At 47.1% G+C, this 143,065-nt stretch overlaps 1 protein-coding gene across 5 annotated transcripts; it reads left to right on the forward strand.

The window, feature by feature from the left end:
* The first annotated feature begins 427 nt into the window (after positions 1-427).
* DHX35 (DEAH-box helicase 35) lies at positions 428-68,065 on the forward strand. Of its 5 annotated transcripts, XM_014847200.3 has the most exons (23): positions 443-596; positions 6,444-6,577; positions 10,310-10,402; positions 17,203-17,280; positions 22,910-23,014; positions 24,933-24,994; positions 25,836-25,905; positions 28,077-28,136; positions 31,734-31,846; positions 32,787-32,883; positions 33,800-33,958; positions 35,889-36,099; positions 39,955-40,079; positions 43,612-43,666; positions 46,646-46,741; positions 48,849-48,943; positions 51,111-51,188; positions 52,915-53,044; positions 56,300-56,381; positions 58,621-58,692; positions 60,945-61,056; positions 61,338-61,425; positions 66,822-68,065. In XM_014847200.3, the coding sequence occupies exons 1-22, from the start codon at positions 557-559 to the stop codon at positions 61,419-61,421; spliced, it is 2,151 nt and encodes a 716-aa protein (XP_014702686.1). In that variant the 5' UTR covers positions 443-556; the 3' UTR covers positions 61,422-61,425; positions 66,822-68,065. The 5 variants fall into 5 exon arrangements, with proteins under 5 accessions (XP_014702687.1, XP_014702686.1, XP_044604124.1 ...); XM_014847201.3 differs by lacking the exon at positions 61,338-61,425 and having other exon boundaries at positions 428-596; XM_044748189.2 differs by lacking the exon at positions 46,646-46,741 and having other exon boundaries at positions 446-596.
* Positions 68,066-143,065: the final 75,000 nt, after the last annotated feature.

The following is a 143,065-nucleotide window of genomic DNA, read 5'->3' on the forward strand; positions in this document are numbered from 1 at the left end:
AGGGGCCCAATAAATATTTACTGAACCAACACACCCACGAGTTAGTTACTATTATTATCCTTCAATTTGAAAATATGGACACTAAATGAGAAACAGTAAAGTTGGGATAGCTTGTAACAAATTCCGGATGCACTGCCTCTGTGCGAATCGCGCGCCGCCACCGGCGGCGGGAGGACTCTAGTGCCGGAGATCCTTTCCGAAAGCCCGCCCTTCCGGAGGTGTCCGGCCGCCAGCCAGGCCACGACACGCTCCTAAGAAGCCCACTCGGAACCCTGATCCACCACGGTGAGGACCGCACAGAAGCGCACCCAAGAAGCGCGCCCCTTCCTCCAATATGGCGGGGTGGGTCACGTGGGCTCGGGGGCGGGGCCAGAACGCTCCCCGGAGATGAGACGTAGGTCACGTGGCTCCGAGGGGGCGTGGCCATGGGGGGCGTGGCCGTAACTCCGTCCGAACCGCCCGGGTCGGGGCTCCTCGCGGGCCACGCCCCCTGGCCCCTCCGGAGGCTGGCGCGCAACGGAGGGGTGGGGCCTTCCTCGTGACCTTTCACCTCAGCATGGCTGCGCCCGTGGGACCAGTGAAATTCTGGCGACCCGGTAAGGCCCTTGGCGGAGCGCTGGGCAGATGCAGCGGCCTGATTTTGGTCTTGGCCCCGCGGCCGGTGCCCTGGGGCCTGCGGACTTGCTCGCAGGCCTGACCTCGGCGGGCTGGCCACCGACCCCTCGGGGCTAGTGGACTCTGCGGCTCAGGCGCCCATGGTGGTCGGGGGGCGTTGGGGGTGCACCCCCAGCCTGGGCAGAAATTCGCTGTGACCTTGTTCGAGTCTCTCAGCCTCCCCGGGCCTCGTTTTCCTCACTCCTGATGCCTGTCTTGCCCAACCTACGAGATGGGGAAACGCGGAAGCGCCACTCGTGTCCTCTTAGCGCCCTGGGGCTACGCTGGGGCGGGACAGGCGGTGCTGCTCGGGGCTTAGGAGCTCAAGCTATGCAGTCAAACCGCCTGGCTTGGAATCTAAGGCTCTGCAGTTTAGTAGCAGGGTTTCTTGGGGCAAGTCACGTAACTCTTTTGAGCCTTAGTCTCCTCACCTGTGAAATGGGCAGAATAATGACATCTCTCCTGTCGGCTTGAATAACGGGCACGACGCGCTGCCTGACGTGGAGTAAGGGCTCATAAAAAAGGAAAACGTCTTATTTTGTTTTAGAGTAATTCTCGTCCACCCCGAGTGTCTACCAGAAAATGAACACCCACCTTCATGTTGGCCGCCACCCACTTCTCCTCTTGCAGGCTAACGCGAATCTCAGCCAAAAAATGCTTTGCTTATTTTGTTTTAATTTATTCATTAATCAGGATTTTATTGACTGTGTACGTGCCTGACCCCCGTAGATGCATTTCTTCCTCCCCTTCGTTTGGTGTCTTGTGAAAAACAAAAGTTTCTTAATAGTTACCAGCTTGTGTTTTCCACCACTTGCACCTCTGCAGGTCTGGATGTGCAAAGTATATTGCAGCAAAAATGAAGTGAGACGGAAAAGGTAATATAAGGAAAACTTTTAAAGAATATTTTAGAGTGGTTCCCTGAAATTCTGACCATGCATATAAAGGATGTAGGAGACAAACTGAAGCGAGGGATGTGTTAATCTTTTAAAAAAATTTGTAGTTTGTCACTTAACGACAATTTTATGATTCAGCGTTTCAAGCCAACAGTCAATTATCCATCTTCAGTTTTATTTGCAGCCAAAACTAAGATCCCATTAGGAAATGAGATACCCTCTATTTTTACTTATGCAAGCCTTTAATAACTTGTGAAAGAGTTTAGTATAATAAAGGTCTGAATGAATTGTTGAAAATCAGACCAGGATGCTATTTTAGTTAAAGAACATGGGATTACTCTTGAGTTCTAGTCCATTATTTAGTTCATTCACTGAGGGTATGCTTACTGAACACGTAACCTTGTGGTCAGGAGGCAAATATAGGTGAGTAGGGCTCTGCTCTTCTCTCGAGATTTATTCTCTCTCTCTTTCAGTTATAATATGAAGTTGGGATATCCTTTAGAAGAGATTTTAAAATGAGGCAGAAAAAGGTGGGGGTCAGGAAGTTGGGCTCTAAAATCAGACTGTAGAGCCCATCTTTGACTACCGTTTACTAGCTTGTTGACGTGGCAAACTCACTTCAGTGCTCCCAGTCTCAGTTACCTCATCTGTAAATTGGGCATAACACCTACCCAAAGGATTGTTTTGAGGATTAAATGAGAATACATGTAAAACTCTTAGCACTAGATAATAGTAGCTATTATAATTGTATGGAAGTATAGAAGAGAGGGAAAGTTAGAATGTGTGGGCAAGAAGTACTCATAAAGAGTGATATTTTTGAGGGGAACGTTGAAGCACAAATAAGGTTTTGTTCTCTGGAGAGGTGGGAGAAGGGAGCTCTGGGCAAAGGATGGAGCACGAACAAAGGCCAAGTGGGATGCGCCTCTAGAATGTCCACAAAACCAAAATAATTGAGTAGCCTAAGGGCATTAAGTGGCTTGGGGTGTGGCAGGAGGTGAAGCTGGAAAGGTAGGTAGGGGCTTCGTTGTGAGAGGTCTCCATTGCTAGTTAAAGAATTTGGACTTCACTGTTTTTAAGCAGGGGATGACACGGTCAGGTGTATTTTAGAATGAGAACTCTGGCAGTGGTGTGCAGAATGGTTGGGCGAGGAAATTAGAGTCAGGGAAACCCTTAAGAGAAGGTACCACTAAAATCAAGGAGGGATATTCAAAGCCCCAGTTCTGGCCTGGGAGCAGAGAGGAGGGGCCTTATTGGAGAGACGTTTTAGAGGCAGATGTAGGAGAAGGGAAGGTCGGTAATGACTCCGATTTCTGGGTTGGGTGGCTTTCTAGGTAAGAGGTTCTCAAATTTTGCTGTATAGTTGAGTCACTTTGGAAGCTTTTAAAAAGCTTGCTGTTCAGGGGCTGGCCCGGTGGCACAGCGGTTAAGTGCGCACGTTCCACTTTGGCGGCCTGCGGTTCGCTGGTTTGGATCCTGGGTGCGGACATGGCGCCGCTTGGCATGCCATACTGTGGTAGGCGTCCCACATATAAAGTAGAGGAAATGGGCACGAATGTGAGCTCAGGGCCAGTCTTCCACAGCAAAAAGAGGAGGATTGGCAGCAGATGTTAGCTCAGGGCTAATCTTCCTCAAAAGAAAAAAAAAAAGCCTGCTGTTCAGTCATATCCCATGGCAATCAATCAGAAGTCTAGAGGGCTAGGAACCAGGCATCAGTATTTTTTAAAGATCCCTAGGTGATTCCAGCGTGCATCAAAGTTTGGGAACCTCTGGTCCGGGTAAACTGTTATCATTAACTGAGATTGGAATGGATTTGGGACACACTCGCAGGGCCCTTACTTTGTGCTAGTCACTTTTACCTACATCATCTTATTAAATGAATCACAATATCTCTGTGATGGAAGTATTCTTCTCATTTTACAGATGAGGAAACTGAAGTTCAGGGATGTGGGAAATACGTAGTAAATGTCAGGGAAGTGGTTGAACCTGGAAATAAGGCTAGATGTTGGAATCATAAACATATCCTTAGGCTGGGAGTCACAAGCTCAGGTAGCTACAGGGGCCTTTCAGACCATCTAAATAAGCGAAGCTGCTGGGTGAAAGTAATAGAGGTGAGGACTATGGCAAACTAGAGTGTGCATACACTGATAGGTATGTAGTGTAGATTTACACTGGGGCTTGCATATGCTATCTAAAGCAGGAAGCTCTACTCGGTTCCACCTAATTCTTGTTATTTGGGCTGAGTTACCAATTTTTTTTTTTTAAAGGCTAATACCGAGATTTGAATGGGAATTTTTACATGTCTTAAATGAACTATTTCTAACATTTTAATGATGGCATGTTTCAGGACCTGGAGTAACTAATTTATGATCTTTACCAGTTTTTGATCTCTGCCTTAAGAACTTTGTGTGAGCTGCCTGAAGTTTTTGTAGAAAAACATTTGACTTAATTTTCGGCATAAGTGGATCAGAAGGGCTGGGCCGTTTCCCTTCATTCGTTCAAGAAACATTTAATGATTGCTTACCATCTGCCTGGCAAATGATTTATAGCACCAGCTTTGAATATTTTTTGATCTGATCTACAGAAGGAAATGTATTGTCTTGTAATTCAGTGCACATGCACACACACACACGCACAACTGGAAAAAGTTGTACAAAAACAATATTGTTTTCTGGGATGCACTCTGATATTTTCTAGTTCTAGTTCATTATTAAAAAATACTGGTTATGACCTACTACATTAATTTCCTAACTCATTAATGGGTCACCACTCAAACTGAAAAACTGCATTAGAGGGAATGCTGGATTGTGGGGTGCTATCAGCCTTGTTTTACAGATGGAGAAATGAAGGCATTTGTGGTTTACAAGAATTACAAACTTGTTACTCCCTTAAGCACAGAGAATGCTCGCATGGGAAAAACAACCACAGGCAGCCAGAATGGGCCATGAGATGGATACGGGAGGAAGCAGTCCTGGTTTGGCTGAATGAAGTCTTTTGTAAGGAGGAGACATGCTGCTTATTGATTGATAGCAGGTGTGCTTGTAAAAGATCTTAGGATATACTGAGGTGGACTTGGCTGACAAGGAGGGGTGGGGTAGTGAAGAAGTCTCCTGGGAGGATTAAAGCCTGGTGGGGGAGGAAGTAAGAGACCTTGCAGGAGCAGTGTGAGAATATTCTAGACATGCCGTCAGGGTTTAAGACGTGTTTTGCAAAAGAGGGAATTGAGGACAAAAGCAGAGCTGCTGAGGATAATGTATTCTTTGCAATGGTTTTCTTGGGTAAAGACTATAAGAAGTTATTAAGATGTAGTGGTAATTGATGAGGATCAAGGTTGCCCCAGGGAGAGAAGTCCAAGGCGTCCTGGCCTACATAACAAACTGTATCATCCTCTAGGAAGCATAGGACGTCCTGACCTGATCCGACCTGATTCGTATCCAAAGTTAGACGACCGCCCCGATAACCAGGCCCCACCTGCATTGATACCATTTTAAAGACTTTTTTTACATGATTTTTCCTTTGTCTTGTAAAGAAATAACTCACATACCTGTGCCTTATAAATTTAGTCCTTCCCTCAACCCATTGCAACTCTTCACTGCCCATGGGTCCGGTCCCCATGCTATTCCCTGCTATTCTCTGAATAAAAGAGCACTACTGCCAGACCTTGAGAGTCCAAGAAATCCTTCTTTCAACTCCTTGGCTCACTGAGCCCACATCAGTAATAAGGGAAGAAAGGAAAGGAAACCCACTTCTTTGAGCACAGGCTTTGTTCCAGGTGCTGTTCTATCTTTTATCTTGTTGAAAGGAAGGTCAACATTTTGGCAAAAACAGTACAGCACTGCCACACTTACCTGATTTTTGGCAATCTTGGACTTCTGGAACACAGCTTTGTTCCTAGAAGTAAGTGGAAAAGGGATCAGAGATCTGTGGCAATGATTCTAAACTTAGCTCTAGGGGGTCTGTGGACCTCAGTATTTTGTATTTTGATAAATTACATTCTGGTGTGTTTTTCAGGAGAGGGAGTTTGTAGCCTTTATTAGATGGTTGAAGGGATCTGGGACCCCCAAAAGATGTAAAAATAAATCACTGGGCTAAATATTTTTGTCACAAAGGTCCTGTGACACCCTCCAAAAAGACAACACATACCGGGGACTCCTGGTCCCCCTTACCGGGGCTTTGCTTTTCTCCACAGCACTTATTGCCACTTCCTGCACTAAGTTACGTTCTGTTGGGAGGAAGAATAAAATAAGGAAGTAAGCCGCACGAGGGTGGGGCCAGCATCTGTGGTGTTCACTGCCATGTCTCTTGCACTTCCATCCTTGTTGGGTGAGTGAGTGAATGATTGGTGGAGGAATTGTGAGCCTGAGCTCTGGCACCATCAGCAGCCTTGATTCCAGCTCCTGCAGAGAAGCCAACCTACGGGTTTGAAAGGAACTTATCAAGAGGTACGGAGATGAGAGCAGGAGAAAGTCCAGGCAGTCCCCGGTTCCTGTCGTCCTCGAACCCTGCTGCCATCCTACAGTAACAGGACTCAGCCTTTGCTTCAGCTAATTCCCATTGGATTCTGTCACTTTTATTAAGAGTTCCATAATAATGCTGACTCGGAGGCCAGAACTAAAAACATCGTCCTCTGTAATACACAGTTGTGTGTGGCCAATTTGGAGTCCAGTGGGACTGCCATTGCCTTTGTTCTTGACACTGCAGTGAAGCGTTTAGGGAAAAGTTTTGTATCCTCCTAAGTATTTTTCTAGGTGCTTTCCTGAAGTTAAAGTTACTATCTCTTAGTAGTTTGAGTTAAGGTGCATTCCTTCTGTTGTATATCTTTATCTTTGAATTTGTAGCTGTTGCACATTTTTCTGTTCATTGTTCATCAGAGAATCTTAAAAAAAATTTCTATTCCAGGTACAGAGGGACCAGGTGTCAGCATCTCTGAAGAGAGACAGAGTCTAGCGGAAAACTCTGCGACAACCATTGTTTACAATCCTTACGCTGCCCTTTCTATAGAGCAGCAGAGGCAGAAGCTGCCAGTGTTCAAGGTACGTTGAATAGGCGCGTTCACTCGTCGGCCTGAAGCTTTACACTTGGCTCTGAAGTGAATAGTGTCCTCTTACTCTTAATGATTCTTTAGAACACGGTGAGCTCAGAGATACCCTTTTCTGAAGGGATTAACTTTTTCAAGTATGTGTGTGTTAGTTAACTTTATAAATCTAGAAAGTCTAAGTTTTTTTTCGGTTAGATCTTACGTATTGAAAAACTGGAAGAAATGGAATGACATTCTTTTTTCCCCTTTTTGCTTTCAATTAAGGACAAGTTCAGACATACAGAAAAGTAGAATAAATAGCACATTGAACTTCTATGCATCCAGCTTCAGCAAATTACCAACATCTGGCCAATTTTAGCTTTCTTTTTAAAGGCATATTTCTTTAAACAAGATGAATTGGGAATCCAAGGTTGTTTCTGTCGAAGAGGTTAACTCCCACTGGAACATTGACAGGGTTTTGGTGTGGTTATTATGTACCAGGTATACATGCAGACACTTGATTTTATTAGGCTCGTGAAATACTCATCTCACAAGAGACCAGAGCATAAACTAGAATTCAGAATATACGTCTGTTTACAGTACAGACGGACACAGTCCATGGACATTTTCCCTGTTGCCGAGTCCACCTGGGAAGCCAAATTGTAATCAGGAAGTGGGCTCCGAGCCAAAAGTGATTTAGATATAGTTGGAGGATATTTGTTTCCTAGAGCCCCTGACGAAGGGTGATGAACTGTCCCTGCTTCTCTCGATGCCTGTGGAATGCCCCGAGTAGGTGTGGCCACCGGCACCCGTGTCTCCCTCTCTTTCTCCTGGACAGTGCCGGGTGAAAGCTGCCAGGTCCTTACGTTAGGGCGTCGCTTTGTTGAGACTGTGCTCATAGTTCCTCTTCTGTTAGTATGTTCTTTCTCCCAATGGGTAGGAAACAGCAGCCGCCTTAATTTAGCCAAGTCGCCTTGATTAGAGTTTTATGTGGCCCCAAACATTTCAGTTACTTGTGCACTGGCAGTCTCTGGGTTTCTTCCTTAGGTGATTAGCTTCATCCATTATGTGTGAATGTAAACCAGTTTGACCCTCAGGAGATAAGATAATAGGTTCACGGTGGCTTCCTCACCACTGGGGGACACAGTTTGAGCTGCAATGAAGTATCTAGACTCCGGAGCTAGACTTCAGAGTTCAAACCCAAGCTTCATCATTTGCTGTGTGACCTTGCTTCACCATGCTGAGCTTCTGTTTCCTTATCTGTAAAATGGGACTGATAGTACCTACCTCATGGGATTTTTTGAGGACTCAATGAGATAATCCACATAGAGCATTTAGCAAGATACCTGACATGTAAACATTTAAGTACAAGGATAATTATTGTTTACCAAGTATTTAATTTTGGCCTTTTCTTGACTGTTCTTCATCCTCCAGCTATATTTATAAGATATAATAAATGAAATAACAAGTGAAAAAAAAAGCAAGAAATTACCATATACTGATGAAATTAAAATGGTAAGATGAGGGCTTAGTTATTGATAAAAAGCAAAACAGAATTTAAGCATAGTTAAGATCTTGTTAGATTTTAAAGGTAAATCTAGAAGGTGAAAAGGGTAAAAAATTATCCATTTGCCACCCCCTTCCCCATTAATACTAAAAGTAAAAGTGGCTGTAAAAACAGAAGTTGAAACTAAAGCAGACTCAATGCCGTCACAAGGCGGCCTTCCTCTTGACTGCCTTCTGTAGACTGGCGTTCTCTCTGGGCCTTGGGCACTGCTATGCAAAGTTGTCCTCTTACTCTCTCACACTCAGCCTCTTTGAAGCTCAATCGAGTCCTCCTCACAGGCTGTCCTTGATTTCCCTTCCTGCGCCTGTTGATGAGAACTGTCATTGTCCCAGTCTCCGTACTAGAAATCTTTTTGTCCTGTCTCTTTCTCTAATGTCACACATTGGACTCTCTCCATTTGCAGTGCTTTGTATTTAGCACATGAAGTGTGAATTATTGCCTTCTTCTTCATGCTCAAATCAATCTTTCATGCTGCTGCCCAGTTTTCTCAAAACTTTTATAGCATATACTGCCTCCCAGGTGAAGTCCAGACTCTAGTTCTGCATTCAAGGCCTGTTACACTGAAGCCCTAACTACACCTCTTGTAACTTATTTCTGTCTTTCTTTTGCTTATGTTATTTCCCTTTCCTAGAATGCCTTGTCTGTCTCCATCTGTATTCATATTGTCTTTCAAGTTTTCCTTGACCATCCACCCACCCATCCATCCATCCATCCGTCCATCCAGTGGATGGATCTACCATTTACAAAATACCCCTGCAAAGAACCCAAACCTTTTCCCTTCCCCTACCCAAAACGAAAGAAAGCATGTGGTCCAAGCACTGACAGGAAAGCATCCAGACTAGTCATTAGACCCCTACAGTAGAATCTCCTTTGGATGCTTGTAGAAATGCAGATTCCTGGGTCCCACCCTAGCCCTATTAAATCAGAAACCCTGAAGGTAGGGAATCTTCATTTTTAATAAATAGCCTAAGAGATTTTCACACTAAGATTTGAGAACTGTGTATTTAGATCCCAAATAGTGCCAAATTGAAAAACCCCTGACCTGACTTAGCCAGTTAGGCAGCATCCTGGTTCTTCCAGTCTTCTCCAGACTTCTCCAGTCTTCTCCAGACACACCGTTGGTCTGAAATCAGATGATCTGAGCAGTATCAGAGTGGGAGAGTTAGGCAGTTTTTTACTTCATTCCAAACCAGGCATTTATGGAATAGCACTGTCACTTTCCAGACCATCAAGTGTGTCTAATCAAATATGGGTACCAAAATACATTCTCAAGCTAAGTAGATAGGATGTTGGAATTATCTGTGACTTTTCAGTGGCCAGATCAGTGTTTCTGCTCACACTGAATGGGTAAAGGAAGGTGCAGTTGAAATATAGATGTAACCTGTGGGTGCTTTATTGTGAACTCGGATTTGGAGGTAGAGGTGAAAGTATATTCTTTTTGTCTGTTTTTTTTTTTTCACAAGTTAATCAATGAAAAAAATTTTTGTTAGGTAACACATGTATATTGTACAAAGTTCAAAGTCTCCTTCACACCCCTGCTTCTCAGCCACCTTCTGCTCCCTGGAGACAGTCGAGTTACCAGTTTCTTGTTTTGTTTTTCCCACAGATAGCATCTACGTAAACAAGCATACATGTATTTACCCTTTCTTTAAAAACACAAATAGTGGTGTATTATTCACACTGTTCTGCACTTTGCTTTTTTCCCTTCACGTCTTTTGTAGACTATTCTGTATCAGTACAAACAGATGTTTGTTCTTTTTAACAACTACATATTATTTCATTATTAAAGTGTTTCATAACTGATTTAACCAATCCTCTGTTGATGAACATTTAGTCTGTTTGAATATTTGACTATTAAAAACAGTCCTGCAGTGAGTATGCTCGTATATTCATCTTTGTTCATGTGTATTAGTATGCCTGTAGTATAACTGCTTATATGTGAAAATCTTGAGTCCAAAAGTATGTGCGTTATATATTTTGGTACGTTGCTGCACTCTATTACAGTTGTGTCAGCTTATAGTGACACCAGTAATGCCTGAGAGTTGGAAATATATTTTCATAGTTCTTTCTAAAGTTTACTTTGCTTTGGCAAACAGTTCATTTCACAGTGTTTAAATATCTTTGTTTAGATATTTTGAGACAATGTGTGCCTGTTTATAATGTATGGTTATATTTTTTCAGCTTAGGAATCATATATTATACTTGGTAGAAAACTATCAGACAGTGGTGATTGTTGGAGAAACAGGATGTGGGAAAAGCACGCAGATTCCACAAGTGAGTATATATTTAAATGTGTTTTGTACTTAGGTTTGATTGGGAGGATTTTCTAACTTGAGAACTCTCTTTACTGTTATTTGAATTTTTAAGGTCTCCTTTCAGAGAGGAAATACTCAACCCAACTAGATACTTTTTATTAAACTTTTGGGGCTTATAATTTCTTTGATTAGTATTGAAGTAACAGTCATTCCAGAATAATAATTGAATAACCATACTCTGAAGGAAACAATGGAGACTCATTCAAAAAGTGTAATGTATAGTTTTTATCTTCAAATAATTACAGGTGAAGAGGTGGAGTAAAATGAATACTGCTAGAGTTGTAAATAAAAATTGACTATTGTAGAATTCTGCTGTGCCGTTGAAGAAACCTCTCTTACAAGGCAGAATCACAACTGGTGTGGATAGAAGTGGAAAGAAGGATCGGGAAAGGACTTGTAAAGGAAATGACATTTGAAATAGACCTTGAATGTTCAGTGGGAGCTGGCTGGGAAGATGTTCTAATCCGGTGAATATTGTGGCTAGAGATATTAGAGTGGAGAAGTGTTCGGGGCTGCCAGACATCAAGAGTAAGAAGGTAGGATGAGGTCAAATTGTGTCTTAAGAACCTTGACTTGGCGAGTGAAGAATGATATTTCAGTGGTCAGGCATGAGAGTCCTTGCAGGTTTTTCTTTCCTTTTTAAATATAGATTTTTGTTGAAGTATAAAATACATATAGGAAAGTACCTACGTCATAATTGTACAGCTTGACAGACTTTCACAAGTGAATTCACCTGTGTTACCAGGACCCAGATCAAGAAATAGCACATTACCAGAATCTCAGAAGCCCTCTCGTGTCCCTTCTGGTCTCCTGCCTTCTCTTCCTGCCCTACAAACTCACACACACAAGGGTAACTCTTGTCTGGCTTCTAACACCATAGAGCTGCCTGATTTTGAAGTTTTATAAAGATAGAATATAGCTGCTTTTGCCCAGCCCAATAATGGGTTTAGGATGGGGTGCAGACATAGGTATTTCTTGAAGGTTCCCCACGTGATTTAATGTACAGCTAGGGAAAGGCAGGCAGAAGGGAAGGACCTTGTAGAGAAAGACAGTGGAGGGACTGGTGACCTGGAGGGAAGCGTATGTGCAGATGGTATCAAGACCCTAGCAAATTACTTGCTTCTTACAAAGAGACACAGGAGAAGGACCATGTTAAATTACTGAGAGATTATCAGAGAGTAATAATAATAATAACGTTGTAACAAGTAATAAGAAGTGCTAATTATAGTAAGTACTACATAAAATGATCACTTTACACATATTAATGTATTTAATCCTCAGTGACCCTGTGAGGTAGGTACTTTTATTATCCCCATTTTACAGATCAGGACATTAGAGAGAGTAGTGAGGTGGGGGAATATAGAACAGAAATAGGCCATGTGAGAGTAGATGATTTTAGGTTGTTTTGGAAATAGTCTATGTGGTTATTTAGTCTGCTTGCTAAACTATGTTATGGTAACAAAGAACCTGAAAATCTCAATAGCTTAAAAATACAAAGGTTTAGTTCCTCCTCATACTATGTGGTCATCCTGGGTTGATGACCCAAGATGTGGGCTGGTCCACATCATCACTGGGACCTAGGCTGGTGGGTGCAGCTCTTACCTGGGACTTGTGGATCTTGTGGTAGATGGTGGAATCATGAGATGACTCCTAAAATTTTGGACAGGAAGTGGCACTTCTCACATTTTATTGGTCAAAGCAAGTTACACGACCAGGCCTGATGGCAATAGGGTGGCTGTGTATATAATCCTCCCACAGGGATGGGTAGCAGATATTTGGATCAATAATACAATATAGGACAACGATCTGGTCATTTCCCCCAGTAAGGCTTAGCTGTCAAGGACCAGAGAGGGCCTGCTGAGGGCTTGCGTCCAGGGAAAGAATGGCCTGAAGGAGAGAGAGGAGTAGGGTCTGAGGATCCAGCCTGGGCCGTGTGGAAGCAAATAAAGATAGGGTTGTTTTTTTTTTTTTTTAACTTTAAGGTTTATTTTAATATTTAAAAAAAATTTTTTGAGTACTTAATAGGTTCACATGGTTTGAAATTCAGAAAACACTAAAGGACATAAAAAGAGAAAGATTTCCCTTCTGTTCTGTCTTCTGAAACTCTTTTCCTTTATGCACATGCAACCAATGTTATCAGTTTCTTGGGTAGAGGTTTTTTTATTGCATTTACGGAGAAATACATATGCATAAAATATATATATATATTCCTCCCTTTTTTAAAATACAAATGGTTGTATCTCTACATGCTTTAATGTACCTTTTCTTTTTTCACTTAACGTATTATTCTTTTTTCAGTTGCATAGATTCTACGTAATGTATTTCATCAGTTCCCAGTTGATAGACATTTAGGTTGTTTCCAGTTTTATATTATCACAATGATGCAGTGAGTCAATTTGCATGTGTATCATTTTGCACGCGTATGGTATACTTACAGAATAAATATCGCAGTGGACTTGCTGGGTCAAAGGGCATATGCATTTGAATTTAATTATTTTTAAGGAACTTTGTTTTCTTATAAGCACTGTGTTGTTTGAAAAGAAAGTACATTCATATGGTACAAAATTCAAAAAGCACAAAGGAACAAACGGTAAAAAGTGAATCTCCTAAGCTTTGCTGGTGAAAATGACTAGATCATTGTGATAGATTATATTATTGTTCCAAATATCTGCTACCCTCCTATGGAAGGATTAAGTCCCCTTTTTCCTGACCACTCAGTTGCTCTTCTCTGAGACAGTCACTGTTTCCAACTTCTTGTGAAGCTGAATTTGGGTTATGGCCTAGGAAAATTGGAAAGGCTGAGGAATGGAAGGTCACAGCAAGGATATGGAGCAGGTTTTTCTCAACAAACTGTTTTGCTAGATTTATATAATATCTTTCCTTGGAAAAGTACAGCCTGCCGAAGCACCAAACACCAGTTTTAAATTCCACAAACCATATGTGGAACCTAGATATTTTTTCCTAGAGCTCTGTCAAAACAATGGATATGAAAACAAGCTCTTTACTACAATTTTATTAGTATTGTTTTTGGTGGAGTTCTTCCTAATCCCACTCCAACTAGAAGACCAGATTTGGTGACCCTTAAAAAGAGTGGGGAGAAGTGCGATGAAATTCAGTGTCTCCCTCGGTGACATCCCACTGCCTCTGGATGTCAACAGTATTCCTGCTTTTGCAGCATCTTTAAATTTCCACCTGTCAGCAATCATAAGCATGCAATAGAAGTCTGAATCTCAGGTGTATTGAGGACACTGGCTTCATTCATGGCTTGTTTATTATTAGGGAAATTGTTTTTCTTTCTCTTAACACTACTCCTAAGAGGTTGACTCTGGGTGTGTGTGTTTTATTTTGGATGGTAGAATTGTATCCTGGTTATGTGTCAGGGCTGTGGTTTGCTGAGGTTGAATCCCAGCTCTTAGATTTTTTTCTGTGTTCTTGGAGAAGTTATGTGACCTCTTTGATTCCTCAGCTCTAAGTTGTTGATGATGCTGTTACCTTCCTTATAGGATTTGTTGTGAGGATTAAATAGGGTTGTGCGTGCAAGGCACTCAGTCCGTTCCTGACCCTTAGCAATGTGCTCGGTGAATCTTAGCTTTTATTCTTGTGGTTCTGTTTTGCATTTGTGTTGGTTGGGATGGTTGATAGTATTTTGTGTTTGTATTTAATACAAAGTGGAGAAACTATTGTTTTTATTGCAAAAGAATCTACATTATCTACAACATTTTGTTCCTTAGAGTCATTTTTTTTTTAAAGATTGACACCTGAGCTAACAACTGTTGCCGATCTTTTTTTTTTTCCTGCTTTTTCTCCCCAAATCCCCCCAGTACCTAGCTGTATATTTTAGTTGTGGGTCCTTCTAGTCGTGGCATGTGGGATGCCGCCTCAGCATGGCCTGATGAGTGGTCCATGTCCACACCCAGGATCTGAACCAGTGAAACCCTGGGTTCCTGAACTGGAGCACGGGAACTTAACCACTTGGCCCCTGGGTCAGCACCCCTTACAGTCATTTTTTAAACTATTATTTGTAGCTAATTTTAGACTAACAGAAAAGTTGCAAAAATACTACAGAATTCCCTTATACCCCTCACACCTCTTGCCCTGGTATAGCAGTCAAAAGCAGGACATGAATACTGGTACAATGCTAGTAGCTACAATATGGATGTTATTTAAATCTCATTGGTTTTCCCACTCATGTTCTTTTTCATTTCCAGGATTCAGGATGCTACATTGCTTTTAATTCTTGTTTCTCCTGAGTCTCCTCTAGTATATGAGAATTCCTCAGTCTTTCTTCATCTTTCACGACCTTGACATTTTTGAAGAGTACTGGGCATTCATTTTATAGAATGTCCCTCAGTTTGGTTTGTGTGTTGTTTTCTCATGATTAGAATGAGCTTACACATTTTTGGAAAGAATTCCACAGAAATGATGTGTCCTTACTGCATCATATCAAGGGCTTTGAAATGGTGATGTCTTATTGCTGGTGAGGTTAATCTTGTTTACTTGATTATGGTGCCAGGTTTTGCCTGTAAAGTTACTGTCTTTCCTTTTGTAGTTGGTTAATATCTCAGACTGCAGATAGTCTGCTTCTCTTCAAACTTTTGCCTGCTAATTTTAGCATCCCAGTGGATCTTGTCTGCAGCGCTTACTCAAGTGTTTGCCTAATGATGATTTTCTCTTTTCCTTTTTCCTTCTACCTTTATTAAATGGAATCTTCTGTAAGGAAGAACTGCCCTTTCTCCCTCATTTATTCATTTATTCAATTATTTATGTATATCAGTATGGATATATGGATATTTATTTTGTTCTTTGGGTTAAAATCCAATACTATCATTATTTATTTTGTTGCTCAAAATGGTCCAACTTCCATCATTAGGGGATCCTTCAGTTGGCTCTTGTGTTCTTTCGAGAAGCCCCCATAGTTTTTTTGAATGCTTTCTTATTTTCTAGTAACACAAGAAATTTCAGGCTTGTCTTATATTTTCCTGCACTACCCATAGGATCAACAACTGCTCCAAGGAGCACTGGTTCCTTTTATTGGAGAAGGGTGTTTAGAAATCAAGATTTGGGTGCTAGAATGCTTATTACTGCTTAGGTGTCATTGCTATATGTCTCAGTGGGTAAACTTAGAAAATATATTGGGCTGGCCCCGTGGCTTAATGGTTAAGTTTGGTGTGCTCTGCTTCAGCGGCCTGGGGTTTGCAGGATCCTGGGCACGGACTTACACCACTCGTCAGCCATGCTATGGCGGTGACCCACATACAAAATAGAGGAAGATTAGCACACATGTTAGCTCAGGGCTAATCTTCCTCAAGCAAAAAAAAAAAAAAAATAGGGATATTGGCAACAAATGTTAGCTCAGGGCAAATGTTCCTCACCAAAAAAAAAAAAAGAAAAAAAGAAAAAAATATATATGGATACAATCCTCACATATATAAACATTTATATATCTGTATCAATCTGTATATATATTAAAAACCATGTATTTATGCTGATAATTCTAATTCCAGTTCAACAATATAGGCCTCATTTTAGCCTTATTTGTAACTTTTTCTCAACAGTGAGAAACTCAGTCCTCGTTATCTATAGGATATTTACTTATTTGTTAAATTCTAGTATACGTGTAAAATAGTTTCAGTATTGCTAACCTGTTCCCCTCTGGGTGTTTACTAACGTTTGCTAACTACATCACAGCATTTATGCACAGTTCTTTTTGTCTTTAGCCTACAGCATCCCGTCAAGATCGTTTTCCAGTGACTTAGCTTAGTTCTTTTCTTCTCGACCCCCTTCAGTGTGGTTATGTTATTTGTTTGTAATAGAGAAAGGGTCATTTGTTAGTGTTTATAGTTCCTTTTGGTTTCCCTCCACATCCTGATTGGTTTTGCTTATTTTGGGGGTATTTGAAGAGTCTATGAAATATGACTGTGGTTCTGAGAGTCAGAGCTATGAGAAAAGATTGACGTGGAGCATTGTCACTCCCTCCTCACCCCTGCTGCTCTGTTTCCATTTCTCCCTCCTTTCCACCAATCCTCTGTAGACAACCATTCTCTTTAGTTTCTGGTTTATTCTTCCTTTATTTCTTTTGAACAAGTGAGCAGATATATGTAATAGCATTTTTAATCTTTTTTCTATTATAGAAATAAGATATATTCATTGTAAAACAATTTAGACTTTACAGAAATATGTTCCTCCAATAACCACTATCTATTTTGTATTTTTAAAATGCATATAATCAAATAAATATATAACAAATATGCATATATCAAATAAATCATAAATATATATAATCAAATTTTATGTATACTAATATAATCTAGTGGCATATATTTGTGTGTATAAAATCTAATTGTTTTTAATTTGACTAAAATATTTTATATGGTTGATATTTATATTGAGCTGTCTCTGTGTGTACTTTAAAATTCTTTGTTCTACAGATTTAGCACTGTTCTCAGTGACCCATGGATAGTTTTTATTCCTTAGGGCAGCTGTAGTATGTGGAAATTTTGTAGGGCTGGGGAGTCAGAATGCTGAATTTGTGCCTTGTTTCTTCAGTTTATCAGCTCTGATGTGCATTTAAGTAAATTACCTAACAGTTCCAAGCCTCAGATCCCTCATCTGCAAAATAATTTTCAAAATGTCTGCTGGGACCAGCACCATCTGTCGTCTCCTTGCTCAGTGATTTTAACCCAATGCAGGGCCATCTTGGGGGAGATTGTTTCTGGAGAGGGGTGTCATACGTGTACTGAGATGTGATTTTCTTTGTAGTACCTTGCAGAAGCTGGCTGGACAGCTGAGGGGAGAGTTGTAGGAGTGACCCAGCCTCGAAGAGTGGCTGCTGTTACCGTGAGTGTCTTTTCTGTATTGCAAAGTCTCCATCTGTGTCTTCTGTTTCAGTGACTTAGTTTTTTCTCATTTCCTAAAAGCTCCAAATGAATATGTCATTGCTCCTTAAGAATTAATTCTTCAGTTTAAAAAGAACTGATTTTTTTGTAAAATTGATACCTGCACATTTAAGTACAGAAGTCAAAACAACAAAAAAAAAAACCAAATCTCACCACCTAGCAAAAACATTATGAACATTTATGAACGTCATTCCAAACTTCTCTTTTATGGTTATGTGAAGATGAGTGGTTGGCTGGATGGATAGAAGCAATTGTTTTTTTAAAAGATTTTATGTTTTTCTTTTTTTCTCCCCAAAGCCCCCCAGTACATAGTTGTATATTTTGGTTGTGGGTTCTTCTAGTTGTGGCATGTGGGACGCCGCCTCAGCATGGCCTGATGAGCGGTGCCATGTCTGTGCCCAGGATCCAAACTGGTGAAACCCTGGGCCACTGAAGCAGAATGTGTGAACCTAACCACTCAACCACGGGGCCGGTCCCTCTCTTTATTTCTTAATTGGCTGACTTTTATATGCCTGAGAATATTTGACTGTGGTCTTTGTCAGTTCACACTGTCTTTCCCTAGGAACTGTGTAGACATTGCTCCACTGCCTTTTGGCATGGAGGACCACTGTACGGAAGTCTGAGGGCCAGCGGGGCTTTCCCCTCCTCCTCCCAGCTTACTTTTTCTGCTTGAATGCTTGTAAGATTGTTTTTGCACTAGGATATGTGTTTTTTTGAGGAAGATTAGCCCTGAGCTAACATCTGCTGCCAATCTTCCTCTTTTTGTTGAGGAAGACTGGCCCTGAGCTAACATCTGTGCCCATCTTCCTCTGCTTTATATGTGAGATGCCTGCCACAGCACTTGACAAGTAGTGCATAGGTCCGCACCCGGGCTCTGAACTGGCAAACCCCGGGCCACCAAAGTGGAATGTGCAAACTTAAGTGCTGTGCCACGAGGCTGGCCCCTTGCACCAGGATATGTCTTGATGCTTATTGTTCTGTCTCAGTTTTTCCTAAATTAGAAGAACTTTTAATCTTCAGGTTCAAATCTCTTTATACAGGCAAGTTTTCTTCTATTATATCTTGGCGTACTTTTCTGTTTCGTTTCATTTCTTTATGAAGAGCATCCGTTAAGTGTATATTAGACTTCCTTTGCCTATTTTTAGTATTTAGCACCATCTTTGGAATTATCTGCTCTTTTCCACTTTGTTTTGTGGGATTTCTTCAAGCCTGTCTGCAATGTTCATGCTTGTTTTTAGTCAAATTTGTTCTATTTTTGTTCCTTTATATCTCTACCTGGCTCTCATAATCACTTCTTTGAACTTTTTTTTTCTCTAATAGATAAAGAAGGGAATATTTAGAATGGGAGGAGATATTACAATATATTATAAATTTTAAAAGCTGATAATACCACAAACCTTTCAAAAATTCCAGAAAAATAACACATTTTTATAATTAACTGCCCAACATTTCTGTAAATCTTTTTTTCCTGCAGTTTTTGGCTGCGTTCCCATTGATCACCTCTTCACATGACAATGAGTTTTCTATTTTCCTACGTGGAGTAGAGCAGTATTTTAGTGTTTCTCTAGCATGGGTGATTCAAATTTGCTTTTATCATTGACGCTGTGGAAAAGTGCCTTTTAGCTTTGTCGCTGGCTCTTTGTAGCCTTGTGTAAATTTGGGGGTTGTTCTCCGCTTTGGGAAAAGCCTCTCTGGCTTCTTTCACGTCTAGGCTGTGCAGTTTGGAGGACGTCCACAGGCTGGCTTCTGACCTGTGCATTTGAGCCCTTACTTCTCCTCGATTCTCCTTTGACTTAGTGTCTCTTCCTTAAGTTGTTTTTAGCTTAAGCTTGTGATTTCTTGAAAACAGGATTGCTTTGGCTGAATTCTACTTCTGTTTCTTTGGATAATACTTTCCAAGTTTCTTTTTAAACTTTTTTGCTTGTGTTCCTTTCTTCCTCTTTTTCCTTCTTTCTTGGTCAGCTTTAATGCAGTGGGCTTTTGTGAGTACTTTTATGATGATTACTCATCTCTGATTGGGGCCCCTGCTGGCTGCAGAATCGTGAGGATGTGCTGGTCTGGATAATGCACGGCCTCTCACCAGGTCTCTTCTCCTCCTTTGCTGGGGAGATGAGGAGGAGGATCTCGCATTGGTGTACCCCTTTGTGATCTGAGAGGTCTGTGTGGCTCATGGTAATATTCTTTCAGCTCTCTGTCTGGGCTTTGATACTGGCTGCCCTGCCTGCCTTCTCCTTCAGATCCCCCTCCCTTGTGGTTCTTTGGTGTTGAAGTGGGCCTCCATTGAGACATTTCCTGTGTCTCTTGAGCCTGAACACATGCCTGCTTCTTGTCTTCCTAACACAAGGATTGTCAGCCTTGCCTTTTTGGGTGGTGACACTTTCAAGGAAGCCAGCAGCTTGCTCTGGTTGTGAGCAGTCAGGGCCCCTCTCTTAGATGCCGACCTCACAGTGTTTGGCAGCTGTGCTTCCTAGTTTATTGTTTGGGCTTCTGGCTGTTTCCTCCTTCATTGAACATGGAAGTTTTGGTTGATAATATGTTTTAATTCTTTTGTTGTGTTTAATTAGCTCTGAGAGAGGGAAATGGGACAAAAATGCCTTTATTTGCCATCTTTACCTGGACAAAAAATTAATTCTGTTTCCTCAAGTTATTTTTGCTAGGTTTAATTATTGTGTAATCTTTTTCCCCAAAGTTCATTTTCTGATTGTTGTCAAGTTAGAAATTATTGATAAATATTTTCCAAGTCTTGTGTGTGTGTGTGTGTGTGTGTGTGTGTGTGTGTGTGTGTGTAAAAATGGGGATAAAAGTTTGGAAACTACGTTTTGATGTTAGACTTAACCTTTTATGTCGCCAAAAGATGACTCACTTACTTAAAAATTAGAGCAATTTTTCCTATTTGTGGTTTGGAATTCAAGCTCTTAATTAGTTTTCCTTTTAGCTCCAAATTTGTAGCCATGGATAATATCCATGAAACCACACGCTTTCTCTTGAAAGAACAAAGAGCGTATAAATTAACTGTGTAATATTAATAGAACTGTCAGGTTTGAAATGCTGCATCTCAAAAAGTACTTTGAGTACAGACTAAAATCTGCAAACAATCTCAGAGCCTGGGAGCAGATTGCATAAGCCGTTGCTTGATCTCCAAGACAGGCCGTTTCTAGTGAGTGTGCTCACTGGGCTTACGTGGCCTGGGTTTGACTTCAAGACCAGGCCCTGTGATTCAGACCAAACTTTAACTCCTGTCTTATTTCAGTTTCTTCCTTTGTAAAAACGGGAGTATCTTGCCCACCTCATGGGCGGTATGCAGATTTAATGAGAGAGAATTTGTGAATGCTTGATAGCACTGCCGTATAGCAGGTGCTCAATGATTGGTTTTTCTTTTTCTTTTTACCTCCCTTTCCGTATATTTCTTTGCTTCTGTCAAAAAGATAATATTTATCCGGTCCAATTGATGAGTTATTGGTAGTAGAATTTAAACAATGGAGGTATAAACCTATTAAAAAGCCAATAGAATCTGACCTTTCTAATGTCCAGTGGTATATGTGATAAAGTTAAAAAAAAAGAGTTTGAAAATAAAATGCATACTTTTTTTATAGAAAATCTATACAGATAGTGAAGTAAGAATAAATATGTTTGGCTTTTACCTTATAGACCCATAAAATGGTTATATTTTTTGGGAGAGGGTTAGTTTATTTATGCTCATTCTTATAGGACTATTTTCTCTGTTAGCTCCTAGTATCTCTATGCATACATTCTCTATTTCTACAATTTTCTGATATTTATGTTGTAATGATCTTCGGGTTGAAATTGAAACAATAACAATAACAAAACTGTCCTGGTGAAAGACTGGTTATTGGGAAATAGAGCCTCCAGAGGTAGAGCGGTGTGGGATGAATTTCTGGTTTCATAAGATGTTTCGAAAGACTGTGTGGTATAGACCAGCTGCCCGATGATTGATTCTGTTTTGGCTTACCAGATCTGTAATTTTAAGTCATTAAGCAGAGCCACTTCTGATCCTCACCTCCTCAGTTTCTCAAACGCTGATGGCCAGATAATGCCCGAGGTGCTTGGCTCAGAGGCTGAGTACAGGGAGCCTCTGGGTTCCTGAGCCTGGGGCCGCTGCGGCCCAATGGCTCTGCCCTTGGACACCTGCTGTGCCAGCCCACGTTCCAGACACAGGACTCTGGGTCTGTGTGGGGAGCTCCCCTCACCTGTGACAGAGGGAGACTAAACTTAGCATGCCTCACATGGGAGTCGGTGTGCCAGGTCCCAGGAAACCTCGATAATATTGCTTCCTTTTGGTTCTTTTCACTTAGTGAGTTTATATAATGAGCGTGAAACTCTTCAGTTTCTTTTGAGTTAAACTAAATTATAGCCATTATTGCTTTTTCACTTCTATATTTATTCATTATTTCAAATATTTTCCGTTAATAAGTTGATAACCTTTGAATAGCCTTCTTGGGGCGGTAGGAGATCTTGCTGTTGGATTGTTTTTTCTCTTTCCTACGCTCACCTTTTGTTTGTCGTATGTTGGTAGGTGAAAAATATATCTAGTTTATGGTCTTCATAATATGTTAGTATTTTGTTTCCTACTTTTGTTGTGTTATGTCAACTTGGATCCTTTGCTAATCTGCTTGTCTGCCCTTTTTTTTTTTTTAAAGATTTTATTTTTTTCCTTTTTCTCCCCAAAGCTCCCCAGTACATAGTTGTATATTCTTCATTGTGGGTCCTTCTAGTTGTGGCATGTGGGTCGCTGCCTCAGCTTGGTTTGATGAGCAGTGCCATGTCCGTGCCCAGGATTCGAACCAACGAAACACTGGGCCGCCTGCAGCAGCGGAGCGTGCGAACTTAACCACTCGGCCACGGGGCCAGCCCCTCGTCTGCCCTTTTTTATTTAACCTGCATTCTTGTCTTTATTTCCCCTTTTAATGGTTCTGGTGGTTGGGACACTGTTGCAAATTGTTTTAGGTTATCTGGCTCTGGGAACATTATTTGTTTTCCTCCAGAGAGAAGATGAACTTGGCCTAGTATTGAATTTGATCATTCCTCTTCTGCCTTCATGGTCCAGTGGAAGGTGCTTTATTTCATGGTATGAAGACATGAAAATTTGTCCCCAGTTGGTGTGCTAAAGAAGGCTTTAGGAACAGAGTGAATCTTGTAATTTCTTCTGCTTCCCTTTTTGCTTTGGCCGCCAGGAAATTTAGAGCTGAATTTGTGGCTTAACTTAACTTTGGATTATCTATTTTTTTAAATTTTCTCATTAGCTTTGATCTTTTGAAATTTATCTGTCGTTTCTTTGATCCTGATCTGTAACATCTTTATGTGATTCCATTTTTGTTGTGTATGTTCTTATAAGTTGCCTCCAGTGGATTGTAGAATGAGGTGAGATCCGTAAAGTTAATAAATCACAAAGGTTATTACACTTGTTCTCTAATAAGCTGACACTTTTCTTCTCATTGTCTGTTGTTTTCACATACTTTTTAAAAAATAAGTGACCTTTAGATTTCCCATAGTATGTGCTCTGTGCAGTAATTTCTATGTCTCTATTTTCAGCATGATCTTTCTTCCCAAAGGTTGCAGGGAGAGTGGCTGAGGAGAGGGGTGCGGTGCTGGGCCATGAGGTGGGCTACTGCATCCGCTTTGACGACTGCACTGACCCGCTGGCCACGAGAATTAAGGTGAAGTGCTCAAGCTGCTTTTCCTAATGTAAATAAGGAAGGAGATTATTTTGGGGGAATTAAAAACATGCAGCCATCGCTGCTGACCAGGACACTGATCCATGGCAGAGAGTGTATGAAACCATCCTGGCCCTGGGGAATTTGGGCTGCTGGGAGGCGCAGAGCCTCTTCAGAGTCCTTCATTCTTAGCCCAGAAAGGCCCTTGGAAGTAAGGGTGAGGCCTGGGTCTGCAGCTGAAGAGGGTGAGGGCCTGGGAGGCTGGATGACGTGGCTGACATTGTGTGCCCGTCAGTGATGGAAGCAGGACTCAAAGATGCGCTTTCTTATGAGTGTTTTCTTATTTTCCCACCAGTCCACATAGCTGTCTAAATATACACACTTGCCTATGAAAGACTTAAAAACAGGGACAAGGTAGTATAAATTGATAAAGTGTAAAATTCACAAATATTGCTTTCAGTAGTCAGGACTTTCCCATTTTTACGTGATAATAGATTTTCCACGTGTGTTCTTTGACCCCCTGGCTACTGTTAAAATAATTAGTATCAGTAATAATTGGTGTCCAGTCATCTCAACAGTGTCTACTGGGTACCGCTGTGTTGGAATCAGAGTCTAAAACAATGAATGAAAGTGCTCTGATGAAATGAAAATTGGCTATTAGAATCCCAGTTACCTCTCAATTTGCAACAGAGAAAAACTGAAAAGAATCAGATGAGCTGAATGAACAATGCAGTGATTTATAAAAATATGGTCCTTGTTTTCCAAATTTCTGTATTTTGTTACCTTTGAGATTCATTTTGCTGAGTAAAGGAGATATTCTGTGCCATCAAATTTATTTAAAGTAGCTAATTTTTAGACACCTTACAGTGGATTACACGACCAAATGATTGTTTTTGTGTCTTTCATGAAAAGCTTTTGTATTCCATTTGGTCATAATTTTAAGGTGCTCAGTTCTTAACTGGTGGTCAGTCGTTGTGGCAGGTTCTCATTTTCACTCCTGTGTATCTATGTGGCAGCTGGTACCAGGTCCAAGAAAAATATGATGGAAACGCATCCTGCTCTTAAAAACAAAAGAAAAAATAAAAATACGAAGCTCTCCGGCCTGTGAGGGAGATGTTTAGCTTTGTTAAAGTACTGAATTGTTTTTGGGTGACAGTAGTAACAGGTAGTTGTTACTGCATATTTCTAAGGCATTTTGTAAACATTCCTTAGTCCTAAATGATGACAGCTGACGTTCTTGAACACTGTCTGTGCTGGTTCCTGTGCTAGACACTTTACATGTACTGTGTCAGTTCTCACAATGACCTTCTGAGGTAGATGCTCTTGCTATCTGCATTTTACAAATGAGGAGTCAGGCTCAGAAAGTGTAAGTAACTTGCCCAAGGTTCACACAGCTAGTAAGAGGTAGACCAGGGTCTGAACTCCCAGCACTGTGACACCATATCCTTTATTCTTAACCACACCCCATCCAGCCCCCCTAAAATAATATCAGTTGAAGCTGAGGTTAATAACTTCAGGAGCTACACGTCTGCCATCTTTGGGATGTTTCAGGAACAATTACCTGAGACTCATGGCATTCCCTTGGGCAGACAGAGGTTTGTCTGTTCATCAGCAGTGCCAGGGGTGCAGGCCCGGAGGACATGGGGCTTGGCCGATGCTCAGACAGGTGAAAATGCAGGTGAAATTCTGCTGAAAGACTGGCAGGCCCCAGCTGCGGATCCCATGTTTGAGTCTTGTCTGTGAACAGTTCCACTGCTTGATGACTAAAATGTTGGGGCATTTCCTTATGGTCCTTTGTGGGAGTTGTCTTATACACACACTGGCAAAGAGGTTATGTGATTGGCTGCATTTGAATTTTAAAAAAACATTCATATACAGTGTAAATGAATTATTTCTAAAACTTTGTGTTTTTGTTTTTTAGTTTCTCACTGATGGAATGTTGGTCAGGGAAATGATGGTTGACCCATTGTTAACAAAATATAGGTAAATATGTTTTTCTTATGATAACTTTCCTAAAGTTTGAAAAATGCATGGGTAGATGAGAAGCAGTTGTGTTAATAGCTGGGACTTGTGACTGCATTCAGCTGCCCCAAAGCTTTCCTCTGTCCCCTGGCTCTTTCAGCCTTGATGTTTTTCTTATAATTTACACAGTCAAAAATGGGCACATTAATATCCCTGTCATTATTTTAACAGTCTGTTGACTTGTCATTTTTATCTTGCCTCTCTTATATCCCAGGATTGATGGTGACTGCAGAGTCACAGCACAGAACTGGGCAATGTTTTGTTGAACATAATATGCAGAGTCCAAATAATTATTTCCCCTTTCTCCCCCTTGGGTGTCTTTGTCCATCACTTGTGGCGTTAAAGTTCTCCCACCCAGGCTCTGATATTCTGGGAAAGAATGTCACATTTGGCTCCCTGGTACACATGTGACACAGCTCTGATCACATGCCTCTTTGTGCTGTTTTCTGCAGCTTAACAATCTTTGGGTGGTTGGGCCTCATTCTGAATTTTGTTGCTGTGTGGGGTTATATGTTATATTGTAAATTAAAATCAGTTATTAGGTCCTATTGGAATCCAAAGTGGGTGGTAAAACTCTTTAAAGATAGCAATAAATTCACCATTTTCTTCACCAAGATATGTTGATGTCACCATTTTTATTAGCTTAAGAGATACCTCCCGTCAAAAAGGAGTTACTCAGCTTTACTTTTGTCACCAAGTGTTGGCATGGGGCCTAAACACCCAGCAGTCCCTTTGACGATCTGGATGGGATGTTGCGGGCAGGTTTGTCTGATGCTCACAAGATCTTCCCTCTGATTCTCAGCGCCATCATGCTGGATGAAGCCCACGAGAGGACCTTGTACACAGACATTGCCATTGGCTTGCTGAAAAAGGTATGACTTCACTGCCAGCCTTTTTGTTTTTGTTTTAGTTTGTGGCTTGATTAGGAAAGTAATTGTACCAAATTAGAAAATCCAACAAAATATGAAGGAAAAAAATTAAAATCATCCATAATCCTACCAATTCAGAGAAAATCAGTGGTAGAATGTTGGTATGTTTTCTTCTCTTCTTTTTCCTCTGTGTCACTGTGTGTGTACACGCATCTCTTCGGGCATATTAGGGATTGGATTGTATGTGCTAATTTGTATCTTGCTCATTTCTCTTAAAACATCACATCAGGATTATTTTCCTGTGTCATTAAATATTTTTTGAAGACATTATTTATTTCTTTTTTGAGCAAGATTGGCCCTGAGCTAACATCTGTGCCCATCTTCCTCTGTTTTATAAGTGGGATGTCTGCCACAGCGTAGCTTGATAAGCAGTGTGTAGGTCCACTCCTGGGATCTGCACCGGCGAACCAAAGGCCGCCAAAGCGGAGTGCACAAACTTAACCGCTATGCCACCAGGCTGGCCTTGTGAAGACATTATTTTTAATGGCTGTATAATCACGTGTCTACTATAACGTTTTTGACTCTTCGCTTACTGTTAGCCATTCTATGGCTTCCAAATTTGAGGTATTTTAAATAATATTGCAATGAGCACCCTTATAATTAGATCTGTTGCATTTCTTTCTTTTCTTTTTTTAACTGTTTATTATAGAAGTTTTCACACATACCCCAGAGTAAAAGAGAGTGGTTTAATGACTGTCCTGTGCCCAACATCTGGCTTCAACGATTACAACTCACGGCCAGTCTTGTTTCAACCTTACCTCCCTCCTCTCCTCCCTTCTCGGATTTTCTGATTGGTCTTTTTTGCACAAATTCCCAGTCACAGAAGTCTAAAAAGAGGTGGCAGAGCTGGGTGATTAAAAGCATGGACTCCGGCTCAGACCGCCTGGGTTCAGTGTGACTCCACTGAGTGCGCTCGTCTCTAAAATGGGGATAATAGAAGTCTCTACATCTGTGCTGGTGCACTTTCCTGTGTGGTAGCCACTGGCCACCTGTGACTAGTTAGAATAAAGTAAAAAATTCAACTCCTCAGTCACATTGGCTGTGTTTCAAGGCTCTGCAGCCACATGTGCTGGTGGCTGTGGTGTTGGACAGAAGCTCTCCCTCATTAAGAGAGACGGGGCTGCTCTGTAGCATGATTGTTGTGAGGTTTAAATAAGAGAATGTATAATTCTTAGGAGGGCACCTGCACGGGGTCACAGAGACCATGAAGTGCCACCTTTGTGCAAATTAGAAAAAGATGCTCCCACTAGAAGGGTGTCCACAGCTAGGTGAGGGGAGGGTGGGCTGGATTTCAGATGCCCGTAGTCTCTTAGCCAGGCATTTTTGTGCAATGCGTATATTACACAACTACGCAGAGAGCCTGGAGTAGCACCTAACTTAGTATATGTTAGCTGCTGCCGTTATTGCTATTTTCATTATTGTTTTATTCCTTGGCCAAAGAGTTGACTTTTGATACTTAACAGGGATTATCTCACCCAGTTGTTACCTTCTTGGGAACAGTATAAGAGAGCATATTCCACTGAATCTTTGCCAACACTGAATATTAGCCTTAAAAAAATAGATCCTTGCCAATGTGATGGATGAAAAAACAATCTCATTTGTTATTATATATTTTTACTGTAGTTTATTTGATGATTTCTCCTATGCCTGTTGATTATCTGTTTCTTTGAATAACTGTTAATATGTTTTGTCCTTGTTTCTGTCTCGGAGTTGTCATTTGTTGTTTGTTTGCTTGTAATGTACTTTTTCCTACTTTAACTGTATATGCATAGATTTTGACTATCCAGAGACCCAACTGTTAAGGAAAAATGGTTTTACTTTTGGCAAATTCAAATTGAGGTCTTAAAGCTCCTTTATACTTTCTATACAAATTTTTTTTAGCTTTTTATTTTGGAAAATTTTATCACATGATTAGAAAGAATAATATAATGAACCCCCTTTGTACCTATGACTTTAATAACTGTCAACTTGTGGTCAGTCCTGTTTTTTCTATAAGCTCCCCTCAAACCCCCAAAGTACACACTGAATTATTTTGAGATAAATTTCAGGTATCAGATTATTTCATCTGTGAGTATTACACTGTTATCATTGTTTCCTAATGCCTTCTTTTTTAGATTCAGAAAAAGCGAGGGGATCTTCGATTGATTGTGGCTTCAGCCACTCTGGATGCAGAGGTACGAGTGTTTCCCCCCCACCCCGTCCCCCGTAGGCACTGGAATTGTTGGACTAGTCCTTGGGGAGTTACCTCTAGCAAGAGCTTCACTTTGGCAGAGTGGCCTACCTTCTTTATCGGGCCATCCCATGTCCTGGATTCCATGTGATCAGAGGATACTCCTTTTCAGCTTGTGGGTGGAAATTAGCATGTAATTAATTGAGTTTGTAGTTACCTATTTGTCTGGTTTCTCTACATACTGTATTTCTCCCTACACAGGTAGCTTCTTTTTATTACTTTTTTCAGTATGAGGCTGTATTTCTACAGTTTTGGTCACAGATCCAGCTACTTGGAGAGAGACTAATTTCTCTTTCTAGATTCCTAGAGAAGGAACTTGGGGTTGGCTGGGGTCAGGTGCTCACTTGGGACCAATCTGCGTGGGCTACCTCTGTAGGCCTGGTGGGTGAGTTGTGTAGACATGGCTGCTGGGAGCCCATTCCTGTGCCAAGTAGGAGCAGCGACCAGGGAAGGAAAACTGTGGTGAGCTGGGAGGACAGCCCAGCAGATGTCCACGCCAGTTACGTTCCGTTTCACAGACTGTCCTCTTCATTCAGGTCATTTTGTGTTTCTTACTGTATGTCTGTGTCAGTGTGGTCCCATCTCTTTGAAACCTGACTCAAACGCTCCTTTTCCAGGTGTGCTGAACTCATTTCACTCTTCCTGTTCCTTCCTTCTGTCTCAAGATGCATCTACTGTTGATCCTATATTTATTTGCTTTCTAGCCTATAATTTTCTGTATGTATGATAAAGATAAAAGATAAAGATCTTAAGGATAAAGGCCTTGTGCCTTCACACTTGATGATGAATTTTATGTCTTGAAAGAGTAACTCCCCATCATTTCTTTTCAGCACCACATATTCCTGGACTAAGCTAAGGTGTAGGCATCCTTCCCGTTCTGTTTGCCTTTTTGGTGGCATTTAGCTGTGCCCACCAAGTCCTTCTGAAAATCTTCCTCATCTACCCGCAGCTTCTACAGGCCTGCCGTCTCCCCTCTCTCCTGCCTCCCTGACGGCTTCCCCTCAGGCTCCTTTGCTGGCTGCTCTTCCTCCTCCAGGCTGCCCTCCCTCATGGCCCCTGGTTCAGTGGCTGCTTCATGCTTGTGGCCTTCTTGACTGTGCCCCTGTGCTCCAGCCTGAGCTGCCAGCAGCTGGCCAGTCACAGACCCCCTGACTCATCGACCTGTGACTCCTCCAAGCCTGTGACTCTCGGCTTCTCCATGGCAGTCCCTTTCTCGTTAGCAGTCGTTCAGGCTCAAGACTTCCATTGCTTTCGGAAGTTTTTATCCCTGATTAAGAAGTAATTCCATCCTCCCGAGCGTGCACGTGCGTGCACTCACACTCGTGATTGCCGGGTTCCACCAAGCTCACCTCAGGAATGCTTTGCTTCCACACCATTCCGACTTCATGCTTTCGTTCTCTCTCCTCTGAGCTACTATAATAGCTTTCTTAATTAGTCTGCTTGCCTCCAATCTCTTATTGTCCCTGCCCTTCTCCAACATGCCCACCAGGGTCCAGCATCCAGAACACATGTCTGATAATATTATGCCCGTCCCCACTGCCCTTGTCTTGGCCATTAGATAAAGTGCCTGTGCAGCATGACGTTTGGGCCGCTTCAGAGTGATAACTGCGATCACTTATCAAGTACCCATTCTGGGCCAGATCTGTGCCAGTTGCAGCCACATTCATTTTATTTGAACTACACAACAGCCTTGCAGAGTGGACAGCAGTTTGTCCATCTTGTAGATGAGAGGGCTAACTCAGAGATGACGCTGGCCTGCCCTGGACCTTGACCTCTCTCCTCTGTCTGGGGCACTCTGCTGTCATCCTAGGAAGGGGTGTCTCTTCTCCTTCCCAGCCAGTAATAAGCCTCATCTGTTAAGACTTGGCCAGGGGAGACTGCCGCCTCCATGAAGCCTTCCCTAAAGCCAGTCATTATTGACCTTTCTATTGACCTTTCATTCTCTCTGATTGTAACTTGCAGCTCTTTTCTGGTCATCTAGTCATTCTGCCTTGCTTTGTGTGATGACTGCTTCTTTGCACACCTGTCCCCCTGGATTATTCACTCTTTTGGGGTGTTGGGGGCTGTCTCTTCTCATTTGTTGGTGCATCACTTTTAGCGTGCCTGTGCCATACACATCATAGGACACAGGAAGGCTGAAGTCACGTGAAGGGAATTTACCCCAAAAGAAAGTGAAGAATGGTGCCCTATGGTTCTTCATAGCTCTGTAGCCATGTAGTTCAGCACAGTTCCTTTGCTGCCGTGAGGCACTTTTAAATCTGTGCTTACTCTTGTCAAACACAACTTTGAGGTTAGTCTATGGCATCCCAGTATTTTGTGGTTAAATCCAGTTGACTCTTTTTGAAGTACTCCTCCATGCCCATTCATTTTGTATTCGATGCCGATCCTCAGTGCAGTCCTGGGCTCTTGGTTTCCAGGAGCAGGTCTGGGCGTATTTAGTAAAGACACACAGGGAAGTAAAGAAGACAGGACTTGTGATCATGCAGCCAGGTGTCCTAGGAGAATAGAAATTAATGCCGAACCAGGCCTTGGGGAGCTGGAAGGTAGTGGGCGAATGGGAAGGTCGTTGAGGATAGGATAATGACACGCTCCACCAGCCAGGATGTCAGTGCCTCCTTGGCTGCTGGCACAGCAGCGTCCCATCTAGCATTCACTCCGCTGCTGGTTTGGTCACTCTGGTCTGCTCGGGCTCAGCTTCTCTGTGTATCTTGGGTCACATTCTCCAAGAGATGATCTTTGGTGGTGTTTCCCTGCACCAGTGTTGGCCAAAGCTCTTGTGTGGGGCCTCTCTATAGACTGCCGGTCTGGTGGTCAAGTGCCAGTGGAGAAAATGTGGCCACTATTCCAGAGGAACTGTGGAGAGTCACTTCTTTCAAGAGGGTACAGTGGGAGTGTCAAAGAAGTATATAATTGACGACCTACCCCACACAGTGTTGTGCTAACTCCTGTAGGGCATATAAAGCCGGAGAAGCCACCGTTCCTGCCATCAAGTGGCCTGAAATCCACTGGGAAGGTTATAGTAAATATGTATCTGTAGTTATGTTGCCAGGAACATACCTGCTATACACAGAAGTAGAAGTTTCCTTTATAAATTGATAACCTTGTGTGATCAAGTCTATGCTTTCCAGATTAGAACTACATATCAACCTAACTTAATGTGCATTTAACTTGAATCACACCTTTTGACCTAATTTTCAGTTAAATTAAAATACAGGGGATAGGAGAAGATAAATAATGCCACAGCTACGTGTTAACTCTGATGCATCAGTGAATATGGTTTTGAAATCTAACCTTTATTCTTTTGATCAAACCTTAGGAAAGAGTCTGTCATTGAAATGTGATTCCTCAAAATTATAGTAATAAAAATATGATTTTTCATAATTATTCTGCAACCCATGGTCTGTAGTATATATATATCTCTCTCCAATCCCTACTACCCATCCCCTGCTCTGCCAGTTTTATGTTATTTCTTTCTTTCCATGAGTTACTGTGAAACCTATTTTCTAAAGGAATGAAGAATGGATTTTTTTTTTTTTTTTAGAAATTTCGGGATTTCTTTAATCAAAATGATACCAGTGACCCCACCAGGGATACATGTGTGATTCTTACAGTGGAAGGGCGAACATTTCCAGTGGATATCTTTTATCTCCAAAGGTTTGGTGATCCTTGCCTTTTTAATGATGGTGATTAGAAAACTAGGCCTGTATTGTGAAATGAGAAGCAACATATCTGCTTGCAGCTCCAAGGGTGATATGCCAGGCTGATGAGGAGGAGCATGTTCTGTGTCTCCTGTCATTGATAGGATGTTCTGGAACCCTGCCAGTATCACTGCTGAATTCGGTTTACACTCTTTGACACCGATGCTCAGGTTTTGAGTCTATGGTCAGCAGCTCAGTGGGAAAGAGCAAAATTGTAACAAGTTGCTGGGAGGGGGCTTAGTAGTTTTCAGAACTGAGGTTTATAAGACCCCTGGTCAGCAGGGGCAGTATTGGGGATTTGAATCATTTGGGTTCTCAGCCCTCTACATCTTAGCCAGAAGGCCTGGTTGACATTTCTGGGAGGAGCCCCCTTGGACAGGAAGGGGCCACTCTAATTCCTACACCTAACTGGACAAAGAAAGACCAGGAGCCTGGTCCAGTGGTTGATAAATACAGAGAGTTGTGGGCCTGGCTTCTGAGTCATTCTAGCTGGACAGCGCACCCATCAGCTCCATCTGCTCCACTCAGATGTGCTGCCAGTGGTCAGGAGGGAAAGTGGAAAGAGTGTGGGATTCAGCGCTGCGACCACAGCCCCCAGTTTTCTCTGACCAGGCATCTTTGCATGCTAAAGAGTAGCATATCTATTTGTGTGGGTTTATTGTTTTTATTTCTTTGCACATTAAGCCAGAAATCATAGTATACATGTAATTATGGATTATTTTTGAATGCTGCATTAAAAAAAAGATGACTATTTATTTTATTTATTCATATACTGATTACCTGCCAGGCAGGCCCAAACTAACTTTCATGAGGCTTCGCTGCCAGATAATTGGGGTAATTGATCTATAGTTAATGAGCATATTCTAGTGACGGATTGATCTCATACATCTTTTCAGCCCTGTTCCAGATTATATCAAATCAACTGTAGAAACTGTGATGAAAATTCACCAGACGGAGGGAGATGGAGACGTACTCGCATTTCTTACTGGCCAGGTAATTCCGTTGGACCTTTTCTCTGTGATGAACAAACATGTTAAGGCAGCACCACAATTGAAACAGAGGCCTATTAATTTACTTAGCCATTTATTTCATGTTTTATTGTATTTTGTTGTTGCTTAATTGCATAAAAAATTGTTTGATTTGAAGTCATTCTTCCACTGACTAGATTGGCAGAGAGTCATTAGCTCCAGCCTGTTCTGTCTGCACAGGGTTAAATGTACTTTAAATTTATTAGCTAATTCCAAAGTAAATTCAGTAGTTCAGTCAGTGGGCCGTTGTGTATACCAAAACTGGATATTGCATTAGGTACATTTTGCTGTGTGCATGTTGGCGCTGCATGTCTCTTTCCTAGTGGCACCTTCACAGCCCATCCTGGAGGTGGTAAGTGGGTACGTTACTGGAGAAACACCTGAACGAGCCCAAGTGTTCACTCAAGGTGGTAGCGCTCACTGTTCAGAACTTCCCTCTTGCTGTCAGCTTTTCCATGTCGAACATTTTCCACAGCTCAGTAGCCTCTCCTGGGGAGAGTTTAAGTGATTTTGTATGCCACAACCTGTCCATGTGTGTGACATGCTTTGTTTGCGGCAGTACGTCAAAGCTGAGTAAGTTGTTTTTGTCTCTCTGCGACTCTCTATTCACTGCAGATAGTATCGATTTCAGTAATTAATCTGACAGTTGCAGATTTTCACCCCACGGGCACCATTGTTCGGTCGCATGTGATTAAATACCACCCCAGAGTGGAATGTGATTGTGCTAAAATTCATGAATCTGACCACCATTAAAATCCTGATCCCAACTCTCATTTTCTTTCAGTATGATAAAATGACATGCCTCAAATTGATCCAAAGAAACAGGGATCAAATTGATCAAATTGATCCCGGTTTCTTTGGTTCCTTCTTCGATGTTTTAGGAAGAGGTAGAAACTGTCGCATCTATGCTGATCGAGCAGGCTCGAGCACTAAGTCGAACTGGGATGAAGCGACACCTCCGAGTTCTCCCCATGTATGCAGGACTGCCTTCCTTTGAGCAAATGAAAGTGTTTGAAAGGGTGTCGCGCAGTGTCAGAAAGGTAAGACTAACCTGAGGACCTGGGGTATTGGCAGCCGTCTATAATCACGTTGGTGCCCCTTTGCTATGCACTGGAAAGATTTTCTTTTTAATTCAAGTGATTCTTGCTAAACAGGAAGTTTTCTTTAAGAATTTTAGGTCCATGTTTCTGTGCAGTAGATCTAAAAACACACAATAAATAATGTGTTACAAAAATTTCTAAATCTGCCCCACAAAAGGGTCACTCTGACAGTAATTATCAGAGCAAGTGACCTCTGCCTCTTTTCTGCCTGTCTAATATTTCCCCGTGACATTCTACGGCCTTGGCTTAAAGGACTGTCTTGGATTGTGATCAGTCAGGAGAATAGCTAAGTTACTACCAATGGTTTCTAAACCATTTGCTTTAAGCATCAGTTTGCCTATAGAGCCAAGTTTAAGTCAGTTAATTCAAGGTGTGGCTTAAAAATTTTTAGCCTTGAAATTGGGGTGGGGAAGGTGTGGTGGGAGCGTTGGTTTGAAGGAGCCTGCAGGCAGCCAGTCTGCTTCCTGTTCGTAGTCCCCTGGGCTTTACTCTGCTTTCCCTTCCATTCGATGAGGAAGGCAGAGAACTAGCCTGAAGTCAGCTTGTAGTAGCTACTTATTAGCAGGTGGCGGAGAATAGGTACGTGAGGGATGGTCTGAAGATCCGCTCCCAATTCAGAACACTTGGAAGAGGATGCTCAGCCTCCTGGCCTTTGGGATGGAGCAGCTCGAGTCTGCCCAAACGCAGCCTGTGGCCAAGCAGTCAGGAGGCCTGGATTCTGTGCCAGAGTGACTCTGTGCCCTGGAATGAGTTGCTCAACCTCGAGGCCCAGTTTGCTCAGCTGTAAAACATAAATAATAACTTTTAGATATATAGTTTTATAGCATAAATCTTGTGTCTACTACATAAAAATGGTTGGAAGGTTTTTATGAAATGATAGATGTAAAAGTGCCTGAAAAAAGTTCTGAGTGCCATCTGTACGTGTCCCCCACGGCTTCAAACCCTCCTGGAGCCGCCCCCAGTGCACTTGGAATAAAATGCAGACACCTCACGGTGGCCCAGACACTGCGCGGGATCTGGTCCCTGCCTCCCCCAATCTCATAGCTATTCTGGACTCTGGCCGCACTAGCTGTTTCTCCTCTCTGAATTGTTTCTTCTGCCTGACTCTCTATGGGGTTGGCTGCTGCTTGTTACTCAGGTCTCAGCTCAAAATCACCTTTACAGAGGCTTTCCTTGGCTGTCCAGTCTAAAGTAGCGCACTCCATTATTGAAATATTGTGATATAAGACCACGTAACATTTTATTGTCACTCTGCTGCAGTTTCCTCATAGTATTTGTCCCTCTGAAATTATCTGCATGTCTGTGTTCACTGCTTCTCTGCTCAAACGCTCACACTAGAGTGTAGACTCCGGGAGAGCAGGGGCCTTGTCTTTCTTGTTTGTCTTACATCCCCAGCACCTTGAACAGTACCAGGCAACGTACAGGCCCTCAGAAAATAGTTAGAATGTGAGGGAATAAATGAATATACATGTACAAGGTGATGGTTTTCTTTAATTGTGCAAAAGGCTAAAACTAACATTTGTTGAATATTTACCGTGGACCAAGTACCAGGCTCTTATCACGTTATGTATATTTTGTACTTAATCCCCTCCACAGCGCTGGGAGCGGGTAAATATTATTACATAGATGAGGAAGTGTGGTCAGGAGGTTAAGTAACTTGGCCAAAGTCACAGGCTCCAGGAGAATTCAACCCCGGGACACCCTGACCCTAGAACTCGTGCTCTTTGCAGGATCCAGACTGCCTCTTACAGATTCTGCAGTGCCCAAAACACCTTTACATCTTGTTGGATTTTGGATAGTTTATTAAAAGTGAAAAGACTTAAAAATAAAATAACTTTTATTTTTACTCTGCTTTCTGTGGGAAACTTAGGTGATAGTCGCTACCAATGTGGCAGAAACCTCCATTACAATCAGTGGGATTGTGTATGTGATCGACTGTGGCTTCGTGAAACTCCGGGCCTACAATCCCAGGACAGCTATTGAGTGCTTGGTGGTGGTGCCAGTATCGCAGGCATCAGCCAACCAGCGTGCAGGGCGTGGAGGCCGCAGCCGCTCCGGAAAATGTTACCGCCTTTATACAGGTAAGTGTGGCTTTCCATAAGAGTATTTGACTTTCTCATAGTCAGCCTGTGCATTGGAGAATATTGCAGATATTTTCCCTTAATGGGCAGAATGTCACATAAAATCCAGACCTCCCTCGCAAGGCCCTCTGTCACTGGCCTCCACCGCCTTCCTCGCTTCAAACAGCGCTTCTTTGCTGCTGCTCCCCGCTGGCGAGAGCTGGCCAGTGAGTCACCAGGTATTTGCCATGCCTGTTCTAACCTACTGTCTGGGCCTCGGCCTATCTGACCATGTGACCCTGTAGCTTCAGCCAGGCATCCCAGGTCCTGGCTTTCTTATTTTTCCTTTAGCTTAATGGGCCGTTTTCTTGTTCTGGGATCCCTGAATTCTGTGGGACCTCACCATTGGCTTGCATCTCCTCCTCTGGTTCAGAGCATCTTTGCAGAGCTAAAAAGACAAGCTCTATCCTGAGACTCATTGATAGAAAGCAAATAGTTGGTCAGCTCCTGCTCTGTGCCATGCGCTATGCTAGGCTCTGAAAGAGCAAAATAAAATGACCATAAAGACTGTCCCAGCCCTTAAGGACCTTTCTCTCCAGCTTGAAGACAGCCTTACCTACAGACAGTGACGTCTCCAGAGTTGCACTTTCTCTGCACTTCTCTTGTGGGGGATGGGATCAAGATTTCTCTCAATTGTCCAAACTCAATTTTCACATCACTTTTAATTCTCTCCTTGGTCCAATACCTATCTGCAGCTACTTATCAGATCCAGGGGTTTTATCATTTATCTCTTCTTTCCTTTCTGGTTACCATTGCCCTCGTTTAGTCCTTGACATCATTCTTTCTTTTAGCAGATGTTTACAGAGCACCTGCTGTATGCCGAGCATTGTGCTGGGGTTTGGAGATGTAGGGCCCAGGGAGACATCGTCTGTGGCCCCATGGCTGACAGCCTAGTGATGGAGGCAGACCCACAAACAGATTGTTGTATGTGGTATGATAGGGTCACCGTAACGGAGTTAGCCTTGGAAACAGAGCAGGAAGTTACCCTGTTGGGAGGGCTTCACAGTCGAGGATTTGAGCCTGATCTCATTGGCAGCCCAGTAGCTATCCAGGTGAAGGGATGGCAGTGGAGATCCGATTTCAGCACCCCAGGCCGAGGGAATAGAAGAAACAAGTACTTGGAGGGGAGGAAGAGGTCAGGGGTATTCCTGGGAGGGAGGGAAAAGGCAGTGTCTGAGACCAGAGAGGCAAGGGTCTTCTACCACTGAGGGGACTAAGAAGGAATGATTGGAGTGGAAAGAGGAGAACCAGGGCTAAAAGGCATCCTGAAATTCAGGGGAGGGGAAAGGTTCAAGATACTTAAAAAAATTTATTGGGGTGAAGTTCATGTAACATAAAATTAGCCATTTTTAATTGAATAGTTCAGTGGCCTTTATGATATTCATAATGTGCAACCACTACCTCTGTCTAGTTTCAAAAACGTTTCCATCACTCCAAAGGAAAACCCCTTACCCATTAAGTGGCTTCTCCCCGTTCCTCCCTGTCCCCAGCCCCTGACAACCACCAGTCTTTGTTCTGTCTGTATGATTTTATCTGTTGTGGATATTTCGTATAAATGGTATCATACAATATATGACCTTTTGTGTCTGGCTTTTTTCATTTAGTGTGATGAATGCTAAGTGTTTTCCAGGTTCATCTATGTTGTATCACTACTTCATTCTTTTTTATGGCCAAATAAAATTCCATTGTATGGATATGTTGCAATTTGTTTATCCATTCATCAGTTGATGGTTGTTTCCACCTTTTGGCTGTTGTGCATAGTTGCTGCTATGAACATGTGTGTACATGTACGTGTTTGAGTACCTGTTTTTAATCTTTTGGGTGTACACCTGGGAATGGAATTGCAGGGTCATATGGTAACTCTATGTTTAACTTTTTGAGGAACTCGAGTTATTTTTAAAGAGGAAATGGCCAGCATCATCTCTTGCTCCAAAGAAATCAAATAGTAGAATGCAGACTAAAGGTAGGCAGGTAGATTTAGTTGAAAGGTCGCTGGCTTCCTTAGCATGAGTGGTTTTAGTAGGAGTGGGGTTGGGGAAGGCCCACCCAAAAGTAAGTGGGTGCATTAGCATTCAGCCTCTAGGCTTTCTTGGCTAACCTACCTCTGGGCGAGCTTGCAGAGTGAAGTTCTGCACAGGGTGCCTGCTCAGACCCTTAACAGTTTCTCAGAAGCTTCCAGAACTTTTTCACAGCTTATCTTCTCCCGCTATCCACCTACACCTTCCCAACACAGCGTCCGAGCTGAACCGCACTCTTCTGAACATGCCTTCTGTTTTCCCACATCTACTTCTTATTCCTTTGATAGCTTTCCTTGGGCTGTTTGCTCTGCCCAACAAATCCCCTTTATCCTTCAACTCCTCTCTCAAATGGCAACTCCCTCATGAAGCTGCCTCAGATGCCTTCTTCCAACAGCTGCGGCTCCTCCTCCCCTGAGCCTCCACTTCCCTTTGGGAGGACCACTTATTGGGACCTGGCCATGGAGGTCACTGTTTCTGGTCTTGGTCCCAGGCCCTTTCTATCACTGAAGCTTCTGAGAGGCATTGGCCTACGGCTCCTGCAGCTCCTGGCCCAATGCCTCATACACTCGAGTCCTCAGTGGAGTTTAATTGAGTGTCCTTGAACTCTTAGGAAGCACCTACTTCCTGTGAGCATCTCAGTAGCGAGGTTGTCCTCTTATCAGATAACTTTGCTTTTCCTTGGTCAGCAGTGTGTTTGGAAAATGTGGTTAGACTACCAAAAAGCTGTACCCAAAACACTCTTAAAACTCAAAGGGAGTATCCCGTTTGGAACTTCTTGATATTGCCTATTGTCCAGAACCTTCCAGTTAGATCCATGTATTTGGTAATTTGTATCAATCAGTCTACAGAATATTGGTTGTTTTCTCAAAGAAGACCTTTTTGAAGTTCTTCAGTGATAGTGCTATTTCTTCATGACATTTGTTTTGGTTTGCTTTTTGTCTGGTTAACTAAAGCTTTATGATCCAAATGGAAGTTGGGTTAGGCTTGTGTTAAGGAGGGTGTGCACAGGTAAAATGTTGACTGATATGGGAGGATTTTGTGGGTGGAGCATTTTCTATATAATCCATAAGCTTTCTGAATATACACAAAAATGATTTAATTTCTTCCTCCCTCTTCCCCCCCCCCCCTTTTTGTTTGGCTTTTATAAAAAGGCCTCTTTCCCTCCCTGTTCCCTTCTCCTGCCCCTCGCATCTCGGCACCTCTGTGCCTGGTGGTGCTTTTGCCTGTTGGAGGTCACCTTTTGTTCCCCATGGGATGTATTAACATTCATTGATCTATCTGGATTCTGAGTGTGACGTGTGTGCCTGGCTCAGTGATTTTAAAAGTTAGGTTTGGACAATTTTTCCTTTTTATAAGATTTGGTCATTTGTTATATTCTGGTTACTGTTTTGGTGATTTATTTTGAAATTGTTTGTTGCTTATCTGTATAGTTCTTGCCTTCTTGACTCACTCTATCCCAAGCAGAGGTGATGGTAACTGGGTGCCAGTAGTGATTCAGCAAATACTCGGTGCTTTGATTTAATGTTTTGCTGACAAAAAGCACATTAAAGAGAGCATTCTAAAGTAAATGGGCAAACTTTTATAAAGATATATTGTCTATAAGATAGAAATTGCTAAAGTATCTTTTAGGTAGAATGGTCTTTCCTAAATAAGAAACAACTTTGTATCGTAACATCATATGCATCCAATCCTAGAATCCTAGAGCCTCTCGTTGGAGAAGGAAAACTGTCCAGTTGGTGTAATGATTGCATTTGATTGTGACATTTGATCCCAAACAGTTCTGATTTCCTATCCTCAGAGGAAGCCTTTGACAAGCTGCCTCAATCCACCGTTCCTGAGATGCAGCGTAGCAATTTGGCGCCTGTCATCCTACAGCTGAAAGCACTAGGAATTGACAACGTCCTCAGGTTCCACTTCATGTCGGTGAGTCCTGCGTTCTGTCTGGGGCTGTGGGAGGCTGGAGTGCTCAGGGCAACGTCAGGACATTGTTACAGAGCATGTCACCTTTTGGTTTTTTTCACTTAGCTCATGTGTTGTGTGCCTGCTTTGCGCCAGGCCCTGTGCAAGGTAGGGGGGAATACATCCGGACAAGGCAGACACAATTCCTGTTCTTGTCTGCTGGAGGAGAGAGATGCGTAAGTGGGTAATTACAGTGCATGTGCCCAGTGCTCTGAGAGACAAAGGAAGGGCCCCAGCCCAGTCAGTCATGTCTGAGGTAAGACCTGAAACCCAAGTAGGGTTTCACCAGGTCAGGAGGGGGGCGAGGTCCAGGACAGCAAGTGTGTGTACGGACTATGTGAATGAGATCAGGAATGGGCAGCCAGGAGGGCTTCGGTGGAGCTGCAGGGAAGGTCCTCGTGTCTGCTTGTGTTTCTGATTATTTCCTAAGGCAGGTGTCCAGGAGTGCAATTGTTGGGTGAAAGGGCCATAGTTGTTTTGTAAGTCCTTAATACATGGCCAAATTGCTTTATGGGTCCAAACTCCATCAGTGCACAAATGCCCGATACATTGTGCCCTCATCATGCCATTATTTTCTTTTAGGGTCTTGCTAATTTGATTGGTGGTGGGAAGGGAGAAAGGAAGGGAGGAAAAATATTATTGAACCTTACTACTTTGATTTCTCATAAGATAATTCAAAAAAATGTGTTGTCCACTTTATATTTCTTCTGAATTAAGTCATTTATCTGTTAGAATTAGTATTTATTAGTGATTTTTAAGAGTCCTTTAACTGTTAAAGACAGACATTAATCTTTGTCTATAGTATTTCTTGCAAGCAGTTTTTCTAGTTATTTGCATTTTACTGTTTTTTTGTTCTTTGTTTTTTTAATATGCAGACATTCTAAACCTTTCCACAGTAAAATCTTTCTATTTTTGCCTCTGTGATTTCCTCTGTTATTCTTGTGCTTATGAAGCACTTCTTCATATCTAGGTCAATTAATAAATATTCACTCACCTTTTCTTCTTGAATTGTTGTGATTTGAAGACTTGGTATTTTAACTCTGTTCTGTCCCAACCGTATCGGTATATGGTGTGACAAGTCTAGATTCTTAAGATTCTTAGATAATAAAGTCCCTAATGTCATATATGTCATGATGAACTAGGTGAATGAAGGAATAGAAAAATATCAATCTCTCTCCCAAAGAAAACAATCGTGTATTTATCGTAAGTATGGAGAAAATATACCCTTTGATTATGGGTATGTGGTACAAGAAATTGTAAAGAAAAGATGAGCAGTATATAGAAATTAAAAGCTTATGAAAAGCCGCACATTTAAGATGAAAAAAAGCATATAATGGGAAAAATGACAGATCAGCATCTCAAAAACTACGAAGAGTTTTCTAACATCAGTTAGAATAAATCAAATAGCCATTGAAGGGAATACTGAAGGAAAGGAAGAAGCACAAACAGTAAACTAACATCAGAGCATTTCTGGCTTCTTTAGAAGAGATTAGTACAGATTGAAATAGCTGTCAGGTACCACTTTACACTAATTAGACGATCAAACATGAAAAATGATGAAATCCAAAGCTGACACAGTTGGGAAAGTAGTTTTATACTCATTTCAGTCCTCGTGGAGGACTTTCTGACATTATTTTATGAACCATAGACATGCCTGGTATTTCTTCTCAGGGAAATTTCTCCTGAAAAAAATAATTCAAAAGAAGAGAAAAATTTACATTTATGGTAATGTTTATAGCATCATTTTATATTAAATTAAAAATATAAATAGTGAAAATCATAAACTTTCAGACAACTGAAAAACGAGGAAAATACATACAAATTCATCTTCATACATTCTCTTCTGGTTATTTTTCCCTGAAATGGTGTTTTTTACAGTTGAAGTCACAGGCTACATGTAATTTCGTGTATTTAGCACTGTTATTTACAGCGGTAAAACTGAAAACAACTCAACTTGAAGAACTGAAAACAATTCAATTGCCCAATAGCAAGAAAATTGCTTATTTTACAGAGTATGACCTTGTTGTAATGTTATACAGCTATCCCAGGTAATCGCTGGGAAGTTTCTATGGGTACAAGAAACAGCGAAAACAGAAAACTATACAGTGAGAAAAACAAACTAAAATTATACATACACAATCCTTCCAACCATGTTAGAACAGTGTTTGCATTTGATCCCAAATCAGATGAGGCCATAGAGAAATACTAGTAAACGTGTGGTTAGGTGAAAATACTATGGATGTGATTTTTGGGGTGGGGGTAGGAGGGGCTAAAGGATTTTTTTCCTGATTGATGATAAATTCAAAGAGCAGAATTCATAGAACTTGATGACTGACTAGAAACAGGGCCAAGGATTGAAAGGAGTCAAAGAGGACCTTGTTAGTTTTGTTCTGTAACTATTCGTAAGCTAATGCAATGCTTTGCTCTTCCTGTTATCCCATGTGATCTCCATGTAAGAGATGCCCAGAGGGAGTGAGCTCCTCCACTTGGCTGCGTGTTTTGCCTCTTTGTAAAGGAGGATGTCGTAGGCCCTGAGGAAGGGCTATTGAATCAATCACATGACTGAGTCAACGGTGATGTGTTGAATACCCTCTGTGTGGTGAATCACGTCTAGTTCCTACCCTTGTGAGTGTGTGCGTGTGATCATCACAACTTTTAGGAGTACAGCTTTGTTGCTTGGCAGTTAGTACGTGGGGTAGAGTGGAAAAAATGAGACCAGAGTTCCGTTTCTGGCTTTGCCTTGGTAAACTGCCTACCTGGCCTTGTTAAATGTCTGTTACTTACTGTTAGTCACTTTCCTCATCTGTAAAACTGAGCTAAAACAGTGTGATACTTAAAATAGATTTGTTATGAGAATGCGTTTAGTAAGAAAAAGCGACGCAGTGTGGAAAAGTACTATAATTTTATTACCTGGCTTATTATAAACAAAATAATTTAGAAGAAAATGGTAATGATGCTTGGCATTTAGTAGATGCTCAGTAAAGATTTGTGGAAGGAAAGAAAGATATACAGATCCAGAGAATCAGACTGAAGGTCACAGTGTCAGCTTTGCTTAACTTCAGGTTGGCTAGCATTCTATATTATTTTCAGAAATTCAAATTCAACGTATGTGAGTCACCCCCTGTAGTAAGACCTGGAGCAGGGCTCTGGGTGATGCAAAGACCAGTCATCTGTCAGTACGGCAGTGTCGCAGGGCTTCCAGTGCAGTCGGGGGTTGAGACTATGAAGTAAAAATTGGAAATCTCTGGTGAGAGTTGAGGGAAAACAGGGAGGCAGTTCAAGGGAGGGCCGTCACTTCTGAAGGAGGGGAGCCTGGGGGAGGGCCTCAAAGGGGAGTGTTTAATCAAGCTGAGTCTAACGGCCAAGTAGTACTGAGGATGCTGAGAAGGAGAGGAGGGGCATGTTAGAGGGAGAGTGGATTTGAGCAGGAAATAGTCACATTTTTTGTCTGTTACCCGAAGAAATTAATTTAGGAGGATTTTAATATTTTTTACAGCCCCCTCCAGCCCAGTCGATGGTGCAAGCGTTGGAGTTACTCTATGCTCTGGGAGGTACGCCTGTCTCTTACTGTGTGTTTATTACTGTGTGATGTTAGTTGTACTCACTCTAGGGCTGTTAGTGTCTTTAGGAATGGGATTGGTTCTCCCATATATGTAAGCCTCTTAATAACACTTGCGCTTTATTAAAATAAGAAGGTGGGACCATAATTAGATTAATAGTACATGAAGTCCAATTATGACAATGAGTTTTTAAAGTATGTCGGAACATCAAAAGCTATTAATAAGCGTCACCAGGCCACACTCCTAACAGACATCCAGAAGATTCCCTACTGTGTCTCAGATGTTACCTCCCTAGACCTTTTTCTCCCTCCCTCCACCCCATCCTGAAATCTGTGGCTCAGTGTTCTCCACCTCACTCCCCTCCGTTCCGTTCCTGGACTTCCCTGTGCAGAGTGAGTAGATTACCAGCCTGTGGTGTTGTTTGGGCAAGGAAACACTATGTTATGGAGGAACCTCTATTCTCTTGTTTGAAAATGTGGTATTTACCTTAAGATACAGAATATCGTAGCCTGAATTCACCTCTTCAGGAAGTACTGGTCTTTTCTGTGAATGTTGCCTGAAGAGAATATAATATCCAGTTTGGTATTAAATTTTAGTGAAGTTTTGTCCTTTGAGATTCCTTTTTTTTTTTTTACTATCTTTATTGAGGTATAATTCATATACCATATAATTTACCTGTTTAAAATGTCAATTCAATGGTTTTTAGTATATTCACAGAGTTGTGCAGCCATCACCATAAGTTTAGAACATTCAGAACATTTTCATCAACCAAAAAAGAAACCCCATACTCATTAGCACTCACTTGTCATTTCTTCTCCCCTCCTTCTCCCAGCCCTAGGCAACTGCTAATCTACTGCACATCCCTACAGATGGGCCTATTCTGAACATTGCGTACAAATGGAATCATAATAACGTGTGGTCATCTGTGAGGGGCTTCTTTCATTCAGCATGATGTTTTCAAGATTCATCTATGTTGTAGCACATATTGATACATTATTTTTTTATTGCTGAATAATACTCCATTGTATATGGCTATATCACATATTCTTATCCATTTATCAGTTGATGGACATGTGGATTGTTTCCCCTTTTTGGCCATTATAAATAATGCTGCTATAAACCTTCACGTACAAGTTTTTGGTGGACATTCCCACCAGCAGTGTATGAGGGTTTCAGTTCTTCCACGTAATAGCAAGTTGCCAACGCTTGTTATCATCTGTCTTTTGTATTATAGCCGTTCTAGTGGATATGAAGTGACATCTTGTGGTTTTGATTTGTAGTTCCCTAATGACCAGTAATGTTGAGCACCGTTTCACATGCTTAGTGACCATTTGTATATCATCTTTGGAGAAATGTCTATTCAAATCCTTTGCCCATTTTTACGTGGGATATTGTCTTTTTGTTACTGAGTTGGAGGAGTTCTTTATGTATTCTGGGTACAAGTTTCTTATCAGATCTGTGATTTGTAAATATTTCTCCCTTTCTGTGGTTTGGCTTGATGGTATTGTTTGTAGTACAGAAGTTTTAAGTTTTTACACAGTTCAATTTATGCATTTTTCCTCATGTTGCTTGTGCTTTTGGTGTCTTTTCTGAGAAACGATTGCCTAACCCATGGGCATGAAGATCTCTCCTATGTTTTCCTTGCAGAGTTTTTATAGTTTTAGCTCTTAACATTTAGTAGGTCTGTGATGCATTCTGAGTTAATTTTTTTGTGTGGGATGAGGTGGGCGTCCATCTTCATTCATTATATTTATGCTACTTCCTGTGAAGGAGTAGCCACTTACTGATTCAGAAGATCTTCAGTGATTTAGAAGGCCTTTAGGTGGGTCTGCATCAGAGTGTGTACATGCTGGAATAGGTTTTCACCCCCTGGTCTCAAGCGTGTAATAGGAACCTGGAATCAAGGTTTCCTTGGATAATCTGTTATAAGGAAGGATGAGAGAATATTGACTACATAGAAGTTTTTTATTTGGACTGATTTTCTTCCAGTCAAACAGAATGAAACTTAAAACATTTTCTATTTCTTCACTGCCCTAAATTAGCTGGAAAAGGCAGAGGGAAATACTCAATTTAGTTTCAAGCTGAGTTATCACCTTTGAAGAGGTTATATGGGAACAGAAGAGAAAGGACCTTTTCTCGCTCACTCTGAGCTCTGCAGCATTTATTTTACTGCGACATCATGGGAATAGTCTGGACAACAGTAAAACAGTGGCCTCCATTTTGGGCATCCAATCCCTGGATGTTGGCCAGTGGTGAAGAGACGAGAAGGGATGGGGGAATTGAAGGAGTTCAGTAAACTGCCCAGGAGGCAGCTGGATAAACAGCTCTGGTGTTCGCACCAGAGATCTGGGCAAGTATTTAGATTCGTAGTCATTGTAATTGCTCACATAGTATGAGAAGAACAGAGGGCCTGGGATGCCGTCCTGGGACATCTGTGGCCTGTAAGAGACTGGACCTGGCAGAAGATCCAGAGGTAACTAACAGCAGCAGGAGAGGGGGGGGAGAAGCAGGAGAATGGGGGTCATGGAAGCTGGGGAAGAATGTTTCCCAGGAGCTGTGGTCTGCAGAGTCAGAGCTGCTGGAGAGCCTAGGAAAGTGCCCTTTGTATTTGGCACCATCTAGTTGTCGGGCCTTTGGAAAGAGCAGTCTCTGGGGAGTAGTAGGACCAGGAGTGAGGCTGCAGTGGGTGAGGAGGGTGTGGGAGCTCGAGAAGGCGGCAGGGCCATTTCCTTATAATTAAGTCCTCGAATAGGAGCCATTAGAAGTATCAGTTTTTAAAAACTGAGCTCAGAGGAGGTCTTTTCTTCCTTTAATGTAACAGCACTGTGGTGTCAGATTGAGTTTGGTAGTGCATGATTCATCTTTTGGATGCCTTTTTTTAGCATACGTCATCTTTTATTCTCTCAACAACGGTGCATCTTCCAACACAGTGGTACACGCCTTCTGATTGTTGTTGTTGTTGTTTGGCAGGTCTGGACAAAGACTGTCGCCTAACCGAACCTCTTGGCATGAGAATAGCAGAGTTTCCTTTGAATCCCATGTTTGCAAAAATGCTGCTTGAATCAGGTGGGTGGAGACCGAGAGCGCTCATTGATTTTCTTGTGTCACAGAAGTTATTTCTCTAAATTCTGTGCACCCTGGGGAAGAGGAAACAATATATTTAGAGTAGTGAAGGAGCTTTCACCTAAAGCTGTCTGGTTTGGAGCATGGTGCTAACTTGTGATTCAATGTCAGTCATCATTAATTCAGTAAACACTTTTGTTTGTTTCCTCTGGGCCTAGTACTGAGATATATATATATATATATATATATATTTAAAAGCAGAAGCTTTTTTTTTATTGTGGTAAAAAAATACATAACATTTACCATTTTAAACTATTTTTAAGTCTTCGGTTCTGTGGCATTAAGTACATTCACATTGTTGTTCAACCATCACCACCGTCCGTCTCCAGAACTTTTTCATCTTTCCAAAATGAAACGGTGCCCATTAACCACTGAGTCTCCATTCTCTCCTCCCCCAGCCCCTGCAGCCACCATTCCACTGTCTGACTATGAATTTGATGACTCTAGGAACCCGTATAAGTAGAATCATACAGTATTTGTCCTTTTGTGACTGACTTGTTTCACTTGCTATAATGTCTTCCAAATTCATCCCCGTTGTAGCGTGTGTCAGAATTTCCTTCCTTTTATGGACCTTGAGGGAATTATGTTAAGTGAAATAAGCCAGCTAGAGAAGGATAATCTGTGTATGACTCCACTCATGTGAGGAATTTAAAATTATGGACTAAGAACAGTTTAGTGGATACCAGGGGAAAGGTGGGGTGGGGGGTGGGCACAAAGGGTGAAGTGGTGCACCTACAACATGACTGACAAACATTAATGTACAATTGAAATTTCACAAGATTGTAACCTATCAATAACTCAATAAAAAAAAAAAAGAATTTCCTTCCTTTTGAGCCTGAATAATACTCTGTTGTATGTAGAGACCACGTTTTGTTTATCCATTGTTTATCTGTTGATGGATACTTAGGGAGTTTCTACCCTTTGGCTATATGAATAATGCTGCTGTGAACGTGGGTGCACAAATGTTGTTCAAATCACTGTTTTCACTTCTTTTGGGTGTTTACTTAGAGTCCAATGGCTGGATCATCTGATAATTCTATGTTTAGTTTTTTGAGAACTCACCATACCATTTTCTACAGTGGCTACACCATTTTGTATTCCCACCACCAGTGCACAAGGTCCCAACTTCTCTGGCACCTTCAGATTTTTGTGAGCATATGAATTAAGGGATAAAAGTGTATAACATGGAGATCTTTTCATACTTTGACGTCAAAATCATCCAGAGAGTATAGTTTGTGTCCCTCCACCCAGGAAAGGAAATACTAATGTTTTTCCTTTTGTCTAACTTTTCCATTCACTGGCAATTTACAAAGCTGTATTTCAGACTAAACCGGCGCAAGTTAGCTATAATTGTGTTTTGGAACAACCAAATGGCCCTAGGCTTACACTGAGCAACAGGCCTCTAAGTTTGGGACTGGGGGAGTCCATCGTTCCTGAGGCAGGGAGCTGGGGCGAGGTAGGACGGGCAGTGCGTCCGCCCTGCCTGTCTCGTGCGCCGAGTGCTGATGGCTGCAGACGCTGTTCCCAGGTGCGTCCGCAGCAGCCCGCAGAGTTCTTTCTTGTTCTAGTTATGCCTCGGGCTCGCCCGTTGAGATGAACCCTGTTGAGAGGGAGGCCACCTTACAAGGGTCCAGGAGCAGAGAAACAGCAGAAGGGACACAACCACGAGTTCCCTGCCCGCTTACCTTCCCGGGCTTTCCACCAGGACTCTGAGTGTCCGCATGAGAGGAGGGAGCCAGTGTGGAGCTGACCTGCCCTTAGTGGCGGGGCCAGACTGGCACACAGCCAGAGTCCGTCGGTTGCTGCAGCTGCAAGGGGAATAGCAGCTCCTTTCTAGGGGTCCTGCCGGGCCTCCATGCATCTGCACCGTGGATGGGACTTTCCATTTGCCAGGGGCAAGTGTTACATGTTACAGCCTTTACACATCAAACTAAAGTAAGTATACGGTCTTAGTTTACAGTAGTTTATGGTACAAGGAGAATGTCGAAGGTGTCTGTCACTTCTCATTGACATGTTGTGTTTGAAATCGAACATGCTTTTTGTTTTGTAGGAAATTTTGGCTGTTCTCAGGAAATTCTAAGCATCGCAGCCATGATGCAGATCCAGAATATCTTTGTGGTCCCCTCAAACCAGAAGTCTCAGGCAGTAAGTCCAGCTTTCTCCCCAAGCTGTCATACAAGTCTCTCTCACTTTGGGCTTTCCTTCTTCAAACTGCACAGGGACTGCTGACAACAGAGCCGTGCAGATCGTATCAGCTTACATTTCGAGTGTTTGCCGTGAACCTGACGTCCTGCCATATATTTTATGTGCAGCATTTCATTTTATCTTCACCATAAACCTGGAAGATACATACTATTATTTTTAGAGATGGAGGCACAGAGAGGTTGGTTAACTCATTCGTGGTTGCACAGCCATAGTGGAGTTGGCTTTCACAGTCCAGAGCCCTAAATCTTAACCATTGCCCTACTGACTTTCCCGTAGGGGAGATTGTCCTTCAGGCCACCCTGGGAGCAACCTGGGTGGGCACAGTAGTGGTGTAAGCACGACTAGTGCTTGTGCGATGCCCAAGCACACACAGCAGGGCTGCTGGTGGTGGTGTTGGAGGGGAAATTTCCAAGCCAATTTTTTTTTTCTGTGAGGAAGATTGGCCCTGAGCTAAACATCAATGCCACTGTTCCTCCACTTTGCATGTGGGACACTGCCACAGCATGGTTCGACGAACAGTATGTAGGTCTGTGCCTGGGATCCAAACCTGCTAACCCTGGGCCACCAAAGTGGAGTGTGTGAACCCAACCACTAAACCACCGGGCCGGGCTCTCCAAATTGATGACAAGGCCCTGCCTAAGGTCCAGGTATCAGTGATGATTGAAAGAGTGAATGCTGGGAAGACCGTGAAGGAAGTTAGGCTGTTGACAAGCACATGGAGATGAGGCTCAGTGAGAGAGGCAGGTCGGGGATGAGTCCTCAGCCGTTTCCTGTCAGAGGGTCAGAGAAGCAGCAGCCTCGCGCACTGAGGGGCTGGATCTGCATGTGTGGCAGGGGGAAGAGAAACTTTCTTATGGATTGTTGTCTTCCTTGACAATTGTATAATTATAGGTCACATAGTTTTCCTGCCTCTGTGCCTGGGTGGTTATGTCCATTTTCTCCATTTTTGTTTGTTTGCTTGCTTTTCTTTTTTCTTTTTTTGATGAGAAAGATTGGCCCTGAGCTAACATCTGTTGCCAGTCTTCCTCTTTTTGCTTGAGGAAGATTGTCCCTGAGCTAACATGTGTGCCAGCTTTCCTCTGTTTTGTATGTGGGATCCTGCCACAGTGTGGCTTGAGGAGTGGTATGCAGGTCTGCGCCCAGGATCTGAGCTTGTAAACCCCAAGCCGCTGAAGCGGAGTGTGCAAACTCAGTCACTATGCCACCAGGCCGGCCTCTGTTTACTTTTCCATTAGCCTTTTTAACAATCCTCCCTCAGGACGGGCAAGCTCATTTTCAAGATGCAGAAACTGAAGTTCTGACCGCTCTGTCTAAAATTGCAGCATATCTCCTCTCCTTCCGTCCCCATCCCTGCTTCGTTTTTCTCCTCCAGCACTTCTTCCCACCTGATATGGTATATATTTTATTTCTTTATCTTGTTTGTTGTTTCTCCCACCACTGTTTTATTCACTGTTCTATCCCACATGCATTGAACAGTGCCAACCTATCGTGGATGCTCAGTGTCTGTTATTGAATGAATGGGAGGAAGGAAGGAAGATTAATTATGTGGTATTTGATGCAAGGAAAAAATTCTGAAGTTAGTAAGTATATTTGTGTGCTTGTGCGTATACTCTGTATGCTGCTCCTTTAACCCATGGGAGCAGACGGCGCTGCCCAGGATCTTACGGGAAGAAACATTCAGGCATGGGTCTGCAAGAATTGTAGCCTAGGAATACGGAGTGTCTGCCATGCGCCAGGCAGCTGGCCGCCAGTCCTCCTGGAGCTGACATTCTCTTGGGGCTGGGAGGAGTTCTTCTGAAAGGGATGATATTGACTGCCTAGAGGAGGAGAGAGGTAAGAACACCAGCCTTTATCTAATACCTGTGCCAGGTACTTTACAGTGAAGTATCTTCATCCCACGGCCATCTTGATAGGTTTAGTATCTTGATTTTACAGATAAGGAAACTGAGGCCAAGAAAGGTTCAGTAACCAATCTGAGGTCTTTTAGGTAATGGCAGAGCTAGAATGGTGCAAACCACGTCTTTCTGACTCTACAGGCCATGAGCTATTCATCGTGTGCAAGAGGCTCACAGGCGTCAGCTTCTAAACGTCTCTTTGTTCTTTACAGATTCGAGTGCACCGAAAATTTGCTGTGGAGGAGGGTGATCATCTCACTATGCTCAACGTGTATGAAGCATTTATCAAAGTAAGACAGCACCCACTGCAAAGGCCCCTGCACACACCCGCACTCTCGACGTGAAAGTTCAGTTTATGAAGGAATGGCCAAGAGGCCTCTTTATTTCCTATTGGACTTATTGCCAGTATTTCTAATCCGTGGGTTGGGCCCCCTGCCTGAGTTTGTGGTGCACTTTCGCCTGGAAGGACACAGGAGTCGTTTCTTGGTTCTCCCTGCCTAGAGATGCGGCCCACCAGCAGCAGGCCAGTGGTTGGTCTCCTCGCTCTGTCTCGCGCCAACCCAGTGTTGCTGGACAACACTGTCCAACATTTGAATAGGAAGTTCTGTTATATTTTCTGTGAGTAAACAAGGCTGAGAGTAACTCGTAGTCTTGAGGTGAATCTTCAAAGCTGTTAATATGAGTTGGAGGCTGCACATAGCCACTGCTCCTCCAGCTGCCAGACAAGCCATGAGAAGACGCTTAGTGAGGATCCATATATGTTCACATACCCTACCCATATTTAGCCATAGGTAACGTTAAATTTTTTTTTTTTCCTGAGGAAGATTTGCCCTGAGCCAACATCTGTTGCCAATATTCCTCTTTTTATTTTAATATGAGCCACCACTACAGCATGGCCACTGACAGACGAGTGGTATGGTTCCGCGCCTGAGAACTGAACCCGGGCTGCCAAAGCAGAGCATGCTGAACTTTGACCACTAGGCTGGCGCAATTTTTGTTGTTCTTAGTATTCTATAAAACTAAGCAAATAATACAGCTTAAAGTTCTCACTAAAAACTGCTAAAAAGAGAGATCTAAAGATGATGAAAACCGTGAAAGGAGAAACTTCTCACAGAGAGGAGATGGTGTGAGGGGGAGATGAGATGTTTCAGGGTTCAGTGTCTTGTATTCATTTCTTAAATTCTTTCTTAGAAGAGGAGAAATCCTAAACTTTTGCTTTGCTGGAGATGTGCAGGAGATTATTCAGTTGATGAACAGTTTTCAGTAAAACCTGATCTCTTCTTGAGATTATTAATTAGGGTTTAAATCGGTTCAGGTTCCTTTGTAGAAGCACAGTGCCCCATCTCCCGTCTGCGGCTTCCTCTGCTCCTAGAACGCGGGTCCAGGTGTACGCTGTGTTAGTCTGTACTTGCCTTCTTGGAAAACCCTCTGTGACCGACACTTTCTTATTTAAAACACTTTCCTCCCTGGCTTGGAACATGATTTCAGAGGTACATTCCCGCAGCAATAATTTAGTCTAAGACATAATGGTCATACTTAAGAATATAGAACAAAATTAAACACTGTTGATAGAAAAATCGTACTTTGGGAATAAATAATAGTAATTTGCAAATTATTTCTAAATTGGCAAGTGTCGTATTCCTTGCCTGTAGTCTAATAAAGTGATAAACTCAAGGCCACTGATGAAAGAAAGTCGATTTACAAAGAATGGCAGGGAATGGTTCTTTCTGACAGTTTGCTGCTTGCAGATAGTTAACAGTGAAATCAACTCTGCTTGTCATTAAGTTCTCATTTGCCTTTTAGAGCAGAGAGTGAGACCAAAGAGCGGTCAGATAGTGAGCATGGTTGTCACATCTGTTCAGAGAGATGGGGCAAAAAAGGGCCAGTTACCATCTGAAGATCTTGTCCCGTTGACTAAGCAAATGGTGGAAGAGAAAATAATGATCTTCACAAGACAGCCTTAGTCGAGAACATTGCTGTGTTTGTCTCACTCTCCCTCTCTGGGTTGTTCTGCAGCACAATAAGAATTCTCAGTGGTGTCAGGAACATTTCCTGAATTACAAGGGTCTTGTCAGAGCTGTGACAGTGAGAGAACAACTGAAAAAGCTTCTTGTCAAGTTCCAAGTGCCCAAGACATCTAGTGAAGGTGAGAGTAAACTGCCACGTCGGGTGGCATCCCTTTCTTTTCTCTGTTTCATTGCATTCTTGAAAGTTCTCATGTGGGGCCGGCACGAGGCAGCACAGTGGACTCTGCCTAATCTGGGCTCACGTTTTGAGTTGCCTGTGTCAATGAAAAGCTGCATGTAAAAGTAGCATATTTTCCCAAAGAGGTCCATTTTTCTTTCTTTTCTTTTTTTTTAAAAGATTTTATTTTTCTTTTTTCTCCCCAAACCCCCCTGGTACATAGTTGTGCATTTTTAGTTGTGGGTCCCTCTAGTTGTGGCATGTGGGACGCCGCCTCAGCATGGCTTGATGAGCGGTGCCATGTCCACACTCAGGATCTGAACCGGAGAATCCCTGGATCGCCGAAGTGGAGCACGCGAACTTAACACTCAGCCACGGGGCTGGCCCCTCCATTTTCATTTCTGAGGGCTATTCTTACTAAAAAAGTTTGATAAGCCCTGATAACATCTAAGAATCGTTAACGTTCACATCATTGCACCTTATGTAGTTAATTTTCCCATGTAGGCTTTGCAGGAAAAATTACTTTGATGTGGACAATACTTATGGCTATCACGTATAAATTACATGGTAGTTTCAGATATAGTCTGTGTGTTGAGCCTAGGCAGTTGCTGGAGTAGACAGTGCTGTGGAAGACTGAGTCTCTCGCCTCCAGCAGTGACGGTGCCTACCATTAGTTGCAGACACACTAGGTGCACCGTGGCAGGGGTTCTACAAATATTTTCTCCATCTCCCACTCTACGAGGTGTCAGTGATGTTATCTTTATTTCACGGATGAATCAAAAGTCCTGGGGAGAAGTCAAATTTGGGTCAGGACGGCATGGCTGGTGTTCAGCAGAGCCAGATCTGTGTGACTTAGCATCCACACTTTGGAGGAAGTGACCATCTGCTCATGCATTCGGCAGTTGTGTTTTGAATACCTACTATGTGCCAGGCACTCTGCCACACTCAGCACCGCTAGTACTTGCTAACATTTCTTAAGTGCCCATCACAGGCCAGGCAGTGTTCCGAGTGTTTTCATATGATAATTCATTTAATGCTCCAACAATCCAGTGAAATACATGCTGCTATTATCTCCATTTTATAGATGAGGGAAATGGTCTGAGGCAAAGAGTACCTTGCTGAAGGTCACACAGTGAGTATATGGTGGAGTCAGAACTCGAACTCAGGCCTTATTTTGCCGTTATACTAAGAGCAAGTGACTACAAAAAGATGAAGATGTGGTTCTTACTCCAGGAAACAGTGGAGCGAAGGCAGAGATTCACACAGACAGACAAACTACTACATGTAAGATTATCTGTCCTCTTAGGAGTTAAACAAGTAGACACTTGTGTAGTTGTGGCAGACAGCAATGGCAGATGTCGCAGGAAGGCAGGGAAGAAGGGATGCAGTGGTCCTGGCCTGGGAGGTCTCACGGCGGGCCTTGAGTGGTGGCAGAAACCCAGGCAAACATTGGAGGACTGGCTCGTTAGAAAACAGTGGCAGAGGGCATGCGAGGCAGCAGGGACCTAGAGATGAGTGCTTGCAGTGAGGAGCATATTAGATGCTCAGAGAATATTGATGAATGAATAAGCTCACAAGAGAGGGAAGAGTCAAAAACTGGGTGATTGGGTAGAGTTGGTGTCATTGATAGGAACAGGAAGCTTACAAGGGCAGCTAATTAGGGAGAAGCTGATTGAGTGCCTGTCACCCAGCAGATAGATGACAGCCATGCTTCTGCATCTGTGTTTCTTAACCTGTTTTTCATTATCAACCTCTCTCCCAGGAGAAAAATTACATAAATTTAAATTCTTCCTAACGAGAGAAATGAAATACTAAGGAATAAGAGTTTACAAGGTAGGGTTGAGTTTTGGAGGGCCACAGCCATTGTAATATCTAAGATTTCGCCCCTATTCCGCCCCCAAGAGCAAATTCTCCCCACTTTGGAAGTGATGTCACCCTGGTAAGAATGCATGTTCTACATGGAAATTTCTTTCGGACAGTTGGAGAAAAGGGACTGACTCTTGAATCAGATCCTGGTTAAAAGTGTAGACCTGAGGTTTGTGCTTAGCAAGTAGCAAAACTTTGTGCTTAGCAATAACAGAAAAAATCATAGAAACAGTAAATTACATGCAAATTTAAAACTTGTGGATGTTAAAGAAAAAAAGCAAATAGTGAAAAATATTCTCAGCAGACGTAAGAGATGAAAATTTAGCACTTTACTATGGAATGAGTTCATTTAATGTATGAAGAAAAACACTAGTTTCTAAGTTCATAAATGGGCAAAGGAATGGAACAGAAAATTCACAAGAGGAGAAATACAGATAGTAATCAAATAAATGTACAGTAAGAAAAGGGGCACCTTTGTGCCAAAGCATTGCTGGTAAGAATGCAGCGAAACTGACTTTCTCATACATTGTTGATGACTTTGTAAATTATACCACCTTTTGGGAACTTATTTGCCAACATACTATATTTCATTAGATCTAAGATGCCATCATTTGTAAGACACTCCATTATTTTGTGTACCGCTAAGAAAGAAAAAATGCTGCCAATTATAATTATAAAATGCTGTCCTGATTTCATTGAGTTAAAGTGTAAAAAAAGAATGAGTCTTAGAATTGATGAAATGCGGTATGTCCTTAGCCATATAAATGACATTATCCTTTTGCACAGTGATTTGGAATGTATTCTATGGAAATCGTCTAATAAATGGGAAGGCTTTATCCTTGGAAAATGTTTACTGTAGCAACATAGACCAATTGAAATGGAACATTTGAAAATTTTGAAGAATTACACACTGTAGCTTATTACTACAGAAATAATGTTGCAGCATTAGTGTCCGGTTTGTGTCTTACGGAAAGAACATCATTCCCACAAGGTGCTCTCCTAAAATGGAGTTCCTGGGTCACTGTCCAGTCTATGGAATGCTCTCTTAGCTTCTGGTTCCCAGCCTTGGCCTGGTCATCTGTGGCCCAAGGGGGTTTGGGGGTCCCAAGTTAAAGGAACATGCAGCATGTTCCCTCCAGCAGCCATTGTGGGAGGGTGGGACCTCCATAGATGGTGCCAGGGCAGGCATCCAGCCCTGGGATGCACTGGTGCTGATTCAGGAAACGGTTTCGATGTGGCTCGAGGCAGCCTGGGGCTGGGCCTCACAGCACGAGCTCCGGTGGGGCCTGAGCACGCAGAGCATGGGGCAGCCAAGGGTCTCACCCATCACTCTGTTTACTCCCTTGTGTAGGTGATCCAGACCCGGTTCTGAGGTGCATTGTTTCGGGATTCTTTGCAAATGCTGCGAGGTTTCATTCTACTGGAGCTTATAGGTAACATGATACTTGTGAAGTCATTTGTTGAAGGAGAAATCTTAAAAATGGTCCAAACCCCATAGAAGGCTGATGTGCAGGGAAAGGAGAGAGATGAAATTAAATAATTTTTCTTTATTTGTATGATGCCTCCTTCCAAAGGTGAGTTGAGGTTAGCTATACAGCTTTAAGCAAAATATCTTTTTTTTTTGAGGAAGATTAGCCCTGAGCTAACATCTGCTGCCAATCCTCTTTTTGCTGAGGAAGACTGGCCCTGAGCTAACATCCATGCGCATCTCCTTCTACTTTATATGTGGGATGCCTGCCACAGCATGGCTTGCCAAGCAATGCGTCGATCCACACCTGGGTTCCGAACCGGCGAACCCTGGGCCGCCAAAGTGGAACATGCAAAGTTAACCGCTGTGCCACTGGGCCGGCCCCAGAAAAATATCTTAGCTTTGTAGAAATGATTCTCAAATATTCAGCCTGTCCACATGTTGTAGAAGGATGACAATTACAAGTCTGGAGGCTGGTAATATTTCTGTTCTAATAATAGAATAAAAGACCCAGAAGGAACCATTAAAGATGATCTTTCCTAGAGGAGGACAGCTTTTGCCATGGGGTAGTTCATTATATTCTTAGAGACCCGTGGGACTGAAGCCACCACTTACCCTCATACATTGTGGCCACATTTGGTGTCTTTGGATGTTGGCAAGTGTTTCTTCATGTGCTGGATGTACCTCCTGCTGCAGACTAGCCTGTTTCTTCCAGTTCCATTTTCTAGGCATAGAAAATCCCTGATCAGTGATGCCCTCCTGATAACCTTTAGTATATTCAGATACAGTAGAAGCCTATACGTAGCTTAGCCTTCTTTTCTCCAAACTCAATCCTTCCAGGTCTCTGAATTGTTACTTCTAGTCTCTCTTTTCTGTCTCTCAGCTCCCTCGAGTCTTGTAACTTCTCGGTAGCCTATGTAAAGTGCAGCGACCATAACTGCTCTTTAATAAGGGAACAATCAAAAGGTTTATCACAGCTTTTCTTTGGATTTCCTCCGTGTATTGTTCTGTCACTAGCTTTTTACCCTCAGAAAATATTAGTCCTCTTACCTGGAGGTAAGCGTGATGGCCCTGTCCCGGACACTGGGTTTTGTTAACAAGTTCACGGTGGCATTGAGCTTTTTTGTTTGTTTTTTTGGCAGCGAGGTCTCCTCCGTCTAGTATCCTACTAGCTGACTGTTGGAACCTAGGTATAGCAGTTTATCTTTATCTCTGGTATGTTCTCTTTGTTACTCCAGGCCAGATATTGTAGCCTGTCAGTATCATGATTCTGTTCCCCATCGCATGAGCTCTCCCTCCCAACACTGAGCTGTGCATGTTTGAGGCAGCTCTGGAGAGGCCTGTAATCTTCTCCAGCGAGTACTGTGATTTTGTTGTCATTTTGACTGCCCCACTCTTCTCAAGAGTGTTAATTAGAAATTTCTACTAGCATTTAAAAATTCTTTTGCAGTGTCCTCAACAAAAATATAGGCTACATAACAGGCTTCACAGCCAGTCAGTCCCTTTGAGACAAAGTTCACTGTCAGTCAGCTCAGGCCACCTGGTGGACAGCCGGGGCCCTGGGCGCTGGCTTTGTTGCCGAGTTGGGGGAGCTCGTCGTGGCGCTTGAAGCACTGTCCTGACACGCACATCCCTGGTTTGGGCAGTGACATCTTGACCTATTAATGTTCTCTTGTGATCTGATCTTACCAACAGTTGTGTCCTCAGTAAATATTTTTTTAATTAAATTGAGTCAAATCTGAGTTGGAATTTGAAATACTGTGTCAGAGAAATGGGTAGTCCAGTATTTTCTTTTTCCCTATCATTGTCTCCCCCAGAGTCTTTGTCTTTAGTGTTTAACTTTGTTTAATAGAAAAATGTGTAGAAGTAATCATGTATATTATTTCTGTCCCTAAGGAAATTGTTTTGAAAGAGAACCTGCAGAAGATAAACCTAAACATTGGCAGAGCAATATATTTCTCAATTGCTTTTCTGAAGGTCCACTTGTTGCTTTTCTTCTCTCCTTTTTTTTGCGTGATTTACTCTTGACTTCTGGGGAGGCAGTGGAAGAGAGCTCAATAAAGGCACAAGAGAAGATGGAGAGAATAGTTTTCTTCGTGTAAAGTACGATCTGCAGGCATTTTTTGATAACATTAAACAGGTCTGTGGGAAAGTCTTGCTGTCAGTATTTAACATGTACTTCAGACAAAATTCTGTTTTATAAGGACTATCCGTGACGATCATGAACTACACATCCACCCTGCGTCAGTCCTCTATGCCGAGAAGCCGCCTCGCTGGTAAGCCACTCTCCTGCTGCTTAGCCTTGTGACTGAACTGAAGGCAAGGCCTAGCTCTTGGTCCATCTCTGGGCCCCCGTGCCCGGCACAGTGCCTGGAATACAGGTGCCCAGTGCACGTTTGTTGACTTTGTTATACTCAGTTGTCTTTAGAATTTCTGCTCTATCAAAGAGCTCCTTAAGCGAATGGTGATACTCCTCTACTCACTCGGCTACTCAGCAAGCATTCATTTTTTGCCCTCGGGCTAGAAGTTAAACCTTGTATTGGACCCAGCTATGCGGAGATAAAGTCAGGCCCCGCTCACAGTCCTAAAGGAGAGAGAGACACAAACAGACTCCAGGACCTTAGGAGAAGGGCTTTGGTAGAGGGGCATATAAAGGGCTGAGGTGGGCGCCTCACGTGCCAGGAAGAGGCAGGGCCGGCTTCATGGAGGAGATGACATAGATGACATTCGCTCTGGACCAGGGAATAGGAGTTTTCAGGCAGAAAAGGATGCGAAGGAACTAGACTGAGGAAATAGCAGGGGCAAAGCCGGGGGAATGCAAAAGAACCTCACGTCTTTGGGAAAGGGGGAGTCGTTGGTGTGGCTGGCCCAGGGCTGCCCAGAGGGTCGTCCATGACAAGGTGTGAGTCTGTGACACTCCTCCAGAAGGAGGAGGTAAGTACTGAAGCTGAGAATAGGCATTTAGACCTTTTTAGAGAATTTTGATAAGTTTATATCTGTCCAAATTGTCAATGAAAAATTTGGCTTTGTATTTTGTGTGTCTTTTTTTAAAATTTTATTTTTCTAATAATTCTTTTATATTGTATTTTGCAAGAATATTGATCTACAATGGATTGGAAACTTTAAAAACAACGACTGGTTCTTTACCACAGATAGATGGAAAAGCCCCGGGAAAAAAAATATGTGTGGAGAGGGCCAGGGGAGATAATGGTAGATAAAATCAGAGGGCAGAAGGGTCCATCAGAAGACAGTTGGTCCTCTAGCCCAGTGGTTTTGAAAGTGTGCTCCCCAGACTGCCAGCATCAGCATCACCTGGAAACTTGTTAGAAATGTACATCCTTGGGCCAGGCCCAGCCCTGCTGGATCAGAAATTGGGAGTGGGCCAGAAGTCTATTTTAAGAAGCCCTCCAGGTGATTTGGATGGTTGTCGAAGTTGGAGATCTATTTCCCTAGACCAAGGAATTAGACTTTATCCTGTAACCAGCACAGATCTGGAAGCTTCTTAGCTGGAGAGAGACTTCCTCAGTTCTGGGTTCACAGTCGTTACCCGATGGCCTTTAGTGTGCAGGGTAAGTTGACGAGGGAAGCCAAACCTTGGTTCTGGATCCTTTTCCAAGGGTTTGCTGACTTTGGGATGACTGAATTTGAGAGTTGCTTAAAAGAAAAAGACTTTTCTTTTTCCTGCTTCATTCCCAAGGGGCCTTGAAGGGCAAAGAAAGAATGGTGGAAGTAGAGCCAGTCTTGAGGCAGATCCATAGCGTTAAGGTGGTGAAGCCAGTCCCTCCCCCTGCAGCCTCTCTGCAGAGGGACCTGTCTCTGGGTCTGACCTTCATCGGCTGACTCGTTCACTGGCTTCAGTGGGTGGACAGCGGCAGTGTGGCTGGTGTGTTTACAGTTATGAGGGAAGCTCCGAATCAGCACCTCAGATAGCTCAGAAACTAATGCCTGTGTCTAGTATATGCACTCCTAAAATCTGGGGATTTGAAATGGTCTTCTGGGCTCTTTGCTATCTGTTAAACAGCCTCAGGCAAGCCTTTTTTTCCTTAAATAGAGGTATAATTTATGTACAGTGAAGGAGTATTGACAGCTGTGTACACCCATGTAACCCACGCTCCCAATAACATACGGAATGTTTTCATCGCTCTGGAAAGTTCCCTTGTGTCTCTTTCCAATTAGTTCCCAGCCCCTTTCAGAATAAGGCAAGCCTTTGCTGGTATTTTTGCATTTTCTGGTACAATCATTAGGCTCTGTTCAGAGTTCTGTAAATGCAGACTAAGGATCCAGAAAGTCCTGTGTGGATAACTGAGATATTCTGGAAATCCTGTAAATTGGACACACTGTTACCCACCACTCAGGTCAAGAGGCTTAAGTGAGCAACAGAAATGGCATTTGTTTAGTCTAATGCCCAGTAGACAGGATAGAAACCTGTTAAAGATAAAGGGAAAAAACTCACCATCTCTAATTGTTGTGGGTTTTGACTTTCATCATGAGATATAGGAAGTTAGCTCATGTTTCTTTCTTGTTTTAGGGTTATCTACAATGAAGTTATACAAACCTCCAAGTATTATATGAGAGATGTGACTGCTGTTGAATCCGCTTGGCTGTTGGAGCTGGCTCCACACTTTTATCAACAAGGAACGGTAGGAATGAATGGAGCCCGTCCCCCAAAACCACCTGCTACCTGCCTCTTCGTATTTTTAAATACGCATTTATTCTCCAACTTAGTGCCCTAAATTTGTCCCCCCAGTAGTGCATAGGGTGAGAAGGCCATTACCACGTCTTCACACCATTCTGGATAAAGGCATTACCATCTGCTCACAGTGAAGTGCCTTTAAAAATAAATCCCTCCAACTTGTAAGACAAAAAGGAGAATGTATCTTCAGCTCTTCCTCTCTCCCTCTGCTCTTCTAAACCATTTCAGAAGAAATTATATCACGCTTTGGACCATGTTCACAAGGAGTGGCGCAGGTATTCTCTGATGAGGACTGCCTCACAAAGGACATAAACAGGTGTGCAAGCTTAAACCCAGGGTAGTTTAAACAGTGGTGGGTGATGCCGAGCGCCAGCATTATGGTGTCTATACTGCACTTTTCTTCCATGGCTGGCCCACGTGCGGGACGAGCAGGGTGGTGAGCCTGGTAGAGCAGGGTCATGGTTTTGTGTTCTTCACTTTTACAAAAAACGGTCCATTTGTTGGGAAAGAAAAAAAAAAAGGCCGTACATTCTTTTAACAAGATTTTTAATTGAGTGGTGGTTATATTTGGAAGGCTGGCATGAAAATGAGTGAATCAGAGCTCACAAACTTCCTGGCTACATGCAGCCCATAGACTTACTCTATTTGGTCTGCATTGTGTTTTTATAGATTTTTTTTTTTTTTAAGATTTTTATTTTTATTTTTTCTCCCCAAAGCCCCCCGGTGCATAGGTGTATATTTTTACTTGTGGGTCCTTCTAGTTGTGGCATGTGGGATGCCGCCTCAGCATGGCTTGATGAGCGGTGCCACGTGAAACCCTGGGCCGCCAAGGTGGAGCGCATGAACTTAACCACTCGGCCACGGGGCCGGCCCCTTCATTGTATTTTTAATTGGGATGTTTAGTGCGATCACATTTAATGTAATTATTGTTAGATTTAAGTCTGCCATCTTAACTTGTTTTCTATTAGTCTGATTTAGTTTTTGTTCCTTTTTTATTGCCTACTTTTGAATTAATATTTTTTGTATTCCTCATTCTCTCTTCTAGCAGCTTTTTTTACTTCTTGTTTTATTTTTTGTGATTGCTCTAAGGGATTATAATATATATTCTTAATTCATCACCATTAACCTTGAGTTAGTATTACACTACTTATATTAGTTTATAATATAAGAAACTTACAACAGTATATTTCATTTCCCTCATGCCATTCTTTGTACTGTTGTTGTCATCTATTTTATTTCTACATGTTATTGTGTGTACATTATGTATATGTTAATGTTATTTCTACATATTGTCATATATTTTATTTGGACGTCATATTTTATTTCTAGATCTTTTATTTGTAATGTTTTGTCATATTTTATTCCTACATAAGTTGTCATATATTTTGTTTCTACATATTTCTCTATTTTATTTCTACATATATTTTATTTCCACAATTACTGTTGTTATTCTAGTTTTAAATAATTGTCTTTTAAAGAAATTAAGAAACAAGAAAAAAAAGTATTTTATGTCACCCACACATCTATCATTTCTGTCATTCTTCATCCCTTTGGGTAGATCCCAAGTTTCTTTTCTCTTTAGCCTGAAGAACTTCCTTCAATATCTTTTAGTGTTTGTCTGCTGGTGAAATATTCTCTCAGCATTCATTTATCTGAAAATGTCTTTATTTTATCTTCATTTTTGAGATATTTTTTCTGTATATAGAATTCTGGGTTGAAAAAGTTTTTTTGTTTTTTGTTTTCCTTTTAACACTTTAAAAAGAGTTTATGTCACTGGTTTGAGTTGTTTCTGTGAGAAGTCGGCAGTCATTTTTGTTGTTGTTCCTCTGTATGTAATGTGTGTTTTTTCTCTGGCTGCTTTTAAGATTTTTTTTCCTTTGTCTTTGGTTTGTCAACACTTTGACCTATGATGTGCTTTTCATTGTGATTTTCCTGCTTGGGATTCATTGAGCTTATTGGATCTGTGGGCTGAAGTTTAATTTTATTACATTTGGGAAATTTGGCATAGAAATGCCTTAAAATATTCTTTTTGCTCCAATGTCTCTCTGTCTCCTGGAACTCCAATTACAGATGTGTTAGAGCAATTAATATTGTCTCACTTGTCACTGAGGCTCTGGTCTTTTTTTTTTCTTTACTTCAGTTTTGATAGTTTCTGTTGACCTGTCTTCAAGTTCACTGGTCACTTCTTCTGCAGTGTCCAATCTACTTTTAAGCTCATGCAGAGAATATTTCATTTCAGATATTGTATTTTCCATTCTAGCGTTTTCATTTGGTTCTTCTTTAATTTTTTATTTCTCTGTTTAGATTCTCCATGTATTCACTCCTTACGTCCATCTTTTTCTTTAGTTCTTTGAACATGTTTATAAGAGCTGTTTTAAAGGGCTTGTCTACTGATTCAGTGTCTCTCTTGTCACTGGTCTAGTCTGTCTTTAGACTGATTTTCCTTCTCATTGTTGGTCACATTTTTCTACTACTCTTGTCTAGTAATTGTTTGTTGTATGCTGGACAGTATAGATGCCATCTTGTGAAGAGTCTGGATTTTGTTCTTTTCTTTAAAGAATGTTGAGTTTTTTTCTAGTAGACAGTTAATATTGGCAGATCAGTTTAATTCCACCAAAGCTTGATTTTCGTTTTTACTAGGGCAGATCTAGAGTAGCCCTACTCCTAAGACATGGCCTTTTTGATGTTCCAAGTGAGTGCCTAGGATGTTCAGTGAGGTCTTTGCTTTCTGGCTGGTCAGAACTCCAGTGTCTCCACTGTACAAACCTCCAGAACCTCCACATCAGCACACAACTCCCCTGTAGCTGTTCTTTGCCAGCCTTGTCGAATGTTGGCTGCACATGTGCAGCTTAGTATAACAATGCTATAGAAAACAAACACAATAGAAACAAGGAACACTGTTGTCTTCTATTTAGGGTTGACTTCCCTGTGCTAACGTTTAGAGACCAGGCAGAGACCCAGGATAAATACAGAGCTCACCTGGAGTGTTTCCTTTTTCTCAAGAATTACAGCCCTGTGCTGTCTGTTGCCCAGTGCCTGAAAACCGTTGCTTCAGATATTCTGTGCAGTTTTATCATTGCTTACCACACAAAGGGAAGTCCAAAACCTGTTACTGCATCAGGACTGAAACCAGACTGCAGTGTTTTCAAACCAAAGTTTGGATTGATTGGTACATTTAAAAATTGAAGGATTTCACATTAAATATGGACTTCAGTTTTCTCTTGAAAGAAACGTTGACTCTGCTGACACTGGGCCTGAGTTACTGCTTGGCAGCAGTCGATGGGCGGAGGCGTGGCTGCTTGCTGTGAGTGACACCCTCCAGGCGCCACAGTCCTGCTTCACTTGTTTGTTTCCCTTGCTCGACTCTGAGAAACATTTGAGTTGTGACCCTGTAAGTGGAAAGATCTTCTCATCCCTCCCCTTCCTGCAATGTCAAAGGAAATTGCCCTTTTTAAATCTTCTTATAGTATTTAAATCTTATCCCATCAAACAAAAAAGATTTCAAACCTATATAGTTCTTCACACATCCTCATACAGATATTTCAGCCAGAAACCGGATCAACTGCAGGGACTGAAAAAAATGCAGAATGTGTTGTCTTTACTGTATTGGGCTGATAAGAATAAACCTGATGTGAAAGAAAATCTTTTCCCTCAAAACCTCTCAGTTGGAAAGCAGCAGACTTCAGATGTCCAAGAGAAGTGATTAGAGATGTCAACTAGACAGCGGGAGAGTGGTGCCACTGTTGAGAGCTCTAGCTGAAGTGGTAAGACGCAGGGCAGCTCGAGAGAGGAAGAGAAGCTTGAAGTTGTCCTGGATTCATTTAGACTCTCAGAGAACAGAATTAACCTAGAAGCTGAGTCATTTTCCCTTCTCAGCTCAAAATTACAGTTTCTTTAGGTCAAACCCACAAAGTTAGAGAGAAAATTGCTCCAGAAGTTTGAAGAAAATGACAATCCCAAATTTCTGCATTTCTCTTCTCTCCAAGTGCCTGTTTGTGAGTTCATCCACTCATGGCACCTGGAACCTTAGAAACCACCCAGTGCGACAACCTGGTCATACAGGCAAGGGCCCTGAACCCCCTGCAGATACTTGGCCCCTCCAAGTTTCTCCAGTTTGGCCATTCCAAAGACACTTCTGTTAATTTGTCCAAAATGAGTTGATTTCTCCAGGAGCCGCACAGATCTCCCTTGGCTGCCCATTTATGGTAGATGTTCCTTTGCTGGACACTGGAGCACCTCATGACCATCCACAGCCCAGACATCATCCCCGGCTCTGTTCCTGGCACCTTTGGTGACTTTCCATTACCACTGTTTTCAGAGTGTTGCTCTCACCCTGTACAGAGGCCTGAAATGGTCTGGAGTCGGCTTTGTTTATACTCAACATTCTTCCCAGAAATGAGCACCAAAAATGGTCCCATAGGCATGATGACATCATCTCCCATTCCCGAGCTGGGGCTGTGGGTGTCTGACATTAATCGTAGGGGTCGCGTCGGGTGAAGTGCATGGGGGAGAGGATTTACAGAAGTTCAGCAAGACCCACAGCTGGAGAGGGGAGGAGCAGGGTAGCCTCTTCAGAGGTTTGCTTTCCAGTCTTAAATTGTTTTTCCCGATTCTTTGGAATCTGGGGAAAACCCTCTGAGCCAGGGCCTTTGCAAGAACCTATGCTGGTCCTTTTCCAGGTGTAAGTGGTTAGAAAGTGACTTCCAACAGCTTGTTGAGACCTGTGTCCTGTTCACTCAGTCGTCTCGTACATTGTGCTTGGGGGGCACTCTTCTTTTGTGCCCTGAATACTTCTAGAGCCTACAGTTCTGCTGCTGGTGGGGACTGCTGTCTCGAGGCTGTGTGGGTTTGGGTGCTGAACGTGGTAGGCTGGGCAGGCCTGCTCTGCTGGCAGTCAGTGTGGCATTTCCTCGTGTGGAGATCCTGCTGCATGTTAGGGCAGCACGCGTCAGGGATCCCTTATGGTTGGTTGTTTGTGATTATTAAGTGGGTATCAGGGCTACCTCAGTCGGTGGACAGAGATCTTTTATTATAAGCTTATATTTACAGTCTGCCTTAAATGCTTATTGTAGGATTTCTGGCACTTTTGGCTTTACCTTAGAATGTAAAAAATGTTTATATCCGTCAATCCTATTATGTGATGCCCATGATTAAATGTTATGCTTCCTGTGTTATTTATATTGTGGACACTTGTGAGAGGAAAATGTGTCCCTAGGAGGCGTCCTTTTCCTGTGTCTTCCCTGCGCCTGCACGTGCAAGGGATTTCGTGAGGGACTCTTGATAAAATGATGGGTCTCCTTGTTCCTAAGGGGAGGATGCCTTTCCTTGATCGTTCTCAAGAAGTTCGTGGAAACTTGAAGTGATATCCAGCTCGAGCCCAGTCCACTGAGCAGTGGTGTTTGGCTGCAGTGCTGGCCTGTGGCCTAGGGCAGAGGGAGAGCTGTGTTGCGCTGACAGCTTCCCGCAGAGCCCTGTGTGACCAGGTTGAGCTGTGGCGGGCTGGGCCTCGGGCTACTGTGGCTTCCTGAAGGCCTGTGGCCTTTGATGGTCACTTGGGCTTTTTCCCTCCAGAGTAGTCTGAGAGCACAGCATTTACTGAGAAGGTGTGGACCAGATGGAAGCTTCCATTTGGTCATTTAGATGGGAATTACGTTGAAGTCTGGTTTCATTTCCTAACCAACCCCAACTATGGTGTTTTCTCTTTTCTTGTAGCACCTGTCCCTAAAAGCCAAAAGGGCCAAGGTCCAGGACCAGTGAGCAGAGCACGGCTGTAGCTGCGGGGACTGCGTGGTGCCCTCACCTCCACACTGCTGCCCGCCAGTGCCCAGGGGCTGAGCCGGCATCAGCTTGTGTGGGACCTTCTGCTGCTCTGAAGGGGGCTGCAGCCCGTTCATCAGCCCCTTCCTCCCCACTCCCTGCAGCGTTTGCATTTCCTGCTGGGGTCCGCAGGAGTTTGTGCACGGGTGGGCATCCCGCTGCACTGCACCCAGGCAGAGCTGGAGTTGGCAGGGCCGTGCTCCTTGCTCACTCAGCTCCCTCCCTGACCCAGCATGCCACTTCTAGCAGGCAGACAGTCCTGGCCCAGTTTTGTGGGAATGAGGAGGAACATTAGCCACTGTGGGCTGAAGTACCATGTACGGTGGACAGAGGGTTTGCCAGGCTGGCTTTGCTTTCCCTGGTGGGCCACAGCTGTGTTGACCAATGAGATCTGCTGCCAGGGGTGAACACGTGTGTATCTACCAAGGGATGAGACCCTGGAAACACTGCAGATTTCTGCCCAAATCACTGAGAGTCATGTCTGGTGGGCACAGGGGCTCCCAAACCAGATGTCTTGTTTTCCCTCTGCCCATGTCCCTGTTTATCTGTGGCCAGGTGACCTGCAAGGATTGGTGATAGACAGAAAGGACTCATGCACGCTGTTCTTTGTCAGCATAGGATTTCTCTGTCTCACAAGGGGGCTTAGCTGTCTGTCTCTGATTCCCTGTCCTCACTCCACTCGCTGAGCACTAGTGAGAGTTCGCAGCGCACACCCGTCGGGGATCCTCTGTGGCCGGAGCTCACAGCACTGAGAAGGCTCTACGCTTCTGTAGCTCAGGAACATAACTTCCGTCTCTGTTTCTCATTTGTTTGCTAGGGTTCCTGTGAGAACCCGGGGGCACCTCTGCCAGCAGGCACTGGTTTCGTTGTTGCCCCTGAGCTTCTTTGCTGTGATGATGTTTGCGTTTCAACACATGACTGATAGAGATTTTGTTCCCCTTACTGTTTCAATGACATTTATTTTAAAAACACGTAGCTTGAAAATTTATTTTTGTACTGATGTTAGTTTGGATGTGCCGCTTTTGGCACCAAACACGTATGTCATTTTTATTTCCATTTTATAAACATGTAAATAATAGTGGTAACTTGTTAATAATAGCAAACCTTTATACGTAAAGTAAATATATTCCCTCCCATTGTGGTTCTTGTGGTCTGTATTTTAAGATGGTCCTGTTAATTCTTCTGAGTGCAGGCCTGGCATTAGCCGAGAAACCTGATGCTGTTGCACACAGCAGCTTCTGGGGTCACGTGGACACAGGAAGCCCCATGGGGTGAGATCATGTGAGCAAGTGCCCTCAAGACCTTAGTAGAGCAAACCATGGCATGTTCTTTAAATGAAGTCCCAAAGAGGTGCTGATTCTTGTCAGTTTCCAGTTGGCATCGTTCTGTAGAGAGATCAGAAATATTTATTTTTATAAAGTCTGAATTTAGGACCAGGGTTGATCCTAATAAACTTCAGTTGGGGTGGAAGGAGGAAAGGATACAGGATCTGCGTTCTCTGGGGTGAGACCGGAGATCCAAAATGGGAAATCAAACAAACAATTGGGGGGGTGCAGACTTGGGGGGCATGGCGTCAGGGGCCACTTCGCCTGTGGGTGCCTGGTCCTGAGCACGTCTGCCCCCTGTACGTACACTCCCCCTCTCAGAGGGCAGCCTCACCAGGCGGGCCTCTGAGCTTTGGGCCCTGTGTTAGGTCACAGCCCATTGTAGTGGAGAAGGATCTTGACTCTCAGAGCCTGCAACTGCAAAATCGTGGCCTTGGCCCCTTGGCATGCGTCTGGAGAACCACTTAGCCTCGTCAGAGAGTGATGTCCCGGCCTGGCCAAGAGAAACGAGACCACGGCCAGCAGGACCTGATTGCCTCGCAACTCACAAGACTTTGTCCCAAGTAGTTCCACCAGAGCTAGTCCCCTCAGGCTGCACGCGGGTGTTCAGATATTGTCAGTGCAGTTTCCGCAACGTTGCAGTGTCTTCCTTTGGAAGTGGGTGCTCAGGTGAGTGGGTGGAGGGGAGTTTGTGCTGGAGGCACACCTGCCAGTTCCTTCCCGCAGCTGCCCTCCCTGAGGGTTGGACCCACCATACAAGGAGTCCCCTGGTCCAGCTGGTGCTCCTAGTGGTCACTCACTCCATCAGCAGGTGCTGGTTGTGCCCCTGGGCTGTGTACACAGCATAGGGATGGAGGTGGAGGGGTTTGATGACAGTGACTGGATGAGTGGACCAGCATGGAGGTGGGGCGGCAAGAACGACAGAGAGATTGCAGAGGCCACAGTGGTGGCGAGAGGCCAGGGTGGCATCCAAAGAGGCTCCCCCAACAGGAGCCTTTCCCCGTGAAGGTGCAGCTCGTGCTTGCGTGCTGCGGCCCTGGCTGTCCCCTCCCAGCTAAGTGGTTCACTTTGGCTGTGAACTTGGAGAGAGGCTTGTCCCCCAGTTCCATGCTCCTATCTACTGTTGTCCTGGCGTCAGCACAGCCTGTGACCAGCGCTGCTTTCACTTGGTGGCCTAGGTGCTTCCATTCAGTCTGGTTCCTCTGGCATTCTGTCCTTGTTCTCAGCTCCACTTTGCAGGCTCCAGGGCTGACGGCTTCTGGTCAGTCATTTCATAGGGTCGAGTGGTGGGAGGCACAAGGCTGAGGCGCCTGAAAATCCAGATGACCATGAGTTTCCATCCTGGAACTGCTGGACCAGATCTTGTCGGTACAACCTGGGAGTCTGCAGTTTGGAAAGCTCCCAGATGATTCTGATGATGTGGTAGCTTGGGAACCACTGATAAAGGAGACAGAACCTGAAGATGTGAGGTCATCAAGATCAGGGAGGGAGGTGAGCCACCAGCTGGGGGGTCAGGAGGAGCATCAGATTTGAGTGACAGTTGATAAATTTGTTTTTGCACAGGTCGTACTCTAACACATGCCTAGATCCAACTCCCCACCGCCCCACCTGAGCCCACTCGCCTGTTTCCCTCCGGCACTATGATCCGGGGGTTGGGTCGACTCCAGGCGGGTCCCAGCAGTGGGCACCAATGTCATTGGCCCACGGTTCTCCTGACTGCCCTCCCCCAAAAAGAAACATGTAACTATGAGCATTTCGTACAGCCTAAAGTCATTCTCTATAAAAGACCTTTAGTCTCTTTTTGGTACTAAAATATTCTTTCTTTTAGAAAGCGGTAGTGATATTAGATGGTAGTTTTTACAGTTTTCCTCAGAAAAATAAAATACCAATAATCTTACATCAGTCTCCCAATTAAAAACCAATTCAAGGGGCTGGCCCAGTGGCACAGCGGTTAAGTTCGCACGTTCTGCTTCGGTGGCCCGGGGTTCGCCGGTTCAGTTCCCGGGTGTAGATGTGGTACCACTTGGCAAGCTATGCTGTGGCAGGCGTCCCACATATAAAGTAGAGGAAGATGGACACGGATGTTAGTTCCGGGCCAGTCTTCGTCAGCAAAAAGAGGAGGATGGGTAGCAGATGTTAGCTCAGGGCTAATCTTCCTAAAAAAAACCAAAAAAACAGAAAACACCAATTCAAAACAAACAAGAACGGGTTGATAAAATCCCCAAGTCTGGGACTCACAGGGTTGTGGGCTAAGTGGGCTGTGTGGGCCAGCTGGCAGCACCGGCACCAAGCACCATAGCTCAGAAAATGGATCTGCCTTGCCAAGCAACTGAATTTCAAGTGAACTTTGGGAGCAGCTGGGGGAAAACCTGACTATACAATTGGAAGGATTCTAGTTAGCAGGACTCAGCCCCTGTACCTTCACCTTTAGATCAGATGTTTTCCACTCTGCAGTGACTCATCTGAAGTTTTCCTCAGCCTTCCAACTTGTGCTGAAACCAGGTGGTGACATTCTGGATATCCTGTAAGGTTAATCTATTTTATCTGTCACTGAAACTGGAACTAGCCAATCAAATCATTTCACGCACAGCCAGCCACTCTGGGCGAGTAGCTAGCGTCTGCCTGGCAGGTCTCCTGGAGAGGGCTTGTCCTGGGAGTCTCCTCCCTCGGGCAAGCCAGGATAACATTCCGGTTTCTCTAATGAATCATGGAGATGTTGCCTTGTGTGCTCTTGGGTGGTACTGAACTTGTTCAAACAGCCTGCCTCCTTGCCTGCCAAAGAGATTCCCAATGCAACGTTTTCCCCTGGCCCTGGGGCATACATGGCCTCAGCCCCTCTGTGGGTTCTACTTCAGACAGTGAGCAAGCGAGAGAGGCTGCGAGGCTCAGCGGGGAGTTGGTGTGGTGGTGAGGGGCCCAGTGATGATGCCCCAGAATCTCCATAGCCAGGCCAAGGTCCAGCATGGGCTGCCGCCCAAGGCTTGTCCATTGACCATGGCCTGGGCAGTGGCTCTGAATACAAAGGTCCTGGCCAGGCTCTTCACTGGCCCAGGCTGACGGAGTGAATTCTTACATGATCCAGAAGTAGTCCAGGCTCCTTCCTGCCCCCTGCCCACTGCATCAGGACCCCAGGGGCCCTGAGGGCAGGACCTGGCTGATACGGACTTAGCAGTCTGCCTTCACTTGGTTTATTTTAGCCTTTTTGTCTCCATTCCCGCTTGCTTTTCTGTTGTGAGGTACAGTGGGGTTTGCCAAGTGCCTGCTGTGACTGTCTTTACACTTAGCTCTTCTTTGTTTTTCGCTTCCACTTGTGTGTATGGTTTGTCCCTTTAATCTTCATCTCTCTAACTTCTGCAGTATTTCCCTTTTTACCATGAGGTTTAAAAAAGAATACAGGTGTGCATGATTTGCTTCATTTTTATACTTTTTTAGAAAATGTTTTTTCTTAACATTTATTTTATTTTTTTTGGTCTTTTTTGTACTCTATTTATTTGTTTCTAACTTTTAGGTCCAAAAAAAAATCTCATTTAGAGTTTTGGCTTTGCTCTGTAAATATTTTCCTCCATTGTTTTCATTTTCTCATTTAATATATTTTAAACTCACCCTAACAATCCTCCCATTTCATTTACTTCTGTTGTTTTTCTTCTTTTATATCCTTATGCTTAATTTTGTTTTCATGGTTGGCAAAAGGCCTAACTGTAGAAGTGGGAGCTGAGAGAAGATGTCTGCAATGGTTGAAAGCAACAAAGGATTAACTGTCAAGAATATACAAGGAGCTCCTACAAATTAACAATGAAAAGAGAACCCCCATAGAAAAGAATGGGCAAAGGGAATGAGCAATTTACAGAAGCAGACTCTAAAGTCTGCCGAGAGATGTGCAAACTCAGTCATCAGAAAAACACGAACTGAAGCACCTATTAGATATCACTTTGCACTCAGCAGGTAGCAAAAATTACAAAGGTGGGTAATGCCAAGTGTTGGCAGAGATGTGGGGACCTCGGTGCACTACTGGTGTGGCCACCCTGGGGAGCTGCCTGGCACAACTCATCCAATGAAGTATGTGCATGCCTCACAGCCCAGAAATTCCCTGTCTGGGTGAATGTTCCCAACGAGATTCTCACCGGGGTCCATAGGAGACATATGTAAAGATGCTCACCCAGTGTGAGGGTAGTCGGGGGAGGGGATAGGTGGTAGTGGTGGTGGGGGGTGGAAATTGTCCATCACAGGAGAACGTGCAGGGAGAATTCAGTGGACGACACCATGGAGTTCTACAGAGCAGTTTGAAGCCACAGACAACATACAACACAGACCTTAAAAATACCTGAGTGATGAGGCTGGCCCGGCCGTGGAGCGGTTAGTTTGTGTGCTCTGCCTCAGCAGCCTGGGGTTTGCTGGTTTGGGTCCTGGGCGTGGACCTACACACCACTCATTGGGCCATGCTGTGGCGGTGTCCCACATACAAAATAGAGGAAGACTGGCACAGATGTTAGCTCAGTGACAATCTTCCCCAGGCAAAAGGAGGAGGATTGGCAACAGATGTTAGTTCAGGGCCAATCTTACTGAAAAAAAAAAAAAAAGCTGAGTGAAAAAGTAAGAAACACTGAGATACAACAGTACCAATTACAGACGCTAAAAATACATGCATGTGAGAATACAATGTTTGCAAAAGCCTGTACACACAAAAAGATGCATATTAGAAGGGTTGCCTGAAGGGGGAGGATGGGAGTGAGGAATGGGGATAAAAGTAAATTAAAAACAAAATGAAACAAGATGGAATGGAAGAAGGAGCCTTGAGTGTTCATCTGCAAGAGACCTGGATTTTAGGACATTTATCCTTTCTTATGCAACATTTTAGACAGGTTTACCTGTGGCCCGGGGATGCCCCGGGTGTGTGGAGTTGGCCACACTTATGTGTGTTGATGTCAGTGGGCCTGCTGCTCCCACCCTGCAGGAGTCCCTTCTGTCCTGGATGTGAAGCTCTGCTGAACGCATGGAATGTCTTCACGCTTAGCTCCCTGTCACAGCGTTTCTACTCAGATACATCTCCTGTTGTGATGCCCTTTGAACTCATACTTATTCCACGTATCCATGGCAGAGTTAGTTTTCACTGGCGATCTGAGAGCCAGCAACAGTAGCAGGCCTTGTTGGGCCACCAAGGAGAGAAAGGCATGCAGCCCTGTGGTCCCTTTCAGGAGAGGCAAATGAATTCACTGGAAAAGCCTTTCCCGAATTTATGAATAGACTGCTGGAATGGATGGCAGCTCATGTGAGTCATCTGGGCAAAGCTCACCCATATTTCCAGGACAGGAACTCCTAGGACAGATTACGTCATTGTGATCCTTCCTGCTGATCAGCATCCTTAAGATGGAATTTATGCTCTTGACCCACAGGGACTATTGTCCCTCCATTTCAGCTCTTGGCACTGTGTTTCTGGAGCCTTCTTGCCCTCAGAGCCAGCCTGGATCATTATGAAGCTAAAAAGAACAGGACACGCCAAGGCTTTGAAAATCCCTTGATCTTTTATCATTCGAGGAGCGTGTCCACTTCAGCTGTGTTTGCTGCCCCAAGATGTGGCTCCCTCTCTCCTTATCTTTGGCTTGCTGGTCATTTAGAATCAGTTTAATTAGCACTGGGGTCTGGTTTTCCAAAAATTGCCTTGCAGAGGGGAGAAATCTGGGCCAGGTTAGTGAGGCAACATGCAAATTGGAAGAGGCCACCAGGGAACTTATTAAATTTAAGTCTTACTCTGAACTTTTCATTGCTTGGAGAAAGGGTATTATAAATCATCCTGGGTGTTCCTGGCTTGGGCTGCAGACTCAGAAGGAGGGCAGATTCTGGAAGAGTTACCTGTCCTGGGGGGGTGGGGTCATGGAAACCCAGCTTCCAGGGAAACAAGGCAGGTTTCCTGTTCCCAATTTATAAAGTCAAGTCAGCTCCCCTGAACTGTGATGATGCGAGTTCTGGGTGGGCCCAGAGGGAGTAAAATCTTTACATTTGATTCTGCCAATTGATTAGCCTGTGTTCTAGCTGAATTAGGACTAAAGGGCCCTGCCTTCCCACAGCCTTGCCTGACTCCTCTCCTGGTCCGTTCCCAGATGGGATTCTGACACCCATTGGGTCTTGCAGGCTGCAGGACACATACCAGTGACAGCAACACTGATGTCTCCTGAGTGGTGGGGGCAAGGGCACTGAAATCTGAATCAGAAGACCAGGATTAAAAAGCAAAAACCAAAAAACCTTTATTGAGGTATAATTTACATTTAATAAATGCACTCATTTTAATGTGATAGTTCAATGAGTTTTGACAAATATATACATGACAAATGACCACCAAAATCAAGTGCAGAACATTTCCATCCAAAAACTTCCCTCTTGATCCTTCATAGTCACCCCACCCCCCCACTTCAGGCATCACTATTCTACTTTATGTCACTATGAGGTAGCCTTTTCTGTAATTTCACATAAATGGAATCATTCAGCATATCCTCTTTCGTATCTGGAGAACACCTGGGTTTAAGCCTCATCCCACAACTAGATAACTTTGTGACCCTTGGCAAGATACAATTTCTGTCTTCCTCTCAGTTTTCTCATCTGTAAAATGAGGATAGTAATAACTTACAACATTGACTCACTCAAGTGTGTACTGGTGCCCGACTGTCACAGAAGGCTCCCTATGCCACGTCCCTGGTGCCATGATCTGCAGGCCCCTGCACCCCCTTCAAGGAAACCCCTTTTATTGAAATAAGAGAGATAGGAAGACACCCCAGGAAAGAAGGGGAAGTAGTGATGAGGGGTCCCCAGATAAACGGAGGTGGCCAGAGCCTGAGCAGCGGGGAGGGCTGTGTCTGGAGGTATCCACAGAGACCTGGAGGGAGCCTCCCTGGCTTGGGGGCTCAGGACACGGGCTTACCTAGGGGAGCGAATGTGAGTTGAGGCCGGCCGGGCTGGATGCTCCAGGTGAGCAGTGGCGTCAGGGACAGACCACGCTTGGACACACACCCATTCAGATCTACCCAGGAACAAACCTGATGGACACCCCCAGATGCTACACAGTCAGATACGGACTCACTGACATTTGACACACCCGGAAGCACTTTCATATCAGAGAACTGCACACACGCTCACCCCAACATCCAAATATGTCCTGATTGTCTTCTGTGCGCCTGAACACAACCCAGTCCCTGCTCCCCTGGAGCTCACATGCTAGAAGATGACCCCACACTCAGGCTGCACCCCATCCTTAGCCAGGCATGTGGAGAGTCCCCGCCGGCGTGGCCCTGAGTTCCATCCAGCAGTCTTCCTGCCAATCTGCTCAGCAGAGGGGCTGTGCTGCCCTCTGCTGGCCATATGGAGGCAGTGACTCCCCAGACTGCGTGGTCTCCACCTGGCTACGGGCTGAGGGGACTGGACAGTGTTTTTCGGTCCCTTGCTTCTGGCAACCTGGCAGAGCAAATATGGAGGGGCAGGTGCAGGGTGAGGAAATCTTCCCCTGTGCCTTGATCTCCTTATTTCCTGCATGCCCCTCCTTCCCTATAAGCACCTGGGTTTGAAAAGCGAGTGTTGAGCCAAATCATGCTTTTTTAAAGCTGTCTCCCTTCCCCTGGCACCATCCTCATGGCCCCCAGATGCTCAACTGGTTCATGGGACCCCTTCTCAGTCAACTTCCGTCCAGCAGGGATGGAGGCACCCACATCCTGAATTTGGAGGTGGAATCCAGCTGATAGCTAAGGAGGCCCATTACCTGAGGCCAGGATGCTGCAGAGGCTGGCTGATGGGCATAGGTTCCAGCCAATAGCCCAGTGGAGCCCCGCCTCCGCCATCCCAGCCCAGGGCCAGGACGCACATGAAGTCGCTATCTTGGGAGTGGATCCTCCAGCGTCAAATCTTCCAGGCCCCAGCCTTTTGAATCACCTTGAGCTGAAGCCCCAGACATCCAGGGCAGTGACAAGCCATCTCCACTGTGCCCTGGCCAAATTCCTGACCCACAGAATCGGTGGGCATAATGAAATGGTAGTTTTTGTGCCACCAGGTTTTGGGGTGGATTGTTATGCAGCCCCTGGAGCACCATGACAAGCTCCCACATCAGATGCAGGCCGTGACGGGCTAAATGGGCCTCTGAAGCCTGGTCTGGAAATGGACCCACCTTGGTAAGGCTGATTCCTTACCAGCAAGGGCTCCCTTCCAGCTAAGCATCCTGGACCTCTGGGGGCCTCCAGCCACGTGATTCTTAGGGGGTTGGTGGCACTGAGCTGGTCAGCCCATGTTCCCTCAATTTGAGTCTGACTCATGTTTATTCTAAGAGGAAACCAGTGTTTTATGTGACAACCATTTCCTTTGAAGGGTCTTAAGTGGAGGAGTGGCACACTGCGATTTGGAATTGCAGAAAGTGCCATGCACGTGGGGTTTGGGAGTGGTGGGGTAGGGACACCGTGGAGGAGAGGGTTGCAGGGATACTGCCCTTTGTCCTCCGCAAGGAGGAACTGAGGCTCGACGGACCTTGCCCAAGGCGGACGCAGCTCGCGCTGGGTCCACGCCCCGGGGCTTGCCCGTGCTCTGGACAGCAAGCCGGCCTGTGGAGCTGTGCTCCGTGCGCGGGGCAGGGCCAGACCTCCAGCCCTGAGTCCCGGCCCGGGTTGCGGGAGACCCTGTGTCCTGCGCGCCCCCAGCGCGGTCTGAGACAGCGGGACGTTCTGGCCGATGCTGGCGCGGCGGCCGGCAGGGGGCGCTGGCGCTCTGCGTTTGCGCCGCCAGGACACCCCTGTCCCCGCTCAGGTCGGCCAGTGCCCAGAACCGGCCAGACCCATGCCCTTGCCCTGTCCTCTCTCACCACCTGCCCACCAGGCACGCTCCCAGCTGCTCTGTGCCCAGCCTGAGAGCCTCGGAATGGAAGGAGCCTCCCCATCCACCGCCCATGACTGAGTCCCCTGCTCTGCCCACTCTGCTCAGAGCTGGACTTGACCCACTGGGTCCTTAAACCTTGGCCACGTCCCAGAGGAAGGCATGAGTCTCCCCAGTTTACAGGTCCAGTTCCTGATAATAGTAATCAACAATAGAAATCAATACCAGCTAACCTTCATGGCGTTATTATTGACCTGGTTTGCCACGGTCCTTCAGAGTGGAGTTGGGACAGGTAGGGGAGGGGTGTCAGGCCAGCCCTGGGAGATGACCACCCTCACAGCCATCTGCTCCCCCGTCAGGGTCCTTGCAGACCTGAGGACCTGGTAGGAGGAGCAGGTGGGCTGTAACAAATCTGAGGGACCAGTGGGATGTCCAGACCATCCCAGGCCACTCCATATCTCCACTTCTGAACATTGTGGGCAGCCCTCCTGCAGCCTTGAGTGGCCAGAGAGCCTGGGTAGTGGCCCAGGAGCAGGAGGACTGGTACCTACCAGGGTGCATTGCCCAAGGTCACAGTGCTCAGAACTACAGCCTGATCCAAGAGCTGTGCCCACCTGTGCCGGGGCCATGAGGTTGAGGCCATGTCCACAGCCAAGGGCTCTTGGGGCCTGGTCTCATTCCAGTCTAGGTCCTGGTCCTTTGGAGACCGGTCAGTGAGCAGCCCCAGCATGTAGTGGTATGGCATGGTGGTTAAGGGCTTGGTCCTTAGAGCCACAATGCTTGGGTTTAAGTCCCGCTGCCACTACCTACCTGCTGTGTGAGCTTGGCCATGACACTAAACCTTTGCCTCAGTTTCCTCATCTTTAAAATGAAGGTAATAATAGAATGCATCTCTGTATTAATTGTGCTTTTTACTTTTCGTGTTTTATGATGCTTTGACATCTCAGGGCCTTGCAGACCCAGGGAGGGACTGCCTCTCCCAGGGCTGGCTATTCCTAGAGATAGTGAATAACTGCAAACTGACCAACCCAAAGCCCCTGCCCCCAACCATCTCCTTTCTCTCACTCTCACACTCCAAGCCAATACTCTCCGTGCCCTGCATCACCCAGGGCCGGGTACGGGCGACAGCCCCTGGAGCCTGGAGCCCGCTAAAATCACTCCAACTAGCCAGTCCTAAGCTGCTCACCTTGCCTGGTGCATTCCTTCCTGTGAAAACCATGGTAAAGGCCCGTCCTTTCCCCTCGCTCCTTCTGCCTCCTGACCGACCCTGGTGCTTCTCCGTGTGGCCCTGAGTGGTCTGGCATGGCCCTCCTCTTGGGACTGTCAGTAATAAACTCTTCCTTCGAGGCAGCTGCCTCCGTGTCTGTTGTCTTGCCACACCTGATTACAACAACATCCGGGTTCATTTTGAAACAACCACATTAGATTGTTGCAAGGATCAAATGACTTAACTTTTCTAAAGTGCTTACAACAGTGCTTACAACTGACATGTGGTGGATGCTAAGCAAGAAGTAGCTGTTATTATTACATCTTCTCTGCACTGTTTGTACCAATTGCGACTCTGAGCCTGCCCTCAGCACAGGGTGCAGCTCGCACCAGGTGCCTGGTCGAAGGTCAGCCAGGTGCTCCCTGCCCTTTGGTGCCCTTGGCAGTGGCACCAAACACCCAAGCTGACAATGAGCGCCAGGTGAGGAGGGCTGCCGGGGGCAGAGCAGGGAGGGGTCTAGGAGCCGGCAGAGGGGCCCCCACCTTTGCCATTTGGCTTCAGGGACTAAATTCCTAATCAGGGTCTCCAGTAACCCCGCCTCCCCGGCCCACACCCCTGAGAACCCCCAGCTCAAGTGGGGAAATCGCCCCTTGATAATTACTCCCAGAGATAATTGCTCCTAATAATAATAGTAATTTGCTGGGTACTCACAGCAACCAGCACCTTGTATCAGCAGTTCTCAAACTTCGGTCTCAAGAACTCCTTATGCTCTTAAAAATTATTGAGGATCTCAAAGAGCTCTAGCTAATGTGGGTCGTATCTGTCACTATTTACCATTTGAGAAGTTAAAACTGAGAAGTTGTAATAATATTTGTTTATAATTTATTTAAAATTGCAATAATAAATGCATTACATACATGTTAACATAAATAACATTTTATTAAAAAAAAAGTGTATTTCCCAACAGAAAAAAATTTAAGGAGAAGGAAGCGTGGCATTGTTTTACATTTTTGCAAATCTCTATAATGTCAGGCTTTTTAGAAAACAGCTGAGTTTTCAGATTTGCTTCTGCATTCAAGTTTTTGAGATAGCGCATGCCATGCAGCTTCTAGAACACTCCATTGGGAGTAAAAAAAAAAAATCTTTCATTGAGAGAAAAAAAGACATCTTAGTAGTATTATGAACATAGTTTTGACTATTATGGACCCTCTAGAAGGGTCTCAGGGACCCCCCAGGGGTCCCCAGAACATACTTCGGAAACTCCTGCCTTATATATACGATGGGTAGGTTCTTATATGCCCCAGCTTTACAAATGAGGAAAGTGAGGCACAGGGGGTTGAAGTGACTTGTTGACGGTTACGCAGCTGGGATCCAAAGCCAGGCGGTCTGAGGGGCTGCTCACCAGGAAAAGACCTTGACTTTGGTGTCTGTGGCCCCAGCACTCCGTCCTGAGAGAGAGAGTTGGGACTGGACACAGACAAAGCGAGACGGGCTGGATGGGCCAGCGGGGAGGGGAGCTAGGCCTGAAGTGAGGGGGGCTAGGGAGGGGTCCGGGGGATCAGTTAGTCACCAAGTGGTCCCGGTGACAGGGCTGGAGATGGCAGCTGGCGGCGGATGCAGCCTCCGGCTGGAAAATCAATAGGTGATCAGTGGTCCAGGGGCACCGCTGTTCATCAGGTGCGTGGAGAGGCAGGGGCGGGGGCGGGGGGCCAGGAGGAAATATCACTGACCCCCGGCAGGATTGATCAAACAGCCAGACACCCAAGGCCAAACTCACTAATAAAGTGAGACGTCCGGCTCAGCCGGGCGGCTGCCGGCTGAAGGTCTTAAAAAAACCGCTTAGCTGGGGAGTTCTTGCTAAACTGTCTTTGTTTCTTGAAGCCAGTGGAGGGAGGGTGGGCTGGGGGAGGCCTTGCTTGGCCTGCATGTCTTGGTTTGACGCAGGTCTGGACCATGGAACTCCGAAGCCACATGGCATGTGTGTGTAGGCATGTGCACTCACTACAGCACATACCATTTACACACAGCATGTGTGCACACATATATGCATGTGCTACATCACATGCGTGTGCACAAATGTGCCGGTGCATATATGTGCACCTGCTAAGCACGTACCGTGCATACATGACACAGATGCATGTTATAGCACACGTGTGCACAAATGTGCCTGTGCATGCATGCATATATGTGCATGTGCTACAGCACTCACCATTTGCATTGGAGGGATAATCACCTGTGCTCGTGGGTTCAACTCTTTCTTCTTCGTTTTTTACTAATATCACCATTTCCTCTACCTATAACCCCAAAGATGCAACATTTGCAATGACAGTCATGATTATTACGGGGAGATTGTATCTAAAAAGCTAGGATGTACGATAGAGAGAGACTGTAGACGTGGAAAGGAGGAAGGAGGGGGAGAAAAAGTGAAGGGCCTGCGTGGAAGGAGTTAAGGAGTGTTTGGGCCAGAAGTTGAGGGAGAGGAACTGAGGGCGGAGAGGGGCCAGGGCAGCTGCGGGTGAGAAAAGTAAAGGATTAAGGATGTGCAAGTGGGATGTTAAGAAGCGTTCTGGGCGATGACTTTGACGTCCTTTGACATTCCTGGAGGGATCCGGGTGGAGGGAGAGCAGGATGACTTCCGGTAACTTTCTGATGGTTGGACTGTATTTTGTTAAGTGTGCTGGGCTCGTGGGTACACCAAATTTATTTGGGTCCAATAATAATCATTCCTATTAAGGGTTACATTTTATGGAATGTTTTCGTGGACCAGAGATTGTACCAAGAGCTTTCCACATGTCATCTGCTCCTAGTCCTGAGGGGTGGTATTGCTTTCATGTCCATTTTCTGGATGGGTTTATGGGAGCTCAGAGGTTCAATGACTTGCTTACTTCATGTGGCCAGGAAGGGGTGGAACTGGGGTTTGAACCCAGCCTTCTGACTCCAGGGCCCTCTGCTGCCTCGGTCATTATTTCAGAGTCTTCGAGGGGTGCACTGTGGATGCTGGGGGACCAGGCAGGTAGACCAAGCCTGCATTTGGAGGGGATTGGCATCTTCCGCTGTGGTACCTCGTCCTGAATCAGGAGAGCAGGGCTCCGGTGTGAGGGGCCGAGCATTTGGCTCGTGTACCATTCAAACTCCTCTCCCGCCAGCAGTTACAGCCTGTGTGACCCCCGAGCCCCTTCCCGGAGCCCCCAGCTGGGCACCTTCTCTCTCTATTGGTGAAGCCCACGGGGATGTGTAGGAAGGGGCTGGGAGGGTCTGCTGTGCCCTGGCAGCTGACTGTAGCTAGAATGTGTAGGTCTTAAACTCTAAGGCCTTTGGGATTTTATAAAGCATGAAACAGATCCATTGAGAGTGACCAAGGACCCAAGCCATGGGAGAAATGTAAAAGCATATTTCCTCAAAGCGTGGTCCTCTGTCCATCTGCATCAGAATTACAGAAAGAACATGACAATGGAGATACCTGGGTCCCCCAGCCCTACTGAATCAGAATCTCTGAGGCCGGGACCAAGGGATCTGCAGCTTTAAAAACGTCTTGAGTAATTCGTCTGCACATTCGAGTCTGATCCTCTGCACTTGCTGTTCCCTCGGTCTGGCATGCTCTCCCCGTAGATCTTCCCTGGCTCACACCTGCACTCCTTTAGGTCTCTGTTCAAATGTCACCTTCTCAGAGATGCCTTTCCTGCCCACCTTACCTAAATTAACACCCCCTTCATGCTTAACTCCCTTACGCTTATTACTTACTTTCATTGCGTGGATCACTAACTGAAATTACTTACATACGTACATTGCAGTATACGACATATAAAACATAATGCATGATACACACTATGTAATACATATTATATATCAGTGTGGCTATTTGCTCCTTTTGGACCGCCCCTCTGGGAGCAAAGCCTCGGAGGGCTGGAGCTGCCCATCTTTTCATGGACGCACCCTGGGTGGCCAGCACAGAGCCCAGGAGAGGTTGATGCGGGGGAGGGACGATGCAGGCGGAGTGCCCAGTGCCTCGTGGGTGCTCAGCCCCTGGTCCCTGGACATCATGACTGTGGATGCCCTCTGCCCTTGGAGAGGCCACGTGGGCCTGGCCTGGTGGAGGCCCCAGGCTTGGGCCTTTGGGCCAGAACAGCCTCATTTATTCATCCGCAAGTCTTAGGGATATTATCACATTCTGTGTGTGCTGTAATGTGAAGAAGACTGGGAAGCATTGGTGTAAGTGCAGGGGTGGAGGCAGCTATATTGGGCCCTGAGGCCCCTGTACTTTGTTCACTGGTCTTGGGCCAGCCTCTGTCTGTGAGTATGAGCTTGCCTGCACCTCTGTTTCCTGTAAGAGCGGCGGCTTAACCAGAACATGACAGTAACTGTAGCCCAGGAAGAGGCTGAGGGCCTTAAAGGAGCAGAGGCTGTGGAGTGGGGAGGAAATGGAGTGTCTGTGAACTGGGAAGGACGTTGCTAAGAAGAATCTGAAGCCCAAGAAGAGAGAAAAGATTGTTAGAGGGCTTGCAGCATTGATATATTAGTTGAGTATCATTATCCTTGTTTAGAAGATGAGGAAACTGAGGTTCAGAGTGTCTCAAAACCTCACTGCAGTCAACGGCAGAGCTGAGGGGGGCCTTGCTCCACGCCTAGTGCTTTCCCTTCTCAACACCACTCCTTGTAGCTCAAGGAAATTTGATTAAAAATGCCTCAAAACTTCAGACTTGACCAAGTGCCGGGTCTTCTTGTGACATCTTCGTGGAGAAGGTGGAGCAATGTCTCCTGGCATTTGGGGCAATTGGGTGGACCACACCAGTATCAATGGGAGTAGAACGGACTTGATGTTTTGCCGTCTGAGGAACGGCAGGAGGACTGAGGCTGTCCTGTTGGCAGAATAAAGAACTTAGGGGGTGTACTGGGTTGAATAATGGTGCCCCAAAAGATATGTCTACCTGGAACTTGTGAATGTAGCCTGCTATGGTCTGAACATTTGTGTCCCTCCAAAATTCATATGTGGGAACCTAACCCCCAAAGGTGACGATATTAGGAGGTGGGGCCTTTGGGAGGTGATTGGGTCATGAGTGTGGAGCCCTCCTGAATGGAATTAGTGCTCTTATAAAAGAGACCCCACAGAGCTCCCTAGCCCCTTCTTCCATTTAGGGACGCAGAGAAAAAGTGATGGCTATGGACCAGGACCCACACACGACTATGCTAGCAGCCTTATCTTGGACTTCCAGCTTCCAGAACTGTGAGAAATAAATTTATGTTGTTTATAAGCTACCCAGTCGGTGGTATTTTGTTATAGCTGCCTGAACAAATGAATATATAACCTTATTTGGAAAAAGGGTCTTTGCAGATGTAATTAAGGTAAAGATCTCAAGATGAGAGCATTCTGGACTCTCTGGGTGGGCCTTAATCCAATGACCTGTGTCTTTATAAGAAGAAGAGAAGATGCGGACAGAGGAGGAGACACACAGAGAAGAGTCTGTGAAGACAGAGGCAGAGATCGGAGCTACACTTCTACAAGCCAAGGAACCCCAGGGACTGCCAGCAGCCCCCAGAAGCTGAGGGAGAGGAGTGGAACAAATTCTCCCTCAGACCCTCCAAGAGGAACCAACCTTGCGAACACCTTGACTTTGGACCGGCCCCCAGAAGTGTGAGGGAATACTTTCTTGTTGTTTTAAACCACCAAGTTCATGGTAATTTGTTATGCCAGCCCTTGGAAACTAATATATGAGGGTAGAATGCTGTTCTCGAGGAAACGAGAGCTGACATGTGAAAGGGAGTTCTACTCACTGTGTGTCCCTGGAGGACTGTGGAACATACGGAGATCCAGCTTCCAGCGCCTAGTGATGAGGACTTTCTACAGCCAGACGGTTCAAGGCTGGAATGGGCTGTGTTGGGAAGGAAGGAGCAGTTCATCACTGATACGGCTGTAGGGGAGTTTAAGCATCTGTTACGTAGTTGAACTGGACAACTTATGAGGGCTCCTCCAGCCCTGAGAATCCATGCACTGGTGCAAGGAAAGAAGGAAAGGTTTAGATGGATGACAGGGCACCTAGAGTGGATGCCCAGGTTGGTGTCCAGAGTCCTGATGGATGGTGATGGCGGTTGGTCAAGAAATGGGTCTGTGGGAGAGGAGGATGCTGAGACCTCGCGGCTGGGTGGGCAGGGGCATCTCCCGGGCTCTGGAGGGTCTGCAGGCTCTGTTCTCCGTGAGCCTCACAGACCCTCCGTCAACTCCCCCTGCCCGCCATCTTTCGGTAAAGTCGTCTCCGTGTGGATGCTGCCTTGGATGAGATGTTCACAACCCTGAAGGGACAACATCTCTCAATAAGCCACCATGTTTTCCCAGCCAAGAACTGGCTGTTTCAAATTCACTAAAATTGGTTTGATATTCTCTTCTGATTTCTGTGCCCAAGAGCTGGTGTGGACAGAATTCACAGTGTCATGAACTGGTGACTGTAACCGACTGTTCAGTCAGAAAGAAGTAAACAATTTTTTTGAGTTGTACCTTTCAGATTGGCAGTGGGTGTTGGCGTGGGTGTGAGTAAATGGCGCGCTTGCCCGTTTATTACAGGAGAACCCATGGGCACGACCCTTGTGGAGAAGAGTTCACAAATGCCATTGAGATACAAAATGGGGGCGGCGGTTTTGGGTTTCTCACTCCTCAGAACTCAGCTGGGTAAGAAATGCAAGTTTTTGTTATTCTGTAGTTGAATTCAATTTCTGTCTCAGTATTGCCCCCTCCCTCCCAAATATACATATCCTTTCACCTTTAGGCAGAAAGTTAATTCTAGCTCATTCAGGATGAACTCACCACCTGAAAGGCTTCTCACCCAATTAAATCTTCTTCTCTTACCCACTTTCTCCTGGGGAGCACTGTACTGGGGGGGGGGTGGTTGCTTAGGTAGTAAATCCTTGCTGGGCCGTCACCACACGCCCCCAAGATGGTGTTGGTAGAGGTGTCTATGGCCCAGTAAGGGATTCGTGTGGGGCGTTTGCTCATTGCCCCGTGGCACTGAGACCCCCTCTCGCGTCCACAGCTCACCTCCACCTTCTCAGAAGCACGGACACATTGGGCTGTTCCTCTGAGATCCTCTGGAGCAGCGAAGCACTGTGACCTTAGGCTGTGCATCTCCCTCTGCCATCTCTGCTAGAGTGACTAGGTGATGCACGGGGTCCAGGACGCCTCCACTTGTGGAGCCCCAGTCCTATCCGAGGCACCATCATCACCCACCTACCCAGTCCCATATTAGCACTCTGAGCAGGATGGCAACCCGCGTGGCCTTTTCTCAGAGACCTTCATCAGCTCTCACTTCCCCCTCCACTGTCCAACCCCTCTCCTCCCTCCAGCTCAGACAGTTTTCTTGTTTTAATTCCCTCCTTGCAGGAAGAGAAGTTCCCTCATCAGGCACTCGTCCACATCTTCCCCCTTGAACCTAAAAGCCAGAACATCCCCCCTCAGTTCTCTTATTCTGCTCTACTCAGCCTCTCTGGCGGGCTGGCGCCTGAATGGGGAGAGCGTCCGGGAGTAAAAATCAACAGGCTCGCACAATATTCTTCCTTCGTGTTCTACTGTTATGAAATGTCTAGAACAGTAAAATCACAGAGGCAGCAAGTGGACTAAAGGCTACCAGGCCTGGGGGGGCGGGGAGCAGGGATGGGAAGTTCATGCTTAATGGGTATAGAGTTTTCTTTGGGGTGATAAAAAGTTTTGGAGATGGATAGTGGTGATGGTCGCACAACATTACAAAAGTAAGTAATGCCACTGAGATGTACATTTAAAAATGGTCAAAATGGCTAATATTATATACATTTCCCTTCAATAAAATTTTTTTTTTTAAAAAAAGCAGCAGGGCAGAAAAATCCCACATTAATTAATACTTGACAACAGCTTTCTGACCCTGACTGGCTCCACTTGGGGGAAATCAAGTCAGTGGAAGCCCCTGTGGAGGCGTTCAGGGCTGGGGGTGAGGAGGTTGGTTGCAGCCCAGGATGTGACAGTGGGACACTGGAGACAACCCGCGTATCCGTCGGAGGGGCCTGAATGATGGTGGAGCCACACGCGGAAGGCTGTGCAGTGGGATAACGAATGAGCCCTGCCCCCAGCATGTGCTGATGTGGAAGATGCCTGCGACGTGTTGTCGAGGGAGCAGAATAATGCGGGTGGTAGCACCCTGTTTGTGTAAAGACACCTATGTATATGGAATGGGTATGAATGTGCGGGACCTTTGGGGTAAAGGCGATGACACTTCCCTCCCCCTCGCCCCTTCCCTGTCTCTTTGCCAGACAAAGGATCGTGTCTGCCTCCTCACCACTCTTTCCTCTTTCACTAGCTGGGGGTTTCTATTCCACATCTCTGCGGGGCATGATAATCTTTTTTGTCTTTTTTCAGTAACGTTTAAAAACTTGTGAGAAGTAACTAATGTACAGAAAAGTGCATAAACACGCAAATGTTTAGTTTAAGGCAAAAACCCATGTACACACCACCCAGGTCAAGAAATTGAACATCTCGGGGGCCGGCTCCGTGTCCGAGTGGTTAAGTTCCCACACGCACTCTGCTTTGGTGGCCCAGGGTTTCCCCAGTTTGGATCCTGGGTGTGGATGTGGCACCGCTCATCAGGCCATGTTGAGGTGGCGTCCCACATACCACAACTAGAAGGACCCACAAATAAAAAAAAATGCAACTATGTACTGGGGGACTTGGGGAGAAAAAGCAGAAAAAAAAAAAAGATTGGCAACAGTTGTTAGCTCAGGTGCCAATCTTTAAAAAAAAAAAAGAAAAAAGAAATCGAACATCCTATGTTCCTCTCCTCAGTCAACTGCTCCGAGAGGTAACTGTTATCCTTAATTTTATGGTAATCGTCGTTGCTTTTTTAGAAAAACCTTTTTATCTGGAAATAATTTTAGATTGACAAAAGAATTGCAAGAAGAATACCAAGAGTTCCTGCAGCCCCCTCACCCAGCTTCCTCTAAGGAAAACATCTCCCGTGACCATGACACGTTTATCAAACTGAGGAATTCCCATTGGTACGATGCTATTCACTGAACGACACGCTGCATTCGGATTTCACCAGGTTTTCCACTAATGTTCTTTTTTTTGTCCCGGGATCCAGTCTGGAATCCATATTGCATCTAGTGTTCATGTCTCCACAGTCTCCCCCAGTCTGTGAGTTTCACGATCTTTCTTGTTTTTCATGACCTTGACACTTTCAAAGAGTCCTGGTCAGAAATTTTGTACAGTTTTTGCTTTTCTTTATAATTTTCCTGCCCTAAGTAGGTATCCCCTGAACAATATAGTTTCGTTTTGCCTGTTTTGAATTTTACGTAAGTGGAATAATATATATATTCTTTTGTGTCTTACCTTTTATTTAACATTATGTTTTTGGAGAGTCATCCGTGTTAGCGTGTGTAGTTGCTGTTCAATTTCCTTGCTGCATATTATTCCACTGTGTGGCTACACTATATTATGATAATAACAATCCAATGGCTGTAATTGAACCATTTTACATTCGATAGACTTATGAGTCATTTCCAGTTTGGGGCTATTGCAAGCAATGCTGCCAGGAGCCTCCTTATTCCATGTCTCAGGAAGTATGTGGACCACGTGTCTCTAGGGCAAATATCCGGGAGAGGAGACCTGGGTCACAGTGTGTGTGCAGCTTCAATTTGGCTAGGTGCCACCAGACTGGTTTCCAAAGTGGCTGCACCAATTTACAGCCCCACCTGCAGTGTCCGAGAGTCCACAACATGCCACCTGACTACCTTTTGAAATCAAATTGAATCAGTCAAGGTCCTGGCAGGAAAGTGGTATATAGACAGCGCTTAGAACAGTGGCAGGGGCTAATTTAGGAGAGTCTAGCAAAGAGACTATTTAAAGAAGGGTGGGTAGGGTTCTAGGAACCAGGTGCCAGCAAGAGCAAGGGGCTGATACCGCCTGACCAGAAGTGGGGAGGAGAGGGAAGAGCAAGCGGGGCTCCCGCGGGAGCTGTGGGCGCGTGGCCATGCCTCTCAACACGTTTTCATCCTTGCCCCCTGGTAGGTTCATTTGTATCCCCCCCCCAAATATGACCAAGTCCTAAGCCCAGTACCTATGAATGTGGCCTTATTTGGAAATTGAGTCTTCGCAGATGTGATCAAGTTAAGACGAGGTCTGTCTCAGTCAGCTCAGGCCGCTGTAACAAAACCCCACAAACACGGGGGCCTCAACAGCACGCATTTGCTTCTCACAGTTCTGGAGGCTGAAAGTCTAAGGTTGCGGTGTCGGCAGATTTGGTGTCTGCTGAGGGCCCACCTCCTGGGTTGTAGATGGCAGCCTGGTCCCCGGGCACACACACGGCCTTTCCTTGTGGAGAGAGAAAGAGAGATGGCTCCATCTTCCTCTTCTTCTAAGGGCACGAGGCCCAGCAGGAGGGCCCCACTCTCATGCCCTCATCTAGAACTAATTACCTCCCAGAGGCCCCTCCTAATACCATGGCATGGAAGGTTCGGGCCTCAACATACGAATTTGGGGGGGATGCAAGCACTCAGTCTATAACAAGGTCATACTGGATTAGGGTGGGCCTCACCCAGTAACTGGTGTCCTTAAAAAAAGAGGGAATTTTGGACACAGAGATACAGGGAAGGAGGCCATGTGAAGACGGGAGCGGAGATCGGAGAGACCTGCCACAAGCTAAGGAGCAGCAAGGATTGCCGGTGACCATGGGAAGCTGGACTCTTCCCCAGAGCCTTCAGAGGAAGCGGGTCCGACAGAAACCTTGATTCCAGACTCCTGGCCTCCGGAGCCCGGAGACAGTGGACTCCGTTGTTCTAAGCCACCTGGTTGTGGTGCTTTGTTACGACAGCCCCGGGAAATGGAGACAGCGTTTCCAGCAAGGAGCACTTTGAGACGTCTTCCCCAGCTGTTCCTTCCTGGTCCCTGTGAAATGTCAAGCCCGTGGATATACTGCGTATCTGTTTTTGTGCTGTGGCTCTTTGAAGGGTCGCATGCCATCGTGATATGTGAGATTTTTACTCCCTGAAAATCAGTGGTCAGTCCCTTGCAGTGAAATCACGCCTGATGAGACTGCGTGGATCGGAGGGAGCACACAGACGGAGGGGAGGCAGAGAGGGGGCTGGAGGACAGATCCCTTCCTGACCTCTCCTCCCTCCCTCGCCCCTTGGTTTCCTGCCAGGGCCTCCCACTGGCTGGACTCGTGCTGGAGCACGGGGATGCTGTCCACTGAGGTCAGCCTCCTGGGGCAGAGCCGGGCTGAGAGGGGTAGAGAATGGATGAGGGGGGTACAGACAGAGAACCACCAGCTCACAGACACAACGGGCTCACAGCCCCCCGCCAGTCCTTGAGGGGCCACCCTTCCTTGGCTGGGAATGTACGAGAGCCCCCAAGGCTGACGTGGCCCGGCAAAATGGGAAGAAATGCTGATTTTCTGTCCAGATATCCTCTGCCCCTCTTCCTGAACCGCGTGAGGATCTGAAGATGGGCAGGTGTGGGCCTCTTCATGAGGCCCTGAAGGTGTGGCAGTCAATGCCAGCATCCCTGGGCCCCAGCCCACCCTCCCGTGCTGCAGAGGAACGTGGCCCAGCAACCCTGCTCATGGCTCCCTCTCCCTCTTCCCCTGCCTCCCTCCTCCTCAAGGAGCCTTGGAGCCCTTGCCTCCAGACCCTCCAGTTCTTTCATCTGGGGGAATCAAGGATTCTCTATGGAAAGGCAGGAAACAAGACGAGAACTAGCGTCTTAGGGATTACAAGAGGCAGTGGAGTGTAGCAGGTAAGAGCTTGGATTCCGGGCTGGACTGCCTGGGTTTGGATCCTGGTACTCATTGGACTCTGTGCCTCAGCTTCCTTCTCTGAAAAATGGGGATATAATAGGACCTCCCCTATAGGGTTATTAGGAGTATTAAATAAGCTAATGGACATAAAGTGCTTAGAACGACATGCAGCACATAGCAATTGCTGTGTGAGTTAGGTCTATTACTATCCTCCTGGGGGAAACTATATTTGGATGTGCCCATGGAAAGTTCTAGAAATACGTAAGGATGCTACCTGAGGGGAGTAGAGCTGGGCTTACAAGAGAGAGACTTTCAATTTTTATTTTGTATACTTCCATATTGCTTGAATTTTTTCTTTTTTTTCTTTAAGATTGGCACCTGAGCTAACAACTGTTGCCAATCTTTTTTTTTTTTCTGCTTTATCTCCCCAAACCCTCCCGTACCCAGTTGTATACCTTAGTTGCATGTCCTTCTAGTTGTGGGATGTGGGATGCCGCCTCAACATGGCCTGACGAGCGGTGCCATGTCCGCGCCCAGGATCCGAACCTTGGGTCGCCGCAGCGGAGCGCGTGAACTTAACCACTTGGCCACGGAGCCGGCCCCTGTTTAAATTTTTTAAAACAAGTATCTAGCATGTGCAACGGTATTTGAAAAGAAAATGGTTTCCTTAAAATTTCAACTCTTTAGAAGCCAAAGATAAGCTTTTGAAAAAAGTAAGATCTGCACCATTTAGTGTCGAATACGAGACACGACAGGTTGTCATCAATCTCCCTCTCGCTGCACGTGTGATTTGAAAGCAAAATTTATGAGTGTGCCTGGGGCTGGGGTTGGGCTTGCCTTCTTCCCCAGATCCGGGGGTCCCTAAACTTCTCCTGCCGGCCGCGGTGTAGGGCCTGAGCCCTGGCCTGTGGCTCCCCACTCCCACGCACTGTGGGTCTCCCAGGGTCCCGCCTCCCAGCACCTGCCTGGTTGCCCGGGAAACGGCCCTGTATTGAGTGGAGCCGTCCTCAACCCAGCCCGGTGATTTGTCCTTGTCTGATAATTATTACTCTTTGCATTTCCCCTTTGGATGAGTGATGGGGGAGGGTCGTGGGTGGGAGGGCACAGGAGTCGAGGAGCAGTGATTTGTGGGGCCGGCAGCTCATCTTGGAGAGGAGGACATTTATCTTTCTGGAAGCAGAAGACAACCCAATGGAGACGAATTCAAAAGTTCCCGTGTGGATGTTTTTGTGTTCACACACTAGTCGGGATTTACCCACCCGGAGTGTGTGTGCGTGTGGACTCACGGTGTAGAGTGTGTGCACAGTGCGTGCACCGCCAGCAGACCTCTCAGAGCCGTGAAACTTGTGGGTGTGTGTGGTTATTGTGTGCTCATTGTGTACAGCTCTTGAAACTGTGTGCACACGTCTGTGTACATCTGCATGTGTGTGCACCCTTTACACCGAGCTCTCTAACCTAGCTGTGCCTGCTTGCACGCATTTGTGTGATAACCTGTGGATGTAAACCTTGTCAACGAACCAAGGAAAACCTGTGTGCGTGTGCCCATCCGCATGTGTGCACGCTGAGACACAACTATCAAATGCGTTGGTGTCTTTGTGTGTCACTGTGCCTACATGGACTCCATCCTGTTTTCAAACGGTGGCTTCTCCTCGTGAGACGGAGGGCTGTGCACGTGTCCACATGTGAACACGTCATGTATGTTGTTATGAAAACCAAAAAATAGACCTTGAAATCAGGGGGCTGTGCCTCAGTCAGAGACACCCGAGATGAAGACACTGGGGCTGGATAAATTTGCAGACCACATATTTTGGTCACTTGGTTAGATTGTAAAAATGTCCTCACTCCTTGCCTTCTGCCTGAATTCATGCCCTTCGAAGGTGACTTTAGGGTTTAGGAGGTGAAGTCTGTTTTCCTATCCCCTGAACGGGGCTGGACTTGACACTTGCTTAGGACAATGGACTGAGTGGAAGGGACAATGAGCCTGTTCTGGCAGATGCCTCAAGATGCCTCGGAGCTTCTCTTAGAGCTCTGCCTAATTGCCGCACCCACAAGCCGGAGCTCGCCTGCTGGAGGATGGGAGACCATTCAGACCAGATGCAGGGGAGCCCAGTTCCCCGTGCTGAGGCCGTCCTAGGCCTCACACAGCCAGCTGACTTGTAAACACCCGAGAGGGCCCAGCCAAGGCCGGCAGATCTGCCCTACCTGCCCCTTAGCTGACCACAGATGCATGAGTGGGCCCTACCAGCTCTGGGGCCGGTGAGCGATAATAGCTGCTTTGAGCCTCTGAGTGTGATTTGTTACGCAGCTTTATTGTGGCATACATAACTGATAATAACTAAACCCCAGCACGGAGGCATCGAGAGCTGTGCACACAGTGAAAGCATTTACTACAGATACATGTGCAGGATGGGTGGCTCTGCATACTAGGATTGTTAGTTAGTTATCTATGGCTCTGTAACAAATTATCCCGGAATCCGGAAGCTTAACACAACAAACATTGTCTCGAAGTTTCTGTGGGTCAGGAATCAGCACAGCTGAGCTGGACGTCTCTGGCTCAGGGTCTTGTGAAGTCACCATCCAGCTGCTGGAGCTGCGGTCCCACACTGGGTGAAGGCTTCTCTCCAGGAGCCTGAGGACCCCTGTCCTTCCTCAAGCTTCAGGATACACCATCTGCAGCCCTAGCTGGGAGGCCCCCAGGCAGAGTGTCTAGGCAAAATGGCCTCTGCTCCAACACCAGGACCAGGACTCAGGAGAAAGGAATGCTTACATTTGTCAAAAACGTACAAACACATGGATGTTCATAGCAGCTTTTTTCAAATAATCCAAAGTGGAAAAAATCCAAATGTCTACCAACAAACAATAGAATGGATAAATAAATTATGGTATATTCACTCAGTGGAGTACTACGCAGCAATGAAAATGACGTGCTGCTACATACAACACGATGAATCTCATGGGCGTGATGTTGAGTCAAACACTCTGGAAAGGAGATGCTGCCCTGAGTGAGTCCATGATGTCAGCTTCCCAAACGGGCTGTGTGATCTACTGGCAGAAGGCAGGGAAGTGTTTGCCCTTGGGGGGATAGTGACTGGAAGAGGAGCTGAGGGCTTTGGGGTACTGGTAATGTTCTGCCCCCCTCCTTTTTAAAAACCTGGGTACTGGTTTCATGGACGTGTTCACCTGGTGAAACTCCACCCTCATAGCTTTTGCCCTTTATGTACCTACACTATACTAGAATAAACAGTGTACTGGACAAAAAGACACACTAGAGAAAACAAAACACTGGGGGCCCGGAGCTTGCGGGGGGAGAGGAGAAAGGCGACAGACAGAGCTGGAGCAGCTCCAGGGACTAGATCACGTTGGCCCTGACGAGTCATGGTACAGATGCGAACTTTCTCCTGTGGGCGGTGGAGAGATGTGGGGAGGTCGTGCACAGGCGAATCCCACGTTTAGGCTTGCATTTTGGAAAGCTTACCCTGCCCGGGCTGGGAAAGGACCCAGGGGAAGAGTGGAAGCTGGGAGACGGGCTAGGAGGTTCTTGCCATGGTCCATGGAGCGATGATGGAGGCTCAGGCTCAGGCGAGGCCGTGGGGACGGAGAGAAGTGCCTGTGGATTTGGGGTACACATAGCCAGCTGAGTTGACAAAACTGGGAGGCATTAGACGTGGGGCTGGGTGAGGAGCGGGTACAGGAGGAAACGAGAGGGAGGTGAGGGAGGGAGAAAGAGGCACGCATCTTTTCTGCAAAGTTCACCGAGGATAACGAGCGCCCTTGGCATTTGACTAATGAGTGTAGTGACCTTCATCCCCTCTCTGGGTTGGGAGGCGGCTCTGAGGCGCTAATGATACCTGCATGCTGAACTTCCAGAAGGGCAGGCGGAACCCCAGCTGCAGAGAGGCAGCTTTGAGGAAGAGGGCAGAGATTGTCCCCTGCCCGCCCTCTTTCTCTAGGAAGTTGGATGATGGGCATCCTGAGACTCTGGGAGGACAGCCCGTGTTCTGCCCCTGCCCTCCTGGCCCAGCCCATTCAAGATGATCCCTCAGGACTGAGCCCCTCCACCTCTTTGCCCTTCACCTCTACCCTATGCTTCAGTCCTGGATTTTTGCTCTCTAAGCTCTGAACTCTGTATTTGTTAGAACTTTATTGACTTGTATAATTGAGATCTCTAGAGATATTGCCTTCAGGAAGAGCTGGATCCAGGTGATCAACCAGTGGCATCATGAGTCTGCTCTGCTTTATCTTTCAGCACTCCGTTCCTTTCTGTGTTCTTGATTCTAGCCCCTTAGACTCACACCTTCGCTGCTTACCAACCCAGAGCTAAGAAGACTTTCTTATTTTCATGACAGTTACAGCAATTATCCCAGGACTGGCTCTTGTGGGTGTGAACTAGTCACTGGTCAGGCAGCATGTGGCGTTTTGCCTGGCCAGGCATGTACTGGTGCCCGCACTGAGGGCTGGGTCAGCCCAGCTCACACCACACGGCCTAAGAGTGAGAGGGGACTGGTGCTCAGAGTAAAATCAGGGTGCTGCAACCAGAGCAAAGAGGAATGGAGCTGGGCAGGCAGGACCCATAAATACCGAGCACAGACCCCACCTTGTCCCTGCCTCCCTGCTGGAATCCTTGATTTCCAGAACCAAGAATTTGCTCACTTACCCAGCCTCAGGATTGGCCCAACATCTTCCCGTGGTTGCCTGGAGTAGAAAATTTTGCTCTAACCTCATCAACCCAGTTCCCATCCTGGTTACCAAGGAGCGTTGCGTCCGTCAGGGTTCTCCAGAGAAACAGAACCAGTAGGGTGCATATATATAAGGCTAACGTACATAGTACATACATGTATAAATATATAGACATGCGTATGTTTGATTATTCATTATAAGGAACTGGCTCACGCTATTGTGGAGGCCCACAAGTGCCGACGTCTCTGGGCACAGTCTGTAAGCTGGAGGCCCTGGAGAGCCGCTAGTGTAGTTCCAGTCTGAAGATCAGCGGCTTCAAGACCCAGGAAGAGCTTTTGCTTCAGTTCAAGTTGGAAGGCAGGAAAAAAGCCAATGTCCCAGTCCAAAGGCGGTCAGGCAGGAGAAATTCTCTCTCACTTGGGGAGGATCAGCCTTTTGGTTCTACCCAGGCCTTCAACTGATTGGACGAGGCCCACCCACATTAGGAAGAGCAGTCTGCTTTACTCGGTCTACAGATTCAAATGTTAATCTCATCCGGAAACACCCAGAATAATGTTTGACCAAATATCTGGGCACTCTGTGGCCCAGTGAAGTTGAAACTAAAATTCACCACTGTAGGTCCCAAGCAGATCAGGTCTGACCCTCTGTAAGGCTGGGTCAGAGAGCTGGACAGAGGGCTGGGTTGAGCCAGAACACTGACAGGGCATCCTCTCTGTGCCCTGAATGACCTTTCTGCTACCTCTGAGTAGGTTGTGTGGCTCGTCTGCCTGTATCTCACCCCAAAATATTATCTTCCTTTATTTTTCATCAGGGCCCAAGAGGAGAGCTGGGGGACCCGGGAAGGCCTGTTCCCAGATTGCCTGCTTAGGCCCCAGCTCCATCAGGGCTGTGTGTACCCCCATCGTCCATCCATTCTGGTCTGTGCCCGGGAAGCCTGGCCCCCATGAGCTGCCCGGGCCTCCTGGTCTTCCAGGCGGTGGTGGTGGGGGATGTTAAAGGAGCCCCGGCAGGGTTGGAGGGGAGGAGGAGAGAGGCCTGGGGCCACTCCCCTGCTCCTCCCGCAGCTGCGTCCCTCCTCCTCAGAGGTGGCCCTCCCTGGGGGTGTGCTCCTGTGGCACTGTTCCCACCTCCTGTCCCCCTCAGGTGTGGGGACAGTAACAGCTCCTGTGGCTGCTAGTCCCAGGGTGCCTTGGCCCCCCGCTGGTGCCCTCGGTCCTGCCCCCACCTGTGCACAGTGCTCATTATGTCTCCTCAGAACCCAGTGGAGCTGCTGAGGGCAGGCTTCCTGGGGCAGCTGACTCTGGGGGAGCAGGTGGGCAGCCGAGCCCTGAGAGTCTGTGGTGGGCACTCCCCACTGTCCCTCAAGTGTGGGAAAGGCTTTGTGTTCTGAGAGGGCTCCAGTCAGCCCAGCAGGGGTGGCCCTAAGCCGACCCCACCCCCTCACTGGGACGATGAGTTTGGGCCCGTGGCTGAGCCTGGGTCAGTTTCCTTCCTGCCTCTCACCAGATGTGTGATCCGTGGCGAGTCAAGTCAGGTGCCCTTTCTGAGCCTCAACTGCCTCGTCTGTAAAGTGGGTGCAATAAGACCTTTCCAGAGGCCGCTCTCCACAGCGGGGGACTCTGTCCACGGCCGTACCACCCTGAACGCCTGGGTCTCGTCTAAACAGTGGACGCTGTCCTTGGGAGAGTTAAGTTTGGCCCCCCATGCACGCATTCATTCATTCATTCATTCATTCAAGGACTGCCCTCTGGGCTCCACAATGAGCCAGGCTGTGTATCTGACAGTTATCCATCAGGTTAGAGGCAACTTCCTTCCCTCTTCAGAAATTTCCTTGACTCCGGAGGTTCCCTCGAGTCCCCTTCAGTCCGTCTCCCACCCGTCCCCTCACCACCAAACAACCATTGATCTGATTTCCACCACTGTCCCTGGGCTCAGTTTTCATTTACTTTTATTTTTGCCTGGTATGTTTCTTTTCCTTTTTTCTTTACAGCCCACATACCTTTGGTAAAACAGTATTCATTTTCTACCACCTACCTTCTTCAACCATTGCTGATAACGGCCGGATACAACACATGTGCAAAACACACATCTACACACGTTTACATCTTTACACACACAATGCACTCACACACACATGCGTACACAAACTTACACACACACACATGTATTTTAGGTTAAGAAAATTTTTTTTGAGACTCAAAAAGACGTAGGTCAAGATAAGGCAGAAAACACAGTTTTGCTTTTATCGAAACCCTTGGTGTTGGTGCACACAGACACACAGACACACAGCCCCTGGAGCCGAGGACCGATTGCCTTCTGCTCCCCTGTCAGAGTTAGAGCAGGAAGAGAAAAATCGGAATTCTTGCCCTGTCTCAAAAGTAAAAGGGACAAATTAGTTTCTTGTCAGCGCACTGCAATAAATACATTGTCATTTTTATCCCCCAGTGAGTCATAGTCTCCATTTCTCCCGTAACTATTATACAGTCTGCTGGCACTATATCATTTTTTGGTAATTTTATTTTCGCCAATTGTTTTATGAAATTTTTGAGTTTTATGGACACTAAAACAAATCTAGCCTGCGAGTGTTATAGCCCTTTAAATCATCGGCAGGAAACCTCAAGGTTCCTCCAGACTGTGGTGGAAGGAGGCTGCAGGGAAGAAAGATTGCCCCTAGCTTATAAACTGAGCAAAAACCCAGAGATAAGTTTGTAAAAGGCACATAGATCACGGCGGGCGAGAACTGTGGTGTAAAACATCTTCCCGCTCAGCTCCTAGAAGAATAAAAATGGACTTTTATTTAGCAGAAGCACGAAAGTAGTTGGGAGAAGAAACAGGCAGTTGTATTCCTGCTTTCTTAGCCACAATAGCAGGTGTTTCCCTTCCAGTCTGCGTGAGCCACACGCCAGGGGCTCACAGCCACGGAGAATGGCCCCTAAGTTAGGGACCACCTCAGGGAGGCTGAACATGTCCCGGACACCCACACGCAGCTCAACCCCCTGCAAACATTGAAGTCACGTCCCTGGGATGACAAGTGAAAAAAACGGATAAAAAGTGATTCTAAAATGCATGTGAAAAAAAAAAAAACCTTCAAGCACCTAAATTGATTTGGAGAAAGGCTTTGCCTTACCAAGTATTAAAATGCATTATAAAGCTACAATAATAAAACCAGCATGTTACTGGCATCAGACTGGATGGACGAATCAATGGAATGCAATAGAGAGTCCTGAATAAGAACTCAGCTCGTGAAAAATGAAGGGTCGCCTATCGATAGCAGAGGGATGGATTATTCAGTAAATGCTATCTGTAACTCTGGTCATTGGGCAAACAGTCAGTTTAGCTCTTCATCTCATTCTAGAGTCCAAAACATAAAAACTAGATGGGTGAAGCAGTTGGAAATAAAAAAGAAAATACTAAGAGGCAAGAAGAAAGTATAAGAAGAGCATTATTTGATCTCAGGATAAGGAGGGCTTTGCCCATGACCTTGGATAGAACCGCCAAGGAAAAAGGCTGACAGATTTAGCTTCCAGAATGTTTTTTTTTTTTTTTTATTAATGTTATGATGGATTACAAGCTTGTGAAATTTCAGTTGTACATTTTTGTTAGTCATGTTGTGGGTACACCACTTCCCCCTCCGTACCCTCCCCCCACCCCCCCTTTTCCCTGGTAACCACCGATCAGATCTCCTTCTCAATATACTAATTTCCACCTATGAGTGGAGTCATATAGAGTTCGTCTTTCTCTGACTGACTTATTTCGCTTAACATAATGCCCTCAAGGTCCATCCACATTGTTGTGAATGGGCCAATTTCGTCTTTTTTTATGGCTGAGTAGTATTCCATTGTGTATATATACCACATCTTCTTTATCCAATCATCAGTTTCTGGGCATGTAGGCTGGTTCCACGTCTTGGCTATTGTAAATAATGCTGCGATGAACATAGGGGTGCAACGGACTCTTGAGATATCTGATATCAGGTTCTTAGGATAGATACCCAGTAATGGGATGGCTGGGTCATAGGGTATTTCTATTTTTAACTTTTTGAGAAATCTCCATACTGTTTTCCATAGTGGCTGTACCAGTTTGCATTCCCACCAACACTGTATGAGGGTTCCTCTTTCTCCACAACCTCTCCAACATTTGTCGTTCTTGGTTTTGGATGTTTTTGCCAATCTAACGGGGGTAAGGTGATATCTTAGTGTAGTTTTGATTTGCATTTCCCTGATGATTAGCGATGATGAACATCTTTTCATATGTCTATTGGCCATATTCATATCTTCTTTTGAGAAATGTCTGTTCATGTCCTCTGCCCATTTTTTGATCGGGTTGTTTGTTTTTTTGTTGTTAAGCACTGTGAGTTCTTTGTATATTATGGAGATTAACCCTTTGTCGGATAAGTGGCTTGTAAATATTTTTTCCCAATTAGTGAGCTGTTTTTTTGTTTCAATTCTGTTTTCCCTTGCCTTGAAGAAGCTCTTTAGTCTGATGAAGTCCCATTTGTTTATTCTTTCTATTGTTTCCCTCAACTGAGGAGTTACAGTGTCCGAAAAGATTCTTTTGAAACTGATGTCAAAGAGTGTACTGCCTATATTCTCTTCCAAAAGACTTATTGTCTCAGGCCTAATCTTTAGGTCTTTGATCCATTTTGAGTTTATTTTGGTGTGTGGTGAAAAAGAATGGTCGATTTTCAATCTTTTGCATGTGGCTGTCCAGTTTTCCCAGCACCATTTGTTGAAGAGACTTTCTTTTCTCCATTGTAGGCCCTCTGCTCCTTTGTCGAAGATTAGCTGTCCATAGATGTGTGGTTTTATCTCTGGGCTTTCAATTCTGTTCCATTGATCTGTGGACCTGTTTTTGTACCAGTACCATGCTGTTTTGATCACTGTAGCTTTGTAGTATGTTTTGAAATCGGGGATTGTGATTCCGCCGGCTTTGTTTTTCTTGCTCAGGATTGCTTTAGCAATTCGTGGTCTTTTGTTCCCCCATATGAATTTTAGGATTGTTTGTTCAATTTCTGTGAAGAATGTTCTTGGGATTCTGATTGGGATAGCATTGAATCTGTATATTGCTTTAGGTAGTATGGACATTTTAACTATGTTTATTCTTCCAATCCATGTGCAAGGAATGTTTTTCCATCTCTTTATGTCATTGCCTATTTCTTTCAAGAAAGTCTTGTAGTTTTCATTGTATAGATCCTTCACTTCCTTGGTTAAGTTTATCCCAAAGTATTTTATTCTTTTCGTTGCGATTGTGAATGGGATAGAGTTCTTGAGTTCTTTTTCTGTTAGTTTATTGTTAGTGTATAGAAATGCTACTGATTTATGCACGTTAATTTTATACCCTGCTACTTTGCTGTAGTTGTTGATTATTTCTAATAGTTTTTCTGTGGATTCTTTGGGGTTTTCTATGTATAAGATCATGTCGTCTGCAAACAACGCGAGTTTTACTTCTTCGTTACCTATTTGGATTCCTTTTATTTCTTTTTCCTGCCGAATTGCTCTGGCCAGCACCTCCAGTACTATGTTGAATAGGAGTGGTGAAAGTGGGCACCCTTGTCTTGTTCCTGTCCTCAGAGGGATGGCTTTCAGCTTTTGTCCATTGAGTATGATGTTGGCTGTGGGTCTATCATATATGGCCTTTATTATGTTGAGGTACTTTCCTTCTATACCCATTTTACTGAGGGTTTTTATCATAAATGGGTGTTGGATCTTGTCGAATGCTTTCTCTGCGTCTATTGAGATGATCATGTGGTTTTTGTTTTTCATTTTGTTGATGTAGTGTATCACGTTGATTGACTTGCGGATGTTGAACCATCCCTGTGTCCCTGGTATAAATCCCACTTGATCCTGGTGTATAATCTTTTTGATGTATTGCTGTAATCGGTTTGCCAAAATTTTGTTGAGGATTTTTGCATCTATGTTCATCAGTGATATCGGCCTGTAGTTCTCCTTCTTTGTGTTGTCCTTGTCAGGTTTTGGGATCAGAGTGATGTTGGCTTCATAGAATGTGTTAGGGAGTTCTCCATCTTTCTCAATTTTCTGGAACAGTTTGAGGAGAATAGGTATTAAGTCTTCTTTGAATGTTTGGTAGAATTCTCCAGAGAAGCCGTCTGGTCCTGGACTCTTGTTTTTGGGGAGGTTTTTGATTACCGTTTCTATTTCCTTACTTGTGATTGGTCTATTCAGATTCTCCATTTCTTCCTGATTCAGTTTGGGGAGATTGTAGGAGTCTAGGAATTTGTCCATTTCTTCCAAGTTGTTCAATTTGTTGGCATATAGTTTTTCATAGTATTCTCTTATGATCTCTTGTATTTCATTGGTATCTGTTGTGATTTCTCCTCTGTCATTCCTGATTTTATTAATTTGCGCTTTCTCTCTTCTTTTCTTGGTGAGTCTGGCTAGGGGTTTGTCAATTTTGTTAATTCTTTCGAAGAACCAACTCTTTGTTTCATTGATCCTTTCTATTGTCTTTTTTGTTTCAATATCGTTTATTTCTGCTCTTATTTTTATTATTTCCCTCCTTCTACTGACTCTGGGCTTTGTTTGTTCTTCTTTTTCTAGTTCCGTTAGGTGTCGTTTGAGGTTGCTTACGTGAGCTTTTTCTTGTTTAGTGAGGTGAGCCTGTATTGCGATGAATTTCCCTCTTAGGACTGCTTTTGCTGCATCCCAAATGATTTGGTATGTCGTGTTCTCATTTTCATTTGTCTCCAGATAATATTTGATTTCTTCTTTAATTTCTTCAATGATCCATTGTTTGTTGAGAAGCGTGTTGTTTAGTCTCCACATTTTTGCACCTTTCTCTGCTTTTTTCTTGTAGTTGATTTCTAGTTTAATAGCGTTATGATCAGAAAAGATGCTTGATATTATTTCAACTCTCTTGTATTTATTGATGTTTGCTTTGGTTCCCAAAATATGGTCAATCCTTGAGAATGTTCCATGTGCACTTGAGAAGAATGTGTAACCTGCTGTTTTTGGATGAAGTGTTCTATATATATCTATTAAGTCCATCTGGTCTAATTTTTCATTTAATTCTATTATTTCCTTGTTGATTTTCTGTCTGGATGTTCTGTCCATTGGTGTTAATGGTGTGTTGAGGTCCCCTACTATTATTGTATTGTTGTTGATGTCTTCTTTTAGTTCTATTAAGAGTTGCTTTACAAATTTTGGTGCTCCTGTGTTGGGTGCGTATATATTTATAAGTGTTATGTCTTCTTGGTGGAGAGTCCCTTTTATCATTATATACTGTCCCTCTTTATCTTTCTTTATCTGTTTTGCTTTGAAATCTACCTTGTCTGATATTAGTATAGCGACACCTGCTTTCTTTTGTTCATTATTAGCTTGGAGTATTGTTCTCCATCCCTTCACTCTGAGTCTGTGTTTGTCTTTGGGGCTGAGGTGTGTTTCCTGGAGGCAGCATATTGTTGGATCTTGTTCTTTGATCCATCCTGCCACTCTGTGTCTTTTGATTGGGGAGTTCAGTCCATTTACATTTAGAGTGATTATTGAGACGTGGGGGCCTACCACTCCCATTTTGTGTCTTGTTTTCCGGTTTTCTTCAGTTTCCTTTGTTTCTCGTCCCATGGTTTAATCTGTTCTGATGTAGAGCTGCTACTCTCTGTTGTTGTCCTTCTACTTATCTCCTCTGCTCTTGGTTTTGTAGCCCCTTTCCTTTTTTGGATTTTTCAGGAATGAGGGTTTTCCTGAGGATTTCCTGAAGAGGAGGTTTTGTGGCAATGAACTCCCTTAATTTTTGTTTATCTGGGAGAGTTTTTATTTCTCCATCGTATTTGAAGGATATTTTCGCTGGGTAGAGCATTCTCGGCTGTAGATTTTTGTCCTTCAGATTTTTGAATATATCATTCCACTCTCTTCTAGCCTGTAAAGTTTCTGCTGAGAAATCTGCTGATAGCCTGATGGGGGTTCCTTTGTAGGTTAGTTTCTTTTGCCTGGCTGTCCTTAATATTTTCTCCTTGTCGTTGACTTTTGCTAGCTTCACTACTATATGCCGTGGAGTTGGTCTTCTTGCGTTGATAAAGTTTGGAGATCTATTGGCTTCTGTCACCTGAAGATCCATCTCCCTCACCAGATTTGGGAAGTTCTCAGCCATTATTTCTTTGAATAGGTTTTCTGCCCCTTTCTCCTTCTCTTCTCCCTCTGGTATACCTATAATCCTTACGTTGCATCTCCTAATTGTGTCTGATAATTCTCGGAGAGTTTCTTCATTTCTTTTAAGTCTTGCTTCTCTCTCCTCCTCTGCCTGCAACAATTCTATATTGCCATCTTCCAAATTGCTAATTCTTTCCTCCATATTATCGGCCCTACTGTTCAGAGCATCTAGATTTTTCTTAATCTCCTCTATTGTGTTCTTCATTTCCAATATTTCTGTTTGGTTCTTCTTTATCGTATCAAACTCTTTTGTGACATAGCTCCTGAACTCGTTGAGTTGTCGGTCAGAATTCTCTCTTAACTCATTGAGAATCTTAATGATGGCTGTTTTGAAGTCATCGTCATTTAGGTTATATATCTCATTTTCTTTGGGATTGTTTTCTGTGTATTTGTTGCTTTCTTTCTGTTCTGGAGATTTAATGTATTTTTTCATATTGCTTGATGTTGTTGATTTGTGCCTCCGCATGGAGATAGAGTTTAGTTGCTCCTTTCACTTGTTTCAGCTGCTGCGGTGGGGGGAGCAGCTGTTTATACTTCACTAACCAGGAACCCTGTCCGTAGTTGCTACCTGGGCCTGGGCCCCTCTTCGTAGCCACAGTGGCCCTTTGGATTCCCTCCTCTGCCGTGGGGGCCGTCACAGGGGGGCTTCAGGCTGCAGGTGCCTACTGTTGCAGCCCACCTAGATGTGCTCTCTCCTTGGGGTCTGCAACGGTGTTATGGGCTTTTCCAGTGGCCAGGGGTGGGATCACTTATATTTGTCGCTCCGTTGCTGTCGGCACCCACCAAATCTCACTTGTCCTCTATGGGTCGCAGGAGAGCTATTGGCATCTTCTACAGTCTGTGGTTAGTACACCTAGCTATGCTGCTTTTGCCCTGGGGTCTTCCAGCCTTGTGGCTGGCGGCTGGGTGCCTTCTACTGGTGCTGTGCAGAGGCTTTCCCTAAGGCTGCTGTGAGCCTGTAGGGTTTCCCCCTAGGCTACTAAGCTGGGTCTCTGGAACTCTCTCCAGCCCCAGTCCTCTCTGAGATCTCCGGCAATCCCTAGCCTCACGGGGTGGGCAACGGCAGCTGGGGGTCGCCCCGCCCTCTGGGATTCTCTCCGGGCCTCTCCCGGAGCCGTGAATGCTCAGCGTGGCCCCTCTGCTAACAGCAGACAGAGAGTTTTGTCTGCTGCCCGGGTGGAGCTCCGGCGCTTCCCCTCCGGGTCGCAGAACCAGCCTTTGAAAGTTCCCCCCGCCCCGGTCCTCTCCGAGATCTCCGGCAATCCCTAGACCCACGGGGCGGGCAACGGCAGCTGGGGGTCGCCCCGCCCTCAGGGCTTCTCTCCGGGCCTCTGCCGGAGCCGTGAATGCTCAGCGTGGCCCCTCTGCTAATGGCAGACAGAGAGTTTTGTCTGCTGCCTGGCGGAGCTCCGGCGCTTCCCCTCCGGGTCGCAGAACCGGCCTTTGAAAGTTCCCCCCGCCCCGGTCCTCTCCGAGATCTCCGGCAATCCCTAGTCCCACGGGGCGGGCAACGGCAGCTGGGAGATCTCCGTGCCCTCCGTGTCTCTCTCTGGGACCCTCCGGGTGCCCCGAGCACCAGGCTGGGTCTCCCCGCCAATGGCGGGGAGAGACTCTCCCCGCGGGCTCAGGTGTGCAACTCCAAAGTTTCCCTCTGCGTTTAGGAGTAATTGCAGGGGGTTTAGGTAGGGTTCTGGTCACCTGTTTCCACCGTCGCTCCTCTGTTGTGTTCTCGCTCCTGCCCTAGATGTGTGTGGATCCTCTGGGGGCGTCCGTTGGAAGAAAGCCGCTTGCGGGTACTAGGCTTCCCGTCAGGGTCGGAGAGTTTTCACCTATTTCCACATCCTCCCGGAGGAAAGTCCATCCGCCTTCCGATGTATAGTCGTGTGGGTGTCTCAGACGTCCTGAGATGCTGTCTGGATATCCTTTGTCAAGCGATAAGTGTCCAAATAATTGTAGACTCGAAGGGCGAGAGACAAAGAGGACTACTCATGGCGCCATCTTGGCTCTTCTCCTCATGCACACTTTTTTTTAAAGAAAAGGATGAATTGTTTTATCCGTATTTAAAGAAGTAAAAGGCAAGCTTAAAAACAGCTCCAGGAAACAGGAAAGTATAAAATGTATTCCACGAGATTTGAAAAGGAACAAACTAGGGGTTTTGGGATTCCCATCTGACTGACCCTGCTTGGCCTGACCCACCGCTGGTGAGTGGCGCCTGCGCCTTCAAGGGCCTACATCCTAGCTTCCAGAATGTTTACATGCCTGTATTTCAAGACCTAGCCCCCAAGTAGAGGTCAAAAGTCAGACCGAGGAAACGTTTTTGACATTTATGACAGCAAAAGGTTAACGTCTATAAATTGATAAAGAAAATCACTGGCACTTAATAGAATGGGCAAAAGATAAAACCCTGTGATGCATCGAAGAGTAAATATAAATATCTCCCAAGCATAGGAAACATTTCCAACAGCATTAGTCATGATGGTTAATTTCTGTGTCATCTTGACTGGGCCACAGGGAGCCGAGACATGGTCAGATACTATTCTGAGTGTGCCTGGGAGGGTGTCTCTGGATGAGATTAACATTCGACTCAGCAGACTGCCCTCCCTAGTGTGGTGGGCCTCGTCCAATCAGTTGAAGGCCTGCATAGAACCAAAAGGCTGACCCTCCCGTGAGTAGGGGAGGACTTCTCCTGCCTGACTGACTTTGAGCTGGGACGCAAGTTTTTTTTCTTTTTCCCCTGCCTTCAGACTTGAACTGAAATATTGGCTCTCCTTGAGTCTTGAGCCTGCTGGCTTTCAGATTGGAATTACCCCATCAGCTCTCCTGGGTCATTATCCTACTAGCTGACAGCAGATCTTGGGACTTGTCAGCCTCCACATTCATGTGAGCCAATTCCTTATTGCAACTCTTGCTTTATGTGTATCTGCACCTCCTTATCCTCTTGGTCCTCTTTCTCTGCAGAACCCTGACTGACAAACTAGCCAGCAAAGAGGTACAAACCAGAGTCCCGACGATATAATAGAGTCTTTCTCATGCCTCTTGATTGATGGGGGATTCTTCTGGATCCCCTCTGTCAGCCTCTAGACCTCCTCAAGATTCTCCCCACTCAGACAGTCTCTCCCTGTTCCCACAGCCCTCTCAAACCATGGGCCTCTCTTGTGCCTCTCCCCGTCCAGCGTCTTTAGACTGCCCTCAAGACGTGCATCTCCTTGTCTGCCATCCAGTCATCAGCACTTCAGCCTGGCTGCCCTGCCCTTCCTCCACGAGACCCCATGTCCCACTCAGTGTCTCCGTGTGCAGTCACAAAACTCCAGGGGGCATCGCCCGCATGGACGTGGATGTGAGTGGTGTCGGGCTGTGTAACACAGCCGCCCTGCCAGAAACACATCTGCCGGACCCGGGCCTCTCCTTACTAGCGCTTCCAGCACCTGTGCCCGGAGACAGGGTCGGGGGGAGGTTCTCGAGAGAGAAGAGAAGAGGGCCTGAGACAGAGACCCTTCAACTGGGTTTTTATCCTGTGTTTCTGTCCCACTGTATGCAGGTAAAAGGGTACATGTCTTTTTTTTTTCCCCAAGTAATTTTATTAAGATCATAATGGTTTATAACACTGTGTAATTTTGGGTGTACATTATTGTTTATGAATTTCAGAATGCACTTCATTATTCTCACCACTGGTAGTCTAATTTTTATCTGTCAACATACATATGTGCCCTTATGTCCCTTTTGACCAACCCGCAACCCCCTTCCCCTCTGGTAGCCACTAATCTTCTCTCTTGATTTGTATATTTTTTATCTTCCACATATGAGGGGAACCCTGCAATATTTGTCTTTCTCTCTCTGGCTTATTTCGCTTAACATCATACCCTCAAGGTCCATCCGTGTTGTTGTGAAAGGGATGATTTTGTCTTTTTATTATGGCAGAGTAGTATTCCATTGTGTATATATATACACACCACATCTTCTCTATCCATTCATCTGTAGAAGGGCACTTGGATAGTAAAAGCGTACATGTCTTTTAAAAGGCTCTTTCTGGCTTTCTGTGTGAGAGGAAACAGGCTCCACAGAGTCAGCCTTTTCATTTTTGTTTAGCTTTGTGTTTAAAAAACATAGCAGATAGTCAGTTAATCCTTTGAGAACGGGAACGAGCCATCTCGTGTCGTGCGGTCCCCGCCCCGTAGCGCCTGTGCGGTTGTGCCCATCACAGCGTCAGGTTCACAGGGCAGTACGCGCCCTCCCGCTCGCCCGGGGTACCTGGCTCCCGCGTCTGCCATTTCTCCCTGGACATTGGTTGGGTCCAGCGCGTTCCCCACCCAGCAGCCAAAAAAAGAGCTTTCTAAGACGTTATGAAAATCCCACGATTCGTCCGACTTAGAAGCCTTCGAAGGCTTCCGTTTGCATAGTGATAAAATTCTGACTCCTTCCAGGCCCTGCTCAGCCCCTGCCCATCTCTCTGGTCTTTCTGTGCCACTGCCCCCTGGAGCACTCTGGTTCAGCCACACTGGCCTCACGTTTCCAGAACACCCAACACTTGCCCACGTGGGGACTCTGCCTCAGCTGTGCCTTCTGCCTCCACTGCTCGCCCCTGTGCTTCCCACCCTGGTTCCTCGTCGCCACGAGGTTCCAGATGCCGCCCTCCCCACGCCTCCAGCGGCCCGGCCACAGTGCAAGGAGCGCGAGAGCCCCTTTACTCTTCGTCCCCGGCGGGGGTTGGTGGTTCCGTCTTCAGCGCTCCTCACAGCGGCGAGGTTCGAGCGCACTCGGCGGCTTGCTTGCGCTTTGCCTGAACTTCCCGGGAAGGTCAGGTCCACGAGGATGGGGAGTCTGTCCTGTTCCTTGTGGCACGTCCAGCGCCGAGCACAGTGCTTGGGACATAGAAGCACTCAATATAAATTTGTTGACAAACTGACCGAGAACAAATGAATGAGACAAAATGGTTGGAAAACAGAGCTGCGGCTCATGAAAAGCCCGCCTCCCCTCCCCCAGCTTCCAGGAACAAGCCGCCCTCAAACAGCCCGGTTTCCGGGAGAGGGTCGGGGTGCAAGGACAAGAGGCTGTGAACGCGAGCTGGCAGGATTGTTAGCGCTGCAGGTCGGCGGAGAAGGGGCAGGTTGCACCCTGGTGCGCGCATTGACTTGCTTTGGGTTCTACACGGTGCTTGTCCACCTCTATCGGGCACAGGAAACACCTGGTGATCTTGTGAAAATGCGGATTCTGATTCGGTGGGTCTGGGTTCGCCTGAGATTCGGCTTTTCTAACAGCTCCGAGGTGGTGCCGATGCTGTTGGCCCAGGGGTCACACTTAGAGAGGCAAGGGTGTAGACTGCTGGTTCTCAAACCGGGCTGCCCCTCGAGCCCCCTGGAGGAGCTTTCTCAGTACCTAGAGGCTCTGCTGGGAGTGGTCCGGGCGTCACCTGGGCTTTGCAGTTTCTTAAAACCACGTGATGCTCGTGTGCAGCCATGTTTGAGGCCCTCTGTTCTGTACAGCATTTTACTTTGTAAATAGTTGGGAGAAAATGAAGAAATTTGATTTGTCAGAATTGTTTTCAAGAAGAGCCCTGCATTTTCATGGAAAAAGACACTTTCTGGACAAGCCTGTCCGTGACAGACCCTGGGGCACAGCAGGTCTGAAAGTGGGGTGAACGCTCCTGCCAGGACAAGGCAGATGGGCTGCCGCGTCCGGGGGGAGAGGAGGGCGTGAGCAAACAGGTGTGAGCACATGGCTCCCAGAGATGGAGGAGGACCCCTCACGCCTTCCCCTCAACTCTTCTGAAGAATTAGTAAAGTGGTGAAATGCTTGAATGGGATTTCTGTGCAAGGATGCCGGCGATGGCGCTGGTTCCCAGGCTCCCCTGCCCACTGGACTCACCTAGGGGTCTTTCAAACATTCCAGATTAGCTCGCAGTCTTGGGGTGAGACCTGGCACCAGAACTTTCCGAAGCTCCCCAGGGGATTCCAAGGTGCGGACACGTTTAAAAAGCACTGGGTTCAGGGGATGAGCTTCCTGCAGCCCAGGAGGATGAAGGCAGGGCACCGAGGCAGGGAGATGCCAGGGTGGGTCAGCTCTGGGGGGTTCCCCAAATACAGGGTGGGTTCTGGACTCGGAGTTTATGAAATCAGGGCTTTAAGTCAAGTGGAAGCAGAACTCCAAGGCCAGGAAGGCCCCAGCCAACAACCAGCTGATGCCACTTGGTGGTATCATTACGGAGGCACTTGGTTTGAGAACGGAAGCATTTCTGTAAGCCTCAGTTTCCTTCTCTGTGAAATGGGAACAATCATGCTTGCGCCTTAGAAATGTTTTGAGGAACAAAGAAGAGGAAGTGGGTGGACGTGCTCTGTAATACGCTGTATAAAGAGGAAGCTCCACGTGGTTCTTTGAACATGGTTTGCTATTTTACAGGGCATGGCTTTTGATAGAAAGCATAATGGAGAGAATAATTTGTTAATCTAGGCTTGGAATTATCTGCCAGTACCACGGGAAAGAGACGCGCTAGTGCAAGCGCCACCTCGTGGTGGAAGCTTGAGTTGCAGGAGTAAGAGCTGGAAGCCTTCTTGATAGACGAGAACAGACTGGCTCAAATACATAGTATCAACTCCCGGAGAGTTTCTCAACCTCTGTGCTTCCGACATTTTGGGCCAAATAATTCTTTGTTGGGCGGCGGTAGGATGTTTAGCAGCATCCATGGCCTCTATCCTCTAGGTAGCACCCCTCCCCGCAGGTATAACAGCCCAAAATGTCTCCAGACTTTGCCAAACGTCCCTGCAGGGGCAGAACCCGACCCCCGGTTCAAACCCCTGAGCTACAGCAAACAGCAAACCACAAGAGCAACAGCTGCGAACAGTTTTTGAGTGCTTTGTATTCCCAGCACGTTGACTACATGTGCTAACTATATCTAATAACTCATTTAATCCTCACAAGATTTCCACAAGGAAGGGTGGAAATCTCTGTTTTTAAAAACGAGGAAACTGAAGCTTGGAGAGGTCGCACCTTCCCCGGGCTCATCCCTGGCTTACAGAAGCTGAGTGGGTTTAGTCTGGAGAACAGGGTGTCTGAAGGTGGAACTCTGTGTTGGCTGCCTGTTGCCGCTATGACAAGTCACCATAAACTCAGTGGCAGACAGTAAGACAGTGTATCCTCTTACGGTTCCGGAGGGCAGAAGTCTGAGATGGCTCTTAGCGGCTAAGATCAAGGTGTCGGTGGGCTCTGTTTCCTTCTTGAAGGCTCTAGGGGAGAATATTTCTCCTTTTTTCCAGCTTCTAGAGCATTTCTTTGCCCTTCGTCCAGCTTTGAAGTGGCTCACTCCAACCTCTGCATCTCCTTTCTACCTGTCCAGGGCTATGTGTCTGCAGGAGCCAATCCCTTCCATGGGGCCGGGAGAGCTTTGCCGAGAGAATTCGAGGAACTTAGAGGAGGCAGATAGTAGCTGACCATCAAGAAGAGATTTCTGAGAAGCATCCTTGTCCAGTTCTGGGCTGAGCTGTGTAGGGATTTGACCAGGGGAGGGAGTGAGACAAAGGTGAAGTCACTGGAGGGGGGCGGGTTGAGATGCTGGGGGGCCAGGGCGATGGATGCGCTGTCTAGGTGGGAGGTGACTCTCTTGGGATGATGGCAGAGCTGGAGGGAACAGGAGCCTGACCCAGGGGCCAAAGTCTTCAGTGTGTGAGGGGACATGGCCAGGAGGTCAGAGGCTGGGAGAGACAGGAGAAAAGGGTGGTCGACAGGGCTGGCTTCATGGGTGTGTGCGCATGAACTGGCATAGGGCTCCGTGTTCAGAAGGGCCCCATGCTCTGTGGTCGCTGCCTTGAAATTCTTAATAATTTTATTTTTGGATATGTGTGTGTGTGTTTTTCTTTTTGCTAAGGAAGATTTGCCCTGAGCTAACATCCGCTGCCAGTCCTTCTCTTTTTTTTTTTGTATGTGGGACACCTCCACAGCGTGGCTGATGAGTGGAGTATGTTCACATCCAAGATCTGAACCTGTGAACCTGTTCCACTGAAGCAGAGCACAGAGAACTTTCACCACAGGGCCACGGGGCCAGACCCTGGATTTGTGTTTTGTAAGGAAAGTGTGAAGGGACAAAGGGTATGCACTGGGGGCATGGGGAGTCAGCTCATACCCAGGCCTGCTTCCTGCTTCTTCTTCCCCTCTCTGCTGGGTCCTGGGTCCTGGTCCTGGGCGTGGGGAGGGTCAGGGTGGGGCATATCTGCCGCCGTGCCTACCCCTGGCTGCCAGTGGCAGGTGACGATGTAGCAGGGGAGATCCTCTCATCCATGTCCCACTCCTCATCTGGGTGCTGAGCGTGTCCTGGAGCAGAGGCTGTGATACCGTAGGGATCACCCATCCACTGTGGATTCAGGCAGCAGACCTGCCGGAAGGGGAGGGCACAGTGCGGGGGTCCAGCTGCTGCGGCCGGGGATCCTGGCAGCCCGTAGCCTGCATGTCTGCATGTGTCAACTCAAGGTGTGGGGTCCCAGGTGCCTACGAGGGTCTGTGCTTGCCTAGTGAGGGTCCTTGTGCCTGAAGGAGTGTGACATTTAAATAGCAAATAAAAACACCATGACAGCTCGAGACAGAGAGAGGGAGACCGTGGAAGAAAGGACAAGGTTTTACAGCATTTCAGTACTTTCAGTGGCACATTTTTCTTGCTTTTTGAACAAGAGGTCCCGTATTTTCATTTTGCGCTAGGCCCTGCCAATTACGTAGTCGGCGCTGGTGGCAGAGGTGGGCGAAGCGAGCCACAAGAAAATGGGGATGTTTACACGAAGGCAGAGGAATGATAGAGTTTGGGAGCAGCTTCGGGGGCGAGGAGGATGTGGAGCCCAACCTATGACCCTGGACGGGCGCCCCGAACGTTTGCAGGGCTTGGGGCCAGAGCACAAACGGAGCCGCTCTCAGTCCGGCTCAGTCCCGCACAGCCAGAGGTGTTGTGCGCATGCGTGTGGATCCCGCAGCCCCCATCCGACCTCCATCTACACTCCCCAAGCTGCGGTTTTTGGTCCACCCCCAGGCCAGCGGTGGTCTGTCTTGGGAAGATGGAGCTGGGGAAGAGGCCTGAGTAGAAGTGAGCTCGAGGCCATTCGGGCAGAGAATTCTGGGGTCCAGGTACCTGGAACATGGTCTGGGAGGAGGGTGTGGGCTCCTAGGGGGCACAAACCGTTCGTCCCATGGACTCCGCGTGAGGATGGGGAGACTGGATGAGAGCCAGGCAGGGGCTGGGTCCAGGAGTGGAACTGCCACGGAAGGACATGGAGTATGACCGGAAGTGCAGTAGCAGGTCCAATTTGCTGGGAGGGCGGGGCTAGGAGGCTGGGCCGAGAGAGAGGAAGCCAAAGGCCTGGAATCCTCCTGCTGGCGTCCACCCACCGCCCCTCCCCTCCTGGGCCCCCGGCCTGCTGTGAGGCTTCGTGGGCACAGCTGCAGGTGCGGGTTCCTGGGGCAGGAACTGGAGGATGGAAGGCACCCAGGGCCTCCCCTCTTCCGCTCCCAAGAGGACTTTCTCTGTCCTCCTCTGGCAAAACCTCCTTTTCTTCCTTGGCAGCTCATCCTCCTGTGAGACCAGATATACTTTTATTAAAATTCAGGAAAGGTATTCCCAGTGGTGGGAACAGCATGAGCAAAGGCCCTGAGGCAGGAGGATATGTGGGCAAGAAGAGGAGGCGATGGAGAGAATGGGGAAGGTGTTCCTATGCTGGTGAAAATGGGGAGTCAGGAGGTGTTTGAGTGAAGGAGAGACCCAGGCAGATGGGGTGATGGCTGAGTGTGCAGGCTGTGAGCGGGCAGTCTCTGAGGAGGCTGTGGCTGTAATGCAGGGAAGAGATGCCTAAACTTGGGGAGGAAGAGACAGATGGTGGAGGCATTAGGGAGAAGCCTAGGCAGGACCGAGGTGTGGTGGGTGAGGGGGGGAGGCCTCCAGGATGAAGCTCCGGAAAACGCCTTAGGCGATGGAGTGAAGGGCCGTGTCGGATGCGCACTGTCAGACGGGGTAACTGAGAGCATTTTAATGAAGGGACCATTTACACGCATGTAGGCGGGCTGAGGGAGCCCCAGGGGACATGCAGCCCCAGGCTAGCAGCTGTGGGGAGCCTTTACCACTGTCGGCAAAGGGGCAAGGGGGTGCTCACCCAGACGGGGCTGTGTGGAGAGGGCCCCTCGGCACAGCTGGGCCTTGGGTAGCCCCACCATCACCTGCAGGGACCCTGCAGGGCAGGAGCCAGGGATAAATACACCCCTCCCCCTGCCCCCTCCTCCAGGTCTCCTGCCAGTGCCTCCCATTATCCCGATTCAGCCAGAGGCCAGAGGGCAGGTGGTCCCTAGGTCCCTACAGGTCATCCTCTTCCATCGCCCGGGAGAGGGAGGAGGCTGGTGAGAGGACCTGGAGGGGCCGGTGGATACATCCGGGCCAGGGGCTACGGGTGAGAAACTGGAGGAGGGTCCGATTGGGGGAACATGCCAAGTTTGGGCCTGGCCTGGAGGCTTGAGGCAGATGGAGAAGTTTGGGGAGAGCTGGATTCGGGAGGGGAGGCTCTCAACCCTTTGCCTGGGTTCTCCCCTGCCTTGCACAGCCAGGTTGGAGCAGACCCGGATGTGGAAGGGGGCCTGGGAGCTTTCAAGCCTGTCCCGTGGCACTCACTTTCCATTTGCCCTGGAGGACCCCGAACAGCAGCCTTTGGCTCCCCCTGACCTTCCAGCCTGGTGTTCCCTGGCCAGGCCCTGGCCTTAGCCCCAGGCCTGGGGGCGCGTGGGGCGGGGGGCAGTTTCATCTCTCCCTTGGCCTCAGGCTGGCCTGGCCAGCAACAGCTCTGTCTCCTGCTGTCAGGGCTGCCAGGATGTGACAAGCGGCAGATGGGCCTCTGATCAATGGACCCCGTCCCTGAGCAAGGACGGTGGGGTTGGGGGCAGGACGGGGAGCGGTTGCTAATGGATGGGCCCAGGAGCAGTGATGGATGGGCAGGAAGAGGCTGCTATTTGTCTTGGGGAAGTGAGTGACTCCAGGGAGGAGAAGAAGGGAGGGTGGCCGCTGGGCTCCAAGGGTGGAGAGAGAGCTGCCAGAGCTGGGAGCCCAGTGGGGCTGGGGAGGTGGGGGGAGGGGGCCCTGGCAGAGGGGAGGGCAGGGAGGAAGCTCTTTCCTGCCTTAAACCAGAGCTCCCCAGCCCGGCCAAGAGGGTCCTGCCATGTAGGGTGGCAGATCCAGAGGAATCCTGGGAAGATGGAAAGCAGACCATGCCCTCGCCTCGCTCTCATTCAGGGTAAGTCAAGCCCCTGCATGATTTTCCTTCAGCACTCTCCACGATCCTCCTCACAGCCCCCTTTTCCTCTCTGACCTCGCCTCCCACTGCTGTCCCGTGCTCAAGCTCCACTCTAGCAAACTCGCTTCTTCTTCCTCAGAGACCTCCGGGCCTTTGCCCCAGCTGCACCCTCTGGAATGCCCTCTCCCCAGATATCGGCACTCCCGCCCTACGGGTTGATGTCAGGAGCCTTCCCTGGGCATTCCTTATCAAACAGCAGTGGCTCTGCGCCCCTGGCCCCTGCCTCCACCTGGCACACACGGTCCCCCTCCCCCTGCCTTATTAAGGTTTTGTTAGTACCACTCACCGTCTGACATACCGTTTACTTGCTTACTTATGGTCTGTCTGCCCCACTAGACTGTGGCCTCTGTGAGGGCGGGCCCTGGTCTCCTGCTGGCCGTGGTTCCCCTGCGCTCAGAAGAAGGGGCCCGACAGGTGTTTCTCACTGGAGGGAATGGAACGGTTCACTCTCCCGCTCTGGCACTTCTGGCTTTGTGAGTTTTGACCATCTCCCAAGCCTCAGTGTCCTCGCCTGCAAGACGAGCGTGACAGTCCCTCTTCAGGAGCCCCTGTGAAGATTACATAAGGCAGCTGCATCTGTGTAGGGCCCGGCAGTGGCCGGTGCCGTGACTCGGACCTGTTATCGCCAGTGTCTCCCACGGACCCCGACCACGGAGGTCGCCCCCTCTGTCTGTTCAACCCCAGTCTCTGCCCTCACCTTGGATGCCCCTGGAGAGCTGGCCTCCCCTGCTCCCCCAGCAGGCTCTGACAGAGAGGCTCTGACCTCACTCCTCAAACCACAGTCTCCACCGACGGTGGACCGGGTCCTGATGGCTCTCAGCCCCTCAACCCCAGTCTGGAAACCTCCGCATCCCAAGAGTGTGGTGAAGACGGAGCACTTTGGAGTCTGGCAGAGCTGGGTTCAAATCCTTCTCAGGGGCACCAGCCGAGCCATGTGTACAAGTCACTTCCCCGAATGCGGTAAACACTGTTGGTCCCTTGCTCATAACTTCTTAATAAGATCAGCTTTATAGGTCAAAGGCTGCTTCCTGCAGACACCTGACACTGCCTGTGGGTATTTTTCTGGCCTTGGGGACTGTTCAGGGTGCAGGGGAAGCCAAGAGTCCTGGAGACTTAGTGTTCCTGGCAGCTGCCCTCGAATGGTGGCACAGTTCGTGGATAAATACCCCAGCTCCCTCTCCCTTTGGGTGGGATGTGTCTGTGAGGTGTGTTGAGACCCACTCGTCCACATGGCACCTGCTCGGTAACGCTCTCTTTAAGGCTGCCTTTCCTTCCCCTCCTCACCTGCTCCCTCGCCCAGCAGTGCGTCCAGGGATCACCCTCCACGTTAATCCCTTGCCCTTGAATCCTTGTTTCAGGGTCTCCATCTGAGGAAACCCAAACCGAGAAGACGTTCAGCCTCTGTCTTTTTACCCTTAAAGAGAGGATAACAGATTCCTACTTCCTAGGCTTGTGTGATGGTTAGTTTTATGTGTCAACTTCACTGGCCCCGGGGGTCCCCAGATTAAAGATTATTTCTGGGTGCGTCTGTGAGGGTGTTTCTGGATGAGATTGGCATTTGAATCGGTGGACTTAGTAAAATGGCCCTCCCCAGTGTGGGTGGGCATCATGCAATCTGCTGAGGACCTGAACAGAATGAAAGGCAGAGGAAGGCAGAATTTCCTGTTTCTTCCTGCCTCACTGTCTGACGGGGGACATCCTACCTCATTTTCTCCTGTCCCCGGGCTGGGATTTACACCATTGATTCTTCTGGTTCTCAGACCTTCAAATTCTGATTAAATTACGTCATTGGCTCCAGCTTGCAGACAGTAGATGGGGGGACTTCTCAGCTTCCATAATCACGTGAGCCAATACCTTGTAATACTTCTTCATGTATATATATATATATGCATATCCTATTGGTTCTGTTTCTCTGGGGAACCCTGACTAATACAGCTTGTTGCAAGGATTAAATGAAAAAAAAACAACAACAACAACAACCAAACAAACCACTGATACAAAGCACAGAGCCTGGCTTGTGTACATTGCTGCTTAAAGCAAAATAGCTAACCCACTAATTCCAAAAAGGCAGCTAAGATCCAGAGCAGTGGGATCTTGTCCCCTCAGTCTTCCCCTCTCCCGATTGAACTGCTTCCAACCAATCTCTGTCATTTGCTCCTCTCTGGATCACATTCTCTCTTCTCTCACCGTATGGCTCAGTCCTTAGCACAGTCAAGTCTGGCCAAGCACCTCTTGAAGCGTGGAACCTATGTTCTAGGTTGGGTAAGGGCAGTGTAGAGCTAGACTGTCACCTCCTTGCTTTATACCTCTGTTGATGAATCCCTCCGTTAACGAATCTCCCAACGTCGGATCCCACCAGCTCTAATGATTCCTACTGCATTAAAGAGGATACTTATAGCACTTGTATTTTTTTGTTGCTGTGCTTTCTTTGGTCCCAAGGGCAGAGCTTCTCCTGTACCCAGGCCATGCCAATAGACTGATGATGAAGCTTAGAACTTCAAGGTGTCAGGGTTGTTACAGAGTCAGATTCTATCTTCCCAGGCAAGACCACCAGCTGAGGAATCTGTCAAACTTTAGAAGTGTGAGAAATAATGAGTCATTATTATTTTAGACCACTCAATTTTGGGGACATTTGTTACACAGCATTAGATAATTGATATAGAAGTTGGTACAGGGAACAGGGTGGTGTTGTAATAAAAACCTGGAACATTTGGCATTGCTTAGGGCCTGGGTGCTGGGCAGAAGCTGTGAAAATAGTGACGCGACTATTAGAGGCTGGAGAGGGGGTGACTTGTTATGTAGGAGTGGAACAATTGGCAAATCTGTTGCCTCTGGTAACTTGGAAGATAGAAAATGTGCTTATGAACTTGTGGATCTACCTGAAAAGATCTCTAGATGGATGTTAGAACCACAGAAGGTTACTTTCCTTCTCCTAGCTGCATAGGATAAAATTTGAGAAGAGAGATATGAGCTAAATAAGGAACGATTTGGTTCATAAGCAGATGTTAGAGAAATATAAAAGGCCCGGGACTTGCTGGAGTTGGAAAACAAAACTCTTATCTCTAGTCTCCACAGCCAGTAAAAAATTCTTAAAATGAGATGAGACCTGGGACTAAAGATCAAATCAACGATGTTGCTGTAGGACCCCTTGTTAAGACCTCTAAAAGATTTAAGGTGGTACGAGTGGACCCCCTTAGCTAGACAAAAGGGCTTATAAGAGTCTTAAGTGTTCACAATGAGGTGGGGGGTGGGGGAGAGAAGAGAGTGGGAAGAGAGAGAAACCTATCTTCTTTCTAGCGAAGAGAGAAAAACCTATCTCAATTGGAGTGAACCTCAATCAGATGCATAGGAAACCCATAAAGTTTTCAAGAGAGTTGCATCAGTGAAAATACTGCAAGCTTGGACTAAAACTGACTGCAGTTGTTGAAAATGAAAATAAATCTCTGAGTCCCCAACTTTCTAGGACCAGCAAGCAGGCTGAGAAAACTATTCTGCAAATGTTGGCCATTTCTTGTGAAAAAAGGATGATTAAGAGGGAAGAATCAAGAGTCCAGATAGGAAAGCTAAGCTAAGTGTCATGTAGAACAATGGACTGGGAAATCACTCCCAGGGAGCAGAACTGAACCCTAATCAATGGCTCTTCTTTGCCCCTGGAAGCAGAGAGAACTGGCCACCTAAGCCTGGCTGGATTCAGTATTGCTACGAACCAGGGACTTTTCCTCCCCTTTTTGGCCAGGAGTGTCTACTGTGGATACCCTGTCCCTTTTTCTCCTTTGGATGCTGGGTCTGGGAGGGGGATGGGTGGCAGAAGCTGCACCTCTGAGCCTCATCTGTATTTGGCCCTGGTTCAGAAGTGCTATGAACTGAATCGCGCTCTCCCGCAATTTCACATGTTGGAGCCCTAACCTGCAAAGTGACTGTACTTAGGGACCAGGCCTTTAGGAGGTAATGAAGGTTAAATGAAGTCATAAAAGTGGAGTCCTAACCTGATAAGATTGGTGGCCTTATAAAGAAGAGGAAGAGAGGAATCTCTCCCCACCTCCGTGTGCACCCACTGAGGAAAGGCCACGTGAAGACACAGCAAGGAGGTGGCCATCTGCAAGGCAGGATGAGAGCCCTCGCCATACCCTGACTGAGCTGGCACCCTGATCCTGGGGTTCCAGCCTCCAGAACTGTGAGGAAATAAATTTCTGTGGTTTAAGCTGCCCAATCTATGGTGTTTTGTTGTGGCAGCCCCAGCAGGCTAAAGCAAGAAGGCAAGATCCTGGACGTAAAGCCTGAGCACGAAGCTATGAGGAGATGAGACTTTTTGGGGAGAGAATCAGCATATTTTGAATGTGGGAGGAATAGAAGTAATTGCGGCAAAGAGCGGACTATGATAAATTGAAAATTGTGGCCACAATATTTTGTAGTCCCTCCCATGAAGAAATAGTCTGTTTTCCCATACTGTGAACCTCAGCCGGCCTCGTGACTTGCTTTGACCCAGAGAATGTGGTAGAAGTGATGTTGGCAAATTTTAAAGTGTAGGGAAATGTTAGAAACAAGCCATATGGCTGTCATTGGAGAATGGCTGAATAAACAATGGTCCATCCCTATTGTGGAATGCCTCACAGCAGTTTAACAATGGGATGGATCGCTTCTATCAAGATGGAAATGTCTCCAAGACATGTTGCTGGCTTATGAAAGCAAGTTTGCTGAATGGTAACTTGAAGTCAGATTTCATTTGTGTTAAAATATAAACACATTAAACACTAATTAAAAAAGATACGTGACCTCTATGTTCATCACAGCATTATTCACAATAGCCAAGACGTGGAAGCAACCCAGGTGCCCTTCAATGGATGAATAGATAAAGAAGATGTGGTATATATACAATGGAATGCTACTCAGCCATAAGAAAAGATGAAATCTTGCCATTTGCAAGAACATGGGTGGACTTTGTGAGGGTGTTGTGCTAAGTGAAATAAATCAGATGGAGACAATCAAATACCATATGATCTCGCGCATCTGTGGAAGAAAAACAAAGACATAGATAAGGAGACCAGATTGGTGGTTATCAGAGGGCAAGAGGGTAGAGGAAGCTGAAAAGGGTAAAAAGGCACATATGTATAGTGAAGGATAGAAACTAGACTTTTGGGGGCCCACCCAGTGGTGTAGTGGTTAAGTTCACATGCTCTGCTTCAGTGTCCAGGGTTTGCCAGTTCAGATCCTGGGCATGGACCTACACGCCACTCATCAAGCCATGCTGTGGCGGCCTCCCACATAGAAGAACTAGAATGACCTACAACTAGGATATACAACTATGCACTGGGGCTTTGGGGAGAAAAAAAAAAGAGGAAGATTGGCAACAGATGTTAGCTCAGGACCAATCTTCTTCACCAAAAAGCATACTTAAAAAAAAAAAAGAAACCAGGCTTTTGGTGGTGAACATGATGCAGCCTATACAGAAGCCGAAATATAATGATGTACACCTGAAATTTATACAGTGTTATAAACCAGTGTGCCTCAATAAAAAAATATACACAAAACCATACCACATATTTTCCTGTGGCTGCATAAGTGTGTGTGTAAGATCATCAGAACAAAAGAGAAAGAGGAAAGGCTGGTAGGAGACACAGCAGACTGGTAATCGGAGTTTCACTCTGGGGAGGGGAGATAGCGGGGTGGGGGTGGAGTGGGAGGGAACTTTATCTTTTTACTCTCTACATTTCTGTATTTGCTTTTTTTAAATGGTGAGGATATATTTATACATTAACTGCATAATTAAAAAAGTTAAAAGCTAAGAACAAAACCCCCAATTACCCAATCCAGAATCTGGCCCAGGATAGAGACTGTTCTCGCTGGCTCGTGGTTAGTGGGAACCACAGCTTCGCCGTCTCTGAGGGCCCTTCTCCCGGGCCTGGAGCGATGCTGTGACCCTGGGTGCTGCTGTCTGCCCTTGCTGCCGTCCTGGCTGTCAGTTCCCTCCCGGTAAAGTCTCCTCTCCGCTCTGTGGCAGGAAGATCATTCTCCGACGCACAAGGCACGGATGCTCCGAGAGCGGTGGCGTGCGTGCCCGCGGCCCCGCCTTCCATCCCTGGCACGGCCTCAGCCGCAGCCCAGGCCTCCCACTTCCTCAGGAGCTGCTGCCTCCCCATCAGGAACACGTCGCGTTGTCTCATCCTGAGCAGTTTTTACGCGGAGCCAGAGCAGCGCGGAGGGAAACAGAATAAGGGGGTTGCTCTTCGTGTGGCTCCATGACACCTTGTGCAAACTTGGGCCACTTACCCCTCCCTGCAGACCTCGCTTTTTATGAAATGGGGACAGGAGTGTCCTGCTCCTGCGGCTGCTGTGAAGAGCAAATGGGGTACAGCACCCCATGCAATGGCTGGCACAGTGCAGGAACTTATCAACGGATTGTCCCTTTCTGCCCCTGACTCCAGCCCTGGCTGTGAATGCCTCCATAGCTGTGTGACTTTGGGCAGGCCACTTAACCTCTCTGAGCCATATCTGTCAAATGGTGATAATGACACCTGCCCAGAGGATTTGTTCACTCATTCCGCAAATATTTATCAAAGAACTACAGTAGGTCAGGCACTGGGCTAAGTATTAGGGAGTAGTGACGGACAAGGCAGACAACGTCTATAGTCCCATGTGGATTGTCTAGTGGAAAGGACAGAAATAAAACCAACAGCTGTACAGATGACAGTCAGGAGCTTGGAGGTGAAGCAATAAAGCGCTGGCAACTGGTGGGTGCGTCAGGGTGGCCGCCCATCACCCAGTGCCTGGGCCATGTCTGGGCTTCGGGGACCTGCTCCTGGAGGCTGAGCAGACAGCCAGCTCGCACCGCCTGGTCCTGGCCCCATCAATCCCCGGGCAGCCTCTGTCTTGTGCTGCGTGACTTGTCAGAGGACGGCCCTCTCTCGGGGCCAGACCACGGCTGCCCTGAGCAGCCAAGATCCCAAAGCGCCATCCCAACCTTTGGTCGCCCTTGGCCGTGGGCGGTGTGGTTTTCGTGTGAGACATCCCCTCCACGCTCTCTGGGAATCTTTCGTCTTCCTTGCTAAGCCAGAGCGTCGAGAGGTCCCCGGGGACCCCTCATCCTTGCCCACAGAGTGATAACTATCCACTGGGCATTTTGATGCGCACATACACGCATTCTCTCCTTTAATCTCATGGCCACCCTGAGTGATATCATTCCCTTCTCAGAGGAGGAAATGGAGGCACAGAAAGGTTGATTAAAGTGTCCACAGCCACACAGCTGGTTAGTGGCTGTGTTTTAATTCAGACCCAGACAGTATCTGCCGTTCTGAGGATGAGCTGCAAGAATATGATTGAATCAGAGTTGGGGAGAGTGGGGATAGGGTGAAGACAGGGAAAGAAGGCTAGAGGCTGGGTAGGAGAGTATAAGTCTGGAGGTGGGACCCCGGCCCCTTTGAGAAGGTACCTTAATTCCCAGGGGAATACACGAGGGGATGGAGAGGAGAATGGATGGGAGACTTCTTGAATACTTTGGTCCCAAAACAGTATCTGACACGTCCACTGTGAACAGTTGCACAGGTTGTACACTGCACAGCTCTAGATAGCATCATGCACACTAGGCCGTGAGAATGATACTCTGTAGGGATATGTGTTCACACTCTATGTTATAGGAGGACTTCTCAGCAGCCTTGGCTATGACGGGGGCAGGGAGACAGGGCCCTGGGCCTCTGCAGAGGAGAGCGATCAGAGAGGGACAGCCCATAGCAGGCCATTGAGTTTTCAGGAAGAATGCGGTGGAGGTGTGAGCCCCGTCCCTCCGAGCAAGCTGTCCGGGATCTCTCCTTCACCACAGTGCCTCTCATAAGCACCTGGTGGGCTCACCCTCTGCTGCCCGAAGGCTGAGGTCCCCACTTGCCCCACCTGGAACCGTGGGAGCTGGAGCTCAGCCTCCCTGTGTAAGGCTGGCTTTCCGGGCCTCGCCTAGCGGGGCCCTCTCCCTGCAAGCTGTCCTGGCTGGCTTCGAATCTCCCCCCCTTCTCCCCAGGACGGCTTGGGGGGCCTTAGCTGCCCCTTTCTCCAGAAGCTTCCCTGCAGCCAACTTGGGGTCAGGAGGCCCAGGGCGGGTGGATGGAGGGACTGATGGCAGCCCAGCCATTTATCCGCTTCCATCGACTCAGCTCTAAGAGCTTACCTTGTTAAGATGCAGGAGAGCCTTTGAGCCCCGCTATCTCCTTGCCCAGGACCTCGCCCACCCATTCCCGCTGTGTAAATCGCGGGCGCCTCCCCCTCCCTGTCAGGGCCCCGTTTCAGCCCACAATGGTGATGCTTTATTACAGCTCACTTCCTGCTGTGAGTAAATAAGTTTGTCTCCTTTACGTTCCCTGGGCAATTAGGAGAATGAAAGACGGAGCTCTGGATTAGCATTTATTTCCTCCAAACGTTTATATGGGGCCATTTTCCCACTGACAAATCCTGGGGCAAATTGTTCTCGAGAAAGTCTGTCTGCGGCAAAGGTGCGATGATTAAACGGCTGGTGTAAATTTGGGGCCATAAATTCTTTCCCTGGGTTAACGGGATTTATGCACAGCAACTGCCATTATGGGCTCAAAGAAATAATAATAAACGAGGTTGATTTTGCACCTGTTTCAGGGTAATTAATAGGTGCAGGAAAGGGGAAAGAAGTGGTTTTTACAAACTGCCTGGCTCAAAATTCAGAGATGCTCCGGGGTCCTGAGGTCAGTGACCAGCCTGATTTGGGACCCAGGGCTGGGAGCTCTGGGGAAGGGGCGGTCTGGGATCTGACCCTGAGCTCTTGTGTTGCAGGTAACAGAACCCACACTAGCCTGATAGTGGGGGTGGTTATACGGGCAAGGCGGTGAGCAGGGCGTATATGAAACTCGGGTGTGGAGAAATAGACAGAACTCATTGGTTGCAAGCGACAGAAACTCAAGACAATCGAGTCCCCATGACTGGAGGAAATGCCACAGGAACCTGGGCTCCAGGGGTTGGGCTGGGGACGAAGGACCACCAGGCCCTTCTTCTCTCTCTCTTTTTCTCTCTCCCTCTGCCTTTTGACTCTGCTCCTTTGTGCTCCCTCAGAGTCAGTCCTGCTCAGAGGCCTCTCTGAAGGAGTCCAGAGTTCTCGTGAATGGAAGGGGGATGTGTCATCCCCACTTGCTCTTTCCTCAGTGTCCCCCAGGCAGGAGTGGAGGGGGTATAGTTAATCCTGAGGCCTCTGGGAGGGGCTCAGCCATTCTGGACCCCCACCTCAAGCCCATCAGAAGAGGAGGAGGAGGAGGAGGAGGAGGTCTGTGGACATTCGGGGATGTTGTCCATCATGCACTGACCTCCCCCGCCTGGCACCACTGCCCACCATTTACCCCGAGGCCTAGAGCCGCCCTCCAGGACCCCTGCCCAGCCCTGCTCAGATCCTTCCCTGGGAACTCGGAGCCTGTGACACCAGCCACTGCCTGCATTACTGCTCCCAACAGCCTCACCCCAAATCCTGTGACCTGAGCCATTCCCAGGCGGTGACCTCCTTGGAGGGGAGTTTGGACCCTGGGTTTCTGGTTGGGGGTGAGATCTGTTCTGATTGCCTCTGCCTGTGTAGGTCCCGTCTGGTCCCCAGCTCTCCTCCCTCCCCCCGGCCACCCTCGCCTGGGCGGCTGAGGTCCCAGGGGGCTCCTGTGGAAAACACTTGGAGCGGTCTGTCCAAACACAAATCTGATGGCGCTGTTTTCCTGCGAGGCAATGCAAGACAGCAGCTGTGAGCCTGGGCTCTGGAGCAGACCTTCTGGGTTGATCCTGGCTCACCGCTTCCGACTGTGTGGTCCTGGCCAAGTCCTTTCACTGCTCGGACCCTGGGTTTCCTCCTCCGATAAATAAAGATGACAGCAGTGTCCAGCTTGCCTGTCTTTTTTTTTTTTTTTTAACACAATGTTAAATGGGATGGATTCCATGACAGTGCACAGGAAGGCCAAGAAGGGAAAGGTGAGGGAGTGGAAGTGGGGAGCGATGCTGATCCTCGAAGTCTTTCTGGAAAGGCAGACCATCTGGGTACCTTGAACTCAGGCCTTCCTTCTAGAAGCTCCTTGGGAAGTCTAGAGAGTGGTTGATCCGGTCTGGGGCAGCCAGAGAAGCATTCAAGAAGAGAGGACATTGGAGATGGGGCTTCACGGGTAAATAGGAGTTCTTCAAGTGGAACCAAAGAGAAAGGACATTATTCCAGGCAGAGAGAAGAGCCTGTGCGAAGTGGAAGTGTGTTCAGGGAAGGGGGAGTCAGGGTGTGGCCCTGGAGGGGTGTGCTCTTCTGAGGCTCAGAGCAGAAACTCAGTTGTGGAGAGCATATCCAGTGAGAGCTTTGCTTTAAATCAATTAAATCTGACTCTAATCCTTCCTTCTGGTCCCCTGAACTGGCAGAACATTCAGTCTCAGTCAAAACTGAGGGCCTGCCCCTTCTGGGGTCTAACAGAGCCAGGGGGCTTGGGTGGCATCTGACAACTGGGGCAGGTCCTCAACTCTCCTCTCCGTGCGACCACCGAGCGGAGGCCCTCCTTGTCTGAGCTCACAGAAGCCCCTGGAGCCCCGAGACTTCCTCCCACTGGGGCTCCCATCTGCGTGCAGGTCGGGCATCCTGGGGCCTGGGGTCTCGCTGTGCTGTTCCGTGGTCGTCTGTGGAGGGACACGGCTGTGATGTGTGCTCCCACGTCCCCTCCTTGCAGCCTGGGAGGGTGTTCTCTCCTCCCTCCGGGCCGAGGGTCTCTTCTGCCCACGCTGCTGCTCTGGGTCCCCTCCCCAGCGGCTCTAAGCTTGTTATAAAAGCCAGGAAGACAAGGGGCAGGACTGTTGTTTTATTCTACAAAATGCCGGGAGCAGGAGCATCCAGAAGGCTCCGGTACCGGCTCCAAATGCAGGGGAAAAGAGGGAGGGAGGGAGCGGGGAAGGAAGGGAGGTCGAGCGGAGGGAATGCGCACAAAAATCAATTTCTAAAAAAATTATCCTTTCCTGCGTGATGCGGGAGGGCAGGTGTAGGACGGGGTCTGGGCGTGATGCCTGAAGCCTGAATCTGAAGGGGTTTAAGTGTCAGGCTAGGGACCAGGGAGGACTTGACCCAGACAAGGGACTGATAGGGTCAGTGTGGTGCTTATGGTTGGACCAGAGAGGGACCACTTTAGTGCCCGAGGAGATTCCAGCCACCAGGACACTTTGGATCTTGGGGACAAAGGCACAGTGAGGTGTTCTGGCCCAAGCCCTTGACCGGAAATCCCCAGCCCCTCCCTCCCCCTTTCGGGAGTATCCTGGGAGAACCCTGGGATGATGGCGGGAGGAGCCAGATGCTACACCCACTGGTGAGTGTCTGCAGTGTTTGTTAATGTCACAAGCCCCTGTCCTCGTCCCCTGTGGCTGCCGTAACGGAGTGTGCAGACTGAGCGGCGTAAATCCCAGAAGCGTGTTTTCTCACACCTCTGGAGTCCAAAATCAAGGCGTTGGCCTGGCTGGTTCCTTCTGAGGGCCAGGAGGGAAGAATCCACTCCCCGCTCTCTCCTTGGTGTGGAGACGGCCATCTTCTCCATGGCTCTGCACAGCGTCTCCCTTCTAGGCATTTCTGTGTCCAGATTTCCTCTTCTTACCAGGATTAGGATCCACCCTAACAACCTCATTTAAACTTAATGACCCCATCTCTAAATAAGGTCACATTCTGAGGTCCTGTGGGTAGGACTTCAACATATGAATTTTGGGAAGAACACGGTTCAACCCATAACACCTCCCGACAAGCCCACAAGAGGTGGAAATGATTATTCTTTTGCAGATGAGGAAGTGGAGGCTCAGAGAGGTCAAGAAGCTTGCTCAGGGTTGCAGAGCCAGCGGAGGAACAGACGGGCCTTAACCTAGGGGGTTGTCGAGCGATGCTCCAGCCGGGACCAGGGCTCCCTGCGAAGGCCGAGAGCTGGACTCCTGGAGGATGGGATCCCTGCCTGGCCCTGCCCCGGGTTTGTTTCCTGGAGGGCTGGAAGGAGGTGAGGAGGAGAGAGAACTTGCATTCCGGGAGCCGCTTTGCTGGCCTTTGTCTCTCTCCGTTCGTTGCCTGCCAGTGCCTGCATCTCATTACCCAGGCTAGGTGGATTTTTGCTTGGCTGAGCTGAGATCAAAAAGTAATTTTTCTTTTTGCAACAGCCAATTAGAAATTCATTTATTTTCACATTACGGACATTTGGCAAAAATTTCTTTGGCAATTTAGCTCCATTTATATAGTCTGCATAAAGAGAGACAGTGAGACTGGGGGAAAAAAAAGGCGAGGCCCCGGGCAAAAATTAAATGCAGAATCATGTATTAGAAATGAGATGTATTTACTATTGTTTTTGAAAATTAATGGTGCATTTTTAGCTTTTATAATGTAATTTAATGATGCAATTCATCTAATAAAAAAAGGAACACATTTTAACTCAGTCACACGGACCTACTGGGGCACAGCACGGAACACCTTTTCCATGGAAAGAGGCTGGAACGCAACGCTTGGGGCCTTTCTCTTTCTCTGTGAGACAAAAAGGGAAAATGGTCTGCGTGTGTGCTCCCATCTGGGGTATCAGCGGGAATCCAATAAAAAGGACATTTTTCTTTTTCCTTATTGGTGTTTGTGCTGTGTTGTCACAGTGTAGGAGCAGGTTTGGGGGTCTTGGCTGCCCCAGCCTGCTAAGGGAGCCCTGATGCTAAGACCCCGGGTGGGGGGGAGAACATGGCCCTGGGGCTGTGTCAGGGTCCGTGCCTCCTGGGCTCTGAGCGGGGATGGTCAGGGTGGTCTGGGTGACCATCCTGAGGGTTGACCACACTTACAAGTTTGGGCCCTGTTGGTCTCTGGGCTCCAACACATCTCTCAGGTTTATGTCAAAGAACCTGACATCCACGTGCCGTTGGTCCCATTTAGGGTTAAGGCAATGGCGGTCCCTCCTGTACGCACAGGATGTCCAGGAGATAACCAGGGAAGGGAGAGGGGAAGAAGGGATGGGCAGGCAGGTGCTGACAGTCCATTCGTGGGCAGGGCAATGTGGTGGCTGTTTTCTCACCCCACCATGCCCTAGAAGGACAGCTCCTGGAGGCGGCTTCATTCCCCTTCCGTTCGTGCTGTGCCCCCAGCCCACAGTACACCACAGACACATGCTGGATAGTGTGTGACCGGCAGACTGATGCACCCTGGGCTAAGGGCATTGCCCGGAACATCTCATTTAACCCTCACTCCAGTGCAGTGAGGAGGGCGGTCCCGTGCCCACCCCGACTTATAGGAGAGGACACATTGGCTCAGAGAGGTTAGGGAACTTTCTCAAGTTCACCCAGCTAGTAAGCGGCAGAGCAGGGACCTAACTCAGGACTGTCTCACGCCAGAGCACTTGCTCTCGACCCACCATGGTATGCAGTGAATGAATGAATGAATGAAAGCATGAAGGCATGAATGGATGGCTTTTCCTAAGGCTGCCTAACTAAGGAGCTGGGATTTGAACTCAGATCTTCTGACTCCTAGTTGAGAACTTCTGTCCTCCACCCACTGTACCTCAGCAGGAGGGAGAAGGCTGTGGATAACAAAAGGAGTCCTGGGGTTCAGTTGTCACCATGGGGTGGGGTGAGGATGAGGGTCATTGGTGTAGAGGAGGCCAAGGGACACACAGGCCCAGGTGTCCTCTGGATGCTGGGGTCCCTGGGGAGATAGCTAGGATTGGGGTACAGGGTTGTCCCAGAGGTCAAAGTGTGTCCTAGCCATTTTTACTCATTCATTCAACAATTGTTTATTGAACATCTACTATGTGCCTAGAACTCACCTGACCTTTTTGAGCCTCAGATTCCTCAGGCTAATCCTTCAAAGCGTTTCCCAACACGGCACACGGTCTGTGTCTTGAGTGGGCCAACCTGCTTTATTCTTTTGCCACCAGGATGCTTCCCCGCGCTCCATGCTGGTGGTGTTCTCCAGGCACGGTGAGATTGCCAATGCTCCCCATGCCCCTCTTCAGCTGGAAACAGCAGATTCACAGGGATCCCGGGAGGACTAAATGAGAGAGCTTGTATGAAGTCACTTTAGACAAAGGGAACAACTCGCTCCACCATGATGCTGATGTCACTCTCCTGTAGTCACTTTAAACAGCCGGGCACACAGTAGGTCTTTCACACCTTTCTTTGCCCTCTCCCTTCCCCCCACCTCTCCCTCCTTCTCCTTCCTCCAGCCCCACAAATCTGCTCTGAGCACCATCTCAAGCACTTGGGCCTGCTGCTGTCTGGTCCAGGCTGTAGGCTCTCTCCTCCTGCTCTGCCCTCCACTCCCGCTGTCCCACCAGGCCGGCATCTGGCCGCAGCCACCTCATGTGCTCTGCTGCCCCACACCGCCGGCCCCAGCGCCAAGATCTAAACTTGGGTCTTTTGTGGCTGCTGCAGCCATGGTGGGCAGGAAGGAAAGTCATTTCCTCTCTTCCCAGGAGGGCAGCTTGGTCTCCCTGGTGTGTGCCCTTGTGCTGTACCAACCCCTGATACAGGAATTTGGCATTTGGGCGCTGCCTAGAGAAGTCGCCAGGTGGGCATGGATAAGTAGGCCTCGGTGGCTTGGGAAAGCCTAGAACATGTGGCTACTGAGCACTGGAAATGGGAACTGAGGTGGGCTGTCAGTATAAAATATACCCCAGATTTTGAAGGCTGCGTGCCCTTGAGTGCCAGCAGCTGAAGGTCACGCCTCTTTATTTTCCTGGATTTAATTGGAGTGGCTCCTTGCTGACTGATGAGAAACCGATCATCCGTTCTGGAGGATGATGCTTTCCCGTCTCCGGGCCACGTAAGTCTTTAAACTGGACAGATCCACGTCACACTCCTCAAGTTGGGGTTCTGACCGCCCCCGCCCTTGAGCTCCCAGAGTCTGCCCACCTCCAAGGAGCAGAGAGGGCTTGGAGGGGGAGCACACACGCCCCTCCCTCTTCCTAGGCTCCCAGGGTGTCTGTGGAAATCCTTTCCATGCCCTGAGGCCCTGCTAGAGAGCCAGCGCTTCTATGAAGGTACTTCACTCCCAGTGTTGGGGCTGGAGGCTCCTCCGCGGGATCTCAGGGCACCTTACATCCCCTGTACTTCTCATTCTAGACTCTTCGCCCACCAGGCCCTTCTTGACCTCAGCTCCTGGGCGGCCGCATGCTGCCTGACTCACCGTCGGACCCTCTACACGGCCAGCGCGTGTCCAGCACCCGCAGTCTGGTTCAGCGGGAACCGAGGCGGTCCTTTTCACAGCGGCATCTTTGCAAAGGCCCTGCAGGGAGGTACCAGGCAGGAAACGGGCTCGGGTCACACCCTGGCGGTCAAGCAGGTAAGAGCTGGTAACAGAAGTTCCTGCTTCTCAGTGGGGCCACGCGCTCTGATGCATCCGCTGAGAGTCACCTGTGAGATGGCTCCCGGGAACTGAGCGCGCTCCGGGCTCTGTGCCCCACGCTCTCTGACGTCAGCTCACTCAGTCCTCACAACAACGCTGCTGGTGAGCCTACAACTATCCTCACTGGGCAGGTGGGGAACTGAGTCCCAGAGAGGTTAAAAAGTCTTCCCATGGTCACCCAAAGCAAGAGGCAAACCAGTTTTGGTCCCCAGGTCATGTGACCCGAGAACCCGGTTCTCAACAGCATGGCAATTCTGTCTCTCACAGACACACATGTACAGACCCCAGGATGTGTGGAGACACAGACACACAGGTATACATGTATGCGCATGCACACAGAAACACAGAGATCCACATGGATGTGTAGACACACAGACACACTCACATTCCCATGGCTGTGCAGATATAAAGATACACCTCCGTGCACACCTGCACACTTACACCCACGTGGACAGCTGTGCCTACACCTGTGTGTATCCTTAGACACAGCCTTACACACGCACTTGCCACTATATAGACACATACAGCAACATGCGCGTGGCCATGAGACATGAAGGTGCACACACACTGCACACGTTTGCTCACGGGTGTGTCCACAGACAGGCAGGGTTGGAAACACCACCCCCCTCCACTGGCCCTCCACGGCTAAGCACAGGGAGATGCATGCACACCGACTCTCACAGAAAAACACACACACACCCCCACATCTTGAGACGCTCATAAGGGCACCCACCCCCAGGTGTACAGATCACCCACTCCCCAGGTACACACTCACAGACCCTCACTCAAGCACGATGATCCAATTTAAACTGAAAAGGGAGAACCAAGTTGAAAATGAGAGGGAAAAAAGTCCTTCAGAAAGTATAAAGCTAATAAGCTGGAAGTGGCGAGCCTGCTGCCTTCACGATATCAATAACTCAGTATTGGGTTTCCAAAAAGACATCACATAATTTTTCAATGAGAAATCCACGAGCCCTGGAGATGCTGTTATGTTGTGAATTACAATGCACACGGCTGTCAGCCGTCCCCGTCAGCACTTTCTCGGACGCCTTCACGGGCGGGAAATGCTGTGGCTGCAGGAGGGCTGGTTATTGTTGTTATTATTTCTTCCTTTGGGGGCCTCAAATTAAGAACCCGGGAAGCCACCAGGTCCCTTCCTCCTCCCTCCCCTCCCCCTCAACGTACCCAAATCAAGAAGAAGTTTTCCGGCTTGATATTTTCTTGAGTGTGGCTTCTCAGCCCTCCGCATCCCCTCCCCTGTCCTGGAGCCCTAATTCTGAGAAAGGCCGGCTCTTAGGGCTTGAGAACCAGGGTCAGGATGCGTGGGTGGGGGCCACCCTCCCCTTCAGAGCTCAGACATCCTCGAGTGCGGTGGGAATGGGAAAATTGTGCTTTCTCATTTCTGTCACCTGGCCCCGGGCCTTCCTGAGGCACAGCCTGCCTCCTGGGCATTGCTTTCTCCTGAGGTTGCCTTCAGGCAGGGTTTTAGTTCAGGAAGAAGGGCAGGGTCATGGGTGGGGGCATTCAGGGATGATCTGGGTAGAGGGCGTAGGACATCTTTCCGGGGGCGCTGAGAATATTGGGAGGAATTGGGGGCAGAGGGAAGAACTGAGTAGATCACCCAGGCCTAGGGAAAGGGGGCCTTGGGTGCTGGAGGTGGAGTGGGGTCAGGATTGTTCTGCTCAGCCCTTTGTGCTTCTTCCCTTCATCATGAGAAAAGGATGCTCCAATTAGTCACTGGTCCCAGAAGGTGAGCCACGTGGAGCAGACCTGAATGGGCCTGCGTCAGGAGCAAAGCTGACCCTGCTGACCACAGAGCTGTGAGCGCTGCCGCACACCCCCGAGGACTGGGGCTGCTTGTTACACAGTGTTCATGCAGCAGACGTCTGACGGACACAGGGCCTCTCCTCTGCACTCCCATGACCCCTGGGATTAGCCAATTGTGGCACTTATTGTAACGGTGGCTCAGGGTCTGGAACCACTTCTGTCACCAGCCGGTATGAGGCTTAGGGGTTAAGAGCGGGGCCCCAGAGTCTGGGTTCAGATCCTGGCTCTTCCCTTTGCTGACTGTAGTCTTGGGGAGGTCTGTTAACCTCTTTGTGCCTCAATCCTCATTTCGTAGAGTTAGTCCTCCCTTCCTCCACACTTCACTCAGCAGGTGGCCAGGAGCACCAGCCTGAGGGTCAGGAAGAGACCAGCTCCTGCCCTGGCAGCATCTGCAGCCCGCCCAACGGGCGGACGCCAGCGCCATGTGCATTTTCTGCCTTCAGGTCACTGCCAAGGTTGTTCCCTCTTCGTGGATTCCCCCCTCACCCTAACGCGCTTCGAGGGGTCCTTGAGGTTGGAATCAAACGTCACCTCTTTCCCTGGAGCATCCTGAAGCAGGGCCAGGTCCCTGAACACCCCTTTGCCCTCCTGGACGTGCTGTGGGTGGTTGTTCGTTCATTGCCTTTGGGTGCTGGGCACGGTGTGGGGCGATCAGTTGACCTTTCTGGCTTCTGACTGGATTTTTTAGCAGGAGACACAGAATCCAATGCCCTCTCTCTTCCTTCCATACTTAGATTCGACGTGTCGCTCACCAAGGGAGGACGGACTGATTCTGCTGCAAAGCTACTCAGGACGTAATTACACACCTGTCACAGCACGGGGCTTTTCAGCGTAGTCATCCCAGTTCGATTTCCAGGTTGTGTGCGTGGGACGGAGATGGGTGAGAAGGGCAGGACCCCTGCCTTGTGGTGGGGGGAGAGGAGGGTGAGGTCAGGGAGCAATGGAGCCCTGGGAAGAGGAGTGGGGGGCTGGCCTTGGGTCTCCCGGGAGCTCAGGCTCCTCACAGGCAGCTTGGGGCAGGGCACCTGCACGGAGACCTCAGTTCGAGGCCGGGTTCCACCCTGACCCATTTCTTGTCTGGCTTGAAGCCCACCTTTGAATGCCATTTCCTCTCGCTGAGCATTCCGGGCAGATGTCAGCCCTGTCTGGCGTCCCCAATTTCTACCCGCCTTGGCATCACTCATGAACCTTATTGTGGTTTGGGGGGGTCAAAAGACACTAGAGCCCCAGTTGCCAGACTTCTACTTTCCACAGAGCAGGAGAATCAAACAAACCAACAGAACACCCATGGGACGCTGATGGAGGGAACCCGCGACTTTTCTAAGTGAGGCCATTTATAAAACAACTGTCACTGTTATATTATCAGTTCATAAAAGAAAGGAAGTTTTGAGAGCAAAAACTGGGAGAAGGATCTGATCTCAGAAGCAAGATCTTCTCAAGAAAGGAGAGAGAGAAACAGTAGATTAATACGAATATCTTCTACATCATGGAGAAGATGTTAGCACAAGAGAGAAATTATTCTCCAGAAAGAGAAAGTATTCTCCAGAGAAAGATCAAATGCCTCCAAATAGAATTTATGGAGAAAGAAATTTTCAGTGGGCACAGAAACAATGATGACAATAATGATGATGACAATGACAATAATGATGACAATGAAGATGATGATGGACAGGCCGGCCTGCTGGCTGAATGGATAAGTTTGTGCCCTCTGCTTTGGCGGCCTGGGGTTCACTGGTTCGTATGCTGGGTGTGGACCTACACACCATTCATCAGGCCATGCTGTGGTGGCGTCCCACAAAGAAGAACTAGAATGACCTAAAACTAGGATATACAACTATGTGCTGGGGCTTTGGGGAGAAAAAAACAAAAAAAAAGAGGAAGACTGGCAACAGATGTTAACTCAGGGCCAATCCTCCTCACCAAAAAAAAAAAAAAAAAAAAAGATACGTGAAAGAAAAAAAAAGTCCTGAGGTTTAAAAAAAAATGATGATGATGGTGATGGTCATGGCAATGATGGTGATGATGATAGCAAAGAACAGTGGATTCAATACTCTGTTGTCCTGTGGGACAGTCTGCTGTATTCACAGTAGCTTCCTGCAAATCCTTGCCTGTGCCCTCTGAGATCCAGTGGGGAGGAGGGCGGTAGAGTGGCCTTGGACATGCTGGAAGCTGTCCAGGCATTTGCCCTCTGTGGTTGGAGGTCCCAGCCGGGGGAGAGGGCTGGCTGCATTAAGTCTGTGAATGGTCCAAGAAGGAGCTCGTGCTTCCTGTCCATGCCCAGGGCAGGTGTGGGCTCCTCATGGTGTCTGAGCATCTGCTTCTCCAGAGACTCAGCTCAGCCCGTGGGAAACCAGATGTTGTCAGCACCATGGTGCGTGGTTGCCTGGTCCATGGGGCGTGGGTGCCCTGTTTATGGCGCGTTTCCGTCCTGTCCTCCTCACCCTCAAGGGCTCTGCAGTCCAGCGGAGCGGGCACTGCAGACGCCTCTGCTGCATCTGGAGCAGCTCCACCTTTATGCGTTGGTTCCAGTGTTTTGCTGGAGGAAAGGGCTGAGCAAAGGTTTCCAGAGCGCAGCATGACAGCGAGCTGCTGGGAGCGTGCATTGGCCCTGCCTGGCCCCGAGTGGAGCTGGGGGCTGTATGGTGGCACAGAACGTGCTCTGTGCAGCCTCAGGGGCACCCTACACACGGTTGGTGATGGGAACTGAACCCCCAAGAGATGCACCCTGTGCTGTCCTGGGTCTGCCTCCCACTCTGGACCTTGAGCCCCGGCTGCTGCCTCGGTGCCCTCCCAGGGGGGTGCTTAGCTGTGATTCCATCAGGAGTCCCAGAACTGGGAGCGGGCTGGTGGAGCCTGCATCCCCAGGCTGACTTTGGGACATTCATTCCTTCATTCAATACGTGATTACTAAGCACTTTAGTCTGTGGCAGGTGCTGTGCTTGTCACAAGAAGAAAAGGTCCCTCCTTCCGTGAGGAGCATTTAGTCCAGGGGAGAAGGGGACCAGGAGGAAAACAGCAAATAAATGTGTGATTAGCAATTGTGAGCAGCGCCGCGAAGAAAATAAATGGAGTGCTAAGATAGAGATGAGGGGTGGGGTGCCAACTGAGACAAGGCAGGGAGGGAGGCCTCTCAGAGGAGGTGACAGCCACAGGAGGAGGGTGGGTAAGAGTGTCCTAAGCAGCAGGAACAGTGAGTGCAAAGGCCCGGGGGCAGAAAGAACATCATGTGTCCAAGAAGCTGGGGGAATGCGATTGTTGGAGGGTGATGGGCAGAAGGGGCTCGAAGCTTCAGAAAACATGCTGATGAGGTTCCCTCCAGGCGGATGCAGGCGCCCAGACCGGCCTCTGCTCCCTGTGTGAATTCCCACCAGGGGCGCAGAATGTTAGGATGGGGGGTTTGGAGGTGAAGGCTCATAGCACATCCCAGGAATAACCAGACATCTCCCTTCGAACTGAAGGAACTCTGGGCCCAGACTCCAAGCGCATATTCCAGACAGGAGATGACCTTAATGTTAGTTAAAGTAATCTAGATCCTGAGACGGAGAACCCGCCAAGTCTCAGTCACGTGACAACGGGGACCTCTAATTCTCACGTAGAGTCTGACCGCGTGTTTGGCAGGTGGCTCCCCGTGTGGTGACGCAGGCACTCGGGGGCCTTCTCCCTGGCGGCTCTGCCGTCTCTTAGGACCGCGGCAAACAGTGAAAAGACGGCGTGGGGCACGGCACAGGAGGGCCTTAGGGGCCGGGCTTAGATGTGTCTGTCACTTCCACTCACGTCCCATTGGCCAGAATTCAGCGACTTGGCCACGCCCAGTTGCCAGAGAGACTGGGGAATGTGGTCCACCTGGAGGGCATCCAGGTAGAGGCTCTCTACTGTGACTTCCCATCAGGGTCCCTCCCCTGGCCGCTGAAACCAGGATCTCCGAGAAGGGCCGGCCTCTGCGTATTTAAAGCGCTGCGGGAGATGGCAGCGGGCACCTGAGGCTCGAAGAACTGCCAGTGTGGAGAGAAGAGCTTTGGGGACAGTGCTCCCTTCTGGGCCCGCGCTTCTCCACGCTTTATAATAATCATCATCATCATGATTTATGGTGTTCCTACCAAGTGACAGGCTAGTGTGGCAAGATGAAAAAGAAAAGAAAGTATTTAGAAATAATAGGGTTGCACGTCTGTGTTTCAAGGGGCTGCCTTCATCTCAGAGGCCGAGGCTCTCGGGCTGTGGACAGCAGCTTTAGCCGCTGCTCATGGTTGAGACAGGTGAGGGCCTCGCCCGGGCAGGTCTGGATGGGCCAGGGTAGAGAAAAGGATGGTTATATCGCTCAGCTTGAGGAGGACTCTGAGAGTCCCAGGAAACAACTGGAGCAAGAAAGGGAAAGTGTCCGCATCAAAGAAGAGGAGGGAGTGAGTGGGGACGGGAGGGGGGATGGAGGAAGGAGAGAGAGAGAGATGGACCAATACACTCTTAGGAACCATCATGTCCGGCGTTAAATGTGAAATTGTTCCTTGTTCTGTAATTGTTCTCTTACCCGTAAACCTTTAATAAGACTCCTGTGTACATCTGCCTTGCGTTAATGTTGTCTTGAAGGAATGAAGGAAGGAGGAAGTGTATAAGTTAGAATTCTTATTTAGGTTCAGGAAGGAGAAAGTGGATTCTGACAAATTGAAGCAGCAAAGGAATTTATTAAGGGAACATTGGGTAAACTGGTGACGCTAAGGCACAGGGACTCATTGGAGTCACCCTTCAGCCGCTGGGTGGATGTGGCTGGCCTCAGACCATGCTCCATCTCTTCAAAACATCCCTTTCCTTCCATCCCTCTGATAAGATAATGGAGGAGAGCAGATTGACTGCAGGGCTGGCAAACCTACGGCTCCTCTGCTTCACCCTTGGCAGACATCACTAATTGATGCCTGTTCTTGTGGAGCTTAGGACAGCTCCCCAGGCCTTTTACAGTCTGTTCCAGCCAGTCATTACCAATAGATCACAGATGACACAGGAAATAACATTTATTTCTATTCCAGCATTAATATGACACCCCCTGCTAAGGCAACATGTGTGCAATTTAAATGAGATTGTCACGGTCTTAGCCAAGAGGAGCCAGGATTTGATGCCCCTTGGGGTGAAGGGTTGCCCATCTGGGGGCCCACTGCTTCTGATCGTGCCGAGGCTCACAGGCCGCCATTTAGCTTCGGCACCATTGATGCTTGGGTGGTCACCTAAGGAAATCCAAGAGGACAGTTCATGGTGGGCGTCACACCCTTCTCCTGTCTCCATCTCCCTTGAGGAGGCCTGAGCCTGTGCCCCTTGCCCAGTCTGTGGCTTTGCTCTGGCCTCATGATGGGTTCTGACCTCATGGGTTCTGTCCTAAAGGCCATTATTAGCTAGCTTCTTGCCCACGCCTTGTTTTCAATCAGGTCCAGGTCTGTGGAGAATCATGGGGCTGCTGGTTTGGCCAGATGGGGAATGCCTAAGGCCGAGCTATTCCAGCCAGCGACGCCTCGCTTGGCCTAACGTGGCCTCCAGGTGGAGTTAATTGGGTTCCATTTCCACGTGGTTCCTTCCCCAGCCTTCCTAATTACCGCTAAGCCCCTTTCCCTGGACTTACCTTTGGCAATTCCCACCAATGGACTTTCTGCAGAGGAAAAGAGAAAAAGGCACGAAGCATTCAGAACCTGGACATGCGCTGAGTTTATATCCTGAGTCATCTCTTACTTGCTGTGTGACCTTGAGCAAGTTACTTCACTTCTCTGACCTGTCCTCTGTGAAATGAGGATACCAGCCTCCTGCTGGGGTTTTGGGAGCATTAAATGAGTTGTGTTTGGCTCAGCAGTGTGAGGCATGTACTAACCCCTCAGTGAGTGAAGGCTGCTCTTGCTTCTTGTTACTCTCGTTCTTGTCCCTTTGGGCTGAGGTTTCAGCGTCCAGCTTGAGGTGCAGGTTGGGGACTTGCACATCCTCTTTTTCCCTCCCTTAGAGCTGCTGGAACTAGGCTCTCCCTCATCTCTTCAAGGAAGGTATGACACCAACTTCGTTTTAGGAGAAACAAACCCCAAATGAATCATCTCCAGAGGGACCAGCCGGCGAATAGAATGTTCTTAAGAGGGCATTTTACGTCGTCAAGTTGCTCTAGTGCCGGTGAACTTTGGTTGCCATTTCTTGGCAGTACGTCTGGAGGCTGTGTTTGCAGGTGATGAGAAGACGGGGCTGCCCCGCCATTTTGTCACAGGGAGGGGCCGAGTGTTCCTTTCCTGTGCACGCCCCCTCGTCTGTCTGCTTCTGCCAGCACCCATGCCTGCAGCATCTTCACCTCCTTCAGTGGGCGGGAGGCGCGGGGGACACGTGTGGACAGGCGGGGGCCAGTGGGAGAAGAACCCCCCAGTCCTCAGGGGCTGCCACCATTAGAACCACCCCACTACTCCCTTCCCCAGCCGGGGCAGCTGGCAGGGCCCATCCCTGCCCCCAGCATCATCCAGGCTGCGCATCCCCTCCTTTCCTTTTCTGAAAAGCTGTGTGTCAGCACAGGCGTGGCAGGTGTGTTCGCGCCCGAGACTGCGCCGGTGCCCCAGCGCGGGAAGGAAAATGCCGACTCGGAGAGAATCGCGAGTCAGGCGCAGCCTCGGGTGCAGGAGAGGGCTGGCGGGAGGCAGGCGCTGGGAGCCGGCCAGGTGGCGGCGCAGGGGGCGCGCACGCCTGCCTCGCCGGGGCGCCCTCCTCTGCCAGGGAAAGAGGCCCGAAGGGGACGGCCAGAAGTGGGGCAGCTGCCTCCCTCCCTCGGTCCCTCTCTTCCCTCTTTCCTTCCTTCCTTCCTCCCTCCCACCTTCCTTCCTTCTTCCCTCTTTTCCTCCATCCTTTCCCTCTCCCCCCTTCTTTTCCTCCAGCCTCCCTCCCACCTTCCCTGAGGACCCACCACGCTCCTCAGTTCCCCAAGCTGGCCGCGGCTGCAGGAAGAGAGACTCTGCCCTGGCGCCCAGGAACGCTCGGCCTAGCGGGGCACCCGGTGGGATCCACGTGCTAACGACGACCTGGGCTGGCTCTCCTGGGAGCCTCGCTGTGCCTGGAGGGGCAGAGAAAGCCCTTGAAGAGCAGGAGAAATTTGGCTTGGGTCTCAGTTTTTCAAACTGAGTCAAGAGGGAGGGGCGAGTTGTCGGCAGAGGGAACAGCTCGTACAAAGGCTGGGAGACGGACAAGGGCTTGGCTTGGGCGGCCTGAGCCAGCACGGTGTACAGGGCGACTGGGCTCTGACGTGCCTAATCAGTAAACTTGTATGGACTGAGCCCCTGCCACGTGCCAGTCGCCGAGCCAAGCTGAGGGGAGGACACAGATGGTCGTGATGAAATATCTGCCTTGCACGGCTCACAGTCTGATGGGGGCGAGAGTCCCTCACTCAAACTTTAGATTTGGGCCAACCTGGGCTCCAGTCCCATTTGCCCCTATTGTCAGTGTGACCTCCAACCAATCTTTTCAGCCTTTCTGACCCTCAGTTTTCTCACCTGTAAAAGGGGGAATGAGAGTACCGGTGACACCCTGGGATGTTTTGGGAACTGAATTAGCTCTTGAGTGTGAAAGTATCTTGCGTTATGTATATTATCTCATTTTACCTTCATGACAGCCCTGGAAGGAAGGTATTATAATCTCTCCATTTTACAGATCTGGAAATGGTGGCTCAGGGAGGTTGAGCAACCTGTCCAAGGTCACACAGCCAGTGAAGATACAGAGTGGAGATAGAAACATAGACAGTATGACTTCCAAGCCTGAGTGTTTAATACCCACCTCCCACAAGTCAGCCTGTGGGCTTGGAACAAAATGAATACATCAGTAAAGTGAGGTTGCACAAATCTGGCAGGATCATGGGGATAAATGCTGGGGTGATGGATCTTCAGAGCTGCAGAGGGCTATGGGGATGCTCTTTCTTTCTCTACAGCTTCTCAGCATCTCATCAGCGGTACTCTCCGAGGATGGGCGTGGAGGCAGAGGAGGAGCAGCTCTTTGTCCCCAGAGGGTCCGGATCCCTCTCTCCTTGAGTCTGGTTCTCTCTCCTCTCCAGATTCCCAGCCCATGGGCCTTGGGGATCCAGTGCTCCAGCAGAGGCCATCCGGGTTTCTGTCCTTGTAGCTGTGCTGCTTCTGCTCACACGGTCTTTCTTCCCCTTGACCTCCCTTCTGCCAGAGCTTTTGGTCTTTTCAGATCAGCTTTTGTCTAGGAGGCCTCTCAGCCTCCCTGGGCCCACTTTCTGAACCCTTGCTCCGGCCTCTGCCTTCTATTTCTCTTCTCTGCTCTCGCTCTAGTCCAATCCCTTCCAGAAGGTGAGTAGTGGGACTTCCGAGGTCTAAGGAGGGGCTAGGGCACAGCTTTAGTCTGGAACTAAGGGTCTGGGGCCTTAGAAGTAGCCGAGACTCCACTGTTGCAAGAATAGGGCCCCCTTGGTCATTACCTGAACTGGCCACACGATGGCGCCCTGGGACCATCAAGCACATGCCCAGTCCAATGGGCCTCAGTCTAATGGTCCGCTGTCACCTGGTGGCTATTCTCTCTTTAATGTTCCACTGGCACCAAATGGTCTCTGCTTTATCTCATCCTTGTCATCGTCCCCGCCTCCTCCACCACTTCCTCGTCTCTGTACCTGGGCGGCTGATGGCTGGGTTTCTTGCTTACTCTGGGCAGACAGACTCTAGTCACTGCTGGCTGTGCTAGAGAGGAGCAGAGGAGAGAAAAGAGGGGAGGGGAGAGGAAAGGAGAGAAATCAGAGGCTGGCCCAGGGGCTAGAGGCTGCAGCGATAAGGAAGGAAAGTCTGGAGTTACTTATGGGCTCAGCCCTCTGTGGACCCAGCCAGCTGGAGCTGGGCTCTGGGAAATCTTTAGGAATGGGAAGCAGAACCTGTGTGTCCACCCCAGCGGGCATCCAACTGTCTGGCTTGGGGCCCCAAATACAAGTCTCACCTCCTGGAAGCGTGAGGGCCAGAGGTGACACAGATAAGGATGCCTTCAGCTGCCAGGAGCCCAAGAAGAAGCAGGAGTTCAGAGCTCATCTGGAGGCAGCCCTGATGGCAGACCCAGCCGTGGCCAACTGTGGCCCTTCCCTGGACGTGGTGTGGAAGCTGATGGAGCCGCTGGCTGGGACAGCAGGCTGTGGCCTGACTTGGGCACTGAAAAACGAGGCTACTTTTTAAAAAATTTTTTATTATTTTTTTAATTGACATAACGTTGCTTTATAACATTATGTAAATTTCAGGTGTACATCATTATATTTTGATTCCTGTGTAGATTACATCATGTTCACCACCCAAAGACTAATTACCGTGCGTCAGCACACACAGGTGCCTAATCACACCCTTCGCCCTCCCCCCCCCTTCCCCTCTGGTAACCACCAATCCAATCTCTGTCTCTATGTGATTGTTGTTGTTTTTATCTTCCACTTATGAGTGAAATCATACGGTATTTGACTTTCTCCTTCTGACTTATTTGGCTTAGCATAATACCCTCAAGGTCCATCCATGTTGTCACAAGTGGCCAGATTTCATCTTTTTGTATAGTTGAGTAGTATTCCATTGTGTATATATACCACATCTTCTTTATCCATTCATCCCTTGAGTTGCTTCCATGTCTTGGCTGTTGTGAATAATGCTGCGATGGACACAGGGGTGCATAAATCTCTTTGAATTGTTGCTTTCATGTTCTTTGGATAAATACCCAGCAGTGGAATAGCTGGATCATACGGTATTTCTGTTTTTAATTTTTTGAGGAATCTCCGTTCTGTTTTCCGTAGTGGCTGCACCAGTTTGCGTTCCCACCAGCAGTGGATGAGGGTTCCCTTTTCTCCACACTGTCTTCAGCACTTATTTCTTGTCCTGCTAATTCTAGCCGTTCTGACCGCCGTGAGGTGACAAGTCTCCTTTTATGAAAAAAATCAAAACCAAACAAAAAAACTCAGGTGAGATGACCAAGACTGAATTTCACACATGCTCAGAGAGCAGTGACGAGTTAGGATTATAATAAGAATGACAACCATTTGTTGTTACTTATTACATGCCAGGCACTGCTCTAAGAGCTTTCTGTGGATTATTTTATTTATGTGGCTTATCCCAGGAGGCAGGTAATAGAAGAGGATTCCTTGCGAAAATCAAGCCTAAGAAGGAGACAGACTATGCTTTATATGTTCTTCTTTTATTTATTCTGTGATTTTGAACTTTTAGCGCAATAAAGCCCAGGGTACATGCAAGCGCGGGGTGGGCTGACTGCTGAGCTCCATCTGATTGTAGGGACCCAGAGAAGGAAGTCCTTCCTTTTAGCTCACAGTGTTCATTGGAACCTGTCATGACGGCCTCTTCCATTTCTGACCATTTTCCTCCTAGTGGAAGGAACATTCCGCAGCTGGAGTTGGGACCTGATTTAATAAGGCAATAACCAGAGAAATGCATTTCAATTGATTATTAAGCATTTCTTTATTAGGGCTCAGTAGCTCTGACCCACATAGCCACTAAGCAGTCATTAAACATCAAAGAGGTTTCTGTTTATATGTTTTGTTTATTTACCGTCATGAACAAACATTATTGCATCAATTAAATGTCGATTAGGGGCCCATGATTTGAATTAGATTATATTCATAGTGTCAAATCATTTTCGTGTCTCTTTTGGAGATAGAATCCATTTCTGTTTTAATATGAAAACACACTTCAATCTGAGTGTTTGAGGCTGTGCCTGGCGGGGTGATGGCGTGGATTCTGTGCATTTCTAGGGCTGATCTTTCCTTTTTTTGGTGTTTGACGTCTGGAACGGGTGATGATGACATTCATTCATCATTGATAGTTTGTGGAGTTGCGGTTTCTCCATGGCGAAATTTCTCTTTGCTTTTTTTGGTTTAATTTCTTAAAACACAAAACAAAATGAAACGAAACGATGTCTCCTATTGCAAAACCCTTAGCTATCACCTCCAGGGTTACACGCTCGAGTTCCAGAAATGAAGCTAAGCTCTGCGAAATCAGCATCAAAATCAGCTGCCCTGGAATGCCCTGGAAAGAGTGTATAGTTTTCCTAGTCACTTAGTTCAGAAGCAGTGAATTAACATAATTTAACAGCTTTTAAAGAATAATTCAAAGGAAAATTTGGAGAAATTTTTAAATTTATGAGAAAAGTGCTTTTCAAAAAATGAGATCACATGTAAATCTTGGCTTTTTTAGTCACAGGAAGACCTGGAGGAGGCTGGGTTGGGCCCCATCAGACTCAGAGGGGAACCTCTGGTTCCCAGAATTTGCCCTCCTTCTGTTGTAATCACTGGGTTGGCTGAGGTAGGACACCCGCCCCCCCGCCCCCGCCTCTGTGGGAACTGGGGACTCTGATCTTCCGGGGTGGGAGGGGCAGGCAAGGGTGCAGCCGATTGAAACTTCTCTCCGCCCTGACCCCCAACACAGCCCAGAGAGGCCACTGAGCGAGGCTGGCCCTGGGGAGGCTGAGTTCAGGCTGTCCTGGGTCTGTCCTACAGGGGTGATATGCAGGGTAGAGGGCAATGGGGACAGCCAGGATCTGACTCCAGCTCCATGGGCGCTGGCAGAGCTGTGAGGCTCAGCTACAACTGGCCACTGCCGCCTAGGGAGGGGCAGCCCTCCGGCTCTAGGGCGAGGCTTGTTCCTGGATGAAGGAGGGTGAGGAAGGCGAGCCTGCGGAGAGAGTGGTAAAGAGCAAGCCATCTACTTGGAGAAGCGGGTCATTTGCTTGCTGAAGA

This window comes from Equus asinus, chromosome 15, assembly GCF_041296235.1.
Source record: "Equus asinus isolate D_3611 breed Donkey chromosome 15, EquAss-T2T_v2, whole genome shotgun sequence".
NCBI classification, from domain to species: Eukaryota; Metazoa; Chordata; class Mammalia; order Perissodactyla; family Equidae; genus Equus; species Equus asinus.

Coding starts and splice junctions, on each gene's coding strand:
- DHX35 (XM_014847200.3), top strand. CDS start 557: ATGGCTGCGCCCGTGGGACCAGTGAAATTCTGGCGACCCG. Junction 10,403..17,202: donor AAAGCACGCAGATTCCACAA/GTGAGTATATAT, acceptor TTTTCTTTGTAG/TACCTTGCAGAAGCTGGCTG. Junction 43,667..46,645: donor GTTACTCTATGCTCTGGGAG/GTACGCCTGTCT, acceptor GTTGTTTGGCAG/GTCTGGACAAAGACTGTCGC.